The sequence below is a fragment of the Alosa pseudoharengus genome, unplaced genomic scaffold, assembly GCF_046254945.1.
Source record: "Alosa pseudoharengus isolate Yale_2024_CS ecotype anadromous, Long Island Sound unplaced genomic scaffold, YU_APseudo_1.1 YU_APseudo_1.1_scf_1, whole genome shotgun sequence".
Classification (NCBI taxonomy): Eukaryota; Metazoa; Chordata; class Actinopteri; order Clupeiformes; family Clupeidae; genus Alosa; species Alosa pseudoharengus.
The window spans coordinates 44,491,662-44,626,710 of NW_027468564.1; the positions used below are offsets into that span (position 1 = coordinate 44,491,662).

At 42.5% G+C, this 135,049-nt stretch overlaps 4 protein-coding genes across 12 annotated transcripts; 1 reads left to right on the forward strand and 3 right to left on the reverse strand.

The window, feature by feature from the left end:
* Positions 1-50,748: 50,748 nt before the first annotated feature.
* Positions 50,749-56,356, reverse strand: crtac1a (cartilage acidic protein 1a). The gene is made up of 14 exons (XM_076289952.1): positions 56,267-56,356; positions 55,786-55,979; positions 55,364-55,560; positions 54,843-54,979; positions 54,339-54,495; positions 54,012-54,146; positions 53,604-53,740; positions 53,118-53,254; positions 52,712-52,794; positions 52,500-52,600; positions 52,011-52,179; positions 51,579-51,724; positions 51,162-51,204; positions 50,749-51,051 (listed from the first exon to the last, which is right to left on the reverse strand). The coding sequence occupies exons 2-14, from the start codon at positions 55,968-55,970 to the stop codon at positions 51,041-51,043; spliced, it is 1,638 nt and encodes a 545-aa protein (XP_076146067.1). The 5' UTR covers positions 55,971-55,979; positions 56,267-56,356; the 3' UTR covers positions 50,749-51,040.
* A 495-nt stretch (positions 56,357-56,851) lies between these two features.
* Positions 56,852-62,872, forward strand: r3hcc1l (R3H domain and coiled-coil containing 1-like). 3 transcript variants are annotated; one of them, XM_076289954.1, is made up of 7 exons: positions 56,852-56,930; positions 57,476-58,094; positions 58,653-58,837; positions 59,135-59,205; positions 60,467-60,562; positions 61,115-61,255; positions 61,642-62,872. In XM_076289954.1, exons 2-7 carry the CDS (start codon positions 57,492-57,494, stop codon positions 61,692-61,694), a joined length of 1,149 nt encoding a protein of 382 aa, XP_076146069.1. In that variant the 5' UTR covers positions 56,852-56,930; positions 57,476-57,491; the 3' UTR covers positions 61,695-62,872. The 3 variants fall into 3 exon arrangements, with proteins under 3 accessions (XP_076146069.1, XP_076146068.1, XP_076146070.1); XM_076289953.1 differs by having other exon boundaries at positions 56,854-56,930; positions 57,473-58,094; XM_076289955.1 differs by having other exon boundaries at positions 56,876-56,930; positions 57,437-58,094.
* Positions 62,873-63,530: 658 nt separating this feature from the next.
* Positions 63,531-113,892, reverse strand: pnpla6 (patatin-like phospholipase domain containing 6). Of its 7 annotated transcripts, none has more exons than XM_076289944.1 (37): positions 113,850-113,892; positions 108,034-108,122; positions 104,166-104,225; positions 102,780-102,867; positions 102,539-102,621; positions 102,031-102,122; positions 101,673-101,813; positions 101,005-101,164; positions 99,586-99,666; positions 98,971-99,099; positions 98,747-98,827; positions 97,956-98,088; positions 97,320-97,394; positions 96,861-96,961; positions 96,250-96,432; positions 95,388-95,465; positions 94,624-94,829; positions 93,364-93,495; positions 92,015-92,138; positions 91,213-91,326; positions 90,941-91,016; positions 90,544-90,693; positions 89,877-89,940; positions 86,611-86,779; positions 85,974-86,156; positions 82,824-82,942; positions 82,283-82,439; positions 81,803-81,919; positions 81,394-81,463; positions 76,321-76,437; positions 73,841-73,957; positions 71,596-71,744; positions 70,732-70,884; positions 70,285-70,401; positions 67,622-67,709; positions 67,078-67,226; positions 63,531-66,412 (listed from the first exon to the last, which is right to left on the reverse strand). In XM_076289944.1, the coding sequence occupies exons 2-37, from the start codon at positions 108,076-108,078 to the stop codon at positions 66,323-66,325; spliced, it is 4,191 nt and encodes a 1,396-aa protein (XP_076146059.1). In that variant the 5' UTR covers positions 108,079-108,122; positions 113,850-113,892; the 3' UTR covers positions 63,531-66,322. The 7 variants fall into 7 exon arrangements, with proteins under 7 accessions (XP_076146059.1, XP_076146060.1, XP_076146066.1 ...); XM_076289945.1 differs by having other exon boundaries at positions 113,855-113,889; XM_076289951.1 differs by lacking the exon at positions 76,321-76,437 and having other exon boundaries at positions 104,166-104,222.
* A 14,306-nt stretch (positions 113,893-128,198) lies between these two features.
* Positions 128,199-129,604, reverse strand: msx1b (muscle segment homeobox 1b). Its single transcript, XM_076268020.1, has 2 exons — positions 129,164-129,604; positions 128,199-128,677 (listed from the first exon to the last, which is right to left on the reverse strand). The coding sequence occupies exons 1-2, from the start codon at positions 129,576-129,578 to the stop codon at positions 128,265-128,267; spliced, it is 828 nt and encodes a 275-aa protein (XP_076124135.1). The 5' UTR covers positions 129,579-129,604; the 3' UTR covers positions 128,199-128,264.
* Positions 129,605-135,049: the final 5,445 nt, after the last annotated feature.

Here is a 135,049-nt window from a genome sequence, read left to right on the forward strand (position 1 = left end):
GTAGGCCTATTAAGAGGTGCAGATTAATTCAGGTAGGGCTGAGTATAGACATTTTATTAAGGGTATTATGAGATGGTCCGCGAAAATTCTTCATTACAAATAGTGGTCCACACACACAAAAAGTTTGAAAACCCCTGGTGTAGATCATCTACAACCAGCAGGTGTTTGCTGAAATATATTTCACCTGTTTCACACAGGTAATTTGAGGGAATGGGAGAGCATACATGTGCGACTGTATGTGTGGGCCTATAAGAATGGTTAAGAAGTGATATTTATTTCAAATAGCGTGTTGTGGGCCTATGTGATGCCAGTTTTGATAGAACATAATATACAATTTTGGTTTAGCCTAAGCCATTGATCACTCCGCATCTTCAGACAAATAACACAAAAGCAGTAGGGACATCGTGACTCGAACCCATCAATTCCAGTGAATGTCAGTGAACCATGTTCAGTTAAGAGCCTATCTCATCGAGCTACAACGGCTTGTACCCTAAATGTAATCAAACAACGTGGTATTCATCAGTGTTACTTTATTTGCCTTATTCATTGAAACAGTGCGTGACCTCTGTTCAATTTGCATAGCTTAAAGACAACTAATATAGGCTATCGTGTTGGAAGAGCGCATATGGAGAAAAAAAGAACAGATCACTGGACCACAGAATAGGCTACTGTGGGCCTATAAGGTAGGCTAGTAAGCATGGTCTCCATAGTTAAAAGTAGGACTATGGGTTCCCAGGTTAGTTGAACGATGCATCGTAACACGTTAGTAAAAAGCTAACCTCCGTAGTTGTACAGGAAACGCACCCCAGATCTGTATTTAAGTAATATTTCAACCAAAGTATTGGTACTTTTACTTGAGTACAATATTTTCGTACTTTTTCCACCTCTGCCGAAAAGCAACCGTCTATCCTTTCACGCCATGCTGTCGTGCTTCGAAACTGTGAATTGGCTAGTATTTTAGGCCTATTCGGTGTGTTTCACTAAATGCGTAGGCTAATCTATTTATTTACATTTCATCGGTTGGCACTTCATAAAGCGCTTCACTGATTAAATAGCCTAGGCTATAGGCTACTTTCAATAAGCTACACTGTGGCGTTATATTATTGGGGGCCAAGCAGCGAAGCTGCGAAGGCACCCATTGTGTTTGTACGTTTTCTTATTATTACGAATCATCTTTCTTCTGCCATGGAAGTCTATGGCAGCCCATAGAACCGTCTGGTGAAATTTGGCACACCGATTAGGGACAGTCCCATGATTCATTTCACCAAGTTTCATGTTAGCACCTCGAGCGCTCTAGCGCCACCAACAGGCCAAAGTTGGACGTGCGTTCACGCACGTAACTTTTGACCCGTATGCCCGATTGTCAAATGAGGTATCGTTGGAATCCTTGGACCAAGCCGAGTTCAACGCACCCTATGACGTCATTTTCTGCCATGATGGATTTTCCGTCATTTTAGAATTCATCAAAATCACTTAAAACGTATCAGAGGTCACACATTTTGTCCGATCGACACCAAACTTCACAGATATCATATACAGACCGTGCCTCATTAATGCATTGCTTTTTGTCTTGGGAACTAAAATCGTTCGCGCGTAACAGCCAATCGAAATTTGCGGCGAAGCCGCCAAACAGGAAGTGAGCTCATATCTCAGCAACCCATTCATCTATCATAACCAAACTTAGTCCATGGAATCAGGACCCAATCAGGGGGACGCTGAGAATTAAAACGCACTAGTGGTGTCTGGTACTACTGTTGAAGGTCCTTAGGCCGACCCAAGCCAACTTGTGATGTCATCGTAATTGATTCGGCCGCCATATTGGATTTAATCAAAAACACGTACAAGTTTTCCCAGGTCACAAATTTCAGTGGATCCTCACCAAAATTGGCAGAGACCATCTTCAGACCATGCCTTATCAGTGCATTGCTTTCTGGAATAATTGACAGAAGCATTCGGCTGTAACAGCCAATCGAAATTTGCAGCGAAGCCGCCAAACAGGAAGTGAGATCATATCTCAGCAACCCTTGCATGTATCAAAGCCAAACTGGGTGCATGGACTCAGGACCCAATCAGGGGGACACTCAATAAATCTGGTGACCTTTGACCTCTAGGGGGCGCTGTAATTACAGGGTATATACAGAAATTCTTAAGTTGAATTTAATACCTTTTAATACCTTTTTTAATACCTTCACAATATTGTTTAATACCAACACGACTTCGAGCTGCAACTAGCGGCAACCTTTCGAAATTCAGTGTTGGGGGTGACTAATTATAAAGTAACAGATTACTGTCATTTTTGTTACTTAACTTTCTGAGTAAGAAAGTGTAGCAATGCTTACAATTCAAATCAAGTATCTTACTGTATCTTACTTACAGTATCTTACTGTTACAGTTACTGGATACTTTGTTCCTTTTTTGCTTCAATAAAAACACTGGCCTGTACACAATTATTTGTTATTTAATCCTAACCCAAGATAAAAAGTTATTTCATTGTTATGTGTAGGAAGAGCACACACCACTTCTCCAGCACTACACTCTTTCTTTCACTATTATATCATTCTCTCTCAATCAAGACAAAATGACAAATGAAAATCAGAAAAGGTTTACTGGACTTTCTTCTAAAAAGGCCTACGACCATACGCAGTACACACACACACACACACACTTGCTGTCTCATATAATTTGCCAGTCAAGGTATCACATTCAAAAATAGGCTGTCACATTTTACAAAAATACTAATTATTAATTGGGTGCTGCTGGAGAAAGAGGGCCCCATGTGATAAAATACTTTTGGGCCTGCATGCTCCCTGTGACGAAAATTTTGAAAAATAACCCCTTAAATGGTGACTTCTGGGAATTTTGTGGAAACTAATTGACAAATTGACTTAAAATATATTATATTATAATATATTGATAGCATATTACTATACAGCCTATACAAACCTACACAGGTTCTTATATTCAACTAATTTTAAGCAAGTCTATTAGAACTTTGATCTCATCACATACTACATCAAGGGAGTAACCCTATAGCTTCTGAGCAAGCTTTGAATAATGTAAAGGTAACACCTGTTAAACTAACCTTAACATGACATTTACTGAGGGTAGAAAATGTTAAATCTTATAGCCTAAACCTTATCTTATAGCCTAAACAAAGCAACACTGTCAGGCCTATATTTAACCTCTATTCTGTAGTCAAGGCAGGGGTAGCTCATTGCAAATAACCCCTTATAACATGTGCATATGTTTACATGTTATATTCTTGTTTTTTCCCCTTTCATTTAATTATATATTTGTTTGAATGAAAAGGCCTTCTGCCTTTATGGGGACTTTTAATTTGAAAATGGGTTATTGTGATACTGTATGTAGGCTAGGCCTAGTTTAGGCTATGTCTGCTGCTCTTACAGCCTGTGTCATTGAAAACGCGATGGCGCAAATGATTACTTTTTTGGATGACAATGACAGCTGGTAGCGTAGACTTACTAATAGCTTCAATGACGCATATTTATGTGGAGACAGTAGCCCTACGTGGCCGATGAGCCAGGCAGTCGACTCTTCCACCCATTCTTGTTTGCTGGCTAGTAGACTCCAGGGCGGTAGAAAAACGGCTCTGGTAGACTCCATATGTGACCTGACGGCATTCACTCCCATCCAGGGGCATTTTTTGTCTTTTTACAGATGTGGTAATAAGCCTCTTGGCTGTTGCCAACTAGCCTAAGCCAGTCTTTGAATCTCGAGTCCTCTAACCAAATGTCCGAAAAAATAAAATTTCCCATGACATCGTCAATGGTAGCGAACTTTTGGCAACAAGTTTAGGCAGTAAGCCAGCCGTATATCCAGTTTGAGCATAGAGTTTGAGGGGGCGCTAAAAGTTTTTACCGCAAACGCACATATCGCTCAGGTCCTACTCGCATATATAAATAATATAATATAAATAAATTCACACGAATTTTAGGAGATAGGCCTGCACTTAAAGGAACACGCCACCCAAAATCAGTAGTGATATATGTTCTTACCGTAACTTTCACGAGTTGAGTCGTACCTCTCCAGCGTCGGTAGGTGCACTCAAACGCTCTGTCGCGCGGCGCGAATGTGTTAGCATGTTGCTATGCTAGCGGGCTCTGCCGTGGCCGTAGAGAGAGGCACATAGCAGTATTCAAACACCTCCACGTTTTACCTACTTAAATACAGTTGCAGGAGTAGTTGATGAAAAATGTTAGGGCACACAACATGAAACGTGACGATTTTCCAAGCGAATAAACATGAGAACTACAATGTGTGGCGCAATAGAACTTGGGAGTACTTCGACCTAGCGTGGTAATATTATTAACACCTAATTGTAGATCCTATCCACCACAGAGTTTAGAATCCATGCTGGATCGACCCTCAGCCTCTCCCTCCCCTCTGAGCGAGAGAGGCACACACACTAGAGGTGGTGGCTGGTTGTTTTAATGTAGGCTATATGGGTGATGCAGCGCTGCTGACGTGAGGCTAGAAAGCCCTTGCCTGTTCTAGAAAGACTGATCTAATGCAGCAAATATATTAAAAGGCAAAAGTCGTACATTGGCTAGGCCTATCCCCAGAATATCAGCAGCAAACTCAGTCTCTGTCGCGCAAAACAGTCTCCAAATAAAACGCACATCGGCCTGTTGCCTATTCTGCCAGCTTGTGACAATATATCGTCCAAAATGCTTGATTGCATTGCATTCTCCACATTTTTAGCTACATTTTCATGTACCACATCAGCATTTTTGTTCAGTGAATCTTTTGTAAATTGCTTTACAATTACCGTCGGGCCTATAGGCCTATTGCCTGGCTTGCCTCAGCTTCGGTCACGTCCTTTTACAATTTTATCATTGTAATAAAAAACGCAATTTGCCACATAATTTCAGCATGCTCCTGGCCTACTAATTAATGCCTATTGTACTTTATTTTTTGCAAAAAGAAAGAAATCCTTGATAAAATAACAAGTCATTCACATTATAGGCTACTTTACACACTGTTATGTCAGGTTGACTGACAAGCCTGTTCTGAAGACTCCCATTCATTTTGACTGCACGAGCGCGTCTTTTTCAGACAGACATCGCAATTAATTTTATAGCAGGCCATCGGACAAATATGACGCCTCGATATTAAAGAAACTCCGACTCCATTCATTCTGAAAGTCCACCGCACAACAATGCAACGTGCATGTTCACATTTTTAGTAACAACCGCCAAACTTGCTTGCTTGCCTTACACATCTAAGTTTTCCGACTATTTTTCTTACCTTCTTTTTCCACTGTGGATGTTAGTGAGTTTGTAGAAGTTTTAGCTCTTACGTTCTGAACATCTCGCACTGCCATCGCCCGATGTCATTTCTTAGTCATATCACTCTCTGTCTCTCTTTTAAATGCCTATTCCCTGAATGGTAGGCTACAATTATGTGTTTTATATATAGGCTAATATCTAAACAAAATAACCCAGGCAGTCTCATCTAGGATATAACACAGGTTGAAGTTGGTTCTATTTAGGGAGGTGAACATCTGTAGATGACTCAGAAATGACATCGGAAGACAAGGAGTGAATATGGCAAGAGGCAAGCCGAAGTCTGCTGACAAGGGCCCGACGGTAATTGTAAAGCAATTTACAAAAGATTCACTGAACAAAAATGCTGATGTGGTACATGAAAATGTAGCTAAAAATGTGGAGAATGCAATGCAATCAAGCATTTTGGACGATATATTGTCACAAGCTGGCAGAATAGGCAACAGGCCGATGTGCGTTTTATTTGGAGACTGTTTTGCGCGACAGAGACTGAGTTTGCTGCTGATATTCTGGGGATAGGCCTAGCCAATGTACGACTTTTGCCTTTTAATATATTTGCTGCATTAGATCAGTCTTTCTTCATTGAGGACTTGCTTAGCAGCACTGTCCGCTTTCTCATTTCCCCTCAGACCAACATGGCCTGGGACCCAGCAAAAAACTACACTGAAGTTCTGGTTCTTTAGACGTTGTAGTTGATCAAGCTCAGCTTTGGTTGTACTTTTTGCGTGACATTAAAGCCTACTGGAAAGATTTTTAATTGCAATTTAATTGAATGCAATTTACTTTTACGATTAAATAAAATTAATTTATCCCTCTCACCCATAGTTTTCTATTTATTTACAAATGTACATAGGCCTACTGTAATTACATTTATACATAGTTATTCTACTGATCTTCATACTATTCATCCTGCACATAGACTTATTCTTACTACTCTTATGATGTTGTTTCTGCACTACAATGACATTGTTTCCACACTGCACATAGCTGTATGTTATGCACATTTCTGTTATATATTTGTCAAATTGAATATCCATAATTATTCTGTTTTATTATATTCTGTTAATACACTGCCTATATCTATATTATTATTTCTACTATTATACTGTTACTGCTACATCTACATGCATTATTCTACTTATTGTATGAGATAACTGCTAATACACTGCACATATTTATATTTAATTCATATTACTCTAAACCACCTTCTGTAAATCAACTGTATACTACTGTCTACGTTGCACTATATTTCTTGACCTGTCTCTGTATATTTCATCACCTTTCTATACTTTGCATCACATTGCATGCATACTGTAGCTACATGAATCACAGCTAAGATCCTTGGTTGCTATGAAGGCCAGTCGTTCTAAATGGATGGTTGCTATGGCCAAAGGCCACAGTTACCTCTGCCGTTGTCAAGCGGGCATATCCTAACTTTATCTTATTTTAAACATCTCTATTTTACTTAGCCTACTTCCATACAGTGAGTCCCATTAAGAAGTGGCCACTTCATTCGTGCTTACCGTGATTCATACAGCAGCATTATTAAATTAATCTGTCACCATATGCCTATGCCAACGTTTGCAAAGAGGAGAATCTTTTAATTTGATTCACAATGAAACGTTACATTTAATGTACATGTAAACAATGAGTAGGCTAGTTTTGGTTGTTGTTGGTGGTGTTACTGCATCCCTTAGTTATAATGCCTACAATGCAAAATTGTTCCCTCGTGATTGTTAGACGCATTTCAAAACATCGCGACGTGAAATGCCACCACAAAACATTGTTTGTGAATCGGTCTTATTAGTCCTCGCTTAAGCTGTCACAGACTCAGGCGCTACTTAGGGCTAAAATGCTTCCTGAATTACTCTTAGTAAAAAAAAATAGGAGTCCTAAAGTTACGAGTGACGAAGTTACGAGTACAAGCATATCAAGCAACATAAATCTCATAACGTTAACGTTACAGCAACATCTCCTCCCTGACATAGCTAGCTAGCTTCTAGCCACACAAGAAATGAATGATTTTAAATCTCCGCTTAGCATTCTAATAACAGAGGGGGCACATTTATGTTGACCACTACAACATGACTCATTATGTCTGTAACTCTATAAAACACTTACTTTCATAAAGGAAGCACGCCATCCAGCACATACACATGGAAACCGATATTTTAGGTACTTGGCCACGAACTCAAAACGTGTCTCTCTGAAGCTCTGTTCTAGAATCTTTGTTCTGCTCATAATAGCACCTTCCTTACTTGTGAAGCTCACACGTATTCAGTGAAATGTTGCCACCTAGCGTTAGGCTATTTAACAACGTGACATTGCTTGCTTATTCTTTCGTCAACTCCATGCTTTTAGGAAAACAATCTTTTTAACATAGTTCCCTCTTCAATGAGCGATTACCAGCTCGTTTTTGTAACAGAGATAGCTGTTTATTGTCCCTAGGTTTACAGAAACACCTATTCATATTAATACGTAGCCTATGGAGTGCTGCCGACCACTGTTCATTACATGGCCCAGAATGCCTTGCATGTCTTTACAACAAAACAACACAGTAAAACCTAAATGCCCGTAAACATATGCATTTGCATACTTGTAACATTTTTAATAATACTCTCCCATCATGATATGTAACAATAATGAAAAATGTAATTTGAAAACCGTCAATGTGAAAACAACTCTATTATGTAAGCTATATATAGATACTGTTCTCCTTGCTATATCAGTTCGTAAGTCCATACTATCCCATGGCAGAGCAAGGATTTCATGATTGGGCAAGGTTGTCTGGAGACATTGGGGCTGCCCAGAGACATTGTGCATACATGGAAGGCATTGTGATAGAAGGTGAATGGTGAAAAGGTGAATGGTGTGAGTTACCAAATACCTGTGGGTGGTTTGCCAAATGATGGAAACTTTTGGAATATTTCTTTTTTTTTGTTTAGCTTATGCACTCTCACATTGGAGTCCCCAGTTCATATACAAAATTTGGTATCGATATGTGACAGTGTTCCTGAGATATGGACGACTTCCTGTTTTGGAGCTTCGCCGCCGATTTCGTTTGGCTGTGACGGGCAAACGCTTTCGAAAATCAAAAATCCTTCCACTAACATTTGTGAGGCTTGGTCCAAGGATAATGTACGTCAAGTTTCGTGGCGTTCGGACCAAATTTGTGACCTGTGAAAATTTAGTTTCGCTTTCTGTTCAATGCAATATGGAGGACGAACGACACACCCACTTGACGTCATCTTCTCGAGCAAGTTACACCGGTACTGCCCGGACGTTTTAAAGTTGGAACGGTGTCTCTGTCTCAAAGGGCCTAGGCACAGGAGCTGGAAAAAAATTAGAGAGACGGGAAGAATAATAATAACTAGAATTGCGGTTCCGAGGAACTGCAAGAGTGGGTTTGATCAGGGGCATGGAACTCGGCCTTATCCAAGGATTCCAACGGTACCTCATTTATGAAAATCGGACATACGGGTCAAAAGTTACATGCACACACCTTCATATACACAGACAGCCCAGCCCAGCCCATTATAGCTCTGCCAGGTGGCTTAGAACTCTTCCAGGTGCAAGCTTAAGCAATTAGAGCTGTGATGTCACAATCGAAATTTGAATTCTGAACATTCCGCCATTCATTTCAATGGGCCCAAAAAACGCAGAAAAACGGGAATACCGCGAAAACGACAAGGGCCAGCGACACGAAATCAACAAGCAAGTTACACCGGTTCGGGCCTGAATTTTTGGAGTTCGAACCGCGTCGATAGCTCAAACGGTCTAGGAGCAGTAGTTCGGCCAAAAAGTGGGTGAACAGGAATAATAAATAACTAGAATTGCGGTTCCGAGGAACTGCAAGAGTGGGTTTGATCAGGGGCATGGAACTCGGCCTTATCCAAGGATTCCAACGGTACCTCATTTATGAAAATCGGACATACGGGTCAAAAGTTACATGCACACACCTTCATATACACAGACAGCCCAGCCCAGCCCATTATAGCTCTGCCAGGTGGCTTAGAACTCTTCCAGGTGCAAGCTTAAGCAATTAGAGCTGTGATGTCACAATCGAAATTTGAATTCTGAACATTCCGCCATTCATTTCAATGGGCCCAAAAAACGCAGAAAAACGGGAATACCGCGAAAACGACAAGGGCCAGCGACACGAAATCAACAAGCAAGTTACACCGGTTCGGGCCTGAATTTTTGGAGTTCGAACCGCGTCGATAGCTCAAACGGTCTAGGAGCAGTAGTTCGGCCAAAAAGTGGGTGAACAGGAATAATAAATAACTAGAATTGCGGTTCCGAGGAACTGCAAGAGTGGGTTTGATCAGGGGCATGGAACTCGGCCTCATCCAAGGATTCCAACGGTACCTCATTTATGAAAATCGGACATACGGGTCAAAAGTTACATGCACACACCTTCATATACACAGACAGCCCAGCCCAGCCCATTAGAGCTCTGCCAGGTGGCTTAGAACTCTTCCAGGTGCAAGCTTAAGCAATTAGAGCTGTGATGTCACAATCGAATTAGAATCCTTGAACATTCCGCCATTCATTTCAATGGGGCCCAAAAACGCAGAAAAACGGGAATACCGCGAAAACGACAAGGGCCAGCGACACGAAATCAACAAGCAAGTTACACCGGTTCGGGCCTGAATTTTTGGAGTTCGAACCGCGTCGATAGCTCAAACGGTCTAGGAGCAGTAGTTCGGCCAAAAAGTGGGTGAACAGGAATAATAAATAATAAGAATTGCGGTTCCGAGGAACTGCAAGAGTGGGTTTGATCTGGGGCACGGAACTCGGCCTCATCCAAGGATTCCAACGGTACCTCATTTATGAAAATCGGGCACACGGATCAAAAGTTATCTGCATCAACGCAACATCCAATAAGCTAAAACGCATAAATAACGTGGTTGCTATGCTGGTTGCTAGGGCAATCATGCTGGTTGCTCAGGTGGTCGCTAGGTTAGAAGGCCAGTGCCTCCTGAGAGGCCTGAAGGGTCAGTTCTGAGGTTGTTGACTGCTGAAACCGAAAAATGGACTGCATTTTCTTAAAAGACAATGTGACTGAAGTGCGGGCAAACTTTGCACAGAAATGTACGATTTTTCCCACCCTCATCGACCTTGTCATAAAACTTGTTTAAATGATCACACGACGCCTCCTTGCTGCTTTGTCGTCTACATCAGCCTTTCTCAAACTTCTTTGACCTGAGGCCCAGTCAAGGCATACTTTGGGGTCATAGGGCCCACCTACATGAACCCACCCCCTCCTCCCACCCCCCATCAAATTGTAATATCATCACAATTATTATTTTTTTTATACTATATTGCTATACATGCACTTCAAAACAGTCAATGTTTAAAGTGCTAAGATTGTTCACAAAAGTTTGTGAAAGCATGCACATCAGAGTACTGCTTTACTAATGTAAAATATAATTAGGCCTACACTAGTTTCATTGTTTTTGCATTGTTGCATGATTGATATGCTATTTAATTACATTTCATTTGAATGCCTGAATGTAAGAATTCAGGAAACACAATACCAGCTTTTAACATTTATGTTGTTTACAAGTTTATGTAAATCACATAACACATGAACTGTTTACATACTACTGATAGCCCATTACTGTACACAATAGATTAGTATCTTCAAATAGTCAAGGTTGTTGACTGCTGAAACCGAAAAATGGACTGCATTTTCTTAAAAGACAATGTGACTGAAGTGCGGGCAAAGTTTGCACAGAAATGTACGATTTTTCCCACCCTCATCGACCTTGTCATAAAACTTGTTTAAATGATCACACGACGCCTCCTTGCTGCTTTGTCGTCTACATCAGCCTTTCTCAAACTTCTTTGACCTGAGGCCCAGTCAAGGCATACTTTGGGGTCATAGGGCCCACCTACATGAACCCACCCCCTCCTCCCACCCCCCATCAAATTGTAATATCATCACAATTATTATTATTTTTATACTATATTGCTATACATGCACTTCAAAACAGTCAATGTTTAAAGTGCTAAGATTGTTCACAAAAGTTTGTGAAAGCATGCACATCAGAGTACTGCTTTACTAATGTAAAATATAATTAGGCCTACACTAGTTTCATTGTTTTTGCATTGTTGCATGATTGATATGCTATTTAATTACATTTCATTTGAATGCCTGAATGTAAGAATTCAGGAAACACAATACCAGCTTTTAACATTTATGTTGTTTACTAGTTTATGTAAATCACATAACACATGAACTGTTTACATACTACTGATAGCCCATTACTGTACACAATAATACTGTGCCCATTCATTAACATTAAACATCAGGCGTCTTGTTTACACATTTAAACCATATTTGCACTTCGAAATTCGCTTCCAAATTGTAGTAACTACATCTACGAAGTCTAAGGAAGATATCTATGAACATACTACATGGTTAAGATACATTTTGACAGAACTACAGACTTCGTGAAAGTAGCCTAGTAGCCCTACATAAAAGGCTCAATTAACTTCATTGCAAAATCGCGGTTGGTCTGTTTACACACTAAAACCATATTTACACTTCGAAATTCGCTTCCAAATTGTAGTAACTACATCTACGAAGTCTAAGGAAGATAATCATGTAGTCTGTTCATAGATAAGATACATTTTGACAGAACTACAGACTTCGTGAAAGTAGCCTAGTAGCCCTACATAAAAGGCTCCATTAACTTCATTGCAAAATCGCGGTTGGTCTGTTTACACACTAAAACCATATTTACACTTCGAAATTCGCTTCCAAATTGTAGTAACTACATCTACGAAGTCTAAGGAAGATAAAACTGTAGTCTGTTCAACGATAAGATACATTTTGACAGAACTACAGACCTCGTAAAAGTAGTACCTAAAATCAGTGTGATAAATGGCCATCACGTAGCCTAAAGCATATAGCACTAGCATATGACAACAGCAAATAGCTAACGTTTACGTTAGCCTAACTTACTTATCGTTGACGTTGACCCGACACGTTTATAAGTTAGACCATAGACTGATAAGGACGTCCATCAAAATTCCGTGTGTATCCTATGTATCTTTCGTGCTGCTATCCTGTTGCCTTTTCCCTGTTGTTCCGGCAACAAGGTTTTTACGCGATATTTGCCACATCCCAGAGAGTTGTTGTTTGGTGGGTCACATAGATATATACACTAGATGTCGCCTTGACTACTGCTGTTCATTGGAACGAATGCGTCAATCGAGACGCCATCTTGCTTCAGTGATCCACTCCTCTATAATGCATTAGCGTCAATCTGGGCAAAGATCTAGCGAAAATAAAATCACCATAAATCGTCAAAATCTCAAGCAATTATCTAATTTTTTGGGTTGTTCCAACTGACAGGCATGTATTTATGGTTGAGTCTAGAGAAAACTAAGCTTAAGACGATAATAAAGATACATTTCACCCGTCTAGCCCCATAGACTCCCATTCATTCAGCACTAGCTAGCGGCGGCCCCTAGAGGAACAATGAGTAAACTGCAACCAGGTTCGATACAATGAATGTAAACAGGCTCTTCGTAGACAGGCTCTGGTTGAGGCCACATACCCCTCGTCTCGTTTACTCATGTAAGTTGTAATCTCACCAGAAGTTGCTGTAGATCTGTAGAACATTTACCTCTGCTACTGCATAGGCTCGTCGTTACTTTTATAATCATGGGTCAGTGCCATGGGCAAACGAGATGTAGCTGAATGACAAAGCCATGAGAAAGGTGATTTTCTTACGTTTCAACAACAAAGAAGCTGATCTGCCATCATTGTGAGAAGTTCCCAAATTTGTCGCTAATCGCTAAAAAGGTTTTCTATCACTGGGGATGGCCAAACGTCGCTAAATAGGTAACGCTGACAATACAGGAGAACTAGTTTAGCGCTTCAGATCCCTGTACCAAGATGGCGGCGGTGTTGACGTATGCTGAGAAGCAGAAGGCGACATCTAGTGTATATATCTATGGGTGGGTCAGGTGACGAGCCGTCGAATCACAGCACAGCACCCAGAATGCATTGCAACACACCGTCTAGAAGGGACTCAGCGTTAGGTCGGCTTTAAATAGCATACAGAACCTTTAGTAACATAACGTTGTCTGTAAGCTCCACAGATCGTGGCAAGACAATTGAATTGATTGAGGACTTCTTGCTGGGCAACGATGAGTAACTTGATTAGTAATGCTGCGTGGATATGCATGATATCTGTATGAAAGTGTGTTTCTCAATGTAATAATATATACAACTGTACACATGACGAAGTTCAAATGGAGCTAGCTGGGTATTGGACTGGGCTGAATGGATTGGTGAAATACTTTATTTATTTTTTTTATGACCTATATGAACATGGTTTGGCTTTAAAAAAAAGAGGAGACAGCGCTTCGCGCTGTCTCCTCTTTTTTTACATGACCTTTACACTTAGTGCTGGCAAGGCATTGAACTGGGCTGAATGGATTTGGAAAATATATATATATATTTTTTTTAATGACCTGTATCAACATGGTTTGGCTTTAAAAAAAAGATGAGACAGCGCTTCGCACACTTAGTGCTGGCAAGGCATTGAACTGGGCTTCATTCAAGGATTCCAACGGTACCTCATTCATGAAAATCGGACATACTGGTCAAAAGTTACATGCACACACCTTCATATACACAGACAGCCCAGCCCAGCCCATCAGAGCTCTGCCAGGTGGCTTAGAACTCTTCCAGGTGCAAGCTTAAGCAATTAGAGCTGTGATGTCACAATCGAAATTTGAATTCTGAACATTCCGCCATGCATTTCAATGGGCCCAAAAAACGCAGAAAAACGGGAATACCGCGAAAACGACAAGGGCCAGTGACACGAAATCAACAAGCAAGTTACACCGGTTCGGGCCTGAATTTTTGGAGTTCGAACCGCGTTGATAGCTCAAACGGTCTAGGAGCAGTAGTTCGGCCAAAAAGTGGGTGAACAGGAATAATAAATAATAAGAAAACTTAAGAAGAACAATAGTGGGCTTGCTCCGCAAGCCCACAGCATGGCTTTCAGCCATGCTGTGGGCTTGCAGGATCAAACCCACTAATAATAATAAGAAAACTTAAGAAGAACAATAGTGGTCTTGCTGGATCAAACCCACTAATAAGAAAACTTAAGAAGAACAATAAGTGTGCTGCTTTGCAAGCACACTTAATACAACTGAAGAAGAACAATAAGTGTGCTGCTTTGCAAGCACACTTAATAAACAAATACTATAATATACAAACCATAAGAAACGCTTAATTAACTAGTAAGTATACATGCTAAACAGATATGAACAGATATTGCCTCTTGAAAGACCCAAAACTATAATTTTACACAGTGCAGTGCCAGTCAGATACCTTGAATCTGTTGAATGTTAGTTTCACATTTTTTAAGTCTCAATGTGTCCATTAGTTTACACAAAATTCACTAGAAGTCATTATTTAATGGGTTATTTAAAAAAAAAAAAAAATGGGCTAAGCCCCGAATGTTTACAATGTCTGGCTCCGCCCCTGCTCCCGACGCGCAGCACCTGAGTTTGTAGGCCAACTAGTAAACGGTAGGCTATATCACTAACGTGCATCAATCGGGAATTCGCTAAATGAAGGAGGTGGGTGCTTTAGGCTACTTATTGATCCGGATCAAAGAGACAATAGCTTACAAAGTGGTGTTTTTGTAACTTCAGTGTAGATGATTGTGATTCACATTGCAACTTCAGCAATGTAAGGTAGGCCTACCTTCCTTACCTTCGAAAAATAGCTCCGTAGAGCTGAAGCCCAGTCTACAATAGGCCTATGCCTCAGTGAGAATTCTAAACTTTCTCTGTGTTCAGTCTTCGATCCTGATTGGCTGCATTCGTGCTAACTAACAAATCAGACGGTGTAGTGGGCGGGACAATGCTCTACACCACAGAGTAGCAAATGCAGGGAGTGAGAGACGCTTTACAGACAAAGTAGCGCGTTTCATTCTTTATCCATTTCAGTATCGGCTTATTGGTGGAAAAAATGACCGATACCAATTATTGCTAAAAATGCTAAATATCGGCCCTAATAATCGGCCCGGCCGATAATTGGTCGATCCCTATTTTCTAGTGCCAAGATCCCGTCTCTCCACTAGCTGCCAGCTAGTCCCAGCGACAGGTACCTCTGCTGAAGGATTGCGCTCTCCTGAAGGCAAGCTATTCAAGATGTTTATGTGGGGGACGTGTTCTCTTAAAAACATATAACAATAGAAAGTTCAACTATAAACCTTTATTATGGCTTCACTGTTTTCTATTGGGTAACAACAGCAGCCATGTAAAACTACAGTCTACACCTGTATTTTCTAGTGCCAAGATCCCGTCTCTCCACTAGCTGCCAGCTAGTCCCAGCTACCTGCACAGGTAGATTTGGCTACATATCTCTGTTGATGTCAGTAAATGCCTGTGTTAAAGGGATATTCCAGTGCAAATCAATCCAAAGTGCTGTCATTTTAGGTCACCGAGTGCTGTTGATTAAATAAAAAGTTTAGTCCAACATGGACTGAATAGCGAAACGGCAGCCAACACGGGGGCATAAAAACTGAGTTAGTGTTAGCTGCTGGTTTGCAATTTGGTCTATGTTGTACCAAATTGTCTTACTCTTTTACCTCAGACAGCACTTTGAACAACAAAGCTATGGGTTGATTTACCTCAGAACATCTCTTCAAGGATTTTATGTTACACCGATAGTGGCAGGACCTCTATGATTTGATAACATAAAGGAATTTTCACTGTATTTCCAACAGAGGTTGAAAGACTACTGCTTGAACAGCTGGGAGAGCTTCATCTGAAGGTAGATCACTTGACGACCCTCATTCAGTCCCAAAGCGTAAATAGAGGTGAAGACCAACAAAGAAACGACTATGAAGAAAAACTTCCAATTGCCACACTGGAAGACCTGGATAATTTTGATGAGATGCTGCGCCAAGACCCCAGTTTTAAGAAACAAGTGGTATGTCCTTTAATATCAGACTTGGAACACTATGTCCCACTGACTTTGAGTTGTATGCAACGTACGTCAAGCCTTTTCACTTGGATTGGCTGTAGCCTAAAATGGCCTGGTTTTGTCGCCCAACATTTGCATAAAATAGGCCGCAAGTCTATTCCCCCCCCCCCCCGCCCACTTCCCTTCACTTGCACTTGAATAATGTCGCTACGCCTCTGTATTTTGTCGCCCTGTGTGACCGTGGGGTGAGTCATCATTCATCAATAGAATGACAGTCAAGCAAGATTGGCAATATATCTTGAGTCATCTGCTTGGACATCAGCAAAAGCTAACTACTGTAACACCAAATGAATTAATGCCTTGTTGATATAATTAACCTGATTTGCGTCTTACAAGGTTCTGTAGGGGTCCTTGCATTTGAGGGACAAGGATCTGAAAAGTCCTTGAATTTGACATTGAGAAAAGAATGGGAACCCTGCATTGCACAAAGAAGGGACAATGAAATTGTCTGTGCACATCCTTAAAAACAATGGTGGCACACGCACACACACCCATCACACATAAGCACATATTTCATGTAACAAGACGTGGAACATACACGAACACACACATGCACCACTGTGTTCACACTCACAATAAAATACAAAAGCAGCAAGCCCTGTGTGAATAAAGAATAATTTAGATTTGTTATTGTTGTATTTCATTACAGATTGCAAAGCTATCTATAACTGGAGGCAGTTCTGTCAAAAAAACTGTGGCGTGTGTGCAGAAAGGTGTTCACAGCTGAACTGGCCACTCAGTTAAATTGGTGTGGTAGGGGACCTAAGACTGGTATACAAGCTCGACCAATTCGAGAGATTCTACTTGGTATGTGACATGGGTATTTTGTTGAAAGAATTATCTTTTTTGTCATGGTTATGGGATTTGGCAGATGCTTTTGTCCTAAGCGACATACAAATGCAAAACAGTATAACACTTACATTTAACAGGGAACAACTTACAATGTTGGTCAGACTACATTAAGGAGAACAGCAATAATAAACAACAATGTCATAATACTGTGTACTACAAAATTCACCTCCTTAGTAGAGCCTGTAGCCTAAGTTCAGCCAAAGGTTTTGACCTATTCTTGTTGCTTATTGTCTCTTGTAGCCGCAGTGCTTCGAAATAGCATAACCGAGGTGGAAGTGGAGGGAGCTATCAAAAATTGGCTGCGGTTGAGCAAGGACCGGATGGGAGGCCGCCGACGGAATCAGAATCTGTAGGAATCATAAAGGTAAACTGGAGCATGCTAAGTTGATGGCACTTATCTATCATCAGTCCCTTCCTATCTGAAGGCAAATGAAAGCACACAAACTACGGTAATGATGAGGTTTTGTAGGAAAGGTTCAAATCAACTGTATTCAGCATTCGGCAAGCGTATGCACATATAAGGAGCCTCATCTGCCAACAGGTCCATTTATTTATATTGTGTGTATTTTTACTTGTTTTCTTATTGTGTGTATTGCACAGATCTGAAACATTTTAAGAGAATTAAGGCATTAAGATAACACAAGCAAAGTAAGTAAACATTCAGTTTGTTGGTATTTTTAACCAGCTTAAATGTTCATGGCAGTATGGTGACTCTTAACGTGAAACAGCGCACAGCTGATGTCCGGAACTGGGTTTGGCTATAGCTAAAAGGCTAACAGATGACTTGGCAGTTTACACAGGAATCTCAAGATCCGACCTAAATAAAAAAAAAGGTTGTATGAGCCTCCGGGGGTGGAGGTGGGCATAGCTTTGAGGAGTCGTTGAAACATTGGCTCATTGTCGTTTTCGATGATTTGCCGACATCCCGGCGATGTCTTGCCAATGAGCAAACGCTCCCTAGGCGATGTCTTCTAGACTACAACGGCATTCATCGGCCCGACATCGGTTAGATTTATGTGTGCCGTCTGGGTAGTATGTTGTCGTAAAAGTGGCTCTCCTTTTGATTTTACAATGCCAATGTGGCTCTTGTGAAAAAAATAGTGAGGATCACTGCTTTAGATATTAATTTTAAGATACACCTCGACAGTGTAGCCTACCGGCTCCCTGCTATAACTTAACTCGCAGCTAGCAGCTAACTTTCTGTGAGTTCAGCTTTCCTACCAGAGCACCCTCATAAATTATTTTTATTTTAAAAATATGAGCTCAACTACAACAGCAACACGTCTATTAACATTACAAAAGGTAAGATTACTTAGTAATGTAACATTAACTTTGTCTGTGGCAGCTCCACCACTTCCAGTTATAGTTCTATCAGCTAACATTACCATTAAGTTAGCAGGCTACACTATATGACATTAGGTAGCACTAACTAAAAGTTCTGTTAGCTTCAAAGGTGCCGTCTTCTGTAAACGAGGGAATGTTGGAAGCTACAGCCCAACAAAAATAGCTACACGAATGCACAACTATTTTAAGCTAGCCTGGACTTAATTGCCTTCCTACGTACTTCCGCCCGATTTTCATCTCCCTCCACGACTCCGTCTGGGATTCCGGCCATTGGCCTCGTTCGCAGCGGTAGATTCGACTCTGCGCCAATCAGCGAGCAGGAGGCGGGAGTTGTGAGAGACGACGTCGAGATTCTGCACTGTGTTTGAATTGTAGTCCTCGAGGAGTTGGCAATAGACCTCTCCAGAATAAGTCCCGCCTCCGTAACTTCCGTATCCATCCAATTTCCGGGCGTGGATTGTCTATGGGGAATAACATGGCGTTTCGAAATATCATACCGGTAAAACATCTGTAGGTAGCGAAGTTGAAAAAGCTGGTGGGCAGATTGGCCTACACACTTCTGCCATATAGTTTCCACTGGATTTTTTGATTGTCGGTGCCGTTTAAGTAGTATACTATAGACTATACTACTCAAACGGCACCGAAAATCAAAAAATCCAGTGGAAACTAGATGGCAGAAGTGTGTAGGCCAATCTGCCCAGCAGCTTTTTCTACTTTGTCACCTACAGAGTTTGACAGGTACGATCTTTCAAAACGCCATGTTATTTCCCATAGACAATCCACGCCCGGAAGTTGGATGGATACGGAAGTTAGGAGGCGGGATATATTCTGGAGAGGTCTATGGCATAAGTTAATGAAGCAATTCAGTCCGTGGCTACGCTTCCAAATATGCAGGAACTGAACTCCGAACAAAAGGAGTGTTTAACACATTTTATTTCGGGCAAAGATGTCGTGGTCCTACTCCCTATGGGATTTGGGAAACGTTTGATTTGTATCGCGCAGTAGCCTCGATATTAAATTACAGCATGTGCGGCAGACCCGGTATGAATGAAGCGGCGTGTTTTCAATGATGATCACATCTAGCTTTGACAATTGTGATGATATTGTATCGCCGAGGCTATTTGACCCCGTGTTGGGCTTTCCCCTGTGTTCCCGGCGTGTGCGTGTGTGTGTGTGTGCGCGAGTGTTTGTGTCTCCCTCTCCCTCCTGTGTCATGGAATGTGTCAATGACTTCTGATGTGTTTTGATTGGGGGGAGGGAGGGAATAGAATAGGGGGTTCTAAGACGTCTAAGTTTAGTCAGAGTAGAAGTGGATTACGTGCAAGTGAGTTGTGTTGCGTTGTTGGCCGATGAGTGTGAATGACGAGTGATTGAGACCGTGATTTATCAGCGATCAGTTTGTTGTTTTGTAGTGGACACCTCCTGTTGCCCGTGCACTAGCCTGTACATCTATAGGAAATAAACTACCGGAGTTTTGGAACGATATATCAGCCTCCCCGTCTCCTAACTTCTCATCGGCGTTACAATATGTTATCTTCAACCTTACTGTTGAATAGTTATTTGCTATTCTTCCACTAACTCTTACATTTGTATCGCAAAGCTGGCATGGTCATTTACATCCATCTTCGCTTTGGTGGGGAATGATTGTTGTGGGCTATTTCTGAGCGTTGTAGTGTAGCTTACTTCACGATCGAGCTGGCGCATAACATACGTCACGGCCAAACGTTAGCGATTGGGTGAAATCAGATCCAATCGTTTCAAACTTCTACAGAGTTTACGCATCCAGCTTGCAAACGTTCGTCAATAGCCGAGATCCCAGACCCTTGTAGAAGCGAAGCGTACCAAGGGGATGGCAAATGGCCAGGCTAATTTTAAGCCAAAACACTCAAATACTGTAATTCACTTACTTCTGGTCGATGCAATCCTTGGATTCTCTGGCTGACGTGACTACGACAGCTGGCATAAGTCCTCAATTCAAAAGTTTAGCCAGATCTCATAGAATTTTGCGAGATCTGGAGTCTGCGATGAAACAAATAAATATGTCAGTCACCCATCAAGGCGGGACCTAGAACTAGCCGCTGATTGGTTGTTGCCTGAAAAAAAAAATCAAACTTGTTGAGCATGACGGGCTGATCGAAAAAGTAATTGATAGAAGCTAAAAGCTAGTGCTACTGCTAACAGCCATAACCTACAGTAGGCATTTTCATTCAGAAAGATTGTGTGTTCTATGTTGCTAACTCTTGGCTGTGAGTTATCAGGACGTAAAAGCATAGTGCTGTCGAAAATTCTTGTCGACTGCTGAGTTATATCCTCATATTGAGAACTAAAAAGTCTCTGGAAAGTTGTGGACACTGCTTGGGCAATTTAGCACGCTAGCACTGACACTCACATAATAAGAGTTCATGACATGGGCATCTCAAGCTTTATTGTTTATGTATCATATAACAAATGAGGTGAATTCAGCTCAAGTGAAGTTAACTGGGACGTCTGGGGACCCTACTATAAATAGAAGCAATAGCAAAGTCGTTTGCCATAGATAGAAGTTTGCTTTCTATATGTCTAGCTAACGCTTGTGCTAACTGTTAGCGCTAGCTCTAGATGTGCATAGCATGTCCATCAACCCTCAGACAGAGCCTGTCCTGAATGAAATCCTTGTTGTTGTAGGTTTATGAGTTATGATAAAAGTCTGAGCTATGTTCTTAGTCCAGTGTGGTTCACAGGTAGCAAGCCAGTCCAGTCGGACTCGAGAGCTGGATCACTTTGTGTTATTTCAGGCAGCAACCAATCAGCGGCTAGGTCCAGCCTTGATGGGTGACTGACGTATTTATTTATTTCATGGCACATTGCAAGACCGGGCATATGGATTGTAAATGTCAATGTATATATGTTTTTTACATTTAATCTTTTATTTATTTATTTCAGCTTTTAATTATTTATTTCATATTTCATTTCTTAAATAACATTTTAATAGCCTCCCTTAGAACACCAGAAGATTACAATATAATATATTGTATATTATATATTCTTTATATTTTTCTGAATGACTGATATTTATGACAGCACACTATGCAGATTAGCCTATAGCCTAGGCCTACTATTTTTTATTACAACTCTACCTCTTTAATTCAGCTGTCTGGTTGAAGCCTGGAAATGTTGTAAACAAAGTAGCATAGTTGGCTAGCTTAGCCTATCATAGTCTTCTGATTGGACTTTTCAGTTTCAAGGGGGCAGGCGAATTCCCGGAAGTAGAAGAATCGACGTAGGCTGGAGGGACCACCTCTCTGCTAACTCCCATAGAAGCCCATTCATTCTCGGATTTTTTTGAAATACCATAACTTCATATAACATATATCCTGTGCCGATATTGTAGCTTCTGTGTAATCCACATAAACACTACAAAGGCAAAACAGACTCCACTACCTTGTCCGTAACGTTGGTTACCCGTAAGAAGAATGGTTAGCTTGTTCGGTTGGAGGGAAGCTAGCTTTGACGTAATCTCTTCTTCGCACCGTAGGGAGATAACCGTATTGTTTGGATAAGAAGCTCAGTACACCTTACTGTCTGACGGTAACTCATAAGCAAAACCTAGCATACACGACCGTATGTTAAGGTAAAGCATTACACAGAGGCAACCTAATAATAATAAAAAAGTAAACCTAATTTAAAAAAAAACGGCACTAATCATTTCAGAGGTTTTCGATGGATTGACCGTAGATCGGAAAAGTGGAAAGAAGATTAGCTTCAAGGCTATAACTTTTATGTTTTGTTTTAGCATGACTGTTTTGAAGATGATCAAGTATGGTAGCTTCAACATTAACACGACTTGGTGAGGATGATATTAATAATAATACATAAATAAATGTTTAACTTTGATGACTTTGAAGGCGAAGGAAGTGTGAGAAGAATTTCTGTGTATCTATCATATGAGTTACAAGATTCAGTTCGATGGCTAACGTCACGAAGTTAAGTGTGAGTCTGCGCAGTACTGGGGGGACCAACTGAAAAATCGTTCTATTTGACTCAGTGCCCTCCCATTGAAAACGACGGAGTCTGTTCGTCCATTTCTTTTACTGTCTATGTTCAGTGTATGTGTATTTGAATGCAGTAAAGCAATTTGTTACACTCATTATACTTATTGACACTGAGGCCGTCGGCCCGCCGGCCCACAGTTCCAAGGGTGGTTTTTGTGCTCACAGGCGCTAGGTGGAAGCGAGACGGCCACCATTCAACCCGAAAAAAGTCATATAACCATTCCAATGACTCTGAAGCTGTTAAATGAAGGTAAATTAAGCTAAAAAACTTGCATATTAATCTAAAAAAACTGCATTGTGTGCCTTTAAGTATACAAGAGAATAGATGTGTACAGTAAAACATCGTGATGGACGATGATATCGTGGGGGGGGGGGGGGTAGTAAACACTAATTAATTACCATATGTCTGTACAGAAATACATTTATAATTTTCTACATACAAAATAAAAAATATATTATATAGGCTATACCAGTGTTTCCCAAACATTTTTTCTGGGGACCCACTTTTTAAAAATGACAGACCATCGCGACCCATTCACTTTAGAGCAAACAATCATCCACCTTTATTGTTTTAGGCCACAGGTTCTCAAACTTTTCTATGCCACCCCCCCTTAGGCGCCTACTAGGTTTGGCCTACTACCACTACTATTACAGGGATTGGTGATGCACTGACTCTTCAGTTTCCCACAATTCTGCAATCTCAATTACAAACGTAATGTTAAATACTTTCAAAGCTGTAAAAATGTTGTACACACAACCTCAGCTTTTTCTCATCCTGCTTTGAGCACAGTTGTGTTGCATTTTGAGCATCATTAGCGTGGAAAGTTGGAAATGACTACCGAAAAAGATATGCCTGTCACGGTATGTTGTGACAGGCTATGTTGTAAGAATGGAACAAGAGGCTTTTGTACAATAGCCAAAAGATAAAAGGCTTTTTTTGTAGGCTAGTGTCGTGGAAAAAACGGTCCACTTCCGAATCCAATGAACAATTTATCACTTAACTACTTACTAATTAGCACTCTGGAACAAAGCGTCCGAAGGAGACAATGCAGACAGGAGATCTCTGAAGACTGTTGATCTTTATTCACCGTATTGCAATGATAGTCCAGCCTAAATGATGTCCAGACCAGGTGTCAAGCAATAGGGTGATGTGAGATGTCATCAGCTGGCGCCCCCGATGAGATCTGAAATCCAAATGGCTGCGGCCTATCTTTTTATACTCCTTAACCTTGAAGTTGGGCCTTCTCGCCACCCTCGAAAGACACCTGTTGGCCTATCAGCATCCACCAAGGTTACGACTATTGGTGGAACCCATTGTCTCATCATGCATAAATGTTATGCAAAACTGTCTTCTTCTGGGTTTTTCCCAGATTCTGGTTTTTTCCAGTTGTAACAGGCTTCTTATCTTGCCACCTGTTACTTGGCCTTGCTGTTACCACCATTACATCATCCAATTACATCATCTTCTCGCTCTCGGCCATCTAGTTCACTGTGAACTCCTTCACCTCGACCATCTAGCCAGGTGTCACTGTGAACTCCTTCACCTGCTCGACCATCCAGCCAGGTGTCACTGTGAACTCCCTCACCCCACTCCTTGACTGCTGGTCTGGTCTGTTTAAGATGTGTACAGGCCTTGAAGTCTCATAATACTTGCAGTAGGCTAATATCAAAGTTTATAAAAACCATACATGCATCCTTTAAGTCATAGAAATCCACCACACTAGCTTAGTAGAGTTCACAAGGTGGAAAACGAGAGGAAATAATAGCGTTTAAAATGTCCATTTAAATTGTAGCCTAATATAATGTGCTGTAGTGTGTTTTAAATCCGAAATATTAAGGAATGTGAGGAGGTTGCTATTAACTTTAGAGTGCATCTACAATGGAAAATATCTACAGCCTACGACGCAAATTGAATAGCCATGTCAGGTATACAGATGTCTGCTATAGTTGACTAGATTTCCGTTAATCCGTTAATGTTTGTGCAAAAAGACTGAGGCATTTTGCAACTGCAAGGTCCATGGCAGGCGCCCCACAGAAATGTTTCATTTTGTAAGCGAGATGTCCACGCTGTCCCCTCTGTGACGCGTTCGCCCCCCAGTTTCAGAGCTATTCTAAATGCAAAATTGCACATAGGGCCGTGACTGTAGTTAACAAACTAGATCTAGAAAACTGTTAGCTTTCCTGGCTAAATGGTATAAGTTAGGCCTATTACACAACATAAATTGTGCTGGCGACCCAAATAAAATCTCCTGCGACCCACCCATGGGTCGCGATCCAGTCTTTGGGAACCAATGGGCTATACGGCCTGATGAAAGTGGACAGCTAAGAGAGACATATTGACCAGGCTACCGAAGTTGTGTGGAAGATCTGCTCCAAGAAAATCGTCGTGAAAGACTGATAGACAATCAATCTGAACACTTGCGTGTGCACCAACCAGCGGAATATTACACATTGCCAGCCTTTGCTGGGCCTAGCAAAAAAGCTACTTAAGACTACTATCGTGGTCACTCATTTAAAATCTTCAGTAGTACACTATGCAGCATCCCACATTATCAGGCTACCGTCTGCTGACTATGAGGGCGGCAGGAAGTGAAAGTAAAGGGCTGCGATCGCGCAGTCCAGGCTATAGGAGGGCGAAGTATTTTTTTTTTTTACAAATAACGAATTACCACTCCGCTGTTGTCTGGGACTTTTGCTAAAAGCATGAAATACAAGCCTTACAGTGAAAGATGGATAGGCTACCTAATGATCCTATAATTAACGAAAGAAATGGTTTATTTTAACACAGAGGAGAAGGACGCATTTGGCGCTCGCTGTAGACTCACAAAAATATTTGAGCACTAGAATGCCCTAGTCGTAGCCTAACAATAATAATTCAATAGGACTATTTTCTGCTAAAACATTAGGCTACATATTTTACGTCCAATGTAGGCTATAGGCCTGCGAGACATGTAGGCTGCAAAAAGACAATTACACATTCACGTCACAGTCAGGAATTCGGTAGACTAATAAGTCTTTTATTTTACAAGACGGTAGACTAATATTAGGAATCGACCGATATATCGGCCGGCCGATATATCGGGCCGATATTTGCGTTTTTTACGTGTATCTGCATCGGCTGATAAGCCGATGCATTCGCCGATAGTTTTTTCCCCCGCATTATTTACATACAGGCGTCAACAGGCAGCTCTGTGTTGCTGGAGATGCTGCAATTCACGTGCAGACTGCCCCTCCCCCACGAGCAGAGTGCTGAAAACCTGCTCTTCAAGACAACAGTAAACTTTAAACTTTCAAAGCATCTTTTAACTGTTTGACTTAGCTGAAATATTGCCATACACTTGAAGGTGGAAGCAAGTTTGTGGGTCCAAATGGAAAACACGAATGATAGATAGGTAGGCTACTTTTTTAATGCTTAATGATCGTTTATAAAACTGCTTGCCATTGTATTTAGGGAGCTGCAAATAGCTAAGTTGTAGGCTATCCATATTCATGGATAATGCCGACGTTGTTCCGAGATATTTGTGGGAGTTTTATTCAGCGACCCCTGGCTGAGTTTTGGACGCGTGTGGTGTGTGCGTCTCCCTCCCCCTCTCCCTTCGAGCGGGGCGGAGTTGCCATCGCAGTGATATCAGAGCTTTAAGAATGATAGACGTGTAGTTTTTATGAATTAAATATTAATTTGTGTTAACGTTCATGGTAACACATTATAATAACTACACACAATTCATCATTTATTAAGCCTTTGTTACTTATTAGTTAATGGTTTGTTCATCATTACTAATTTCTAATTTATCATCAGTAAAGCATTTGTTCACACAGTTATAAATAGTTTGTTCATAGTAAATAAGCCTATATCTAAAATATGTTTATACATTATTGTTAATACTTAATAAATGATGCAATAATATGTTTTTGATTAAGTAATATATCCATTATTTAACAGTTGTAACATACACATGCACTAATGATTAGTTAGGGTGAGGATACATATTTTATAAGCCACTTCCTAATACTATAATTCATAATTAACTCAGGAGTTACAAGTGGTTAGTTAATTATATTTTGTGAGCTCATCTAAAGTGAGGACTTTTTATGCCTTGCAACACATTTACAAATGAGTTATAAAGTTTACACATGCATTTATCAATTTAGCCGACACTTTCACCCAAAGCGACACATGTCAATGAAATTAAAGGGCAAGGCCACATTGGTGGACACCGGGGTTTGAACCCCCAACTTTATGGATTACTGCATGTTAACCCAGCTCCCTATCCACTACACTACCTCTGCCCAGTGGTATTACAACAGTCAATTCAAAAATATAATATAGATATGCATGTTTTCTATGAACAAACCATTTTAACTGTGTGTAAACATGATTTACAGATGAGAATTAATGTAGGAATAATGCTTTACAAACGAAGAATACAGCATTTAATAATACTTTACAGATGTTTAATAAGTGTGTAGTAGAAGAAAACAGAAACTCTTGCATAGTTGTAGGGCTTTCTGTCTGGGCCAAGGTAGTGTAGTGGATAAGGAGCAGGACTAGCATGCAGTAGCCTGAAAAGTTGGGGGTTCGATTCCTGGCTTTCATTGTTATGTCAATGGCCTTCAATTTAATTGACATGTTTACGTCGCTTGTCTGCTAAATGAATGAATGTGAATGTAATCTTTACAACTCATTTGAAAATGTGTTGCAAGGCATAGAAAGTCCTCACTTTAGATAAGCTCACAAAATATCATTAACTAACCACTTGTAACTCCTGAGTTAATCATGAATTATAGTATTAGGAAGTGGTTTATAAAATATGTATCCTCACCCTAATTAATCATTAGTGCATGTGTATGTAACAACTGTTAAATAATGGAAATATTACTTCATCAACAAAATATTATTGCAAAATGTATTAAGTATTAACAATAATTCATAAACATATTTTAGATATAGGCTTATTCACTATGAACAAACTATTTATAATTGTGTGTACAAATACTTTGTTTATGAGAATCAACATAGGAACAATGCTTTACAAATGATGAACAAAGCATTTTGTAATAGTTTGCAACTGGTTTACAATAAGAAAATGATTTCATTATAAGTGGTTGTTTCATTACTTATTAAGTATAAATCATGTACTTACAAACATATTTTTGGATAGGCTTATTTACTATGAACAAACCATTTATAATTGTGTGAACAAATGCTTTACTGATGATAAATTATGTATGAACAAGAAACTACTAATGATGAACAAACCATTAACTAATAAGTAACAAAGGCTTAATAAATGATGAATTGTGTGTAGTTATTATAAAGTGTTACCACGTTCATCATGTACCAGACATACCGTGTATGCCTTACTTGTTTAGAGCCGTTTGCTAACGTTATCATTATCAATCCAGTTGGTGGTTCGTCAGCTACCAAACAGTTTGTGTGTGCGTCTGGTCTGTCTCACTCAGTGGGACACACGCATCACAGCGATATGAGAGTGCTGCGCTACCTGAAGGAGAGATTTTAAAACTTTGAGAGATACGTTTTTATACCTTTTGACGTTGATGCCGTTTAGAACAGAAACATCTGACACCACGTTATTTCCACGTTATTTTCCTCTGCTGATTTATGTTCTGTGGTTGACAAATCTGGCAGTTTTTTTTTAGAAAAATATAGACATAGAAAAATTGAAACCATGCAGTCTAAAATGACAAATCAAGCACTTTATTTCAATAGCTACTTTTCAGGCTTATTGTTTTCTTAAATTATTTAAATGTGTTGACAAAGGACATTTTGTGATGACTTGAATTATGTCTTATAATATGTCAGCAAGCAATGCATCATCAAGGCTGTGTTCTAAGATGTTGATGAAAGCATTTTGCACAGTTAACCATATCCAGTGCACCCATCCATAAGTTCAATAAATATTCCTTTTTTAAATTGAGACTTATAACATTTGTTATCATCATTTGAAATTATTTGTGATTTGTATGATGTAAATTGAGGGAGCAAAATAAAAGCAGTATCGGCTCCAAATATCGGCTCAAGAAAATCGGCAGCCTGTATCGGTCATCGGCTAAGGCTGATGGAAAAAAATCGGTATCGGCACTAAAAAATCCATATTGGTCGATCCCTAACTAATATGACTAATATGTGATAACTGTTTGGCTGACATCCTTTAAATATCCTCAATTTTAATGAGAGATTTTGAATCTCTATCATGTAGAGTCTGGCAGGTTTTCAGAGAAATTGAATACAACTTGATGTGGTCACGATGGCACAGCTTATAGGAAGCTAGAAATAGTGATCCAATTGTAGATTATGCATTTACGTACCTACACTGCTGACATGATGTCCTGTCCATTTGAAATTCTTTCAGAATTGGGTAATGGGTGTTGTGACTGTAAGGCTACAATAGTAGGTCAGAACATCTTCTGATCGCAATGCATGAATCTTTGGTGTGGCAGTCATACAGCATGTTTGACATAACAACATGAAGGAGGCATGGGACGGCATGAAGATTATCACTGGCCTGAAGAAGAGCAGCAGCTCTGTGGAGGGGGACCTGGACAGGGAGAACTAGTTAAACCACTTCTACAACAGGTTTGACTGCCCTGCTCCAGCTCCAATGGTAGTGGTCTGTCCACCACCCCCGGCTGACTCAGACACTGCTCTTGTTTGTGTGCCTGCCCTACCCCCACCTCCCAGTCTCTCCAGCTCTGCATCCCGGTGACACCCAACAACCTAAGCCACCATCACCTCATGCCCTGCCCCCGCCTGACGCCTCCTTGCCTGTGCCTGTTGAGGTGTCCACAACTCTGGCAGCCTTGACAGGGACATCAAGGAGGTGGTCATCCCCCAGCACCCACCCCCACACCACCTCAATACCAGTGCAACACTCACCTCCACCATCACAGGCTATCATACCCCCACCATCACTGGATATTGCACCCCTCCCCACATGGCGATCACGAACAATGAGGTGACAACGACCTCAGTCAACAGCCATCAGACACACAGATCCCAGATGCACCCTTCCCCCTCCCCTCCCCTTACACCCCCATCATCACAGCAGATGTGAGAGCTAAACTAAAGAAACTTCACACAAATAAGGCAGCGGGGCCTGACAGACTGTGTCCAAGGCTACTCAAGGCCTGTGCTGCTGAACTGGGGGAGCCACTGAAGCACATCTTCAATTTGAGTCTGCACCTTGGACAAGTTCCATACTTTCTGTTTTCGTTGTTTAAACTTGTGATATCCATGATGAGTATTGAGTTAGTGAATTAGCTCAACAGTGTGTGCTGATAACCATATATAGATAGCCGAGTAAAAGAAAATAACAAGTAGCCTAGTTGCATGCCTGCGTCCATAATCTGTGCGCATTAATTTTGATAACGTGTTCACTAAGTTAGGCCTACGTAATAGAAAATTGTAAATAGCCTGATGGCATGCAGCTAATGGGATACTGCATAGTTGGGAAGGTATGGTGGGCCGCTTTGGTGTGAATACACATTAGACACACACAAGGGAAATTTTCTCTCGTTGTTGAGTAGCCTGATGGTACGCACAGTGAGTACGGACGTCCTGTTCACACTGTACACATCTGACTTCTGCTACAACACCGAGTCATGCCACATGCAGAAGTTTTCTGACGATACTGCAATTGTGGGGTGTATCAGGAACGGGCAGGAGGAGGAGTACAGGAGCCTGGTGGAGGACTTTGTGCAATGGTGCAAACTCAATCATCTTCAACTCAACACTTCAAAGACCAAGGAGATGGTGGTGGATTTCCGCAGGTCTAAGCTCACTCTGCTACCAGTCTCCATTGATGGGGTCTCAAGTATCTGGGTCTCCACCTGGACAATAAACTGGACTGGTCAGCCAACACTGACACACTCTACAAGAAAGGGCAGAGCAGGCTGTACTTCCTGAGGAGGCTGCGGCCCTTCAATGTCTGCAGCAAGCTCCTCAGGATATTCTACCAGTTTGTTGTTGCCAGCGTCCTCTTCTATGCAGTGGTATGTTGGGGAGGAAGCACAAAGAAGAAGGATGCTGGGCGACTTGACAGGCTGGTAAGGAAAGTTGGCTCTGTAGTGGGAGCTGAACTGGAGTGCATCACTTCAATATCTGACAAAAGGACCCTTAACAAACTGATTAACATCTTGGACAATGAGTGTCATCCACTCCACAGCACTATTGTTAAGCAGAAAAGCCTGATCAGCTGGAGACTTCGCTCACTGCCTTGCACAACAGACAGACTGAGGAAGTCATTTGTCCCCAGGGCCATTGAACTGTTCAATGCTTCACTTAAGGGAAGAGGAGAAATAGACTTCTCCGCATAGTCTGTCTGCCTCTTCACCCCCTCCATGTTTTGAACTGTCTGTCCACTAGCCACTTTGTACCACTGTCTTCTGCCTCACTGTTATAGCACTGTATAGCATGTATGTATATTAGCACATATGCATAACCCCTCCCTCCATGCCACAGTCGAACTGTGGCCACACTTATACCTTTTCTTAATATAGTTATATATATAGATATATAGACTTTATTCTTGCACTGTTGCACTGTTTGACTTACTCATTTGCACCATCACCATGACACTCACTCACAAAGAGCACCTTACCTTACCTTACTATGCACAGAGAATCACAGGCTCAGTCCCTGCCTCAGTCATTGCAAGCGCCTCTTGATTGATTAATCACCCACTATGTGGATACAGTTTTTTAGAATTGATTTAGATTAAGTGTTATTTAGTATAATTTGTATTTTAGTATATTCTTTATCTTCTACTGTCCTTATTGCTTAGTTGTGTTTTTTTATATTATATACTTTTAATTACTTTTTCTGCTGTTAGTGAATGTGTGTGTGTGTTGTCTGTATGTTACTGAGACCTTGAATTTCCCCTGTGTCACGGTTCCACGGGGAGAGCTTGAACCAAACGCAGGGCAAAGCACAGCCAGGCAAGGTAATCCCAGAATCACAAGAATCTTTATTAAGAACTGAATCAACCGTGTGCAACGCAACACACAATGACTAATAACCGACCAAGACGGAGAGGAGACAGAGGGTTTAAATACACAGGGGTAATAGGGCACAGGTGGACAATGAACAAGGTAAAACAAGACAGGTGGAAACTGGGACACACAGGGAACAGAAACACATGGCAAAAGAAACACATGGAACAGGACACAGGAAGTAAACAAAAGGAGCAGACATGAAGGAAAACACTAAACAGGGAAAACAAAACACGACAGGACCCTTACACCCTGGGGATCAATAAAGTATCTATCTATCTATCCATCTATCTATCTATTCTGAAGCAGTAATGGAGTAACTGTTCTCCCCATTCCCTGTAGATGTGCATCATCATTCTGATTTATTCATGAAAGGCTCAGGGAAGAGTCCTATATCCACATAGTTTCAATAATGACCGTAATAACATACTTGTTCAACTTCCTCTCCAACGGTGTTCCCTGCTCTATCCTGATTCCTGCCACCCCATCTCACCTGCAACATAGGGTTTTACCATTACTTTGTAATGGTTTGTAACGGGCTAAAGTGTAATGTAAAGTATTAATATTATTATTTATAATTTCAGGTACCTCACATTTTGCTGTATGTGCTTTGGCGTGCATTACACTAAGAAATGGTCTCATATGCATCAAAGGCTGAAGAGATGGAAACACAACAACCACTTTGCTTAGGTTTGGCCAGTACCTACAAAACAAGAGCAATATTAGTGGGTAATACACATATTTTGCTGGAACAATCTAAAACGACAATCCTGACTTAAATACTGAGCTACTTGTCATTTAATATGCAGTAGGTTGACAAAGACAAATTACCTGCAGACAACGTCCATGCAAAAGAATGTAACGTTTGCCCTCTCTCTATTTTTGCAAAAACATAGGATATGCAAATATTTCCCCATGATAGTGGTTCAGTCCCCGCAATAATATCCCTCATATAAAGACGGTTCCTCCGTTCTGTGCATTGCAAATGATCACAACACATTACTCTTCATGAAACTATTTCAATGACAATGTTGTTGTTCAAATATCTACATTAATGTCTGAGAAATATTTACATACCCCTTTGCTTTTTGGAAGCGATAATGTTTCCGGTTGCCATCACAGCATACGGCCAACATATCAGGTTGACAGGCTGGACAGCAAAAAGGGTCAACTTCAGACATTGTGTCCTCGGTGTGCTTGCATAAGCAGTATTCAAAGTAACTCCTCTGAAACATGTCTGCACAGACAAAATAAGAAACAAAGAATTACAAGTACAGTCATAATTGTATCACAATGCGATTCAGGCAGACTTACCCTTCCTTTTTGAACAGACTGGTGCTCCAGAAGCTTTAAAAAAGCATGCCTTGAGAAGGAGGAAACGCTTCAAATACGTCAGATGAATATACAGTCAGGCAGTTGGCAGTGCTTGGCCAGTAATTATAGCGTAGGAGGTCCTTTACCCCTGGAGTCCATTCTTTCTTGCAGGTAGAGCAGACCTTTCGGGGCAAACACATCTCATATCGTCCTGTGAAAAAACAGACACATTAGACTAAGGGCGTTTCACAGACAAAATTGTGGTAAAGTTGATTGATAATAGTCAGTATTTGACATGACATTTAACATTTGGTATTTGCTAGTATATTGATGAAGTGAAACAACTTTGCCATGCTTTCAGATTTGGGGTGCAGGTTCTATGTTACTGAAACAAAAAGTGGGACTTCCAGAACATACCATTCATGGTGACCACTGCAATATGCCTCCCAGTGGTGACTTCAGCCTCTTCAGTGCACCCACATATTACCCTTTGGGTAGGTAAAGGCAACTGGCGTACTGCAATACAGATTTTTTTTTTTGTTACACTAGTGATTCGAAACCCCACCCCCAACATCCACAAAGTTGGCCAGATCACTATACCATAATGTCACTATCACTGCTTTCTGACAAAAAAATAAATAAATTGTTTTAGCGAACATCAAACATAATTAAGAGTTTCCTTTGACAACCAACACACAATATTTGTGGAATCTTTACTAGTGTACAGAAATTTTGAATGAACATACCCTGTTCACAAAAGTGAGGCTGGCCATTCCCATCCACCAGCACTGCCTTTGTAGGGGGAATAGGCTCTAGGTAGCCATGGAATATTGCCACCCTGTCATGAAAGACATGCCTCCTGTGAACCTCTCTGTCACACTTGCCACAGAGGTACTCAAAGTCCAGTGGGACGCACTCCAGGCACCGAATAACTGCCTTCTCTGCAAGGCATTTATGGCACGTTTCTGTTGATGTTCTCTGTGCCGAGAGTTTGGCATCTAGGAGTACAGGCCTTGCTAGTTTTGCCCTGACTCCAGCGAGCACCTGGCGTTGTGTCCGAGAGTTTGGCATCTAGGAGTACAGGCCTTGCTAGTTTTGCCCTGACTCCAGCGAGCACCTGGCGTTGTGTCCGAGAGTTTGGCATCTAGGAGTACAGGCCTTGCTAGTTTTGCCCTGACTACAGTGAGCACCTGGCGTTGTGTCCGAGAGTTTGGCATCTAGGAGTACAGGCCTTGCTAGTTTTGCCCTGACTCCAGCGAGCACCTGGCGTGGTGTCCAGGCCGTGTCTCCTGTTGCCACTGGAGCTTCAGAAGCAAGGGTACCCCTTAACTTTTGAAGATGAGTTTCTGAAAAATAATTTAACTCTTTAACCATCCATCAATTGTGGGAAGGCGTAATATAAATTGAGTTTGATCGTGGAACAAACTAGTGTTGAATTCAACATTAACAAGTGACAAGTGAAGACCCCCCACCTCACACACACCCCACAGTCATGGTCAGAGTCAGAAAGATTGCATACTCACCAAGACTTGCAGTCAATTCAGTTCCTTCCAGCTGGACTTGGACTTCCTCACTCACTGGGTTCACGGAAGCTGCAGAGACCAATATTTTGTTAAAGTTCAAGTTTATTATCATTATACTCATAAAGAAGCATTTATCAGCATTGGAACTCCTTGTGCTAGTATCCATTCAACTTCAATAAAAAAAAAATGAAATACTTTAAATAGGATGGAAAGAGAAGGATGAAGTCTAAAATCTAAAATTTGTGTCGTGTATTCTATCAGGCTCTTAAGACATCCAGACATTTTAGTCTGGAAATACACAAAAAAGCAACCATACATCTGTCAACGAGGGATACCACCATATTTTCACCCACTGAAATTTAGTGAATTATCTTATGTAACCATGACAACAGTGCTGTAAACAACAACCTGATGCAGGTCTGGGTGATTTCCAACGTCGGCTTGTGTCCACTTGCTTCTTGGGCTGCTCTCTTTCTCCTCTTTTACTTGGGAGGAACAGAGGGGTTTCCCATTGCAGCCTACATGACAATAACAGCAATATTTTCAGATACAAAGTTTTTGTAAAGTTTTACATTGGATTACTCAAACAACAGCAATATCAAATTTCATACAAATGTAAGTAAGCTGATGAAAATTGGTCTTACCCGGGCCTCAAGGAGTAGCGCATCACATATTTCGCCATGTAATCCCTGATCTTAGCAGGATCAGAAAAAAGCCTCAGGGTTTTTGGCATTTCAGACAGTTGGATAGCCTAGAAATCTAGACACGCCCCTAGCGGCAGCAAATTACATTTGCATTTGCTGCTAGGGCTAGTCTAGCAACTCTCCGTTGGCTTGTGAGCTCCAGAAATCGAAACTAAATTAGGCCAATGAAATTGTGTATAGAGTCGTTAGGTGGGCTTAACATAATGATTGATGGCAGAGTTGCAACGGTTTGGCTTGAATTCCCTGCTACTTGAAAACAAATAAGATGGATGTTGCTGTTGGCGAACAGTGTGACACGAGTTAAGCTTTTATTAAAGGAGAATTCCGGTGTGATATTGACCTAAAGTGTATTGAAACATGATACCGAGCGTGAACGTATGTCTCATAGCCCATCTCGGCTTGTCCCCTGCACTCCAAAATCTGGCGCTAGTTAGTCGATGCTACCAACAGCTTTTTCAATTGTGGTGCTTCAGCATCGGGCTAGCCATGCAAATAAATCACTGTTTTACACCATTTACAAGGCTCAATGTATCTCCACACTTCATTGGTAGACTTCCGAGGGCCCTGACATTTAAAACGAGACATTGAGAACTTTGAAAAAGCACTGGGAGTTTACTTACAAGACGATTTATACAGACAGTATCTTCACGAAGTTTAGCGTTTGCAGCCATCTTGAATTTAGTCACGATAAGTCGAGCGACGAGTAAGAATGAACAGGTATGATAAGGGATCAGATTCCAAAAATAATTCAGTGGAAATGCATGGATTCCAGCAGCAACTGCTGGACCCTAGGGTGAAATTACTCCGAACTCCGAACCATCGCTTTAAGCACCCTGCCAATATACATATCTCGAACCCGGATCACGGCGTACGGTGCAGGTGCCCCAGCCAGTTGCGCCACGGCTGGGCCCTAATCCATTACTTTTAATCATAGCAATATACCATTGTTAGCTGTGATGATTTTATATTGCCATCATGCTATACATGTTAAATGAGTTAGGCTGCTAATTCCATCAGGTCTGGTCATCTTTTGTTGTTCTTTAATTAACCCCCCCCCCCCCCCCTTACATGGGATGGTTCTCAGAGGCCTGCCCCCATACCGATTCTACAAACATTAGTGTTTCTCACACCTCAGTTCCTGACCTCACGTTGTGTGCGTGCCCGAGCAGGAACAATATAGAACACATAATTTGGCACGCGATTGTACATCATATCACTCTGATGAATTTCAGGCAGGATGAAATCTTACAAGGTCAAAGCAATTGAAATGGCCATCTTGTTGAAGAAATATGGCCACGTTGGTGTCATCGGTGAGACAAACACTTTGCTTTTGCACCTATGTGTTAAGGTTAGGAAATTAGTGCTAGTTGTGGTATAGGCATTAGAGATATCCCTGATGCTGAGAATGAAACTTTAAAAACAAACACTTTGCTTTTGCACCTATGTGTTAAGGTTAGAGGAAAATATCTGTTATAGACACACCACAGATCATTTGTAGTTTAACTTTATGAAAGCAAAATGACACTTAAGTTTGTGGGGTTTGTAAAGGATATCCCAGGCTGCGATCACATTGTTGGTGGCGCACACCAGCCTACTGTCCCACCCTACTAAAATGAACACAAACAGCATGTTGAAATAAGGCTTTATATTTCATTCAAGAGCTTGACAACAGTGAAGATTATTAATAATATGCACCCAATTTTGTTTAATTATTAGGCTAAGTAAGGTCTCTATAATTTGTGAATAAATCCAACATCTGTCTTATTTCCTCAAAACACCGTCTGCCACTGACGTCAAGCTCTGCCGCTCTGTCTCTTCAGTAGAGTGTGGTAGCATATCCTGTTGCAGTAATAAGAAGGCTGTTAGAGCACACACACTATTTGTACTTTTCAAATCCGCTATGTAAATTGAGTTGTTTTCTTTCTGTTTAATTATTATATATATATATATATATATATATATATATATATATATATATTTGTATCTCCCCTGGCATACGTGACCTGTTTGTATTGAATGACATGTGACTGTATACTTGATTTGTGATCAATAATTAAAATGTCAAAAAAAGAGTAGAGTGTGATAGCCACCCGGAAGCTTGTAGTTTTAGCGATAGAATTTTAACACTTCCTGGTTCGGAAGAAAAAAATCTCTATGGAAAATGAATGGAGTTTTTGCAAATACGGTTCAAGTAACATTGTTTGTATTATTATTTTGTCTAGTCCAGTTAATGACAAAATTGCATGGCATTTTGTGCATAACTATCAAGATGCATTTAGCAAGCTTTTCCATACTTGCAATCTAGTGGTACACAGAATAACGCAACTTTGTACTACCCCTCACTGTGACTTGCAGTCTCCAGTTCCTGTTGAGCATGGTGTAAGCAACTGTAAGCCTTTGGTAACTGGGCAACCTATAACTTCTACTTCCTATGCTAAGTGTGTGTGTGTGTGTGTGTGTGTGTGAAAAGGAGAAGGTAACCCGTTATATCAACAGATATCAAAATGTCCATATACCATAAATATCTCCTGACACATCTTGCATGTGTGCAATTATAGTTAGTACATAAGGATTTTTACTGGATTCAAACAGCTGAGCTTGGATTGCATTGAGGTGCCGTCTAATCTTTCTTCACTAACTTGAGTAAAAGAGTAATGGTGGCGTTACATCATCATTTCTCGTCAAGTTTGTACACACCGTTCAGTTTTCTCTCTCTGAGCCGGGGTCAATGAAGGTGAGTGAGGCACAACCAATAACAGCTGTTCTACTTTTTCCAGTGTTAAGAAGGGTCAGTTTGTGTGATAGAAATGTATTTTATTCGTTTTAGAAGAGATTGTTATTAGATTGATTACTGTAGATAGTTATTGAGATTGTTGTTGTTGTTAGTTTTTACAGCCTTCTTAGAGCTCAATGTGTTTATGTATGCTTTCTTCGTGTATACACTGGTGCTAGTTGTGGTATAGGCATTAGAGATATCCCTGATGCTGAGAATGAAACTTTAAAAACAAACATGCTTAGAGTTATGTTAGACATTTGTTTCCTTTTGTCAACACCACCATTGTACTCCAGTGTTGCAGCATAATGTATGCCCCTCAGAGAGTCTGAACAACTATAAATTAGTAATCCATTACAATCAATGGACGAATGGACTAAGTAAAAGTTTGTTGTTGATATTAAGATATATTATCATTGCAGCAATGATTCTGAGAACCATACACATATTTCTTTTGATGTGTCTTCTGTGGCAGTCAGGTGAGATGTTGCTAATTTTTTTTTAAAGATCACCACAACACACACTTTTACGTACAAGCCACTTTGTTAATTGTTGTTATTGTTGTTATTTCAAAATTCAAAATTATTCATACCCATGCCTAATTCTGTTTAATGTTTTTTTTAATTTCATGTGACCAAGATTTATTCTGCCTTGAAAGACCATGAGGCAAAACATGATAAATGGAAACAAATCCAATAACATTAAATCCAAATTTGGCATGAAGATGCATAATTATGATCTTAACTGTATATTCATACACTAAATACTCATGCTAAATAATAATATAGAAGCAGATTTATTTATTTATTCATTCATTCATTCAGAATTGTTTGCTTTGAATACTGCCTGCATATATATGTCCTGTATTTCCTAGTTGTATTACAATAAAGAGACTGAAATAAATATATTTAGTTGTTTTCACAATGTTATAACGACTAATATATATATATATATATATATGCTGTCATTCAATTGTAATGAAGAAACTGTGTTTCAGGTGTGCAGAGTGGAGGGGGTGTGCTGTACACCACCACTAGAGTCTGTGGTCTTAAAGGAGCATCAGTGGAACTGCCCTGCACATATCACTATTCTGGTGTTGGTCGCTATGTTGGAGGAGAGTGGTATGAAGAGAGGAGTGGGAGAGTCAGAGGACACAGCAACTCCAGATATCCTGACTGCAGCCTGAACATAGACAACCTCTCATATGATCACTCTGGTGTTTACCACTTCAGTTTTCGCACAAGTCTCAGTAGCTGGATAACAAGAAGATCTGGCATCAGATTATCGGTCACAGGTGACTCTTGCAAAGCATGTTTATTACTCTGTAACTACATTTAATTGCATTTTAGTCCTTTGATCATTTTGTGTCAGAATCAAACATACATTTTTTACTCCCTGAAGATGTACAACTGAAAGTGGATCCTACAACAGCTACGGAGGGAGAGAGAGTGACACTGACCTGCAGCACTGCGTGTACCCTGAGTGAGAATCCCACCTTCATCTGGTTCAGGAACAGACAGCGCATAAACCAACAGTCCAGCAAAGGCAACAAGCTGCATCTAAACCCTGTCAGCAGTGATGCAGGCAGTTACGCCTGTGCTGTACAAGGACATGGGAATCTACTCTCCTCAGCTGCGGACCTCAGTGTCAGATGTAAGCCTCTATGTATTCTCTATTACTGCATGTGTGTTTACCTTGCACCTAGGGGGCAAAATGTACACACACACACACGTTATTCAAACAGAAGATAAGTAAGGTAAAAGTAGAAGTTCTGATTCAGCTTCTTCACTACAGTAGAAGTTTTAAAAAGTACAGAGTCGCACAACATTTGTAGGATATTACTGTATTTATCTATTCTAACATAGATGCTCCGAAGGACATGTCAGTGTCAGTCAGACCCTCGGGGGAAATAGTGGAGGGCGACTCAGTGACTCTGATCTGCAACAGTGATGCCAACCCTCCAGTGCACACCTACACCTGGTACAGGAGGAGTGGAGATAAAACCACACAGGTGGCAAGAGGACTGAAGTACAGCATCACCAACACCAGCACTGCACACAGAGGTCATTAAACTGTGAGGCCCGGAATGATATTGGCGTGAAAAGCACGGATGTGACACTCCTGAACATCAGATGTGAGTAGACTATTTCAGCTGGTTCAGGATAGATGGAAAATCAATAACTAATGCTAATCATCCTTGTCAGTCCAGTATTGATGATTGTCTCTAGCTTTGGTTCACCAAAGATGATTAAGTGTTCATATGTGCCATTCTTGGTCATCTCAGTGACTAACTTCATCTTAAGTGAATAACATCTTTCTCTAACATGTTTACAGTGATACATATAGAAAATAGCATACAACCTTTTACAAGTGATATGAGGTTGTTAATCTTTTCCAGTGGGCAAATGATGAGGCTGTTTCTTTCTTGTGTTGACCTAACCCAGACTCCCCAAAGAGCATATCAGCATCTGCTAGCCTCTCTGGTGATCTGTCTGAGGGCACCACAGTGACTCTGACCTGCAGCAGTGATGCCAACCCACCAGTGCACAACTACACCTGGTATATGAAGAGTGGGGCTGAAGCTCTTATCAGGGGCACAGGGGAGAGCATCAGCTTCAATGTGACCTCTGATACCAGTGGACTTTACTACTGTGAGGCTAAGAATGAAATAGGCTCTCAGAACTCTACTGAAGTTCAAATCCTTTTAGCGGGTGAGTTTTAAGTGTTAACTAATCTCAAAGACTGATCAATGTCAATTTCAAATCTAGAACTAAGATCTAATTTCAAGAAAAAAATCAATTTAAAACTTTAAAACTTCTTAAAAATGTTATATACTGTGAGGAAATGACATTGTCACTTTACCTCTAAACTGATTGTTACCCTATTGTAGATGTGTTCCATTCTTTGGTATTGATATTGTCTCCATCTTCACAGGGAACCAGGATAGCTCCATGGTCTTGGCAGCTGAAGTCATTTTAATTGTGATACTGATTCCCATACTGATATTGCTTGGACTCCTCTGGCTGAGGTAAATGCTGAAATACATTAGAATTCATCTATTGTTGTGATAGCTTCAGAGCATAGTTTTACAATGCAATGCTGCCATGATATCAGTGTAACTTGTGTTTCTTGTATCTAGAATCCGAAAGAAGAGACGCCCATCAGGTTCTGGGACAAGGACCCAACAGGAGGACACAGAGGTGGGCAGGTCATACAGGGTAGTACTCCAGATAGAGAAACAGTGTGCCATGCACATCCCAGAAGCCATTTGGATGGGTGAAGGATCTAAACTTAGCATATTAGTATACAAGAGATAAGAGTTGATCCGACTTGGTCCAACTAGGGGGTATTCCAAGTACGTGGTTTGGTGACAAACCTGGGTAAGTTAACTCAGAGTAAGTGGTAAACCTCCTACAAGAAGAGCCCTATTACCCAGTGACGTTACCCAACATTGCTTAGAGCGCCTTTAAGGTTTTCTTTTTTTTTAAAAGTTTTTACAATTATTATTTTTTAAAATTATTGTATATCATGTGCAGTGAGTGTAAGGTTCGTCTGGGAATCGAACCCGGGTCTGCCGCATAGCAGGCGGGAGCCCTACCTCGGTGCCACAAGGTGGTGTGTTGAGACTCAGAATGCAGAGACACACGTTAACTCAGTTCAAGGTTTTTACTTGAAAAGCAGGGCAAAGGTATCCAAACAGGGAACAGGCAAAATCCAAGGTCACAATCCAGGCAAGGTCCAATCCAAAACAGTCAGAAAACAGTGAACAATCCAAAAGTAGCAGGCAAACTCGTAATCCAGAAAACAGGCAGGTAAGGTCAGTTACAAGCAAACAATCACAGGGAAACACTCTGAGGAAAAACTCACGGAACGGCTAGTCTACAGGACTGCACCAGTGTCAACTCAAGACTGAGCAAAGAACTCAAAACAACAGGGGGTTTAAATAGGCAACTTAACAAGGCTCAGGTGAAACTAACAAATCAATAATGAGAACATGTGATCTGAACATGTGACAGGCATCAAACAAAAACACTGAGGACCTCACATGGCCAAAAAAGGAACAACAGTCACATAATTCATGACAGGACCCCCCTCCCTACGAACGTCTCCTGACGTTCCTTCTGGGGCGATCAGGATGGTTCCGATGGAAGTCTTTGATGAGGTCTGGGTCCAAAATATCTCGAGCAGGGACCCAGGATCGTTCTTCTGGGCCATACCCCTCCCAGTCCACCAGATATTGAAGACCCCGTTGAACTCGACGGGAATCCAGAGGTTGGAACAAAAAGTTGTCCCGAAGGACCATTACCAGGACCCGGCTCCATCCTCTGGGCTCGTCGCACCACCGTCTCAATTCCCCATTGCACAGGAGCCACAATCTTGGAATCCGGAAGGATTGTCGCCGGGGTGTCGTCATGGTCAGTGTTCTGAAAGAGTCTGGACAGAGCATCTGGCTTCTGGTTCTTAGAACCAGGACGATAAGAGAGCACAAAATCAAAACGATTGAAGAAAAGGGCCCACCTTGCCTGCCGAGGATTGAGACGCCTGGCCTTTTGCACATATTCCAAATTCTTATGGTCCGTCCAAACCAGGAAAGGATGCTGCGCCCCCTCAAGCCAATGCCGCCACTCTCCTAAGGCCATCTTGATTGCCAGAAGCTCTCTATCACCCACATCATAATTCCTTTCAGCAGGAGAGAGACGAGAGGAGAGGAAGGCGCAAGGGTGGAGTTTGCCATCTGCAAGACGCTGGGAGAGGACCGCACCCACTGCCACATCCGAAGCATCTACTTCAACAACAAAAGGAAGACAAGGGTCAGGCAAGGTAAGTATTGGAGCTGAAGTAAACCTCACCTTCAGAGCTTGAAAGGCCTGCTCAGCCTCTGGAGACCAGACAAAAGGACCCGATCGCTTCTTGGTTAGGTTGGTCAGTGGTGCAACCACTGAACTGAATCCTCTAATGAATTTCCTGTAGAAATTAGCAAACCCAAGAAAGCGCTGGACCTCCTTGACCGAGGTGGGTGGAGACCATTCACGTACTGCTAGAGTCTTCTTGGGGTCCATACAAAGATTTCCCTTGGACAGGATGAACCCCAAAAAGGACACCTCGGAAACATGAAATTCACACTTCTCCGGCTTCACAAAAAGGTGGTTGTCCAGAAGACGCTGAAGAACGAGTCTGACATGATGTACATGCTCATGTAGGGACTTGGAGAATATGAGGATGTCATCCAAATAAACGAAGACGGATCTGTTCAACATATCCCTCAGGACGTCGTTGATGAGTGCCTGGAAGACAGCTGGAGCATTGGTTAACCCAAAGGGCATGACCAAGTACTCATAATGTCCTGTTGGCGTGTTAAAAGCTGTCTTCCACTCATCCCCGTCTCGGATCCGAACCAAATGATAGGCATTGCGAAGGTCAAGCTTGGTGAAAACTGTTGCCCCCTGAAGCAACTCAAAGGCTGAAGACATTAGTGGTAAAGGATAACGATTCTTCACAGTCACCTTGTTTAGCCCACGGTAATCGATGCAGGGTCGGAGACCGCCATCCTTTTTACCAACAAAAAAGAATCCAGCCCCCGCGGAAGAAGATGATGGACGAATGATTCCAGCTTCTATGGAGGTTGTGATATATTCCTCCATGGCTTTGGTCTCAGCGGATGTGAGGGAGAAGATTCTACCACGTGGAGGAAAGGCCCCTGGAAGGAGATCAATCGCACAATCGTAAGGTCTGTGAGGTGGCAGTGATGTGGCCCTCTTCTTATTGAAAACCTCACGCAGGTCATGGTACTCGGAAGGGACTCGGGACAACTCGAGAGGACCAAGAGACTTAGGAGCACAGGGGGAGACTCTGGAGAGAAGACAGGTAGCTTGGCAATTAGGGCCCCACTCAACCACAGTCCCTGAAGACCAGTTGATATGGGGACTATGGTGAGACAACCAGGGAAAACCAAGCACAACAGGGAACTCAGGAGACTGGATGAGATTGAACTGGACCCTCTCATGATGTCTTTCGCCCACTGACAAGAGAAGAGGAGTAGTAATAAGATCAACGGTACCTTTTCCCAAGGGTCTTCCATCAAGGGCAGTCACAGTGAGATGGTGGTCCAGGTTGGTTACAGGGAGACGAAGGTCACTAGCTAGGGAGGAATCCATGAAGTTTCCAGCAGCGCCGGAGTCCACGAGAGCCTGCAGGGTGTGGTGATGTTGATGTCCCCAGCAAATCTTGACAGGAATCCGCAGGCACGTGGTAGAAGTTGTGGGAGTAAGAGTTGCTCCCGTCACAGTACTCCCCCTCCTGGACGGGACTGCACTTTTCCCGAAAGCTCAGGACAAGATGAGCGAAAGTGATCCGGCTTCCCACAGTAGAGACAGCATCTCTCCCTCATCCTGCGGTTTCGTTCGGCTTGGGAAAGTCGGGTGCCTCCTAGCTGCATTGGTTCCTCTGGACAAGGGGACACGTTCTGGAACTCTTGGAACCCCTGCAGTGGACTCGAGGCTGGGGCACTGGCTCTGTGGGTGGATTGAAGCTCTGGTTGTCGTTCACGTCTCCTCTCTCGCATTCGGTTGTCAAGCCGAATAGTCTGGTCGATCAGGGACTCGAGATCTGTGGCCGGATCCTTTGTAGCCAGTTCATCCTTAATGCCATTAGACAGGCCGTGATGGAAAGCGGCGATGAGTGCTTCCATATTCCACCTGCTCTCTGCCGCCAAAGTGCGGAAGTGCACAGCATACTCAGCCACACTAGAGTTGCCCTGACGCAGCTGGAACAACCGGTTGGCAGCCTCTCTCCCTCCAACTGGATGGTCGAATACTCGTCGCATCTCAGCAGTAAAGTCCTGGTAGTTGTTACAGGAAGGACCTTGCTGCTCCCAAATGGCAGTAGCCCAAGCTCGGGCCTTCCCTGTCAGAAGGGTGATGATGTAAGCAATCCTGGCACGATCAGTAGGGAAGGTGGAGGACTGGAGCTCGAAGGTAAGCGAGCACTGGGTCAGGAACCCCCTGCAGTCTCTTGGGTCACCGTCAAATCTCTCGGGAGTAGGCAGACGAGGCTCGCAGGCAGGCTGGACTGGAACCGGTGGAGCTGGAGGGACTGGAGGTGGAGGAGAACGATTGACTAATGTGGTCAATGTCCCTTGGATCTGGTGGAGAAGTTGTTCATGGCGGCTAACGGAACTGTCATGAGCCCGTAGTCGCTCCTCGTGACGAAGCACCGTAGCATCATGACTGACCACCGCTGCATACATCTGCTCCATGGTCGAAGGACGGGGAGGCGGTGTCTGCGGCTTCGGCTGTGCCTGCTGGGTCTCTGCTGAGTCTACGTCCATGGCTCAGTCTTGCTGTAAGGTTCGTCTGGGAATCGAACCCGGGTCTGCCGCATAGCAGGCGGGAGCCCTACCTCGGTGCCACAAGGTGGTGTGTTGAGACTCAGAATGCAGAGACACACGTTAACTCAGTTCAAGGTTTTTACTTGAAAAGCAGGGCAAAGGTATCCAAACAGGGAACAGGCAAAATCCAAGGTCACAATCCAGGCAAGGTCCAATCCAAAACAGTCAGAAAACAGTGAACAATCCAAAAGTAGCAGGCAAACTCGTAATCCAGAAAACAGGCAGGTAAGGTCAGTTACAAGCAAACAATCACAGGGAAACACTCTGAGGAAAAACTCACGGAACGGCTAGTCTACAGGACTGCACCAGTGTCAACTCAAGACTGAGCAAAGAACTCAAAACAACAGGGGGTTTAAATAGGCAACTTAACAAGGCTCAGGTGAAACTAACAAATCAATAATGAGAACATGTGATCTGAACATGTGACAGGCATCAAACAAAAACACTGAGGACCTCACATGGCCAAAAAAGGAACAACAGTCACATAATTCATGACAGTGAGGTTTTGAGCCCCGACGGCTCAGACTGGTAGGCCTATCTAATCCTAGTCTGAGGAAAAGCCATAGGGGCTCAAAACATCACTGCAAATAAATAAATAATAATAATAAAATGGGAGCTCTTTGGTGTGTGGATCATCTCTTATCTCTTGTACACAGGGTATATTCAGCATAATATTTTGGTTTTTAGATTATTTTGAAAATGTATTTATTTATTTTACACCTAACCCAATCCAAACTGATGTTTGTCCTCAAAGCTTTATCTCTTAGTTCCCTCTGCTCTCTCTCTCTCTCTCTCTTTTTCTCTCTCCTCACCAGAGCGATGCCAATGCTGTGAACGCCACCATCTCAGCAGTGGCCATGACTGCTGGCCCATCACAGGCAGCTTGTGCAGCATATGAAGATGTTCACTACGCCAGCATTCAATTCAGTGGATCCAAAGGGTGTGAAGGACCTGTGTACGGCAACATCCGACAGCCCAAACCCCCTAAACAGCGCGAGGATGTGGAGTATTCCACAGTGAAGTTATCTCAGCCCAGTGCTGCCACCCAGTGGGTATTTTTGTGTATTACAAACCTAGGAATATTCAGCTCTAGCTTGGCAACGCATGTGTGTGCATTCCAGTGCCAAATGTGAAAAAAAAATCCATTGGGTCATTAAATCTTAAATCTGGATTATTTAATCTTAAATAAAGCAATCTCAGCTCAAATTGTATTGGGGATTGGATCAGGTAGCAAACTACTCATGGTAGCACATTCCTCTTATTCCTCTATTTAGTATTGCTTCCTGTTACGGCCAGCTCGTGAACAGACCGCAACATAAAGGGAGACAACAACAGTTTCAAATTTAACCATTTATTAATGATAGCAACATTAACAAACTAAAGTGTCTAGGGAGATGAATGTTGAAGAGTGCGTGTATGCGTGAATGTAAATGGCAGTAGGCTATCAGCATGTAAGATGAGTAAGTGAAAGGCAAAGGGGGAAAAGAGAAATAAAGAGGAGAGAAAGATTAACGTGCCAGTGTAAAGGACTATCAAAGTGCCTGCAAGAAAGGAGGAAAACGTGCCTACCGAGAGAGACAGAGAACCCCTTTTATAGCCCCACCCAATACAGGTGCATCTAATAATGTAATTAGCCTAACCAGGCCAAGGCCTGCCCGTGCACTGACAGACCAGGACCTGAAGGGGGAACAGGGGGTCATAACATTCCTGATAGGAAACTTTCTGTTCACATAAATTGTGATGAAACGAAAGATTAAAATTCCACCATTGCTTCATATCCATCTTACTGATTCTTGGAAGCAAACAAATGATGTTGTTTTCACTGAATGTTCCCACAATATTGTCTGGCTACATCAGTAGTTTCTCTGAAATTATTTGATGTGCAATTAGCAGAGAACAATCTTAATTTTTAACTAAAAATGTAACTTCTCATATTTTGTTTCCTATAGATCTGAGGACAAATCTGCAATCTACAGTACAGTAAACAAAAGCAGCAGGACCTAAGCCACGTTCTACGACCTGAGTCAGAGCCAACCAGTGGGACTGTGACTGATAGTGATACAGCTTTCTACCCAGTCATCTTTGTCATATATTAACTTGACATTGTTGTCCTGTGTCACGTCTGTTTCAAGCAGGGGTGAAAGTAGTTTTTATTTCTTGGTGGTACTATGGAGTTATAATGCGCGCGCATAGCGTGCGCCGAAAATTTCACTTAGCCTAATTATTTATTATTTATTTATTTGTTTATTTACTGTATTATAGTCTACTTATCAAGCATTCACTAGGACTTCTTATCACTCTAGTATCACTCTTTAACCCACCTGTATCTGTTTTTGATTATGAATAAATTGCAAACACTTAATTTCAACATTTATTTATTTATTTAGCCTAGTTACTCTGCTCGCTCCCACTTCCAATCGTTTTTTTGTATATAGGCTACTGTATATCATGAAACACGTTTCTTTGAGTCATGCCTTTTTATTTGGGAGACTGCAACATACTTCTGTCCGCTAAAACACTTTCATTATTGCTGCGCAAGATCTGGTTAAGCAGTACACGCGCTGTCTGACTCTTGTCTCTCCAGCGAAACACTGCACACATACAACCAGAATAGGCTATTGAAACATCAACATATTTTTCTTTAGCCTGTATGTTTTTTTTTATTTGGGAGACTTTCCAAGAAACGTCCGTCTGCTAAAACACTTTGGATACCAGTGCACGTTGGCGCAATTACTGTAGGCTACTGTAGGCTACTGTACGCGCGCTATAGCTTGCTCGTTGTCTGTCCAGCTGCACGGGAGGTTTAGACACAATTCAGATACAGTTCAGAACGATGTATATGAAATATATTTTGGGGGAAACGTGTTGCTTCTGGTAATTTGACGTTAGCAGTTGTGTCGTCATGCTGAAAGTGCAATATTTTTCAGAGACAGTATAGTTTTCTTTCCGGTACGGCGTACCCTCTCCAAATATTTTAGTGGTACTCCGTACCGGCCAGTACCGGCTTACTTTCACCCCTGGTTTCAAGTCAAAAATGTCTATGTCCTTTATCTGACTGGTGGAGTCATAGGGAATAAGTGTAATGGAATTGTACTGAGATAAAGCATGCAGCCTATTTCAGCACAAACGTCATTAGTTTTTAGGTTATAACATAAAGTTATTTATCAAATTGAATATATACGATGGAGTATGCGTTTCGTGATGATAGCACAAAATGAAGTCAACACATTAAGGGATACATCTGACTTCTTTATTATCCAACAGTTTGAGAAATTGTATTATTACAAAATAATGATGAATAATATACACAAGAGTGTTAGATTGTATCAATGATCTGTTTGTATAAATAAATAGTGCTAGAATTCTGAAAGTATAGTAGGTTGATGTTTTATTTAGTGCACTGTGCTTTAGTCTCTGTTTTGTGTAACATTACAGCCATCAAATGAGATCCATGCGGCATAGTTCATTTAACTTTATTCAAAGATGCAGTTGGCAAGTCTGACAGATTGAGGGGACTTAGCCAAAATTTTGAATGTTTACAACTCTCCCCCACTACCACCGAGCACCCTCTCATCGAGTTTGTGCTCGTCAGTGAGCATCAGACTGTGATTGACAGTCAGATCTCACACAGGCCTGCTCTGATTGGACCAGAAGAACTGGGAGCTGTGGATTTTTGCAAAACAGATAACAGGCTCTAGGTGGAGGTAGAAGTGCAGTTTTTTTTCTAAAACCGGCTGATTTATGTTGTTCTGTCGGAGCATAGTGTCGGTTTCAGTGAATAAGTTTAAAAAAAATCTTGCCAACTGCAGCTTTAATCCAAACTGGCACTTGATCAGTTGATCAATAGGTCTGCTGACTGACTGACTCATATAAGCACACTCACACAAAGACAATCATACACACACACACACAGGGAATCAGGTACACCTTTTCTTCTACATTATATAGAGAAAATATACAGTGTAAAGCCACATGACCTGAGTCTATACAGTATACACACAGCTCCAAGTAAGACTGAAGACTCACCTTGTCTAACCAAGGGGCAGCATTCTATCAGCAAAGTCATGCAATCAGGAACATTAAACAAGCCCTTAGCCAGAAACAGATCCTCCTGAAAATGAGAGGAGGAAGATCATATATATATAATGTGTGTGTGTGTGTTGTATATACTGTATGGGCATGCAAATGGGCAAAGCCAACTTACTGGTAGCCTGATGTTATCCAGTGGCCCATTCATGTCAAGAGCCCTTAATTTGTGTACAGACTCCTTGGACAACATGGTGTCAAAGTGAAATTAGTGACCCTGTGGGCAAAAGAAGCCCCAACATCAGGGACCCAGGGGGCAAAAGAAGCCCCAACAGGGAGAGCTGAAGCTGAGGGGGAGAACTGCTCCTGTGTCCTCCAGGCACAGCTACAAGGCAGGAGGGACAGGAGAGGAAGAGGCAGACAGGGATAAACTTCAAGAGTCAAGGAATGGCAATGATGAAGGGTATTATGGGATAGAGGAGTGGACGGGGCCGAGACAGGAACATGTGAGCGTTGCATGGGAACAGGCCAGCTGGAGTGGGTATCAGGGAGGAGGGTGGTCAAACAGGCATTTCTGAACAGAACACTGAACAAAATTGTGTATACTGTATGTACTGTATGCCAGCATTCTCACATGCACATTTTGGTAGGGCTGCACAATCAATCGATTTTTTAATCAAAATCTCAATTTGAACTAATACACATAGATAATTGCAGCTAGCAACTCTGTCCCAACGATAGTGGTCACATCTATGATTTTTATATTCATGTCATTCTCCATGTGTGGCAGACAGTGAAGCTCACCAAACAGGAGTGCCTTGCTTCTTATGCACCTGACATACTCCCCAAACAGAAGTGGCTCAATTTAAAGCAACAATTATAGTGAACTAAAGCTTGGACTTTCCTGCCATGAATGACAATTAGATATTTTCTCCAAATCGTGCAGCCCTAATAATTATGTGGAATGCAGTTCCATGCCAAGCGAGTCTCATCTTCATCCTGATCTACCGGTACATCTAGTCTTAAGGTCTTGAGGGCAGATCACGAGTCAGATGTGGATGGTAAGAGCAGGCAGTGACCAGTGATGTCCAGGCACAATCCCAGCACCACTCACTCACCCACACAAGCTCTGCCACCGTTAGCAGATCTGTACCCCTCTGCACACTTCCTCTTGGGCCTGCACACGTAAGCTCCATAGGTATCAGTGCAGAGAGGGAGCGACTCTGGACACACCGGGGGCTTCATCTTACACTCATTAAAGTCTGAGAGAGGTCAGAGGGCAAAGGTCAAAGGGTAAAAGGGATGTTTTAAAAGACATGCCAGAACATGGGATGTTAAAACACATAGGAAACAGCTGTTTTGGGAGAAAGACTGAAAACATCACCTCAGGGGTTTGGTTTGTTTTGAAACAAAAAAAATATGTTTATTGACAGAATGTCCAGCACACATACCGTACAACTCAAACAGAAAACAGACTTGTGCCTCAAACAGCTCTTAAACTAGGGTGTGGAGAGCTAAGTTTGTTAATACAAAAGAATGACAGAAAAAACTAGTGCAAAATAGACGTTTTTAAAAATAACTCTGTTCAGATCAAACTTATTTTCTCCCATTAAGCACCTCCATTTGAAACAGAAATTAGGAAGAAAATAAATGAAACAGAAAGATAGAAATGTGAAAAATATTTCCACATGGACACATTCTACTGATTTAAAAAGCTAAGGCCCGTCCTCTTCCTTTGGTGCCTAGTTCGTACCTGTATAGGTGAGAATAAAACAAAACAACAATTAGTAAAATCCAGTTGACAAGCATCACCTTATATATTGCTTTAGTATTCTGTGAGGGAAAGCTGGAAATAGACCACACCTGTGCAACGGCCATTTTGATTTAAAGTGAACCCACTTCCACACTAAAAGAGAAAATAGAGTGACCGATTAGACAGGTTTACATTCAAAATGAACACAAAAAAAATCACTGGCAAATGAACTGGGACAATATAGCCTAGACATAGTAGGCTGATACAGCATAATACCAGTTCTGTCTCCTTCAAGATTTCATAAAAGTGCTCAAGTGTTTTAAAAAGAGCTCTTGTAGGAGTGATTCATTATGCAGTTAAATGGGAACCAACCAGTTTGCCCACACACTGTACACGGTCACACCAATTTAGCAGTGAGAAGTGCCCACCTGCAGGTGACATCACTGTGTGTGTGTGTGTGTGTGTGTGTGTGTGTGTGTGTGTGTGAGGGAGGGAGGGAGAGAGAGAGAGAGAGAGAGAGAACCTACCTGGGCATCTGAGGTCAGCACAGCCTGTTCCCCCTCTCTGGGATAGGGGATTTCCAGGGCGGAGTTCATCTCCCCTTCCTGTAGGGGTCTGGCCATGGACTGGCCATCTGGCCAATAGACTTCTACGCTGACAACCACATCGTTGCCTGTGGACCAATCAGAGGAAAGTTGAGAGGGGACGCCACTGAAAAAAATCTCCAGCTGCATGGGACTTGTCACTACCAGTAAATTTCCTGAACTAAGGAATATGTTGTTGGGTATTGTCAACAGTCAACTCGTGAGTCTACAAATGGGAAACAAACCAGTGGGTTGGACCAAGCTATCAACACTTTCCGTGTGAAGATGAAAAATTTGATTTGCAGTTGAGCTCAAATATCAAATACCTTTAACCAGAACTGCAGACTGCGGAGTGGTCAGTGCGTGATTGCTTACCCAGGCCAAAGTGAGCCACTGGTTCCATCTCACACAGGTAGCCGGAGCCACCGTCGATGATGCGCATGTGGGATCCACTCTGGCGGGTGTAGACCACCACCTTGGCCCCGCGGGCGAAGGCGCCGTGCTGCGTGCGAGGGATGACTCGCAGCCAGTTGTTGGAGGAGCCCTTGGAAGATGGAGACACACATAGGGTCATTTCACAAGCATAACTGGGCTCCAAGACATAAATATTACTGTGTTGATAAAAAAAAAAGGTTTTAATACAGTTTTAAAAGGTTTGTCTCCTTAAGGATAAAAAATGAATTGGTCAAGCAGACAAAATACACAAAATCTGACAAAATCTGCTGTCAGAATAAAATTATATTGATAATGATACTGATAATGGTATTATTGATGAATAATAACTTATAGTCGTATTATTAATACCTTATTATTATTATTATTATTATTATTATTATTATTATTATTATTATCAACTTGACAGACCTGGCTAACTTTGAAGACAGATATGGGCTGTGTTGCACTCTCTCCATGAGCTACCAGCAGGTCAAGCATCCCATCACCATCAAAGTCAGTTACCGTGGCACCTGCCAATCAAATAATTGTTATTATGAACCCGCAAGTAAGATGCAACTCCATGGGTACTATTATGCATAACGGATGGAATATTGTATGTAAACCCTGAGGGTTGTGCTCACCTGTGCCACGGCCCTGAGGTTCAGCAGCATCACCTACATTCAGTTCCTCAATCTTGGGGTCAGAGTTTGCTCTCCTGCTTACTCTGTAAAGCAAAGGATTGGAATATTTGAGAGCAGCTCTCAGTTTCATCAGCATGCAAACAGTTACATTGCAATTGCATTACATGCTTTGTTGGTTCCCTGAGAATGGGAAAAACACATAATAAAAAAAAACCCAACAACAATAAAAACATTAAAACACTGCAAGTCTGGGTTTTATGATGACTTGTTTTCTTGCGTTTACTATTTATTTGCAGGTCTTACCTGACCTAACACGTTCAGAGCTCAATGACTAGAAACAATAGAAGCACTGACGCTGTGCTGGTTACTTTTAGGGTCAACTTTGACGACCAACGATCAGACAGACCTGAATATTCTGTTGGGGGAGTGGCCTCTGTAGGCGATGTTGTTGAAAAAGACTTCCAGCTCCTTGTCATTGTCAAAATCAGCAGTGATGACGGTGCGAATTGGAGAGGGTGTGGCAAAAGCCTTTGTGGCAATATTCTACAGAAAACACAAGAGAAACAGAAATGTTTAGGTCATAGTCATGTAGCACATAAAACTAGCAGGTGCATCAGTTTCTTGAGATTGTTCAGTTTCTCCCTTATAAAGGTCCGCTAGCAAGCTAGAAAGCATGTTATAGTATAATCTACAGTCTCTTCATTCGTCATATCCAAAAATGACACAAATCTTGCACTTCCAATCATCATCATCCAATCCTCCGGTGATTGACCAGAAACAAGTGGTCAACATAGTCACACAATTATAACAGATTTTTTTTTGCTGGCTTTAAGAACGACATACTTATCCTAGTCTATTAATCAAGTCATTCTTGAGAGGATTCCGATCTTACTTTAAACTTCTGGTTGCTTCCCTGCAAATAGAGCCGATGAGGACCATTCCAGTTGCCATAGACAATGTCTGTCTTGCCGTCTCCATTGAAGTCAGCCAAGGCCACCCCTCTTCCATGCTGGTGGCTGTCCTCTACACCTGCGGGAGCACACCAACAGGACAGTGTGAGAGATCAAATTAACCATAGAACTTTGGGAACCTGCAAACATTTTCACTGTAAAAGTGACAATGTTGAGAAAACACTAATTATCAAAGGCATTTGATTTTTGAGTTTTCTCAGCTTTTTAGTACCGTTGTTTTCTTCACTACGGCTTTCAAGTTTGCCAACTTGAGTTGGTAATGGTGAACTAAAAAGTTCACCTAATTTATAAATAAGAAAGCACCTGACAGGTGTGCGTTTAGCACTTACCAGCTTGTTTGGCCATGTCAGTAAACGTTCCATCCCCATTGTTCCGGAACAAGAAGTTGGGGCCATGCTCATTGTCACAGAAAACATCAGATCTGGTCTCACTTAGGATTGGCCCAACCACAACACCACGCCCACCTTGAAATTAACATAGACATATTTTGATTTCAATAATGCAATGATTCAGTAAGGCTAACTTTGAAGAATCACTCGTTTCTCTACCAGTTTAGATCAACTATTGTTTGCATACTTCTAAAAAACTAAATAAAACAAACATGGACAACAGAGATCGTATCATAATGGTGAAGGAGTGTTAGCGAACTCTCTCACCCGTGTATTTGTTGACCCCGGCCTGAGCTGCCACGTCCACCAGGGCAATGATGCCTTTGCTGAGGTCACTGGAAGATTCATCCATCTCAATCAGTGCATGTGGGCCAACGTTACCACTGGCATAGTTAGCCACATACACAGAGTAGCGTCCTGTACCCTAAATTCATGAGCATGAAAGAAAGGCCAAAAGCCAAAAAATTGGTCAAAGGGCTTACAGTGTTAGTATAGTTCCACGTAGAGGATTGACCCAAATGGCCATTTCTTTCTTTAAAAAAAAACAAAAACAATAGCATGTAACTGAACAAATATGACAGATAAAATAAGTAACCAACTATCTGTTGGTTACTTATCTGTTGGTTACCAACTATCTGTTGGTTACTGTTACTGCTTTGCATACTGACTGATTGTGTGCAAAGAAATAAATGAAAAGAAGGTACATTAAGCTGAAGACATTGTTGGATGAACTATGTCATTGATATTTGGCTAATGGTTTGGTTTGTCTACCCTTCTGTCCACACAGGCCACAGATCTGCCCGCCATCTTGTTGGCCACACCCCGGCGCTGGTTGAGGTCGTCACTCAGAAGGTCCTCGAAGCGGCCGTTACGGAACTTGAACAGCTTGTCAGAGTAGGTCGCCCGACCTTTGTGAGGAACATTCAATAAGTTTTGATACATTCCGTGTCACAACAAAAAAAAAAGATGTGACAACAACTAACAGTCTGATTGGCATGCAATTAGGCAACAATATAGAAAAAGTTCATACTCAAAAGTGGAACTACAAGACATGTTCAAACCTCTTCATTTTCAAAGTCATACTCAGCAATATTTCAACACTTTCATGCACAGATATGATACAATATAATACTCATTTAGTAACCCTAGATTAACCCTTTAGTTTGAAAATTGCCTTCAATTTCATGACATTGAAATTCACTTTGTTCAGCTGCCTCAGTATAGCATAACATACAGCATATCTCAGTGAGAGTGTGATGATGGGTGTCTCTCCTCTGGGACAGTCGGTGTACCTGAGTAAGCGTTGTTGGTGTTGAGGAAGTAAATCTCCTCTCGTCCATCCCCGTCCACGTCGCATGCCGTCACACCTATGGCGTTACCCCGAGGGTCCCTCAGGGCATAGTAGGGAGAGCTGCTGTCGTCAACGGCGATGTTCACGAGTTTTCTCTGGATGCGGTCATACTTCAGTACGAGGTTGGGGCCATTGTATCTGTGCATGAGCAATAAAGGGAAATATACACAAGGGAAATGTTGGCATAGCTACTATTTGCTGTAGTGTACTTAGACAAAGATAGATTTTTTTTTTTTTATCTAATTCTAGATTCTAATTCTATTTGATAGAATTGTTCATACTTGTCCTCTCAGAAAGGTTAATTCTATTCACCTGATTTAAAAAGAAAGAAAGAAAGAAAGAAAGAAACATGAATAAACTTACCCTGCAACCACAACCTCCAGGTCTCCATCACCATCCACATCGGTTACTGCCATCCCATAATTTAACTGGGTTGGGTTATGAAAGGCATCGGGAGGCAATACTGTATCGGTGACTACAGAGAACATGGACTGTGTCTGGGATAGCCCATAGGTCAGACAGAAAACAAGGCACCAGAGAGTCTTCATCCTAGCAATCTGTTAAAAAATAAATAAATAAATAAATGCTTTAAAATTGTTTAACTTGCTGTATTTGTTTAGGTTATAATTCACAACAAATAAACAACATTTATGTCCACACTTAAAACTTTCTGTATACTTGTCTATGCATTAAATGTGCATTTGAACTTTTCCTTTACTGGCAATAGAAAGGGTAGATTTCCAAGACCCTATAGCTAACTGAGCATTTGTGCACATTAATTGAAACTGACATATGTGCGACGTCTGCATTACTTGTCATTTAAATATCGGAACTTAATACTCACCTCGAAGGGCTACAGATTATCCTTTCTGAGTGAGAACCTGCCTTTTATAGCATTTTATAGTCTTACACAACGAGAAATATAAAGGTTTACGCAAGTGGTTGTGTAAGGAAATGGCCAATCACAGAGAACACCATAGAATATTTTACAATTTAAACCAATCAACATTTAAGGAGTGTAGAAAGGGGTGTGAACAATGCGGCAACACAAACATTTGTTTTGCATTGCAGCGCCACATGTGATAAAGGAAACACCCTTTTACGTTTAGAATAAAGCATTTATTTTAATTATCTTTGATAATAACTAAATCGGGAAAATATGCGTGCCTTGGCTAATTCACAGCACATCAACGACAGAACTAGAGAAATAGCCTCTATTGAGTTTACAGCCCATAATCCAACGTCCATTAAAATGCATTTTCGTACAATTTAAATTAAAGCAACCGAGGCAGAAAACGGTGACAACTGGCACGAAACCAAGTTGTTATAGCAAAAAATAATGTGGTTGTATCAGACAGGGTTGACGTCTTTTATTTTCTATCATGTTGAAGGGGATCTTGGTTGTAGCACTGGGATTCCCAGAACGCAACGCGATTTCATGACGTATTACGATTCCAAACCAAACATCCGGCTGAGTGTGTCGACCTCTCAAACAAGTCCTTCTGAGGGTAAATAAACGTTTATTTGTATGTTCACTGTAGCGTAGACTACCAATACTCAAAGTTACAAATACATTCATTGCTTGGTTATTCAGTCGTGCGCTAGATAATGCGCGATTGGTTACAGTATCAATACAGTGATGCTATGCTGGGTATGACTAGCAAAGCTAGTCGGCTATTTTGGGATTTAATTTAACGTTAGCTAGCTAGCCAGTCAACTTATGTTAACTCTTTGATTCCGACTGGCCCTTTGATTTGTGTCTATGTACCTCCGCTTTGTTTCTACTTACCTGCCATGGGAAGTTGTGAGGATACATTTCTGTTGTCTTAATCGCAGCAAAAGGGTTAGCTGTGAGCTGGGGTTCTGCCTTCCTCAACACCAGTTAGCAAAGCAGATGGCTAGATTGGCTAACGTTAATGCAGAGTAATAACCAGGTACCCTCAAGGCCTGTGGATATCAGTCTGAAATTGAACCAAATCAGTTATCACGTGAATATATTTTTTTATTTACACAGCTGCACTTCAACCAACTTTCTCTCAATCCTACTCAGCAGGGTAACTTTCCAGATTATGGCTGATCACCAGCAAGAACCGCAAGGAGACTCTAAACCTTCAGGAGCACCACGCACTAAAAAGCCAGACCAGGCTATTTATGTCCCCAAAAGGCAGCAAAGAGAGGGCGATGGGCAAACAGTGGATACCCAGGCACCCGACAACCACCCGAAGAACAAGGCTGGGGACAAGAAGGGCAAACCCAGGCCACGGTACACTGACAAGGCCTGGAAGAACAACAACAAGAACAAGAAAGACAAAGGTGGCGGCAAACCAAAGATAGACGAGTCCTCCGTAAGTGGTGGAGATTCAGCTGCAAGTGTCCAGAATGGAGGTTGCAAGGATGGCGAGAAAGAACGTGTGGACGTGGAAAAAGAGGGTGGAGAAGAAGTACAACAGCAGCAGACGACAGAGGGGCAAAGCAACTCAGAAATAGCTACTAGTGGGGTATCCGTAGAGAGCACTGATGGTGGTGGTGGGTTGTCGGACAGTTTGACGACCTCTGACCCCAAGGCCTCAGGAGAGGACCAGGAGGAGGAGAACGAGGAAGAAGAGCAGGAGAGCTGGGACACTCTGTTCGATGATGAAGGGGAATGTCTGGATCCTCATTTGCTAAGAGAGGTACGGGGATGCCCCTCAGCAATGCTTTTGAAGATTAAAGGTGCTCTAAGCGATGCCACACGTTTTTTACGCTATAACATTTTATGTCACTTACTGCAAACATCACCTAACCAACCGCTAGCTGTCTGTGTCCTCAATACAAAAAGCGATCTCTGTGGACAAAAACGGCAACAAAAACAACCTGGGCAAACCTAGGCCATAAAAACACAACAAACTGTTCCAGCAAATCACAGACGAGATGTGCATTTAGGAGAGTTTCAATTGCACGGGAGCAGCATGGGAGGGAGTAGCAAGCTAGCTCTCTGTTTTGTTTGAAAGTCAACAGAAGTGACGTTACCCAGCATCGCTTAGAGCACCTTTAAGAGTCTGGTCAAACACTGCTCATTTGGGCTGCATGTTTATAGAAGTAAAGTATTCAGTTGTGAGTTGGTGCATAGCACACCACTCAACTGGAATAGTTGGAGAAGGCCATTATGGTAAAATTAGATATAGATCATGTCAACCCTAACATTGACTTAAAAAAAAAAAAATGTCTTGTTCTGTCTCTCTCCATTGTAGATTGCGGAGAAGTCGGGACGTAAGAAAGAGTCAATTCAAGAGCCACGATTCAACTACTACAACTGGTCACCAGAGAGTGAAGAGATCGAGCTCAGGGAGGATGAGCTGTCTCACATAGTAGAGATATACGACTTCCCGACCGAATTCAAAACCGAGGATCTGATCCTGGCATTCCACTCCTTCCAGTAAGCCCCATTAGCTTAGCATCCCCTGTAATAAATTAGCGCAGGGCAACTGATCCATCCTTTTGAACCTAGCATTTAGAACCTAGCCATTTAGCATTTTAGAGATAACTCTAAATGCTAAATGACAAGTTTTGTTTGTTTTATCAGCAGAAAGGGGAGACCCCTTGCTTCTGCCAACATACCCACACTGCAGAGAATGCTGTGTGTTTTCCAGAATAGACATGCTATAGGTTACATAGGTCTGTTCTCAGCATTACAGCAGCGTCTCTGAATGGGTTGTGCATGTTTTGTCTCCAGACAGAAGGGCTTTGACGTCCAGTGGGTGGACGACACGCACGCCCTGGGCCTCTTCTCAAGCCCCATTGCAGGTAAGAGCAGAGGAGGCAGAAGCCTTTAGCCAATACAGTGTTTCCCACAGAATTCAATTCCATTTGTGGTGGTTGGTTTGCAGAATTACCTTGAATACAACAGTTTTTAACAAATTAGCACAGCGTGGTTATGATGCTAACCAGATTTAAGCACAATTTAGTACAACCTGGAAAATCATTGTGTGGTGGTCAATGTTGATATTGTGGTGGGCCGCCACAAATGAGTCAATGTTTGGGAAACACTGCAATACTACCATACTGGACCACTAAGTCCACTTTGAAGCATTTTGTTTATAAACAATGGGCCATTTCTAAAGTACATTGTCTAAAATGAGACCGCTAAATTGAAATTGTAATTGAGATTTGTATATAGGACTGTGCTCTGAATTGCACAGACCCACTCAAAAAGATTAGCTATATAAAGCTCTTGGTTACACGCAAACTGCCCACACAACCCTCTTTGGTTATTCTCTGGTTTTCAGCCAGTGTGAGGATGATTGTTCAGTCAAATTGTATGATAATATGTGTAATTTGGGTTCAGTTAGTGTTTTATATAGCAAGTCCTCTTCGGAAGTTTGAGTGGCACTTATGGTCGGGGCCCGCTTTTAAACATTTTAATTGCTTTTTGGAGTCTTGCTTGTCTTGTTTGGTCTCTCTCCGGCAGCAATTTCAAACATTGGCCCCTTTCCATACTGCTTGTTTATTTCATTGTTTAGAACGTTGGCAGGCATGCTGGGTGCCAGCAGTATGCGATGCTTTTTTTTTTTTTTTCTCGACAATGACTTACATCTCATGTTTTCATCAGTCAATCCGTTGTATTGACTGTTTACATGAATCATTTTCCAAAAACAGATGGCAGATCTTACTCGGCATCATGAAACCCTGCTTTTCCCTGGGTTAGTTGCAGGGTCATATCAGAGTTGATGGCCAACATTAAGCTGGAAAATAAATCTAAACACCTTCACAGTAAAACAAATGGCTGCCTCTTCAGTGAAATTGACCTGAGCTTACATGATTGCAAGCAAAGAGTTTCGGTGTAATAACTTTGTAATTTATTCAAAATCTGTACATTACTGGCCTTGTAATACCTAATATATAGGTGTTTCCAGAGTGTTATATATATAAAAAACAGTGTTCTGAGTTATTTAATCACCCATTCTGTGTATAGAGACACCTATTGCCGAGGCAACACCAAACCTCCACAATAGCGATTGCAGAATTTCAGTCTCTACCTGTCACTCTTCCTTTACTCTCTCCTTAGCGCGGGACGCCCTTACGACACGGAACCCTCTGCTGAAGGTGAGGCCCCTCTCCAAGGCCTCGGCGGCCACCAAAGCCAAAGCCCGCAACTGCTCAGGTATGGCTAACTCAGACGAGACACTGCTTAGTGCAAAAGTGACCCTCCAAACAGTACTGATTTGCGTTCTCATCGGTGTGTTTCGTAAATACTCATCCCCTGACCTTGATGTGGTTTCTGCTTTACTAGTTTACTCTGCTTTAGTAGTTTACTAGTAGGAAATTACTTTGCAGGGCTGTACAATGCTACATACAAATCAGTCTATGGATGATTTACCAACTTAGCAAAGTGTTTTCAGAGTGTAGCCTACAGATGAGGTGTTTGCAACTACATACGCACTGGTGCTAGAGATGTTGTGGATTGTGCTACAAAACTGTCAGCCTCTGTACCAAAAAAGTTAATGTACAGTCTTGCTTTGTAGTTTTCTCTCTCTACTAATTATACCTCCAACACTACATCCCTATTGACCATGTGAAGAGTTTAGTTTGGTTCCAATCTAGGGAATTCTAAACCCATTTCTTTCTTCACGAAGAATATCTTTTAGCTTTCTTTCTTGCTAGCTTCATGTGTCTGTATTTCTTCTTTCTCACCTGCTGCATTTCCTCTCTACAGACTACCTCCTCCCGGCTAAGGAGCGTCCGCAGACGAGTGCGGCATTGGCGCGGCGGCTGGTGATCGGGGCACTGGGCGTGCGAAGCCCCCAGAGCCGAGAGGATCGTGAGGCCGAGAAGAGGAAGCTGAAGGACGCCAAAGGTGAGGACGGCATGCGGGCAGGGTCAAACTCTAACTTTGAACATGCGTCAATATGCTTGTTCGACTTGGAACACCGCGCAAATCTCGCTTAACATGAGCATGTTGGCATTGTGCAAAAGTCTAGAATGCCATGCACCCCAGATCAGCCAGATCTCTGCAGCGCTACATGAAGTCGAACAAGCCTATTATAACAAACAAAAAACTCCCAAATAACACCTTTTTGTTTTCACTGGACCAAATAAAAGTGAAAAGGCAAACTCCCAATGTAGGAACCTACGTTCCTACCTTACTTTTCACTCACTGTTCTGCTTGTCCTGGCCTTCAGTGGTATTTGCTTGCGTGCTTTCAGCCATTCAGTGCTGTTCCTTTCTTCCTTTCCCCTCCAGATCAAAAGCGTCTTGCGGCCCAGCAGAGGGAGGATGCCTGGGAAGGGAAGTGAGCTAGCGTTGCGTAGCGTGACGTGACATGGTCTGAGTGCCCCCGTCTCTGCCGTGCACCCTTCCTCAGTCAGAAGCCCCACAGAAATAAAAACAAATCCCAGGGAAACCACACACATCCACACCCCAGTGCCCCCAAGCGGTGCCAGGTTCTGACGAGACAGAGAGCTTGTGAGAATAGTCACCGGCTACATCCCCCTCTCCAGCTCTCCACAAACCAAAGGGATGTGATGCCATCTGCTCCTGTGACATAATACATGCTTTCTGAACCAGTGGTCCAGTTGTGTTTCACAGGGGACCCCCCCCCCCCCCTCCCCACACACACACACCTTCTTGACATATTGTGTTTATTTTAAATGACTGTTTCTAATTCTAACTTCACTCGGTTTGCAGGGTCGGGGATTAAGTCTAGATGGCTGCGGATGCTTTTGTAGAGATGGAGGAACAGTTTCTTAGAAACGTTTTTTGTGATAATTCCATGTAACCTCTAATTCGCATTGGCAGTGTATGTATAGTGTTAATCTGCTGTGTGGCGCTAATGCTGCCTGGTCAGAAGTGTTTTTTTTTTTTTGTCTTTGTATGCATAGATTTTACATTTGTCATGTTGACAAGGGCTACAATTCAGGTTCTTCATTTGGGCAGTTTTGCCCATCATGAATGTCTGTGAGTAACTAATATTTTTAGTGACACTTTGTCAGAAGTAAATATTTGTTGCCTCGACATCCTTGATTGTGTTAAATGTAGCCAAATAAGTATGAGTACAATTTAATCCATTTTTAAAAAATCATGTAAGTTCTCATCTGTCCAGCTCAGCATTAGTACCAAACAGCAGACATGAAATAATACGGTGGAGCTGAGGGGGAAAGAGATGAACAGGTATCAAAAAGTACTGTAAGCACCAGGGGCAGCTACAACTCTTTAGTGTTCTTTTTGTTTTTATTTGGTAGTACCTCTGTAATTTGTTGTATAATTTTAATTATTTAACTATTTCTATTGTTGTAGGATGTATGCTTGTTTTTGACTCTCCCCCCCCCCCCCCAACCTTTTTTACAGGAACCAAAAATATGGTTATGAAATTACACACCAAAAATACTTTTTTTTTTTATTCTAACAGAATTTTTTGTGCTTGCCTAAAGTGAACTGAATAAAATACAAACCAAAAAATTATGTTTTTATCTTTGTTATCCTCGATTAACAGATTAAATCTCAAAGCAACTGTTCACTGCAATTTCATTTGATTGTTGCAGTAAGTCAAATAAAATGGATGAAAATACAGTGGTCACACATGGAAGGGATAAAAAATTATAATAAAAAAACTACCAGAGGTAGGTTTCTGTGAAGTTGTAAAATTCAACATTTACAACATCAATTCACACGATTGATATCTCAAGCATTTTAATGTTTTCCGTATGTTATCTGCATTAGAACCCCCCCATCACCTGCTACACGTGGCCTTCTTCAATAACATCAATTTCTTAAAGTCTTTGGGTTTATTTTATTTATTTAATTTCATTTTAATTCATTTCATTTTTCATCTAAATACTTTCAATTCAGTTCAACATGAAATGGCAGCTCTGACTGAAAAAACAAAACAAAACAAAAATTAACAATCATCAAAATAAAATTAAAAACAAACAAAAAATTCTAACTAAAAACAATAATGCTAAATCTGTACAACCCCCCTATATTCATGTCCACATAACACTTGCCATATGTAGATTATTTTCCAGTGTTAGAAAAGGAATAATACAAAAGCCAGTGGTAAAAACAAATAAATAAAAACAAAACTAATTGGCATCCCACTCCCATCGCATACAGTATTTACATTCCAAAGTGGCTTTTCTTTTTTGTTTTTTTCTCCAGATCAGAATACCATGATCCGTGTTAAGCATCACAGTTCACATAATAGACTTTGTAAATAGCGATTTAAATATATTCACACAATGTCTACTCAACACCACCATCAAGAAGACCTACTCCGTCCTCGCAACATAAATTAGTTGTTAAGTTGATTTGAAGTGGATTAACCAATAAAGTCCTATAGAAATATACGGAATCTGGGACCACAGAGTTCAAGTCCCGAGTCCGGTCACGGTCCAGTCCACCGTGAACATGTGCAATTCCAATAAAAAGGCGTTCTCCCTCCGAGGAGGGATTAAAAGCAGGGTTGCCTTCAAGGCTGATTACAAAACTATGACACAAAAAACACAACGTTGGCAGATCAGGATGTACATGACATGCATGCACATGTGCGTACACGTACACACACACACACACACAATCCTGCAAGCATCCGATGCAAACAAAGATAAATGATAAAACACAAAAAATAAAAGCACTGGAAATGTCTTTTTCTAAAGGGTCCACAGTTAGGCAACTTCACATCTTTCCAGATGTCCAACACACATGACAACCAAAAGGTAAGAGTGTGTGCACACATACACGTCGACCCATTTCTCTCCCTCTATCACACACACACACACACCTTGTTCCTGTCCAGTCTTCACATTCTACATCAGTAGCAGTCTCCCTACATCCCCTTCAAATCTAATAGTTTTTTTTCTCCCCCTACCTCCTAAACATGTTACCTTGTTCTCTACCTTCTCCCCTACCTCCTAAACATGTTACCTTGCTTCCTACCTCCTAAACATGTTGCCTTGCTCCCTACCTTCTAAACATGTTACCTTGCTCCCTACCTTTTCCCCTACCTCCTAAACATGTTCCCTTGTTCTTTACTCTCTCTTTTACATGTTTACCTCCTATTCCATCTTTTTGCATTCCCCCTACATTTCCATTGTACTCCACACTACTAAACATATCCCATCAAACAGTATTTCTCAAGCCCTACGTCTGTGCAGCCATATAGACCCTTTCAAGAGAGTTCCATTATCAGCATCATAGTTGGTCCCACAAGACTTCCTTTTTAACATTCCATATGTTATCTTAAAGGTGCGATTTGTAGGATTGTTAACGAACGTTCTGTAGGGCAAAATCAAAACACTGGTGAACGTTCTCAAGACTACCAGACGCGAGCCTCTTCTGGGTTGCCAGATGTAATGAAGACTTAGCTAACGTTAGTTGACCTGCAGCTGCTTTAACGTTTCGCCAACCATGACCCAGCTACACATTACGGAAACAGTGAAAACAAAAAATACCTCTCTAACCAACGTAACATATTTAGCTGAAGTTAGCGATGCAGATGAAGTTTAGCATATGGCTACCTGTTGTGGAGAAATATGGCCAGCTCTGCGTCAGACTTGATATTCTTAGTTTGACGAAGACGTCACCATCTCAGGAAGCTCCTCCGATGTCCACTTAATTTGTTTCTTGTTTTAATTTTGGAAATTTGCCTGCCTCTTGTAGGCGTTCATGACCACAACTGACAGCTGTTGACAGTTGGCCTTTGCTAATTTGGCAACCCAAATAGGAGGACACGCTAGCCCATTATTAATACGCTATTCTAGAATTAATCGTTCAAAACATAAACGAAAATTCCAAGAGATTCCGCCCCGTAACTGATTTTTTTTCATGGGTTTTACGGGTTAGAGTAATGTTGTCAAATAAGCCATTACTTCAATTCATCGTGTTTCCTCACTCTCTGACAACATATGGTGATCATTTTTGGAATGGTTACAGTTTATTTTCCATTATTTCCTACATACTGGACCTTTAATGCAGGTAGTAGATTGGGGCCCAAATAGAACATTCAAGCATTGTTTTTGTTTTTATTGTTGAAAGGGTCTATAAAAGTTGTTCCCTACTTTCAATGCTACATTTCCTCATGGGCTGTGATCCACTTGTGCACTCATATCAGGTATTGTTAGTACAGAAGTATGCAAATTGGAACATAGCCACCATCCATCTACCAATTCTGCTGATCTGCACATGGACAATCTGAATCTCTCCCTACATTGCGTTCTTCTTCGTCCCACATCTTCCCTTTGGCAAGGTGTCACTCTAGTACTACTACATACATCAACGGCAGTTGTACGCCATGTGACCACAACATCAAATACATTCAGTCCCTTTTGCACTGACCAGTTAAAACATATAATTAAATGTTTGCATTATATTTTAGACTGTATCTTATATTATTCAGGTCACAGTGTGGCAAATAAATTAAGACATGCAGATGTCACTACTTTCTCTTAGTCTTTCGCTCCCCCTCACACACACACACACACACACACACACACACACACAGGTCCCCCCACCTACACAAGTTCACTCCCCAACTGATCCTGGGAAGTTTTAGAAGAAACATTAGGAAAGGGGTGTTGGAGGAGAAAGGTTAAATAAATTAGTGTTTATTTATTGGACCACAGTATCATCAGACATCTATCGGGGGGGGGGGGGGCAGAGGGAGGGGGCACGGGCGCATACACACACACACACACACACACACACACACAGCCTTTCAAGATACCCCTCAGTTCAATGAGTCCGCTCTTGGTTCACCCCCTGGGCTAATATCTTTGGTTCTCCACTGCTCCTGTGTCTCCAAGCGAAGCTGCTCTTCCAAGTTTGGGAGGAAAAGGGAGGGAGGGTTGAGCCCGAGCCCCACCCCCACAGGCAAGGCTTTGACCCTTGACCCCTGATCTTTTCAGTACCTAAGGAAGGTCAGGAGACGTCAACAGTCCGAGAACTCGGAGCAGGTGTTGGAATCGCCAGGCGTTTTCCTGCGCTGACGGACAGACTTCTCCTCGTCCTGGGACACATCCTGTGCAGGATAAAACATGGAGAAGGATAAGACCACTGGTCAGCATTAATATGGCTATAGGAAGGTGTTTAAATACTGTATGTTGTGAACTTTGTTTGTGTAATTGTGTGTTTTGTGTAATTTCCTATGCACTTTATGCACCTGCTGGCTAAACATAACTTCTACATGTCTGAACGTCCCTTTTGAATTATGACATACTCACACAACTTTACAGGTGCATCTCAAAAAAATAAGAAAATCATGGAAAAGTTAAATTTTTCCTGTAATTTATTTTAAAAAGTGAAACCTTCATATAATCTAGATTCATTACATAAAGTGTAATGCATAAAGTGAAATATATTTCTTTTAATCTTGATTATTGTAATCTTGATATTAGAATAAATAATTTATAATATAGAAATGTCGACCTGAGAACAGCTCCAATCAGCTAATTACGTCAAAACAGGCAATGGTTTCCTGAGCCTTTAAACTCTCAGTCTGGGCAGGGCAATGAACTATCCATTAAATTCAAATTTGTTGAGATAAACTGATGCAACTGTAGACAATTAGGCAAGATTCTTATGAAGGATCAAGACCTTGGAGAAACTTGCTCCAAGAATGGGATGTGAGGGTGGGTGAGAGAGAGAGTGTGTATGTGTGCGTGTGTGTGTGGTGCATAGTCCTACCGCCTGGAACACTCCGTTGGGCCCCCCCCACTCGCCAGGAGAGTGGTCATCCGGGTCGTCGCCATCGTCCTCCTCTTCCTCGCCCTCCTCCTCCCGCACAGTGTCCATTCCGTCCTCCTCGTACTCCGTCAGGCAGTCAGACTCCTCCGCTGCAAGGCAAACCAGAGCATTTGGTTTTTCATTTACAATTTACACAGCACCCTAGCCTGGGTTTTCCCATGATGCCTTACGCGCGCGATTTTATTCACGCTGCTAGGCAGCCTGGATTCTAAGGACTTCGTTTTCACCTCAATGAAGGAACCAATCACAGAACGGAGCGAGGGCAGCAATACGATGACGACACACCGAAGCCGTTATGAGCTACGTACAGACGCATTTGATAGACATTTGTAGCGCCCAATAAGCGGCTCCGGGCATTCGTAAACCACGTTTCAAATACGAGAAAATGAATCTCTAGTTCCCATTTTCTAAATGTTATTTTTTTTTAATTATTTCTATGCAAATGCTAACACCTATTTTGAGGCTAAATATGTTATAGACTGACCATCAGCAGCTACAAAGCCCTGGACCGGTTCAATCCGGGACACAATCTCGGCCAGGTCTGTGAAGTCGGCTCCTGTGCATGTACAGGTCTGCAAAACAACAACAGAAAAATAATGACCATCAGTAGCCATTACACATCTGGCCATCAACAGTGCTGGGGCAGGGTATATGCAGGAATCATAGAGTTGAATTTACTACTTTTTACTACCTTTTTTACTACCTCCACAATATTTTTTACTACCAACACGACATCAAGCAGCAGCCCTTTTTTTTTGGGGGGGGGGGGGGGGGGGGGGTACCACTTACTACTTGCTATAAGGTATAAATCATACATATTAGGTACACTAATAATTTCTAATTGTGATCATTAAGTATGGTCATTGTCAATGACAATGTTTTTTTGTAGTGTCGAGGAGTTCAGTTTCAGTTGTCCTTACCTTAACCCTAGCCCTTGAGTTATCCTAACCAGCCCTTAGCCCTAATAAGGTGAATGATTTGGCACAAATGACGCTAAAACACCAAACATGTGTGGTGAAAAATGAAGAACAAACACCACCGAAACAACTCTAGTCTAAGGATAGGCCCAAAAATCTATTTATATGGATATATAAAGCCATTATTATTGGTATGGTATTGTTGTTGCACATTTGACACAAAGCAGTCCGTGAAAACATGCACATCAGTGGACTGCTTTAATGCAAAATTGAAAACTATGATTTCATTGCATTACTCAGCATGGATGCACGATGCTTGCATGATAAATACTTCCCAAAACAACAGTTAGGTAGGTAGGTAAGGATGCCATTTAGTGTAAATCAAGTTTAATCACAATTTGATAAAATATAGATTCTTTAAGCCAATGATTTGATTATTTTCAATACTTCAAAATGTGTAGCAATGCGATTCGATGCGTTACTGGTCAGTTGTCGATAGGAAATGATAGATTTTGGTTAGTTTTCATGGATTCAAATGCCAATATTATAGGCTAAATTATAGGCCAAATACTGAACATTGACTGTGGAATCAAGTAGGTTACAGAGTTTCTTTCCCCCCCTAAAACCTCCTGTCACTAGCTAGATGCTTTCAAATTTAACATGGTTTTAAACTCATATGTTGCAGTTTTCTGTCACTGCAATAAAACTAGCCTATTTGGAATATTTTGTATAATTTGCTGTTCCTTTTATGAGAACAATTTAACTGATCAAGTTTTCATAGGCTATTGAATGATTTAAATGTGAATGCCATAAACTTAATTCGCCATTAACTAGATTCGCGTGGTTCTTCACGCAGTTGTCATCTAAATGCAGTGTTTTGTAGGCTATTCAAAGAATTTCACGTTCATCACTCAGTTGTGGTGTAGGTCTGTCTTGAGTGACCGCTGTCCCTTTAAATGTCTGGGACTTTAAATAACGGGACTTTTAAACTGCATGCTGTTTTTGTTGATGGACAGTTCCGTCTTTGATTCAGTTTTCTACCGTTTTAATAAATGACACGCGCACTTGCGTGGTTAAAAGTAAGGAATTGTTTTCACTCGTTTTCTTGCAATTCCGTAACATTAGATACTAGGTCTAGGTTACGTTAAAAAAATGTTGTCGGTTACTATGTCAGTGACTAGCTCGAACTTTGTTACTGATGGGATAGGTGGAATTTTATTGCACGGTTCTGGATGATCACAGTCAGATGGCAGCGCTACCGTCAGCTGAACGAAAGCTTACACTAGTCAAGTCCACAGTTGTTAAAACTTCCAGCTGAAGTAGCCTAGTGTAAACTGAGAGAGTTGCCTCCTAACGGAGTGAGTGTAGCCTATATATTTTTTAGCTGCTATCCGAGTGATAGGCTAGCCTAGGCCTACATCTACCGCTCCTTTGCTACATGAACAAATATTATTAGATGAGTGACAGAAGCACCGGACACCAGACCAGCAGGCCCATATGATAAACGCAGCTCTGGTAGCCTGCGGTAGGGCCTAGATGACGTGAAAAACGCGAGAGTCGCCGAAAAGCATCCCTGCATCCCTGGCCCCTAAAAAACTCTTCGGATCTGCACGATTCATATAAGTCGCCCAAAGCAACGTGAAGGAGACACCGAAAAGCGTGTTGTTTGTATCCCTGTAATATCAACTGAAGCAAAAAGGCGAAAATGTTGTTTGTTGGCTGTCAACCACGGAACTCTACACAGTTTACTTCTACGTCATTGCTATCGACTCCGACTCACTCAGGTCCTGTTAGCACGTATATATTTTTTAATTAGGCAAGATGAAGTTAAAACATGTAGACACAAATATTAAGCAAAAAATGTAAACTCATATATTGAAGTGGTGATGAAAAATTTACTACCAAGTCAAATTGCATTTATTACCTTTTACTACCTTTCAAGGGCCTTAATTTTGGTAGATTCTATTTACTACCTTTTACTACCTTTTACTACCGCGCGGACACCCTGTGGGGTGATGAGGGTGGATTTGGGTGGATTTCTATTGATGTACGAGTGCATAAAAAGGGTTGATTTCTATTGATGAATGAGGAGTGTATAAAGGGCTGATTTCCATTTCTATTGATGAATGAAGAGTGCATTAAAGAGTTGATTTCTATTTCTATTGATGAAAGAGTGCATAAGATAGTTGATTTCTATTGACGGGCAAAAAGAGTGAAGGGAAATCCTCACGTCGGTCTTCTTGCTGTCGTTGTAGTCGGCCGACCGGTGGTCTTTTAGCATGTTCTCGATGAGGTCACCACGAGCCCAGCCCGTGAAGAGCAGCTTACCATGCTGAAACCCCACGTCCTGCACAAAGGCCACCGCATTGGTCAAGCAGTGGAGTCAAACAGATGGACAGCAGTCGCAAAGCCTAATGGATCCCATTTTTCTAGTCATTAGCCTATTCTAGTCTGACTATTGTGGAAACTATAGATGGTGGACCAATTTAACCATCAGCATGTGCACACGTTTTACACAACGTGCATAAAAAATTAAATATTGTTTCCATTAACTGGTAGAAACACGAATGGGATCTTACTGACTGTGTACACACTGCTTTTTATAAAATCACATCAACAACTATTGAAAAGAAATTAAAAGTAAAGCAAATAATATAAGGAATGTGGTGACACTCACATAGATCTCGTCAAACTTGCCAAAGTCCATGGTCTTGAAGCGGTCGATGGGCGGCCGGATGTACTCACAGTACGCACTCTTCTTCACCAGCTCGAGCTGCCGCACGCACGAGACGTACGCCAGCCTCGACTGGATCTCCGCCATGTCGGGAACCTGGGCAAACCCAGAGGTCAGGGGTCACGAATGTTGGGTTTAATTCCAACAAACTGAGGATCAATGTTTTGACACCTTTGATAGAGTTGCACCCAAATGCCTTTCTTTCATCATGAGCCATGATGGCCCATATTTGTTTTTCTTTAGTTACTTATTACATTTGTGTGCTCTATTTGTTCAGTTTTGATATATTCCGCAATCTTCACCAACGCTAGCGCTCCAAACTCATGGGTACGGGACACTGACACTATAGCTCATCAAGTAGGGGTTTCACAACTACTGATTTCTACCAGTTGACAAGTTTTTCATAATAGTTGTCAACTAGTCATTATACACCAGCAGTCCTGGCGCTAACATTACTGCTAGTGCAAACTGTTGGCATGCCAGGGCTTCATCTGTAGATGGTTATCCATAGCAGATATGTTCTAACTGTACTTTAGTACAGCTGTATACAACTTTAAATGCCACTGTTGAACAGGCCTCATTTTTCAGTGAAGTACTTCAATACATTGGAATGTGTGGCCCGCTTGCTTAGTATAGCCTTTATCCAGTTATTCCAAAACTAGTTGACTGCTTCCTACAGCATCAACCAGTGATTTTAATAGTCGGCTAACCCCTAGTCAAACCCCTAGTACCAAGACCAGAACTCCAACAAGGGGCACTGACTAAAAAAAACATTTCAAACTGAGATCCATTTTATCACTGGGTCACCTTGACTTTTTCTGCCCAGGGATTGATTCGTTTCCAAAGCAACCAGAAGCCCGAGAGGCTATCACCATAGTTGCAGAGGTCCGTCTCATCTTGGCTGCCCACGTCGATGGCAATGACGGTCTTGGCGCCAAGCGTCCTGGCGATGTCGGCTATAGGACGTGAGACGTTGCGAACGGACAAACGGACGAAACACAAGGCACATCCGCGGTCATCGTGAACGTGTTTGTGGGAGAAACCAGACTAGTGTTATCGTTGAGCAACACACATCAATAAAAAAGCACTGGTATGCACATGACACTGCTTTGCCACATTTTATGCCCGATTGCATAGCCTTAATTGTCATTGTACAGTTGCCTGTAGCAACCCCAATTTCATTGCACAGGCAACTATACATCTTTTTATCTTAATAAATGCACCTACTTTCTCTGGCCAATGTGACCAGTAACCAATAACTTCTCCAACACAATGTCAATGAAGCCCTTAGAAAGCCTTACGGTAATTAATTAATCAAATTAGGTAATGTGGCAATGCAGTGAAACAGTGTGTCAGCTGGGTAACACTAATCACTTGAGGTTCACAGGAGATATCTGATGTGATGCCAGCCCATAGAAGCTGCCAAAGGTCAGGTGGGAATGGTGACAGGGTCACAGCAATCGAAGCATAAAACGGCTGCAATAGCTCAGATCTATGGAGCCCGTTGTTTGGTACTGCACTTAATACTTTACATTTTTACAGTTCTGAAAGACTTCGGCATGTCTAGAAGGGGCCAGACACATGCAGATATCTCAAGGAAAGTGCAACCATGCCGCACAAAAAAGTATCTTGTTGGGATTATACAAAGAGGCAAAAATGGAATTTGGAAGCATTTTTTTCCTTTCAACACTCATTTGTGAGACATGGTTTGAATTTCCTCCCTTAATTAAAAGAATCAATATTTATCGTAACATTTACCTCATATGCATGCAGTAAGTAACACAACTGAAGGAAAGTGAGCTTGTTCTGTATGCTATAATAAGACAATAAAGGTATTGCTGAGGTAATGTGGTGCAATCTCCTAACACAGCAGTGGGAGTTAAGGTGCTCAAGTGCGGCAAGTAAACAAACCCTCCTTTGCAGGAAGTACTTCTGGAGTAAATGTAATACCTTCATTTATTCAATTATTATGGCATGCAGAAAAATCTCCAGATGTTTCAGCCTTCTCTCCAGTTGCAATAGAACAACTAAGGAAATGTGAGTAATTCCATCTTACAATAAATAGCAAAGCCCCTTTTGTTATAATTAGCAAGCTGTTAAAATTATTATTTTCTTTTTTAGTTATATGTAACATTACATTACATTTCAACTCTTCAGTCTGGTGTGTGGTGCAGATTATGGGAAACAAGGCAGTTCATGAACAGAAATGTAACCAGTGTCAATGTCCACTGGGTCCAGATCACAGAGGGGTAAAGTTTTAAGAACCCCCCCCCCCCCCCCCAACCACACACCAGACCAGATTGCAATTTAAGCCTGAATTCCACACGGTCGTAGGGCCACTGGGCAGAATAGCACTGTCCCTCACGCTTGCTTAATACATCAGCAAATTGGGCAGCTAGTCTAGTCTCTGTGCACGGCCTTTTCCATCTGAGGAGAAGTGGTCATCGAAACATCAACCCAGAACTCAGACCATCTCACGGGTTCGCTTGCACTTATGACGGAGAACTCGCAAAGTGCCACCTGAACCGTTTATTTAGACTACACATACACATTTTAAAAAGGTTTCAGATATGGGTTCAAATGGGGGAAGGATTGCAAAATAAAGGGGTGTCATGTCGTTTCAAGAAAGGAAAATAGAACAGACACCATCTCGTTTTACTTGAGACGCGAACCGGATCCTTCACTGCTTTAAGAGCTCATTCATTATGGTAAATTTCATGGTTTGATCAGAGGAAAAATACCTCTGTCACACAAGTTAGCTCAGGTGGAAAAGGCAGGTACCCTCAGGTACCTTCAGCTACCCTCTTTCTATACGGACGTACATAACGGGTGTACTTACTACTTACCTGGCCCAGAATCTCAAATACCCCTTGCCCCCTCCTCATACTGTTGTGAACTACCTCCTTAATCTAACATTCTCTCCCCCTACGCGCTACCCCTTGGTACCCCTAGTCTCCTCCTTCTCAGGGGCAGGCTTGATGGCCGGTGGTGGAGGTGGGTGGCGGGGGGGGAGTGGGTGATTGGTTGGTCACAGCAGCCGACCCGTACTTGCCTGGGAGGTTGTTGATGTAGCCACCGTCCATGAGCAAGTTGCCGTCTTTAGGGTCGCAGAGGGGCGGCAGGTACCCTGAGAGGGTCATGCTCGCCCGCACATAGCGCCACAGAGAGCCTGGCACACCAAAGGCAGGAGGGGAGCAGGAGGAGGAGGAGGAGGAGGAGGATAACATCTCAATATCGTCTCAGATACGCATCGGGATGAACCGCAAAACCGACTCGAGTGATTAGTAACTGCGCTGCAATAGCACACTCAGGTCGACCATAGCAGGAGTCGAGGGCGAAAACAGTTGGGGCGGGCGGCACAGCTCACACTTTTAACGGTCGACCCAAGGATGGAGCAAAGCCTTTGGTCCAGCCTACCTCATGACCGCTCCATACCCATAACCAAAGCCCCCGCAGCTTGTACTGCTGTGTATGATACATACAAGGTGTAGGGGGAGTGGAGTAGGTTTGGAATTGGGGCCCATGAGGTAGACTGATCTCCAAACAGTCTTCTAAAAAACCTCTGGCCTCTGGCATGGTGGGACAAAAATAACCCTGTTCAATAGCATCAATCTATGAGCTTTCTTGTTTTTTTGTTTTGTTTTTTTGTCAAATCAGGAATCACATGGCTTCAAAAATTCACAACAAATCTAGACTCATCACTGTTGATGTCCTTCCTTGCACAGTGGCAGCCAGAGGATCTGCGCAGACAGGCTTTGGAGATCCGTCAGTGAACACATTTTTATGGGGGGGGGGCAGCCAGCCAATCCTGACCTGCTCTACCATGCATAGCCAGCAGGGGGCAGCAGCAGGCGCAGGGGGGAGGACAAGGCTGGCTGCAACAGCATGGGTTGGAAGGAGAAGGAGCACCATGTATCAAACAAGAGAGACAGAGAGAGCGAGGCGGTGTGTCTGACAAATGTATTGCGTGAGGTTTTTTGGAGGGGGGGGAAAGACAGTAACATGGGGTAATACAAGATCACCAGTTAGGCAGAGGCGAAGGTGAACAAATCACACACTGAACCGAGTCAGACTCGTCAGTCAGCCATTTTGATTTCTGAAGGGGGGGTCTCTTAAAGCATTTCATCACCAATACATATGGTTCATACAGGATCCAGAACACTGGCCCATGCTGATTGTGCCCGGTAGATTCCTGAGGGGTAATTGGGTCAACAGTCCATAGCTTAGATAGAGATGTTGATAACGCTCGTATCAACATGCGCACACATACACACAAGAGAGGCAAAGCCAGTGTGCATTCAGCAAAGCTCCAGCCGCATTGAAAGTGCTTGCTTGTGCGACAGAGGAGAGTGGAGGGAACAAACAAACAAACAAACAAACAAACAAGCGAACCAAACAAAAAACAAAAAAAACAAATGGAAAAAAACAGCAGCCCGACAGCCACATGAAGTAAAGATGGCAATAGTAAAAAAACAAACAACCAAACAGCTAAACAAATACAAAATGCTCAGAGGTATCAACATAAAGACTTAAACTACAAAAAAAGGGACACTGTAGACCCTTTCGTCAACTGTTTCCCTTCCTGAGTGTTTTCATTATCTAATGTTGCTAAAAAATTAGCAAACAATTCAGAACAGCATTGACCAGGCCCACCACTAAATTATTTCTGATCCCTGTTCCATCCTAACCAGAAATCAAGGCCATGCAGAGATATTAAGTCAACCAAAACTTGATGGGTATGCCGAACCTTTCTAACACTCCAACTCCCACTTCCAACACTATTGGAAGAAGTGTGGATGACGCTCATATCTCAAATGCAGCCAGCTTTCACGATCAGGAATGGCAATAAAGATGGAGGCACAAGCATATGGATGCATATATACTGTGCTGGGGGAAGCACAAGTATGGGAGGAGGAGGAAGAGGAAGCTCTTTTCCCCAGAACCGGAGGTAGAGAGCTCATGCATGTTCGACCCAGGGATAAGGACCTGCTGCCTAACACCACTGCCATTCTGGATGGAGAAGTTACACCAGGACCGCGAAAATTGGAGCAATGTTAATTTGTAAAATTCAACTGGGAGTTGTTCTTCTGAGTTTTATTTATTTTTATTTTTTTTTGTTAGTTGTTTTAGTTTAAGGCCAATATTTTTTTTACCAACGGGAGTCTTAGATGGACAAACAGATGTGGAAGGTTTAGGGCGAGAACCCAGACCTTCTTTTCCATTCTGTCCATCTTTGTGTACTGTTTGGACTGTCTGCCTTGGTGATTCCTTCCAAGCCATGGGGTTCCCAATGTGCAAGCAATCAGGAATAAGGGAAGGTTGATTAGGGAGGTGTGTTGGAAAGGAGGGAGAGGGTAGCCGTTGACTGTTGTCAAAGGGAACTACTTCATGTGTTTTTTTTTCTTGTTTTTTTTTTTGCCGTTCTTTGTTTGAGGGAGTTGGGAGTTGGAAAAAGTAGTGTTGTTGGTGGTGGTTGTGGTTGTGTTGAAGGGAGGGAGGGTTTGGTCGTTATGGGGTGGGCAGAGCTCTGACCTGGGACATTGTTTACATAGCAACCATCCACAAGCAGGTGACCATCCTTGGGGTCGCAGAGAGGAGGTAAATAGGGGGTGTAGGACGCACTGGCTCTAACATAGCGCCACACTGAGCCTGTCAAATGAAGATGGAGAGTAAATCAAAATGGACCACAGCAGCCCCCCCCCCCAACACAGAGGGGGACAGAGAGATATAGTGACAGGGATGAGAGAGAGAGATATATAGTGACAGGGATGAGAGAGAGAGAGAGAGAGAGAGAGAGAGAGAGAGAGAGAGAGGGGTGGGGTGGGGGGTGAGAGAGAGAGAGAGGATGGGAGGGAGGGACAGCAAGAGAGAGAGAGAGATAGATGACGTGAAAGTGAAAGAGAGAGAGTACGAGATTGCCAGAAAGAAACAGAGTGAAACAGTCAAAAGATCAAAGAATAAGGAGGAGATGAGGACGAAAATAAAATAGAGAGAAAAAAGGAAAGGGAGTGATGGGAGAAGGAAAAAGAACAGAGTCAAACAGACAGAGATGACGTGAGGAAGTGAGAGAAAGTGAAGGTGAAGGAGGTGAAGTGAGATGAGAGGAGGACAGGCCACTGAGAAGAGAGAGCGAGTGAGGAGGTGAAAATACCAGAGACAGGACACAGGTGAAGTGAAAGGACAACAGGGTCAACACTGGAGAGGGCTCACAAGGGAGAAACCCCTGCTTGTACTTCAGCTAAAGAGATCAAATAACCAGGGCTAGGTCGACTGAACGTAGTGATTTACAGATGTTTACGTTAAGCTATAGGCCCCTGAGATAGGCGTATACACCTCTCTAGATACATCTGAACTGTCTGTAGTACGTTAAACTGGCTTTGTAATCCAAACATACACTAATCTCAAACATATATCTGTGTGGGTTTAGTCAATGCTTATTCCTGTTTCTTAGTGAGGATTAGCGTTAGCATAATGCACATGTTAGCAAGAAATGACAGAGTGGTTTAAGCAACTAAGATAAAAGAGAAAAACAACAAAAAAAGCTTATGAAGTATTTGCAGAAAGCACACATGCACACACACACAGATAGACAATGAAAGTGAGAGAGAGAGAGAGAGAGAGAGAGAGTGAGAGTGAGAATGAGAGAGAGAGAGAGAGAGAGAGAGAGAGAGAGAGAGAGAGAGAGAGAGATAGAGAGACCAAGCTGTTGGTCAAGCCAAGTTGGAAAATACACAACACAGCAGAAGGAGGCTCTGTGATCTCAGGTGCTTCACCCTTCTCAGCTGGCACTGCATAACAGGCTGCATCAGGTCCTTGCATCACCAGTAAGACTCCTTGCAATGTGTGCTTTGACAGATTGTAAGCTAAGAGAGTAGAGCTAGCTAAAGAAAATGGCGCGAAAAAAGAATAAAAAGAAGACAGCGTGGACATTTTTTTTTAAAGCGGGGGGGGGGGCAGAAAGTAGCAGAGAGAATGTTCTGGATCCTGGTGAGGTCGCTCAACAGTCACCGAGGGGAGACAGGAATCGGGGGGCAAGACACCTCTACATCAGGAAGTGCTAGCAGGTAGGCTAAGCAGGAAGCATCTTTTGTTTTAGAGCAACAGCAGAAGCAATGCAGCTACATTATATGATTACAGTTATGCTTTTTTTTTTTAGATTGTAAAGGAAACTGCTTATTCTTTCCCACCATCACAGAATGAAAAGGGGGGGGGTGCAAAATGAATGAGTGAAGGGGGAAACGCACAGTGCCACACTGGGAGTGGAAGCTTTTTAGGCGATCGAAGACATTCACGCTAAATGGGAATGGATGTTGTTTAATGAAGACAAAAGAGGACTGTGGTGGAGATGGGGGGGGGGGGGTGTGAATGGTGGAGAGTTTGAGTGTGATGTTTGTGTGGAGGTCTAAATGAATGCAAAACCATGGCTGAGGAGAGGAGAGAGAGAGAGAGAGATGAAGGAAACGAGGGATAGAGAAATACAGGAAGAAAAGAAAATAGAGGTGTAGAGAGAGAGAGAGAGGGGGACAAGCTTGGCCCTCAAAGTTAGTCAGGGCATGCCAGGTGCACGGTCACAAGCACAGGCCTGGAACCCCCAGCCCAAGGCACCCCAAAGCCAGCAGTTTTTCACCAAACGGTGGATGAGAAAATTCTTACTAGATCTATAGATCTTACTAATTCCAATGAAACGGACAGAAAATACATTTGCCAGAAATTATCGTGAGCTGTTCAGCCTTCACAACAGACTATTATATTTTTGGAAGATAATTTTGAAGCAAAAATGATCAAACTCTTAAAGCAATGAATTGATCCTTTGGATGTGCCAATGATGTGCTGGATTTGGGGTGGCAGCTCCCAAGGTGTGCAAACCCTCAGAGCTGAGCAAGGCAGCAGGATCAACCTCACACACAAAATTACTGCTGGGTTAAGAAGGGGCAAAGTGCTTTTCAAACAAACCAACAAGCAAACATTCAAGGCGGTCAAATCAATCAAACAATCAATCAGTTTGTCAGTCAATGCACGTTACATGAGTGGTGACATTCAAACATGGATGAAGTGACAATCATACAGTATTGCATACTAGAAATGCTATCCAAGATCATCCCCAAGCTACGTCGTGCCAACCCCCCCCCCAAGATACACACACACACACACACACAATTCTATATATTTGACACACAGTAAGAGAGGTGCATGCAGCATTGGACTAGCTCTACTCTTAATGAGATGACAGGACCATGAAGATCCCAACTGAAACTTGCTACATTGTGCAAGTAGGTGTTCACAATACATCTAATACTACAGACTATAAATCTGTTTTAATGGATCATAAAATCTAGAGAGCTTTCTGCTTCATTCCATCAAAATCACAAGTAGCATTTAACTGCTTTTCAGTAGCATTTAATTGCCATTCATTAATGGTTGTACTGGTTACTTGCATTAGTTCTCTGTCACCACAAGCAATGGTAAGTTAATCTAGAGTGCAGTTAAATCTAAATCTACAAGATCAGTATGTCACAAGACTGACACAAAACAAGCCTTCATTGGAGTTGGCCTCATTGGTTTAACCTACATGTTAAGTTTCAGTTTTACACCCGAAGCATTCTACACTCACACGCATAAGCCGCCTTCATATACTGTACATATACTGCTCAAAAAAAATAAGGGAACACTTACAGTTTTCCACAATTGTTAAAACACATTTTTTGAAACCTTCCACCCTTATCTCCATTCTCAAACTACATTCACAGAATGTCGGACAGTTCTTGCTAAATAAAACACTCGCCTCAAAAGTTTTACTTTTGCTCAGAGCCAAACAGTGCCAGAGTACCGATCCAGTGTATGATTGAAGTGTTCCCTTAATTTTTTTGAGCAGTATATATCCTGTATTGTTTACACAACCTTTTACACAAGCCCTGTCCTCTCCTGAACTGCCAATATCCTATAAATGGTACTTTCCTGTCAACTCTCTAGAGTCCAGTGTGGCACCTGAAGACACCAACAAGGGAGGGTCTGGATGCTATTCATATTTCCAGCTCTTATCAACCAGCACCTGGGTCTTTCCATAAACATTTCAAAAGGTATAGGCCTAGTAGGTAGACCCCTCTTTATTGTCTAAAAATTAGGGCTGTCAAAATAACTGATTAATTTCGATTAATTAATTTGAGAAAAAATAACTGATTAAAAAAATTAACGCAGATTAATCGATTCCGTATGACCTTTGACCCCGTTGTAGTCAGTAACCATTAGACTGTAAAAAGAAGGAGAGAGTAGAAAATGTGCTGCCTAGATCATTGATTGGAACATTTACTTTAAAAAATGGCCTGATGGTGTTGATTAAAATAAAGTCCTCTGCAATGTCTGCAGCAAGGAATTTGCATATCACTGGAGTTCATCAACTCTAAAGTCGCACATCAATGCAAAGAAATAGTGTTGACTTTGAGGGGAGCGTTCATTTATTTTCATTGTGTCCCCTAGGTTATATCTGTGGCCTGAAATATTTTGTATATGAAAAAAAACTTCTTCTCGAAGCACTTTTGAATTTATTTCCTCATCATATTAGGTCATATCATAGATTATTATGGCCATTATTAAAATAATAATAAAAAGTTTTTTAACTTTAATGTCACAAATGCTGATTATTCAATGATTCATTTGAATTTAAATATTTAAAATACTTTCACAGCAAACATTATATATGTGATTAATTTAGATTAATTAATCACAGAGTATGTAATTAATTAGATTAATTTTTTTAATCGATTGACAGCCCTACTAAAAATGCTTGACTCAATGACCCAACTCTGAAGACAAGAAAAAAGGACAGAATTGATCACTATTCCTGTAAGCGCCACATATCTTATCCGTTTCTGGTCGTTAATAGGATTTCTTTACATTTAATCAGGACCAGGAAAAAACTTAAAGCAACACCAAAGAGTTTTTTGTACCTTAAAATAATGTTTTCGTTTCAGTGGTTCATCAACTTGTAACAGGGTGAACGGCACTTCTGCATTCGCTTCACAGCCCTCTATCGGCTATAACCGCACTATGTAAGTTTGCCAGATCGGGTAGCGGATCTGTAGTTCGATGGAATGAGACATAAGAAACTACAAATTTGACTTGCATCTGATGTCGCAATACATCATACTTTCATAAATCGTGCAACATATTCTACCTTGTCTGTGGACATCGTTATTTGCAAAGCCGGAGCTGGACAAACAAATAGCGTGCGTGCGACAGAGGGAAAGTTATTTGGTGTTGCTTTAAAAACAAACTCACAGGAATGTTGAGGAACATTTATCTGTTCAGAGCTGCGTCATTATTGCAAGTCTTAGGCAAACATTTACACACTGTTCCTTCATAAGGCACAGTTTAAACTGCATATCAGAGCAGGAAGTGTCCCTAATCGTCATCATTCCTAATCAGCATCAGTTGATAAGAGCAGGAAAGCAGCAACACTGACTTCTAATACTAGACAGCTAAATAAACAACAGCAGCGCTAAACCGAATGCTAACACCACTAAGTAAAGAACCAAAGAAATAAACAAGTCTGGTAAATAATGGGGATAGAGGGGGACTGAGGAGATGCTGGGTGCAGTCACCACTCACCGTCCTGGTGGACCCGCATGGCCGAGGCGGTGATGTCCGTGGTCACGTTGAAGTAGGGCAGCCACAGGTCCTAGAGACGAGGGATACAAGAACAGACACAGGCAGGAATCTTGTAAGAAGCCTGAGTTAGCCACCAAAGGCACTGGACCAAAACAAAATGGTCTGCAGGCCTTTTGGGCAATGAGTTTCAAATTACAATCCTTGCTGGATTAAAATTGATAACAAGAATGCTGAATAATAACTCCCCAACTAATGGCATCCAGTAGAAATCGTTCAGCAAAGACCTAATACATGTGCAATGATGCTTAATAAAGACCTTGTTGAGCACTAATACATGCATGTATTAATAACGCATTAATGGTTAGTTAGCATGCTCCCTACACTATAGTGCTACCAGTGTGCGGCTCACCTCAATCTGCTTGTCCTCAAACACCTTGGAGATGCTGGTGTTGAAGGCGGAGCCCGAGAACATGGAGGTGATGGGGTAGGTCAGATCCAGTACGGTTTTGAACACCGAGTTCATCGCCTACAGGAAAACAGAACAAGCCAGTAGAAAGTGAGCCTTTTTTTTTTTTTTTTTTTTTTTTTAAAGAGGTATCTTTACTTGTCTATGTACATAAATCAGTAAGGGCCATGGTTAGTTTCAATATATTACCAAATACACAACATTATAATGCTGATCACATGTTAGAAGATGGCTTAATTTGATAAGGAGTGCTTGGATTCTTTACGAATACACTTCATCATAATGCTCACATGTTCAACTCAACAATGGCTAAAATAGCCTGACTGGCTTTTCTGCTAAGTGATGGAAGGATTAAGCATTAAGCAGTGCTAGTAAAAGGCGCACAAGCCCTGGCTATTATGGGATGCTGATGCTGCTACTAACCTTGGACCATTCCCGCGCTCGTTGTTTGACGCGCACGGCACTGCGCTCCTCGGCGTACAAGGCACCGATGAACGAGCCGATGGAAGTGCCGCCCACGATGTCGATAGGGATCCCCGCCTCCTCCATAGCCTTGATCACGCCCACGTGTGAGCACCCTCTGTGGGATTGACAGGATTCAAGGACTCGAAAAGTTTTATTGTCGATCACATGAGAGAAAATTGTCTTGGGTTAGAGGTTTATAGAGGCTTTGATTAGAGAGGAATGTAAAAGCAAAAATGTAAAAGAAGTCTATTAGTCCATGTTGGATATGTATTGCAACATTACGACAATATTGCAACAATATTATTATTATTATGCAGTGTTTTTTGTATGTTTCCCCCTTTAGTATTCAGGGAGATAATTGTATTATAAACATGGAAGTGCCACCAAAACAAGACATAACAAAAGCAAAAAAGCTAAATACACCTTGACTTTAAATTGTAAGTTATACTATGACTTGGGATGGGCGCTAAATCATTGCTGATAGGCTCTGCTTATTCACCTGGCTCCTCCTCCTCCCAGCACCAGGGCAATGCTGTTCCCCGTCAGGACTCGCGCCAGACGAGAGAAGTCACTGTGGCGGTCCGCTGTCTTCTCAAACACCTTCTCATACACCTCTCTCTGCAGAAACACACACACACACACACACACACACACACACACACACACACACACACACACACACACACACACACACACACACACACACACACACACACACACACACACACACACACACACACACACACACACACACCTTAGTTTCCTAGTTTCATATTTTCATGGGGGGAGGAAGGTGTCTAAGAGAGGTCTCCCTCAGGTTTTTAAAAAGTTAAAAATTCTGTAATGCTATATACAATAACGCGGTAATTTCCCAACTCTTAGCTGCGGTTTATACATTGATTTTGCAAAAATTCTTCAGTTATGAGGTTAATACACGGGGGTAGTTAATATGGTATTAATATGGATTTGTTCTTTTAAATGGCATAAAACACTGTCCTGCGGTATATACTAGGGGTGTAACGGTTCATGTATTCGTATTGAACCGAAACGGTACGGACGTCACGGTTCGGTGCATGAATTTACACGGAGAATACACGGTATAAAAATACATATAACTCGTGTGCGGATTAATTAATGTCATGCGCAATTACTGTTAAGTAGCGAGAGTTACGGGAGTTCTTTAGCGACACCTAACGCTAATCTGTAGGTCGTCAGTCAAGTCCGTCAGTCATTAGCAGCACTAAGGTTAGACCCACAAGAGTTAGAGGATCCGCTGGTCTCTTTAAGATCGCAAGTTTGAGAACTTCAGTTACAGTAACGTTAGTACAGGCGAAAGAGTGGTGGATAAGATGAAACTGTGTGTCGGCGTTGTTCAGCAGTTGTTGGGTATGTGAGTGGATAAAATGCTACACATATTCGAAGCCATCACCCAGATGATGTAGGCTACCAATCAGTGAAACGAGGGGAAAAAAAACTTCCCCTGCGCTTCAGCAGCCTTTGGATACACATACAAATAGGGCCAAAACCTATGGCTTAAATTAAATGATTTCGTAATGACAGAAAGCTATGTAAATCGCGTGGTAATTACCTTTATGTTGGGGTAACTTGTAACTTCACACATGAGGAGCTGGTAGTGTTAAGTGCATAGACAGTAAAATAAAGTGACAACGCTAACCAGGCTAATAAACAAACCATGCTACGGTGAGTTAACGTCAAAGGGCAAAGTCACCACGTGACTTCTAGTTGTAGTCTGTTTATGAAATGAAAGGAGCAATTTCGTTTTTTAAAAAAAGGCAAAATAGTGTGATATTTTCACAGTTAGTAGGCTAGATTATTACTTTACACACAATGAAAAATATTGAGGCAAATTGTAGACCCTTTTACACCTAAACACAGATGTTGAAGGTCTTGCTTAAGTGGATTTTTAAAAATCATTTTTCTATGTAATTTGCACTTTCAGAAATAAGAGATACTGTAGGCCTATTTTCAGTTTTATAGCTGATTGTCTTATTTTGTTTACAAGTTACAGATGGAGTCTGGGTACTTATTGTACTGTTTAGCCTACATCTTACACACTTCAGGCTGTTGCAGATAGCTCAGGGAAGAGACTGTATGACACTAGATGGTACAGCCTGAGACATGCACAATAAAAAAAAATGCTTTCTGCATTTTTGTTTTGCTTTTCCCTCCATTGTACCGAACTCGTACCGAACCGTGATGTCCGAACCGAGGTATGAACCGAACCGTGACTTCTGTGTACCGTTACACCCCTAGTATATACACAATGCGGCTAATACACAGGAAATTACTATAGTACTGAGGACTACATTGACCATCTCCATTTACCGTACATTTAAAAGACTAGTCTGTGATTTCTCTGAGATGGGGATTACTCCACTTTGCTTTGGTCATTTGCACACTGTTTACTGACCTTTAACTCACCTACCAATAAAGAATCATGTTTTTTTTTTTTGCTGTAAGGACCAAACAGCATTAATTTACCAGAAGAACAAAGACAAACTTTAAGACCTGTAGGTCCAAACTAGGGATGCACGATTATTGAAATCGCAATCGTAATTACAATATGAACCAACGCAATTACCCAATCGCAAAAGCTACAAATACTAGTGCACAGTTCATTTTGTCACATTTCTGACTTTTATATTCATTTCATCCTCATTAACTATGCCACTTCTGGTTGGTGGGTGTGCGTAGTGAGTGAGGGGCACAGAAATTCTGATTGGTGAGCTCCACAGTCCGTCCCTGCTTCTTGTGCACTGGGTGAGGTCACCAATCAGGGGGGCCCAAATGAAATAGACATTTGAAATATTAAACTGAGTCAATTCATTGACATTCAAAAATCCTATCGCAAATCACAATATCAATCCCAATATCTGTCATAAAAAAAATCACAATTAGATATTTTCCCCAAATCGTGCAGCCCTAGTCCAAAGTACTGTTACCAAGATATCCAGTCTCACATTCCCACAGCTCACCTGATCTGAATCATCTGTATCTCCAGAGCATGTCCCTGTCTGGCCACTGCTTTAAGTGACCCTCCTCCTGTCCCTGAGTCTCAGTGCTGCCTGCATCGTGACCAGGTACTATTATTTTACCACAACAACAATGGCCAACCTTGATAATCATTATTTTACCACAACAACAATGGCCGACCTTGATGATCATTTTCATTTGGCACATTCAATAGTCTGCTGGCATTACTAGACTAATGTACTTTAATGTCATCGTGCTGCTTAAAGTATGTAGTGTACAGTAACTGTTACCTGATATGTTAGCTACTGTCCTCTATACTACACTAATATGACCAATTTAGGCACCTAGTTACTGTCTGCAATATAGCTACTGTCTGACAACAATAACAACACGTGTGTGTCCACATAGACAGATAGACAGATAGACAGATAGACAGATAGACAGATAGACAGATAGACAGATAGACAGATAGACAGATAGACAGATAGATAGATAGATAGATAGATAGATAGATATACAGATAGACAGATAGATACTTTATTGATCCCCAGGGGAAATTCAAGAAACCTGTCAAGAGAAAAGCCTTTTTATGATAAGTCAACCCTTAGAATGAAATGTTTATGTGTTAGGTCACAGCAGAGGCGGGCGGCAGTACCAGTCTGGAGGGGCTCCGTCGGGAGAAGACCCTGCGGGGGCAGCGCAGGTGCAGGTGACCCGAGCACCAGCTGCGCATGTTGAGCCACTCCACGGTCCTGGAGGGTCCGGGCCCGTCCTCGCGGTGCAGCAGAACCAGCTGTTTCAGGGCCCGGACCGCCGTGTTCTCCAGCATCTGCTCCAGCTGCAGGGGACGGGAAGGAAGGAGAGACAACCGGAATCAGAACCAGGACAGATGTGTGTCGCCACGACTACTACGACTGGATCGGAGAGAGGAACATACAGGGCCGAGGGGGAAAGAACCAGAACAGATGTGTGTCGCCACGACTACTACGACTGGATCGGAGAGAGGAACATACAGGGCCGAGGGGGAAAGAACCAGGACAGATGTGTGTCGCCACGACTACTACGACTGGATCGGAGAGAGGAACATACAGGGCCGAGGGAGAAAGAACCAGAACAGATGTGTGTCGCCACGACTACTACGACTGGATCGGAGAGAGGAACATACAGGGCCGAGGGGGAAAGAACCAGGACAGATGTGTGTCGCCACGACTACTACGACTGGATCGGAGAGAGGAACATTCAGGGCCGAGGGGGAAAGAACCAGAACAGATGTGTGTGGTGTGTCCACTGACCTGTCCGAGGGCCGGCTCCTGGTCGCCCAGGCCCACGATGAGGATGCAGTCGGCCTGGCGGATGCAGCGCTGAGTCCAGGGCGTCATGGTGCTGTCTGTCTGGTAGAGCACGATACGGTTGATGTCCTCCTGCTGAGCCAGCCAGCCGGACAACCGATACTCATGGATACTAACCAAAACAACAAACGCAACAACAACAACAACAACAACAACAACAACAACAACTGCTTGAGACACAGAGATGACACAAACTTGAGAAAGACCATTTTCATTTATTGTTCATGTATGTGACCATCAAAACACAGTATATTTCAGTAGAGGTATATGCATTGAATTAGAAATATGTCTGTTGATATGGGCTCTGCGGTAATCAAAGCTATGACATTGCTATGAGTATTGCTGTACAACACTAGCCTAGAAGCCAGCCCGAGTTTTAACTCCACCCACAAAATTTGAGGTCGGGAAATTCAGTCTGGACTTGTTCCATTGAGAAGCAACTATGCCCGAAGCAGAGCAGGTCGCACCAATCAGACTGTATGGGCGGGCTTTATTTGATGATGGAGAGATAAGCAACTGTGCCTAGTCCAGCACGTCACCCGAGCGCACTTCGGTTGATTTTGTTTACATAAAAAAGTTGCTAGAGAAGCTATAGCCTACATTTAGATTTTTGTCTGTTGTAGGCTAAAAGATAGCCTATTGACAGTACAATAACTTTAAAAAAATGATTGAAAGCAAAACGAAACTAAAACAGCGAGAAGAAGATGTTTTGGTTCAGGATTCACACGGTAGGCTATTACGTCGCTCTGATTGGTTAGGTCTATCCAAGTGAGTGCAGAGGCATTTTTCCCTGTGTTGGTTGAAACACACCCCATAATCACTTCCCAATGAAGCTGTATCAGACTCAAATTCTGAATAGAATTGAGTATGACCACGTCAGGCTAGTGCAACACAGTTAAGGATTCACAACCAAATACATTTGAGAAAAGTTCTCCTTAAATAGTGCAACACTGTAAGTCATACAGATTAACTACCTCATGGTACAAAATCACATGTCTGTGTTGCCTTAAAGGAACACGCCACCCAATGTCAGTAGTAATATATGTTCTTACCTTAACTTTCACGAGTTGAGTCATACCTCTCCCGTGTCCGTACGTGCACTCAAACGCTCTGGTGCGCGGCTGGACTGTGTTAGCATGTTGCTATGCTAGCGGGCTTTGACGGCAACTAAGCGTAGAAGTAATCAAAAACATCCACGTTTTACCGACTTAAATACAGTTGCACGAGTAGTTGATAGAAATGCTACGGCCACGCAACGTGAAACGTGGCGATTTTCCAAGCGAATAAACCGGAGAACTACAATGTGTGGCGCAATAGCACTTGGGAGTACTTCGACCTAGCGTAGTAGTATTGTTAACACCTAATTGTAGATCCTATCCACCACAGAGTTTAGAATCCATGCTGGATCGACCCTCAGCCTCTCCCTCCCCTCTGAGCGAGAGAGAGGCACACACACTAGAGATGCGCTGATGGGCTATTATTTCAAACATAACTGCATAGCAAAACTTATCATCCATCAGCCATCCATCAACACAAAAGTTTTTTGACCAATTTTCGAAACGGCACCCGCCGACCATCCGCTGGTTGTTTTAATGTAGGCTATATGGGTGATACAGCGCTGCTGACGTGAGGCTAGAAAGCCCTTGCCTGTTCTAGGAAGACTGATCCAATGCAGCAAATATATTAAAAGGCTAAAGTCGTACATTGGCTATGTTGTAGCCTATCCCCAGAATATCAGCAGCAAACTCAGTCTCTGTCTCGCAAAACAGTCTCCAAATAAAACGCACATCGGCCTGTTGCCTATACTGCCAGCTTGTGAAAATATATCGTCCAAAATGCTTGATTGCATTGCATTCTCCACATTTTTAGCTACATTTTCATGTACCACATCAGCATTTTTGTTCAGTGAATCTTTTGTAAATTGCTTTAAAATGAATTGCGCTGTCTGTCTGAAAAAGACGCGCTCGTGCAGTCAAAATGAATGGGAGTCTTCAGAACAGGCTTTCAGTCACCCTGACATAACAGTGTGTAAAGTAGCCTATAATGTGAATGACTTGTTATTTTATCAAGGATTTATTTCTTTTTGCAAAAAATAAAGTACAATAGGCATTAATTAGTAGGCCAGGAGCATGTTGAAATTATGTGGCAAATTGCGTTTTTTATTACAATGATAAAATTGTAAAAGGACGTGACCGAAGCTGAGGCAAGCCAGGCAATAGGCCTATGGGCCCGACGGTAATTGTAAAGCAATTTACAAAAGATTCACTGAACAAAAATGCTGATGTGGTACATGAAAATGTAGCTAAAAATGTGGAGAATGCAATGCAATCAAGCATTTTGGACGATATATTTTCACAAGCTGGCAGAAAAGGCAACAGGGCGATGTGCGTTTTATTTGGAGACTGTTTCGCGAGACAGAGACTGAGTTTGCTGCTGATATTCTGGGGATAGGCTACAACATAGCCAATGTACGACTTTAGCCTTTTAATATATTTGCTGCATTGGATCAGTCTTCCTAGAACAGGCAAGGGCTTTCTAGCCTCACGTCAGCAGCGCTGTATCACCCATATAGCCTACATTAAAACAACCAGCGGATGGTCGGCGGGTGCCGTTTCGAAAATTGGTCAAAAAACTTTGGTGTTGATGGATGGCTGATGGATGATAAGTTTTGCTATGCAGTTATGTTTGAAATAATAGCCCATCAGCGCATCTCTAGTGTGTGTGCCTCTCTCTCGCTCAGAGGGGAGGGAGAGGCTGAGGGTCGATCCATCATGGATTCTAAACTCTGTGGTGGATAGGATCTACAATTAGGTGTTAACAATACTACTACGCTAGGTCGAAGTACTCCCAAGTGCTATTGCGCCACACATTGTAGTTCTCCGGTTTATTCGATTGGAAAATCGCCACGTTTCACGTTGCGTGGCCGTAGCATTTCTATCAACTACTCGTGCAACTGTATTTAAGTCGGTAAAACGTGGATGTTTTTGATTACTCCTACGCTTAGTTGCCGTCAAAGCCCGCTAGCATAGCAACATGCTAACACAGTCCAGCCGCGCACCAGAGCGTTTGAGTGCACGTACGGACACGGGAGAGGTATGACTCAACTCGTGAAAGTTAAGGTAAGAACATATATTACTACTGACATTGGGTGGCGTGTTCCTTTAAGAGAAATTAAATTGTCCCTAAAAAAAAACAAGAGATTGTTTTACCTGTCGAGGGCTGACGCCCCCAGTCTCTCTCTGATGATCTCACTCGTCAGGAGCAGGGTGGGTCCTGAAATGGAGGTGAGAGATTTAGAAACCTGAATGCTAAAATGAAACGGTTAACATTTTGGATCCACATATAACGTTGATTTGACTTCATGCAGCGCTGTGCAGAGCAGATCCGGCTGAAAGTGATGAATGGAAGTGATGCTGGAATTTTGCCGCTTACTAACAACTGGGGGGCATGATAAAGATGCGGTTTTTTTTACTCGATGACCTGGAGAAACAAGAGATCCGTGTGAAAATGGCCGAATTTCTCTTTAAATCCCAGCATGCATCATTTACAGCCAGGTCTGCGCATCACTGCATTAAGTCGAATGAGCTTCCGATGATCGTTTTGGGCTTTTTCTAGGCATTATCGATAGGACAGCGGGCTCAGGAAGGGTCTCAGGCCAGACTCGGACATCGGCTCCTGTGAGGGCTGGACCCGTGTGTGGTATAGGAAGCCCCTAATGCTACCACTGCTATCTGCATCTGAACAAGAGTTTCTTCTGGTAACTTTGCTAATGGCCACAAATGAGTTATGAGTTTGCTAATGGCCACTTCTGGTAGCTCATGGCTGCTAATGGCCACAAACTAGAGACCACGAAAGATAGACAGGAGTGGGCGTTACCGATGGCACTGAGGGCGTGGCTTAGTTCCATGTTGAAGGCATTGACTGGCACGTCGTCGCACACGGGCAGCACGGCCACAGTGGAGAGGTTACTGGCAGGGTTGGTGACGTCAGGACTGGAGCCCAGAGAAGGCAAGCCCAACGTAGAACCTAGAGAGAGAGAGAGAGAGAGAGAGAGAGAGAGAGAGAGAGAGAGAGAGAGAGAGAGAGAGAGGGAGAGAGAGACAAAAGAAAGAGAGAGAGAAAGAGAGAGAGAGAAAGAGAGAAATGGAGAGATAGAATGTGAGTGAGTGAGAGAGAGATATATAGGTTAAGAGATCACAAGGCAGAATTCTACAAAGATGTACTTGAACATCTAACACGGTGCAACCAACACCAGGCCCTCTGACAGACTTACTTGAGAAAGGCCCACGGGCCTGCTGAAGGTTCCCCAGAATCTTCTGGCCTAGCAGGTGAATCAGCCGAGTCACTACCTGCGCAGCGTGGAGGACAAAACGCCACACACACACTTTAATCAAAACCAAAGCCAGACACTAAGGCGTGAAGTGAGATCACAGTAGCAAGGTTGGTGGTAAACAAATGACTTGCCTAAAACAGGCATTAAAGGCAGCGCACGCAAATTCTTATAGCTCTTTTTTAGCTCAACAGCCAAATAAATGACCCCTGTACCTGTGGGTAGCGTCTCTTGATGTTGTTGAGCGTCCCCTCGGGCAGCTTGACCAGCTCTGTGTCACGCACAGCGTGGACCGTGGTGGCGCGCGGCTGCCTGGTCAGAGCCTCCACCTGAGGCAGACATGGATGGGTTAGCATAGCTCCCGGTTAGCTATAGGTTAGCTGTAGGCTAGCTGGTGTAATCCACTTCCTGTGAATCGTGCTAAGCTAGGCTAACAGGGTCACTCACTGGGCTATTGTACGCATGGAAAAGAGACAAAGGGGTGTGTATCCTCTTATCCAACTCTGTGTTAGATGGCAAATAAGCTATTTTCCCAAAACATCGGCGCGTTCCTTCAACTTTCAATTCCACAACATTCAATTCATTCATTCAATTCCAACATCTAGCTTATATCCCATCAGAAAGGGCAAAACAAGACAAAGTGAACTTAGTTTCCAAAATCAATTTAATCTGATAACATTTCCATTTCCCTAATACAAAGCTGATCATTGGTTGGGAAGGTCTTACTGTAGTAGTGGTCTCTAAATGGTCTCAAATGAAGGAATTAGGCACAATCCTCTAAAACAACAATGGCTTGTAAAAAGTAGCCCTGTTTGGAGACTATGAGCCACTTGCCCTTTGTAAAACCACATTATCCCTTGTTATCTCAGTCATTGTAAACAAAGACAGATAAGCAGAGATACAGACCGAGACACGGCCAGAGGACATCTTGTGAAACCACTCTCTGGAGGCCTGCGCTATCTGCCTGGGTCATCAGCCCATAAGAAGCGCAGCGGAGAGGATCGCTGCGTCACTCACCACACCGATGAGGTCACCGCGACCGTACTCCCCGACCAGCTCCTTCTTGCCGTTGGCCTTGCGGATGACGGAACGCAGGCGGCCGTTCAGGACGATGTAGGTGCAGTCCGACTGATCGTCTTGCCTGAGAACAAAAAAGCGTGAAGCACCTAGTTTAAAATAGATCTTTCTTTTTTTTTAAATATATTTTTTGGCCTTTTTATGCCTTTAATTTGATAGGACAGTGGAGAATGACAGGAAGCGAGTGGGAGAAAGAGTCGGGGTGGGATCCGGAAAAGACCATGGGGCCAGAATCGAACCCGGGTCGCCGGCGTACGGTGCAGGTGCCCCAGCCAGTTGCGCTATGGCTGGGGCCAAAATTGATCTTTCTAATAGAAGGGTTCACTCGCACACTGCTTTACTGTGCATCAACTTCAACAATGATGTTCATGGCATTTAATGCGGGAACGTCAACAAAAATGCTTTTGTTGCAATTTTAGATCAGTGACTTTTTTTGTACACCATACAAGTTTGTGTTGAATCCTTTAAAAACCCCAGGGTTCATTTAATGTCCCATTGATTAAACTTGTTTTGTGTTTGCAGTATAACGCCAATGCGACAGAGGGCAAATACGAATCCGTTTTCAAACCGAAGATTCTGACTGGATAATGACTGTGACCTTGCATGACCTCTGTGGAAGAGCAAGGTCCTGAACATAATAATGGGGGGCTTGCCTAAGCAGACAAGAACAATCGAGTCATTTGTGAATACCAGCTGACAGCTGAGGCCAACACTAGTGGACTGTCAGCAAGGCAGTCAGCCATCTTAAAGCAAATGATCTAATCAAGCCACAGCAACACAGTCTAGTGTAAATGGTAAGAAAACCTTGAAACATCTGAAAGATTACAACAGAATGTACACTAGATATGTTTTTGACGTCATTATGGTGATTTCATTCTGTGTCATCAGTATGTCAAGCTGGTCTACCAAGATACCTGTAGTAAGGCCCTAATAGCTGTATTGATTGCACCGAAGTTAATCTATCACAGGTTTAGAATGAGAGAAAACTGTACATAGCATTAGTGGTCAATGATCACCCATGAGAGCCACACTAATCAGCACAAATTGCCCTGAATTCCATAATGAGTTGCATATTACACAGTCATTTGGAATCCGATTAGGCATTTTACGATGCTTTATTTTATTTTATTTTACTTTATTAAATGTCACAGATCTATTACTGTCCAATGTCCATTCTAGAGTGTAGCTACTGCAGCATCTGCAAGATATAACAGCACAGTTCAGAATCCCACAACTCCCATCAGAGGATGGCCACACCTTCAGGCGCGTCGAGAGGTCTTGGGGATTACCTGTATAGAGCACGTCCGGCCTCCACGGCCATCCAGTCGATGGCGAAGTCCATCTGGCGCACAAAGGCCGACATGCGGATGGCCACTGTGTGGGCGGCGCTCAGCACCACGCTGGGCTGCTCCCTCATGATCCTGCAGGGGGCGCCAAAGAGCGAATCAGCACACAACTCATGAAGAGGGTTTACACAGATGTCAAAAACTCTAGACAGCCTCTCTCATGGATGTACAGTGTCCTTACAAAAATAGAAAAATATATAACAAAACTAAAATAAAAATATCTCTCTCAGTACTATGAAATTTCCTCTAACACTGTGACTCAGTTACAAGACTGAATGGACATAGTCTAACAAAGTTCCTAGTCAAGACTCCTGCTAATAATAATAAAAAAAAGAATACTCTCTTTAGTCAAAAAAACTCTTATGTGCCTTGAACAGGGAATGCAAGCACATGCCATACACACGGCAGCCCGAGGAAGATTTATGTTTCAAATGCGGCTTTGCTGTCAGGTCTATAGTGAATGCAAACACTGGCTCCATAGTGTGTTCAATACAGTTTTGAGCAGATATGACTGACTAGGCATGTTAGTATTAGCCCAGCCTACTGCTGAAACTCATGAGACACACCCTCTGACTCCAATGTCCTTAGTGAGGGGTTTTTGTTGCTGTTATCTTCAGCCCTCCCCATACACCCGTCCTGGATTGTGTATTGAAACTATGACACATCGTTTATTTTTACTGAGCATTACAGCCTGAGCTCCCCTGCATCTGTGAGCCTGTTTACACCTCACTCCCCCGGGGGCTATGGCTTTATTACTCTGAGATATTTTCATGCCCAGGCAAGACTGTGTATGATTCACATCCAACGTCAACTCACTGACATCAAAAGCAAAATATCACTGCAGCTCCTGATTTCAGGCAGGAGGTTATCAGATAGTATGGCTGCACAATTCGTGGAAAATATCTAATTGTGATTTTTTTCTATCAGATATTGGGATTGTGATCAGTGTAGCTACGGATTTCAGGCAGGAAAGGGGAGGTTATCAAACACGGAAGTAATTTTTTTCCCCCCAAATTGTTCTGGAACGTCAGGCCTTAGACCAATAAACAGAATAGAAGATGAATTCCTTGACTCTCGAAAAAGGGTGTTGACCGGTGTACGAGCATTACGCCTGCATTCTGCGCAACAGTGTTCTAGAGTGAACAAACTCCGGAATCCTATTTAGGAGGCAGCTCGATTCTGGCAAGGAGGCGGAAAACTCACTCGTAGAAGTCAGACTTGGAGATCTTGAGGAAGGTGCAGTCGCGCACGGCCTTGATGGTGAATATGAGCGGCTCGCCGGTCAGCACGGCCAGCTGGCCGACCATCTCGCCGGGCTGCGTCACAAACAGACACACCGCCTCCTGCTTGTCAATCATCCGCTGGTACGCGTGCAGGCAGCCTGACAGAACAAAGTGCAGACTCCCGTCCTGTGTGGAGGGAGAGAGAGAGAGAGGAGGGAGAGAGATAGAGGAAGAGGAAAAGAACAAGAGAGAGAGAGAGGGAGAGGAAAAGAACAAGAGAGAGAGAGAGGGAGAGGAAAAGAACAAGAGAGAGAGAGAGGGAGAGGAAAAGAACGAGAGAAAGAGAAAGTGAGAGAGAGAGAGAGAGAGAGGAAGGAGAGAGAGGGAGAGGAAAACAATGAGAGAGAGAGAGAGAGAGAGAGAGAGAGAGAGAGAGAGAGAGAGAGAGAGAGAGAGAGAGAATAGAGACGAGAATAGGTGAAAGGGAAGGCATGATAGAGGGCAGTTGTGAGGAGAGGGAGTAAAATAAAGGGTGAGAGAGTTTGTAAATAAACCACAGATGAAACAGAGATACAGTGCAAAGAGCATAGAGGGAGAGAGAGAGAGTGTGAGAGAGATAGAGAAAGAGAAATGGTTTAACAGAAGAGATCAGTGTCGACCTCTATAATACATAACATACATAGTAGAGGTTTAACTGAAACATTGGGTCATCAAATCAGTGGGGACGGCTCTGGAAGAGGATACCTGATCTCCCTGTCTGGCCAGCACTGCCCCCGCTTTGGCATGATGCAGAGTCACTCGGCCATTCAACAACGCAGGGTCCTGAGAGAGAGAGAGAGAGAGAGAGAGAGAGAGAGAGAGAGAGAGAGAGAGAGAGAGAGAGAGAGAGAGAGAGAAGGAAGATGGTCAACGGTGCAGAGGGACAGAGATAGACAGGGTGGGGAAAGAAAAAAAAAGTAAGAGAATGTGAGTGAGGAAAGGGACCTATTACGAAACAGAAATTGCAACTCATCAGCAACCACACGCAACTGCAAACCGATCTTGTGAAAAGACGAACCCTTAACCCGGTTGGCTCTCTAGATAAAAGCTGCATATTGACACACAGTGACTGCACAATCAGTGTCAAACATTAACAATTATTTTACTGCTCTTCAGAATGAAGCCGAAAGTTCCATTAACATGAAGGTCATAATCATGATGATCGTATAATTTTGCAAGTAGTCCTTTCACTTATCGCAATGGAACGTCATTGAAAGTGAAAGTCAGCAAGTAATACGTTGCTATGCAACATCTGAAACTCTGAAGTTATATTTTTTTTCTCAAAACGGTAACAAAAGAATTTAAAAAGATTCCTCTGTATGAGGTTTCTTTTCTCGTTTTGGCAAATAGCCGTATACTAAGCGGGATAATGTATTGTCTGCTTCGTGTCGGGGTCCTGTGTCGGGACTTCTTTACTGATAATGACTAGTGGACAATACATTATCCTTAACCCAAAAATTTGGCAATATGTAACAATCAGACTATGGATGCACTATGGAATGCTGTTTTCATTGTAACACCTTCATAGTGAATGGGTCTGTTTGTGAGCCGTGCCTAGCAGTCGTACCTCGATCTTCATGAGTTTGAGGATCTCCTTCTGCGCCTCCTCAAACAGGGCGGCGTTGGGTCGGCCCGGCAGCGGCCCGTAGACGCTCTCCAGACTGCCCTCCTCCTCGGGGTAGAGGTAGACTCCGGACGGCACCTCGTCCACGGTCACCGACTTCCTCTCCTTCTGTTCCTGGGACACAGACTGCAGAGCAAACACACACACGCACACATTAATTACTGCACTAGTATGCAATGCAGTGAAGAAGTTTTTTTTTTTTTTAAAGTATATTTTTAGGGCTTTTTGCCTTTATTATGATAGGACAGTGAAGACAGACAGGAAGTGAATGGGAGAGAGAGATGGGGTGGGATCGGGAAATGACCGCAGGTCGTATTCGAACCTGGGTCCCCGTGGGCACTCGGACCCGTATATGGTACGGGCGCTGTAGCCTGCTGCGCCACAACGCCCCCCAGAAGTTTCTAATTATATAAGAGTATAATTCATTATTATAAATTATAATAGTACATAATTATAAATAGTAATGACAGCGATAATAATCATATACATCATGAACTACGCAATAGGAGTCAGCATAAGAGTGGGGGACATTCTGAAGCAGAAGTGGAACTGACTCGTGTGAAGGTTGGTGGAGTGTTGCCATCCTCTGCAGACACAGAGATGCGACCACGCTCGTAGGCCATGTCAAAGTCTGACCGCAGGCCCTTCTGAATGCCTGCATATAATAGAGAGAGAGAGTAAGTGAGTGAAAGAGAGAGGGAGAGAGAAGCAGAGAGAGAGAAAGAGATTGAGGTATGACAATCAGTACACACCCTAAACGTCCCCAACCCCTACATTTATTACTTCTACATACTGTGCAACCAGCAGTTGAGATTATAGGGTTCTCAACACACACACACACACACACACACACACACACACACACACACACACACACACACACACACACACACACACACACACACACACACACACACACACACACACACACACACACACACACACACACACACACACACACACACACACACACACACACACACACACACACACACACACACACACACACTTACCAGCGATATCTACAGGCATGGAAATTGCACGACTGAGTGTTGGCACTGTAGATCCCTCTTTCCCCTGCTCACCTCCTGGGAACAGAGCACACAAACACACACATACATGACTATGCATAAACACGCAAAACACATACACAAGTCTTATACAAAGTCACATGACTCAGGAACTAGGAATGCTCTGGGGACCTACTCTAAGCAGTACCACATGCATTTCCCATGAAATGACAAGCTATAATTCTGGAACACATATGCTGTAAGTGTATCTGACAAGGCAGTTATGAGCATCCCATGGTCATAACATTTCACATCAGATATCCAAGCATTTTTAGCTCAGTTCAGAAGTTCAGTCAAGTCAAGTCCTATTTCAATTTCCATTCAAGTTGTGGAGGTCAGTTCACCACAGCAATAGTATGGAAGTGGAAGACCGCCCCAAGACCCCCAACACACACACACACACACACACACACACACACACACACACACACACACACACACACACACACACACACACACACACACACACACACACACACACACACACACACACACACACACACAGACAGACAGACAGAGAGAGAAAAACTCCATCTGGTCCATCAGCACTAGACTGCGCTGGTGTTGCAGGGTCCTCACCTGTGGCCTCCCTGACGGCGGCCTCGCGGTGCTCCTCGGTGACGGTGAGGCTGCCGAAGCGTTTGCCGTGCCGCACGGGGCTGGTGCGCGTGGGGTGCGGGGAGAGAGGCAGCAGACGCGAGGGCTGCATTTCCTGTGGGGAGAGAGAGAGAGAGAGAGAGAGAGAGAGAGAGAAAGAGAGAGAGAGACAGACAAAGATTCAACTGTTACTGACTTGTATTTACTGATATGTGTGTGTTTCTAGTTTTAAGTTTGCTCCTCAAGAGATAATACTGCAATAGCACATTCATGCAAATATGCTGCTACTTTACATTGGCTGGGAGGGAGAGAGATAAAGAGATAAAGAGAGTATTGACAGTATATGAGTGTCATATTTGTCATGCCAATAAAGCACCATTTGGAATTGAAACATTGAGATACAGAGGGCCGTGGAGGGACGCAAGCTGACCGAGGCCCATTCCAGCCGCCTGAGCTCACCAGCAGATCGGACACTGACTGGGTGGAGCTCGGATACATGACGTAGGCCTAGTGCTGTGTCAATACATGCTTTCATTATTCATTATTACAACTAGTGTGTGTGTGTGTGTGTGTGTGAAAAAGATCTTTTTGTGTGTGTGTGTAAGTGTAAGATCTTTTTTGCGAGCGTGCATGCGCGCGAGGTGAATCACAAATCAAGTGATTCAGTGTCCCATTGGTCCTTTTTGTGGGACTATGTTTATGTGATATTTTGTGTGTGTGTGTGTGTGTGTGTGTGTGTGTGTGTGTGTGTGTGTGTGTGTGTGTAGACTTACATGGCTAAAGAGTTCATTAGTTAGACCCAAGTAGTTGTGCAGGGCCATCACCGTCACTCTCTGGAGGCGAACCATGATGATCTGCACAGGAGAGAGATGAAGCGGTCAACATACAGACAGACACACTAATGAGGACATGCCTGCGCGCGCACACACACACACACACACACACACACACACACACACACACACACACACACAGACACCTAAATACAGATACCTACCTGCACGACGCGCACCAGGCTCTCGGGGTACTTCTCAAAGATGGAGAGGAAGGCTTCAACAGGCAGCCGCAACACAGTGGACACTTCAGCCGCCCGCGCCGACACCGTACGGTACGGCTTCTGATGGCCCTGAGGTGGACACACAAAACAACACAATTACACACGTGCGCGTACACACACCACACACACAACAATCAATACTAAAAGAATAACAAACACTTGCACACACACACACACACGTGCGCTTTGTATTTTACTCCAAATGTGCATGTGGCATTTCTTATCACGCTGTGCTGATGGCTGTTTTGCAATCTGTTTGTAGTATGCGCACACACACACACTCACACACACACACTCACACACACACACTCACAAACACACACACACACTTGCATAATTGCAATAAGCCCTGAGACTGGATGAGTCATCGCTCGTAAAAGCCTTTATGGGAGCTGGAGGAACGAAGTGAATGAGTGAGTCAGAGCCCCGGAGAGGTCATGTGGAACAGGAAGTAGTGACTGATGAATGGCCGGCAGGAAATGACACGCTCGTCTGCTACACATTCGGGGTCTCTAACACACACACAGACACACACAGACACTATTAGTGACTTACGGTGATGACGTCCAGGATGCTGAGCAGGCTGTGCACGCTGTCTCCAGGGTACACCTCTTTTACCACACCGTCCTTCCCATCCTGTGGAGGCAGTCAACAAGTTTATCAAACACACACAAACAAACAAACATATTGCTAAAATAAACACAAATGAGATGGGGGGGCAATTTTTTTCTGTGATCCTACGGTTGCCGAGTGACATTAGAATGAGTTGACGGTCATATTCAAATTTGCAGTAATCTTTTAATGTTTTCCAGAGCTGTATATCTGTAACACGCAAACACTCATCCACACCTTAGTGCTGGCACTCCACGTCCACCTGTCCAATCAGTGCCGACATGGCGCTCTACTCTCTCAGAGGGAGAGTCGCGGTACTCCACCTCCGTTCTAAACCCACATCTCCTTTGCACCATTTCTGCCGTATTTGTTTTCATGTCGGCAGCAAAGAGGCTTACCTCTCGCCAAACATTAATAGCTCATAATCAGGCACAACGGTTGTAATCTGGCATTAATGAAAAGGTAGCCGCTAATCCACAAGGTGAACAGCCTCGCGGTTACATAGCGCTGTTGAGTTCACGGACTCACTAGGTCTTACACGAGTCAAACACGGTGTGCCATTTGTTGACACGGAATGAATAATTTACAACTCATGTATAACGACTCACTCAACTCACTCATCTGGTCCTTATTGTCAGATTTATATACCTAGGCAAAATTTTAATCTTTCCCTGTCATTTTATAACTAATTTTATCTTTCCCTGTTATTTTATTCTGTTACCAAGAATTGAACGTTTTATTACTTCAACATTACGCATGTGTAATTTGTGCTTCACACAGTATCTGGGCCGTTGTTTTCCGAAAAGTGCTGAGTACAAGAAGTGGCCCCCTTCCATAAAAAAGGTGCTGATTCAGCACAATGCAAATTACACTCGCTTACACAAATTAGCCTAAATTACCTTAAGTTGTCCTACAAAAGAAGGCAGTTTAAGCTCATATTAACCACAGCCATTTTCAGTTTTAAGATGTAAAGTTATCAAGATGTGGCGCTCAGCATTCCTAATTATTTCCACCATCCATGACTAAGAGTTCGGTCAGATTACTAAAGCAGGAATTCAGTTTTTTTTTTTTAAACCTAGGGTTTATTTTTAGATGATAACGAGTCTAAATTTCTCCTTTAATACTTTTAAATCGCAATTAAAAACTGCTGTCTGCATATGTGATACCAGTACTGGCAAATTTGCACACACAGACACACACACACACACACACACACACACACACACACACACACACACAGACACACACAGACACACACAGACACACACAGACACACACAGACACACACAGACACACAGACACACACAGACACACACAGACACACACAGACACACACAGACTCTCCCCACAGGTGCTCCCCACCTGTCCGGTAAGGCAGAGTTCCAGCTTGCCGTCCTGCACCACGTAGATGCTGCTGTCGGGCTGTCCGGGCCTGAAGACGTACTCGCCCTGCTGGAACTGCAGGAACACCATGTGCTTGCACAGCTCCAGAAACAACGGCTTCTCGAAGTGGCCCAGCACCCTGCACAGGGATAATACGCAATCAATCAATCAATCTTTATTTTTAAAGTGGCTTTTATGCAAAATATTTGCAATTATGCAATATTACCACGCTAGGTAGAAGTACTCCCAAGTGCTATTGCGCCACACATTGTAGTTCTCCTGTTTATTCGCTTGGAAAATCGTCACGTTTCATGTTGTGTGGCCGTAGACATTTCTATCAACTACTCGTGCAACTGTATTTAAGTCGGGAAAACGTGGATGTTTTTGATTACTTCTACGGCTGGCTACTTCAAAGCCCGCTAGCATAGCAACATGCTAACACATTCGCGCCACGCACCAGAGCGTTTGAGTGCACGTACCGACACGGGAGAGGTATGACAACTTGTGAAAGTTAAGGTAAGAACATATATTACTACTGACATTGGGTGGCGTGTTCCTTTAAGGGACTTATGTTTCATGTGTCTGGGATCTTGAACTGTACAGGGGCAAATTAAGGAGAGGTTCCATTTGGACACATACACACTTACCGGACATTTTTGAGCATGTAGAGCACCTCTGAGGGGAGGTGCGAGTTGGCCACGTCAAACTCTGTGAGGTCGGCCTCCAGCACTGATGGAGGAGGCTCCTTCATCTGAAGAATGGGCACTTCCTTTTTAAAACGCAGGATCCTAGGAGAGTGAGAGTGAGAGTGAGAGTGAGAGTGAGAGTGAGAGTGAGAGAGAGAGAGAGACAGACACAGAGAGAGATGAGAGAGAGAGAGAAGACAACATTTTTGGTATTTTTATTGAGCAGGTGTGGTGTGGAGTGGAGAGCCTCGGGCTCTTTCCAGCAGCTCTAAAAAAAACATGTGCTGGTGGTTTGGGGCATGCTGGGGAGGACTCGTACTTTTTGGCAATGTTGAGCATCTTCTGTTTCTTTTTGAGGCGGGGGCGTGAGGACGATGCTGTCCCCACCAGAGATGAGGTAGACTGGGACACCTGAGGGAGAGAGGGAGGGAGAGAGAGAGGGGGAGAGAGAGAGAGAGAGAGGGGGAGAGAGAGAGAGAGGGGGAAGAGAGAGAGAGAAGCTTAACACACCTTTATTAGAACAATATTGGATATTTAAATACTACAGAATAAAACTATTGTCAAGTGCACCTCCATATTTTAAAAACAACCTGCCCATCCTCCCCACCCTCACAGAGCAAGCCCCCCCCCCCCCCCCCCCCAGCCCCCCCCCCCCCCCCGACACACACACACACACACCCTTAAGAGAGGGAGAAATAGATAGATAGAGAGAGAAAGGCATAGTTCAGTTGGGTATAATTCTGTCAGTTTGTCTGTCTCAGAGACAAACACAAATGATTTCCAGGCTGAAACTACAGGAAATCCATATTCCGGTTTATGGCACTTACTTTCCGCATGATCTTGCGTCCATAGAACATGACTTTGTCCCTTTTCCGGAAACGGTATTTGGGGGCTTCCTGGGATTCTAAGTCTAAAAGAGAGTCAAATGTTTTTGGCACATAATGTTACTGTTGAAGAACACATAGGCAGGCCTACAACTGGCACCAGTAAGTGTGTTTAAATTCGGTCTAATGAACAAATTGATGGAAAGCATGAAAAAAACATTTAAACAAGTTCTCGAGGACTCACTTCGAAGCTTTATCCTGCGCATCACGAAGAAGATCAGGATGGCAATGAGAATGATGGCGATGCCAGCGCCAATCACAATGCCTAACATCTGTATGGGTACAAAGCACAGGGAAGACACAGGAAGCAGGTTACATTAGGTTACCTCAAACTGTAGAGATGGCACAGGGGAGTGAGATGTAATTCAACAGAATCACGTGTGAATCAATTGTGAGACAATTCAACAGAATCACATGTGAATCAATTGTGAGAAAATTCAACAGAATCACGTGTGAATCAATTGTGAGACAATTCAACAGAATCACGTCAACATAACTAACTTAAGGGTTTAGTCAGCGATCGTAGACCATTTCAAGCCTGTAATATATATATTTTTTTTTTTGTCACATTCAGCAACATCTCCTCACGACCACTAGCTGCCTGTTCCGTGAGTACACAAAAAAACTCCATTGTAGGCAGCCTAGGTACTGAAAACTGGAAACAAACTGGGGCCTGTCCCCCCAAACAAAAACAAAACCCTGCGTGGAACTTCTCTGGGAATACTGAAGGGAGGGGTGAGCTACTGTACCTCCCTGGTCTGGCTTGTTTGGTTGTTGGATAAAATATAACATCCATTGTTTTGGACAGAAACATCTGCTAATAAATTTCAATATAAACACAAACATAAACAAACAAAACGTCCTGCGTAATCGCTGACTGCGCCTTTAAAAGGTGCTACGTTGAGGTCAGTAGGCTTCCAGTTGTCTTCAACACAGCCACACTGCACTTTTCCATTGACTGGCATTGTATTTATTACAACTTGTACCAGCTCAACAATAAGTTGGTACGCTTTGGCATCACAAACAGACCAGTCAAAACAAACAGACCTACACACTTGCAACCAAACACTGCAACCACCAGAGTTGTACAGCTCCAGCTACAAGTCCAGCTTCAGACAGTAAAAGGTCTACCATGTATTAGTTCTACCTGTGCAGGTGATTTCACTAATTAGCTGATTTACCTGGCTGAGGAGCTGTGCTAATCAGAATATGCTGAGTTAGTGAATGGTTGGAGCAAATATATGGTAGAAGTTTTACTTTCTGAAGCCGGACTTTTATTTTATTTATTTGTTTATTTATTAGGACAATGCTCATTAATTAACAGACAAGCGGTAAATAAGCCGGAGTTATTTTGTGAGTGCTAATTTACACCTCTTGGAACCACTGCAAATTGTAGGCCTTCCCTAACAAGAAATGTTGTGCGCTTTCCTGGGCTGCAGTGGCCACACTAAAACTCAAGAACTGCTTGTTTGCTTTGTTGTTGTTTGTGTTAATGCCCTCGAGGCGCGTGGGAACCGTGACACACATGGTTTCATTCTCACAGGAAGGCATAAAAACATGCCGGACTGACCATGCTGGTCTGTAGTTGGTCCTCCACAAAGGTCTTGATGTTGCTAAAGTTGCCGTCCTGCTGAGAGAGAGAGAGAGAGAGAGAGAGAGAGAGAGAGAGAGAGAGAGAGAGAGAGAGAGAGAGAGAGAGAGAGAGAGAGAGAGAGAGAGAGAGAGAGAGAGAGAGAGAGAGAGAGAGAGAGAGATAGAGAGATCCATTTATTTCATACTTTGGGAAGCAATTCCTTCTTTTTTATATTTTTGTTTTTCTCTAATCATTATTTAACATATGATTATACATATTATTATTATTATTATTATTATTATTTATAATCATATGTTATTACTATTATAACATTGCCTTAATTGATAATTGAGAGCGAAAGAGCCAGAGTGCGCAAGAGAGAGAGGGAGGGAGGGAGGGAGAGAGAGAGAGGGAGGGAGAGGGAGGGAGAGCATCAGGAGAATAAGCAGGATTATTATGAGCCAGAGAAAATTATTGTTGAGTCAGAGGACTATGGAGACAGGGGGAGAAAGGAATGCACTGGAGGGAGGAGAGAGAGAAAGAGAGAGAGAGAGAAAGAGAGAAAGAGAGAGAGAGTGTGAGAGAGGGAGAGAGAGAGAGAGAGAGAGAGACTGGCGAAGCAGAGATAGAGAAGGAGAGATTGTGTGAGAATGAGAGAACAAGAGAACTAGCGCCAGAGAGGCAGTGACCGAGCCGAGGAGAAAAGAGCAAGAAGACGGGTGCAACGGGAAACCATGACAACCCCATCTGTTCTGAGTCACACATGCATCTGAAAAGACGTGATATCGAGCAGATGAGAAATGCAGTATTCTCGCCTGTCCAACATCTCTCCCTTTATCTTCTCACTCATACCCCCCCCCCCCCCCAAAAAAAAGCACCAATTACATAATCTGTGCTCGACTCATTCCTTGTTCACTTTTCCCCTCTTCTCTTCAAACGCTCCTACATTATCTGTCTGTCATGGCTTTCCTGCAATCGAAAACTCCTCTTACTCAACAGACTTTCTAGAGTAGCATGACAAAACGTTGTTACCTCACCAAAAGAATTTCAGCGACATTGCACTAGGTGCACATCTTGTTTCGATTAGTTTGTTAATCGGTCACTCCTCAATATTTTGTATATAGGGTAGCAACGCCTGCTTTCTATTATGAGTGGGCAAGTTAAATTTCCGATTTCTCAATCTTGTTTGTTTACCAGCAACAGCCTAATATTGAAAGTCGGAGTGCAAGGTAGGAAAAGGAACTGAAACTCACACACAAACACTCTAAAAGGAGCTATTACATCACACATGACACACACACACACACTCTCTCTCTTAAGGGAGCTATAACATATCATATCACACACACACACACACACACACACAGACACACACACACACACACACACACACTCTGTCTCTAAAGGGAGCTATAACATATCACACACACACACACACACACACACACACACACACACACACTCTCTCTCTAAAGGGAGCTATAACATCACACAGGCCACAAACAGACAGGGCCTCCTGGTGCCACTGGGACTGTAGGGGTCGGGTGCACCACAGCTCACGAGAGGAACACGAGAGCTCACGAGAGGAACAGAGGAGCAGAGAGAAAGCAGAAGAAATCTGCCTGGCCTGGTCTGCCTGGGTATGCCCGTGCTGGTCAGCTGAAACGTGACACAATCTGGCTCACGTCAGCTGACCACAGCACAGCACAGCAGTGCACTGTAGGCAGGACAAAAGCCCTCTCTAGTCTGGCTATGAATGTGAGCTGAAGACAGACGGCCAGGAAGACGGGAAAGCAGATAAAGAGATGGAGGAAAGTGGACTGAGCGAAGGAGGGAGAGTAAAATGGAGTGAGGGAGAGAAGAAGACAGGGAAAGTGAGTGAGTGAGTGAGAGAGAGAGAGGGTGAGAGATTAATGAGAGAGAGAGGGAGCAAGACAAAGAGATGAAGAGAGGGAGAGACAGCGAGAGGCAGAGAGAGAGAGAGAGAGAGAGAGAGAGAGAGAGAGAGAGAGAGAAAGAGATGAAGAGAGGGAGAGACAGCGAGAGGCAGAGAGAGAGAGAGAGAGAGAGAGAGAGAGAAAGAGAAAGAGAGATTGTACAAGAAGAAAAGCCTTGGGAGATTAACCTCCACCCTTAGCAAAGACAAAGGCGAGCGGCAAGCAAGTCTTAACATCCATATGAGATAAGCATGTTTATGAGGATGCAATGGAGGGTGGAGGAAAGGGCAGAAGGTGACAGTGAAACTGATCCTGGATCAGATACAGTGTTTACCATAAGGCGTGACAACATGCTCCGCCCAGTAAATCCCACATTAGATGCCATATCAGAACTACTCAGCACTTCAAAATCACTCAGTAGTCATCCACAGCTAGGTGAAAAAGCATTCTAATCACAATGGCAAAAGAAGGCGCCAGTAGCCAAGATAGTGACTGCCATCAATGACAAGCAGAAACGGCAAGGACAGGGCTAGCAGCTACGGTAACAGCTAGGCTAACTGTAGAAAGAGGACGGTTTGAAGAGAGACTAGCGAGGGACTGCAGTAGAGAGAATGGGACAGAGGCCAGCGGGGAGGAGGAGATGGATGGATGGATGGATGGATGGATGGATGGATGGATGGATGGAGGCCAGTTGTGTTAGGAGGGGAGAGTGAAATACAGGCAGGCTAGCAGTGGTGGATTTGGGTGGGGGTGAGACGGGGTGGGCTTGGATGAGGTTTTGGATGAGGGCATTTTAGCAGAGACTGATGTGGAGGGAGGGGGTGTAGAAGGACATGGAGAGGGAAGATGGTGGGAAGATAAAACAAACAAACAAACAAACAAACACGTAATATTACATTTTTAGCTTTTTTTTTTTAATTACGAAACTAGACACTCTAACACACCTTATATGTGAATTTGGGAACTCTGTGATGAATGGAAATGAAATATATGACGATCGAAAACTCATGAAAACGCACAATCTGGACATTTTATCTGGACATTTTATCATAACTCGGTTGCCGCTTTGTGTCGAATCAGTGACGCATGCACGTCAGGTCAAAACCAGGCCATATTCCTGGGTCTATCACTAGGTGGCAGTCTCGCCAGGTCTCGCTGATCACTTCCCGGAAAGTTTACACAAACAAAAGACGTTATATCTCCATTTCTAGAAAAAAACAGCGATTTTGATGAAAACTAGCCACTGTTTAGCTTGGGATTTCTCAGGAACAGAGGCGTGTAGAAATACACGGTTTGCCCCCACCGAGAGCTTGAAGACTCACCTTTTAATCGAGCCATTGTATGTGTTCATAGCTATAACACAGAATATGCTGTGGCTGTACAAAAATCATCAACAATGGTCTAGATTGCTGGCACTCTAGGACAAAGCTCCCGAAAACAGCTTGGCATTCAATGAGTTAAACTGTGACCTGCAGGGCCATTAAAGAATCATCCCGTAGGGGTCCAGTTATGGTCTGATTCAGTTGTCCTGTGGGCTATGTGCGGTGCAAGGTCTTGTTTATGTTCTGTAGCATTGCATCTCTAAGATAAGAGCGTGATAGGATTCCATTCCACATAACAAGGCTATAGGCCTATAGGAATGTATGCTGTAGCCGCCACTAATCTCAACCAAGGTTGCATCCTAGACAAAGCAACAGCTAACCTTATCATGTTTGTTATGCATCACATCGGAATTCTCCTTTTGAACCATAATGCAATCTTACGGCTGGGCAAAGTCAAGCATTAAATCTAGCTACTTAATCTCAATTGACATTTAGGCATAATTTGAAGACATTAGGAAAGTTAAAAGGTAAGGAAGAAGGTAAGTAGTAAATAGGTAAGTGGGGGTCGGTGGTGGGGGGGGGTTGGGGGCATGGCCGAATTCTCACCTCTGGTGGTTCAGGGGACTCTTGTCCCGAAGTGCTCTGTCCCATTCTAACCACGCCACCGCGTCACAGGGCTGGTCCATCAAACAAGGCTGCAACACAACAAGGCAGGAGGGCAGTCATGCACGTGCAGCTGCCATGCTGGACACACACACACACACACACACACACACTTACACACGCACGCACGCAATCAGTCGGACACACACCTATAAACAAACACACAACCCGTCACATAGCAGAATTCAGAGACTGCTTAACCAGTGAACCAAAACATTGACAGGCATTCCCTCTCACATACAGAGAATGTTTTCATCACGGGCAAACCATTAGAGGCGTAAGACGTAGTCGAAGACGAAGTGCAGAATTAGGCGACACAAACAACAACCACAAATCACTTAGGCAGAAACACGCACAAAGCTCCTGCCTGTCTGTCCTGTCTTCCTGTTTTGAAACTTTAGTGTCAGTGTTTCGTACAAACTTCACTCACACACACACACACCTACCTACACACACACACCTACACACACACACACCTACACACACACACCTACACACGCACACACCTACACGCACACACCTACACGCACACACACCTACACACACACACCTACACACACACACACCTACAGACTAGGGGTGTCACGATTCTCTAAATCCTCGATTCGATGTAATTTTCGATTTTAAAGTCACGATTCGATTAGATTTTCGATCTTTTTAAAATATTAATATTAATGCATTCCTTATATGTTATTTACTCTTTTTGGCCTTTTCCTTTTCTGTTTCGGGGGGCTTTTATTTTGAAACCGCTTTGAAACCGTTCCAACCGCGAGGTTGTAATGTAAACAGAACTAACATTAGGCTAAAACAGACGTGAACATATGAAATGAAACAACACAGAATGTTAATTTGATTGTTTCAGCACACTCCAAGGAGACCCAAGGTTAGTGTTCATGGAATATGTACTTATCAATGTGCATTTTAAGCCTTAAAGTAACTTTGGACTGTAATTAGATCATCTTTTCACTTGCTAAGTTGAGTAGGCTAAGTTAATTTTAATTGACGTGAATGAACAAATACTTCCACACCGGTGATTTCAAAGTAGCAAGTTGATGTGTAGGCCTATATTTTAACTGGCTGTAGCCTAAAATTAGAGGAGTGACGCTGCAGTTCAGCAGGTGCATGTGTTTGTGCTTCTTGGCATACATGCTGGACGTGACATTGGGGGTGTGGCTGCATCGTCGATTCTACTTTTAAGTTCGAAGTTCGAGATTGAGATGTCATTTCGATCGATTTCGAAATAAAATCGAAATCGTGACACCCTTACTACAGACACACACCTACACGCACACGCATACACACACACACCTACACACACACGCCTGGGAAACTACCCTTTGACCCGGCTACAGAGTCCACCAGTGCTGTCTACACTCTGTACGCTCCTTCTCTGACGGCAACTCTCAAGCCTGCATGGAGCCACCAGCCAATGGGGACTCTCGAACCAGAACATGAAGGTAGCCTCCACCCTCCTATAGCTGACCTCGGCCTAAATTAAAATCAGCCTATGAATTTGTGCAGTACTCAGTTTAATAATATGCAAATCCCTGCCACCAGACAGCCTGACAACAGTAAACCAAGCACGCCAGAGAGATGTTATCTGACAACAACATCCAGTGGACGTCCAATGTGCATCCAACAGGCCATTATACCAAGTCCTCAAACTGAATAGCAGGTCATAAAACGGACCATCTAGGAACCTGAAGGTAAAAGCCAAATAACCATTAGGGAACTTTGTGTAACAATGAATAACTTCCCTTGCTTTATTTATTCAGGTGGGACATTAAAAAAAACACCCCATGAGAGGCTTATCATAAGTAAATAAAGTAAGAGTTTATATAGCCTAGCACATTTTTCATGCACAGAGTGGAACACTACTACTATATAGAACCCACTTATTGACTTATTTTATTTGGCTGACGCGTTTATCCAAAGTGAGGTATATGTCAATTATTACAAGGGCCAGTCTCCCCAGAGCAACTAGCAGCTGGGAATTGAACCCACAACTTTTCTGGCAATGCTAGTCCAGCTCCTTAACCACTATGCTACCACCACCATGCTAACACAAAGCGCAACACAAAGCGCTTTACACAAAGAACATGCCAAAGACAAGCCTAACTCTAAATCCATAAATTAAAATAATTGGTTGGTTATAAAAAAAACAGCCAAAATGTCCATGGACAATGATGCTACATGAACCACAACAAAATAATGTGAAATTCCTTTAGAAAATAATCTGTGGACTCTAGTCATGCGGGTCTAGTGATAAAGTCTCAACACACAGCTTTGCTGGTGAAAGCCCATCCCCCCCATGACAGGATGTGTCAGTCATCTTCAAAACACTTGCAGATAGGCCTAACACTCACTCACAACACAACTCACTACATCACCTGCACACACAGGCCCATCCTCAACAGGCCCATCCTCAACACACACACACACACACACACACACACACACACACACACACACACACACACACACACACACACACACACACACACACACACACACACACACACACACACACACACACACACACACACACACACACACACACACACACACACACACACACACACACACACACACACACACACACACACACACACACAATGTTGACAGAAGGCGATAAATGCTAAATCTCTGTTAAGTTCCCTCATGAGTTCAATTATGTCAAGTGTTCATAGTTTTATTGTGGATGAGAGCAAAACGTGAGGCATCCAAGTTCACCCATCCTCACTAATCAGTTTTTAGAAGCATTATTCTCACTTCAGTTCACCCATCCTCACTAATCAGTTTTTAGAAGCGTTATTCTCACTTCAGTTCACCAGTTAACAGGCTAAGCATGCTAAACTGTGGCATCATACACCATACACACACACAAATACAAAACCAGGCACCATCAACACACAGACTCACCATGAGCTCACATTTTCTCACAGACACACACACACACACACACACACTAGCCCCAACAGATCCATCTTTACACCCACGCACACATATATTATCCCCCCATGCACTGTACAAACACACAGCCTACAATCCAAACCCAGATGGCCTTGCAGCAACCCCCCAGCCCTCCTCTCAGCATCTGGCTGCTGGACATGATCCTCTTTGCTCTCCTCACCCCCTCCTCATATTGCCCATTTGCTCTCCTGCTGTGTGATGATGCCTGACCGACATATCTCCCACTAACTCTCTCTCTCTCTCTCTCTCTCTCTATCTCTCCATCCATCCATCCATCCATCCCAGCCTGAGTGTCTTAGCCTTTCTTTCATCTTTAGGAAGCATAATGTGTGGCAAGAGATCAGGGCATAACTTAACCAAAAGAAAGCTTGGTAACTTCAAAACATGGGTAAGCCCACAGCCAACACAGTGTTTCCCATACATTGACTTAGTGTATTTGTGGCGGCCCACCACAATATCAACATTGACCGGCACCACAAAATAATTTTCCAGGTTGTACTAAATTGTGCTTAAATCTGGTTAGCATCTCACAACCACGCTGTGCTAATTTGTTAAAAACTGTTGTATTCAAGTTAATTCTGCAAACCAACCACCACAAATGGAATTAAATGCTGTGGGAAACAGTGCAACAACCCCCCCCCCCCTCCACACCCCATACCGCCCAATATCCAAACGCAGTCGCCCACAGTTCTGAAAAGCCACCATATTGACGCTCATCGCAGCCCTTTCACCCTCCTCTATGGTGCCATGAGAGGCCCTAATGCAGGAGTCCGACACACACACTGCAGTCGGGCTGAAATACAGCCAGCGTGTGGCTGGCCGCTAATGTGGAGTCAGGTTACAGAGCTGCGCCTCTTTGGGGGCGGCTCATCCACCCACCGCTGCCTGGGCTGCTGACTGATGATGAGCTGCTGCCATCTGAACTGTACAGCACAGGACAGCACAGCACAGCACAGCACAGCACTCTGTAAGCAGTAGGCACAACAACAGGAGAACAAGCCCCCTCCCCTCCCCTCCCCTCCCTGCACACACACACACACACACACACACACACACACACCGCTATTCAGTCTACCAGCATCCACAACAAAGAGGAGAAGCAAAAACAGGGAGTCAAATGTGTGGGATAACACACACACACACACACACACACACACACACACACACACACACACACACACACACACACACACACACACACAGACACAGACACATACACAGACAAAGAGTTTTTGTGGCAGGATACACATAGAAGTGAACAAACACAAACAACAGTCAGGCTATCAGTAATTTTGATAAGATTTCAGCATGATCGCTAACATTCTTGTAGATCAGTTCAGCCAGACCTTTTAGGCCTACCATTTCCACTAAGTACTATGGGAGTTGGGGGCTAATGAGATTGTTTGTAACAAGAACTTCCCCAAGGAATCTGATGAAACATCTGTGTTTAGTCTCTGACTGTGCAAATGTGCTGAATTGATTTCTCCCTTCTGTGCTCATAATGTAGCCCTACTGTCACACCAAGCACCTCCCTGTGAATTGTCCCGCATTGTTCTCCCAAAACAATACAATCAGTGTCTCCCTGCATTATGACAGAGATATGCACAAGCTACAACCCCTTACTCCTCTGTCTCACACACACACACACACACACACACACACACACGGTTTGTAACTTTGTACTAGGAATGGCCATGCTGTGTATGTTGAAATATGACTTTTAATCCCCACCACCAAGCTCTGACAAAAAGTTAATAGCCCCAAGTCAAATGTCACAATTGTGCCCCAGCTTGAGAATATCTAGCTTCAGGTTTAGGGTTTGTCTGGTCAGCCGAAAGTGAAGTCTTCCATAACTAGAACTTTTCCAAAATCACTTCATTTATTTTGCCTCGTACAGCATAAATCATATTTTGATGTCTCCATCTGACTAGTTAGATAATAAAATCTTAGAACGGAGCAGAGGAATGAACACACCTCCACAACGGAAAAGTCTAAACGTGAACAGTCCTAAATATTATCTCATTTTGACGGGTATGGGTATGGTTCTGACATGCCTGAACTAATCCATCCATCGATACTTCCCTGCACCAAAACGCTATGTAACGACAGGTATCGTAACGTTAATAACTTTCAATGGTAACTACCACTGTTAGGCTACATTTATGTTAGCTATCCATAAGCTGTAATATGTCTCTTATTCAAATTTGTATTAACGTTACGGTTGAGAGCAAAACGCCGTGTGTCCCTCCTTATATCCGTCCCCGTTATCACAAATATGTTTCAAAACAACATTAACTTCTCTTCGGTTTACCAGCTAACAGGCTAATATGCATGCTAAACTGTCTAGGTTAGCTTGATCCACGCAACAAAAACATGAACACAGAGCAAAGGACAATTATGCTGAACGGGTAACGTTACACCTGCGTCGCCAACTCCGTTATTCTGCATCAGACACAGCCGACTTCCCTCAAATAGTAGATACCGTTAACTTCAAATCGATGCTATTGTATTTCGACCCCATGCAGGGACTAACGTTAAGTTAACGTTAATGTGGCAAGATACACACATCTTGCATTGCATCTCTCGCTAACGTTAACGTACCCTCTATATCGCTAGCTAGGTTAGGTTAGCATGCTAGCAAATTTACACTCATTCATAGAAATCAGACTACGGGATGGACGAACGGCGGTGACAACTACCCAAACTCGTGTCCTGTCCAAGAGAATACAGTATTTATTTGAAGGACACATGTCATATTAAATGTGATTGAGGATTTCGCCGCTTACCTCACCTGACCTCCGATGTTCTCAAACTCTTCTGTCAAACAACATATACCGGATATATGCCTTAGAAAAGCTCCACCCACTATGTGCTAAGATCTCACGATAACCAATTGAATTTAAGACAATGGCTACATGTAACCAATCCTCTCTCTCAGACTAAAATCATTTGCTGAACGCCCATACAGTAAGATAGCCTAACTTTTTTTTTTCTAATCGATAAGCGTTTTTGGTAATCTTTGGTAATAATAACCAGTGGGACGACATCGATGTCACATTGTAGATGATGCACTCACAGACCATTGTGAGAAGAAAAAAAAGACTTGTCTCTGACTTTGCGGAGGACATGGATGAGGTGAACAAGTTGTAAACCTAGCCTACTACTACTACCCCTGGTACCCCCCCCCCCCCCTCCTCTGTTAGAAAATGCAATCTCCATACGCTGATTAATGATGCCGTCTTCCAAAACAATAGGCCTTAGGCTACCTATTAACCAGACTTACGCTATTTGTCAGATTGCGAACATTTATCTAAGAATAAAAACGTTAGGCCTACTTAACAGTTTAAGCCTATAACAGGTATTGTCAATGTCTTTGATGCTGATTGAATTTCCTGAAATCAAAATAGCCTATAGTTTCCCCTCGAATATTACAAAGTTGTAAGTAGGCCTATAGATTAAATCACAGACATGTTATCTTAGATGCTCGCATGGCCTTATCAAAGTAATGCCTTTTCCATGGACAGTAAAAGGCCTTTTCATGCCTCAGCAGCCGTCTACAGATATGTTGAGCGACAAGACATTCTAAACAAAATGTGTTGGCGCCATCTACTGATCTAATGTTTGACTAACTTGTGTGAAAGGACGGTGATTCTAATTTTCACAACCTCACAGTAGGCCTATCAGCACGATATGCTGCTGCATTGGTTACATTTCACCCAATTGACTTAATTCAAAGTTTCATAAAATGTTACTGTTATTTATTTTTTTAACCAAACTTAAATAAGGATTTTACTGTATGAAGTTGCCTACATTTTGTTATGTAGGCAATCAGTATGGTAAGAGTCAAAGCCCTTGTCAAACCCTGTAATGATAAAGTAACCTTACATAAGTTTCTATATTAACATAAAGTCCATAACGGAGTCCCACAGACTTGTAGACAGTAGACTAGATCAGTTGGCCTATGTAGTCTGAGCGAATTAGGGTTGAAGGTGGCAGTAAATAGAGCGAAAACAAATTTGGTATCAAGGTGCCTACAATGCCAATCCTTAAGGGCTTTCTTTTGTACCACAATACAATGGATATTGGGCCAAAATGATATGTTGGAACATTGTGATATTAGGCAATATCTCCCAAGCTGGTTAGAGGAACTTTATCAAACTTGGTATATTTACTCATTATAAGCAAAGTCCTTTTAGGCAAGTCCCTCCACTCGGCGGCCATATAGCAACGCTTTTTGGGCACTCATCGGGCATCCTATTCAGCAGAAATGCGCGTGCGCAAGGCTTCACGACACCAGCCGTGGCCTACTGGTTAGCGCTTCGGACTTGTAACCGGAGGGTTGCCGGTTCAAACCCCGACCAGTAGGCACGGCTGAAGTGCCCTTGAGCAAGGCACCTAACCCCTCACTGCTCCCCGAACGCCACTGTTGTTGCAGGCAGCTCACTGTGCCGGGATTAGTGTGTGCTTCACTTCACTGTGTGCTGAGTGTGTTTCACTAATTCACGGATTGGGATAAATGCAGAGACCAAATTTCCCTCACAGGATCAAAAGAGTATATATACTATACAATCTTGCTCCAGCGGCGAGTTCACAACATATGATTGGGAAGATGTCTTCACAACACAACATATGATTGGCTCAATGTATTCACATCACACCACATGATTGGCTCAATGTATTTACATGTCAACGTTTTGCCGAGGAAGGGGTGGGATATGTGTAGACAACGGCCATATTGGCGTTACAAATTAACCCCATGCATTTCTATGGAGTATTTTTTGAGTGCTGTGTCTCCTCATTAGAAAGTCTCTGTTATAAGGGATTGATTAACTGATTAGGTGTTCAAGGTCTTGAGGTCAAAGGTCAAGGTCACATGAGGTCATACTCAAAATATAGTGTTGGTGTGATATCTCCCAACCAGATTGAAGGATCTTCATGAAACCAATACAGTTAATAAAGCCTACATGCACTGATTAGGGACTGTACGATATTTACCGGGGGGGGGGAGGGCCGGTCGTCAGGGGGGAAGGGCCTAAGAGAATTTTTTAAGCCTCAGGGGAAGGCCCAGGAGAAATTGTTTGGCCTGGGGGGAGGGCCGAGGAAAACTATTTTTACCTGATCCATGATATTTTTTTCCCCTGATCAATGATCCGTTTTCGATATTTTAAAAGGTTTGTAGGCCAAAACATGATTCACGTCTCTTTGACAGAGTGGGCGAGTCCAAAAAGTCGCAACCCTACCTGAATCTCCCACAACTCCCCTCGTTGCAGGTCACCCGCGGTTATGAGTCATAAACCAAATATTTTAATGATATTCGGGTCATTTGCGGGCGGGTCAGTTAAAATTAATTAAATATATATTTTCTACAAGTAGGCCTACTTAAAATATCACGAGAAGGCTAGCATCAATGCAGTAAAGCATCAATACAGTAAGTCAACAGTAAAGAAGCTGAAGACGCGAGTTAAAACTAGATGTACCGCAGAGCGGTACAAAATATGACCACCGCCCAGTCCAGCACATTTTTTCCACAAAAATAAATCACGCTGAAAGGCCTATATGATTCTAACTGTCTCACTAAATTGCATTAGCCACACTCAATTCTCACTGGTATCTGCTAGACAACAAGTACCAAAACATAATTAGTTCATAGATTCCACATGTAAAATTAATTTTATACAACCCCACCCCCATCTTGCCTGTTCATAATTCTGAGAAATTCTTGTGTGCGTGTACACGTTTATGTTTATGTGTGTGGGTGTGTGTGTGTGTGTGTGTGTGCGTGCTTGTGTGTTTGCCTGCGTATGTGTGTTTGTGCATGTGCATGCATGCATACATATGTCTACTGTGTGAGTATGTGTCATACGTATGATTACTGTGAATGTATGTGTGTGCGTGTGTATCTGTTTATGCACCTGTGTGCACATGAAATGGGTTAACATGACCCCTGGAGGCAAACATACGGAAAAAATCGGTCATCCTAGGCCCTACGGTTCTCAAGATATTCACAGAAAACTGTGTCTGCCCTACCCTCCTTTCGGGGGGTCCAGTCCAGCGGGGGGGCTACAGATCAAAACGAAAAATGATGGTTCCATGCTATCCATGTGGAGTTACATGCCCACCAAGTTTCGTGTACCCCGGTCTTTCAGTGTCCTGGGAATCCTTGTTGGTGTACGGTCACTAAATGTACACATAAATTATTTTATTGTAAGGCCCCCCATGAACGAAAGTTCACAAAACTTGGCATGCATTCGGAGGGTGTCATAATGATCCTACACTTTCAATTTTGTGCAGTTTTGACCATGTCAGCCAGAGATATTGTGATGAAAACACCTAATTTTTTGCTTTTTAATTTCTAACTAGGTGGCGCTATACATGAAATAAGTGGTAATGGGATGGGTTGGCATGGCCCCTTGAGATCAACATACAAAAAAAAGGTGGACCTCCTAGGCCCTACGGTTCTTGAGATATTCACAGAAAACTGTCTCCGGCCACCTACAGGCCAGTTGGTGTATAGTAACATAAATTAATTTATTGTGTGGCCCCCCATTAACGGAATTCCACGAAACTTGGCGTGCATTCAGAGGGTGTCAAAATGATCCTACACTTCCAATTTTGTGCAGTTTTGACTATGTTAGGTCACAGATACCTGCGATTACAATACCTCATTTTTACTTTTTTGTGTTTAACTAGGTGGCGCTATACATGAAATGAGTGGTTATGGAATGGGTTGACATGGCCCCTTGAGATCAACATACAAAAAAAAAATGGTCCTCCTAAACCTTACGGTTCTCGAGATATTCACAGAAAACTGTGTCTGCCCTACCCTCCTTTCGGGGGGTGCAGTCCAGCGGGGGGGCTACAGATCAAAACGAAAAACAATGGTTCCATGCTATCCATATGGGGTTACATGCCCACCAAGTTTCGTCTACCCTGGTCTTTCAGTGTCCCGGGAATCATTGACGGAAATTTGGACATGCGAAAAAGAAGAAAAAAAAAAGAAATCTGACTAAACCTATTTGACCGCCGCTTCGCTGCGCGTCCCGGGACACTGAAAGACCGGGGTACACGAAACTTGTTGGGCATGTAACCCATTTCATGTGCACACATGTGCACAGATACACACACACACACATACATTCACAGTAATCATACGTATGACACAAACTCACACAGTAGACATATGTACGCTTGCATGCACAGGCACATACGCAGGCACAAACACAAGCACACACGCACACACACACACACACACACACACACACTCACACACACACACACACACACATAACATAAACATAACACAAACAATCAAGAATTTCTCAGTATTATAAACAGGCTAGATGGAGGTGGGGTTGTATAAAATGAATTTTACATGTAAAATCTATGAACTAATCATGTTTTGGTACTTGTTGTCTAGCAGATACCAGTGAGAATTGAGTGTGGATAATGCAATTTAGTGAGACAGTTAGAATCATATAGGCCTTTCAGCATGATTTGTTTTTGTGGAAAAAATGTGCTGGACTGGGCGGCGGTCATATTTTGTACCGCTCTGCGGTACATCTAGTTACGTTAACGTTTTGACCAGCAATGTATCTCTCTTGCCTACCTTGCCTCCCCATTTCTATTTTTGAAAGAAGTATGTCCATGGTGAAATCTTATCCTAGTGTTCTAATCCTTGGTGGTTGCGTGCGTGCTTGCGTTGTTATTCTCATTCTCTCTCCTGCGCAAACATTATGTCCTGCATGCCTGCGTGTAGTTCTAGGCTACTGCATAAAGTTTCGCAAATAAATTAGTTTGTTTTACAGAAATGGACTACTGCATGCAGGCTATAACCGGGTCGGATCGCAGGTCGGGTATAATTATGACCGCCGCGCAGCGAAGCGGCGGTCATATAGGTTTAGTCAGATTTTTTTTTTTTTTTTTTTTTTTTTTTTTTTTTTTTTCGCATGTCCAAATTTCTGTCAATGATTCCCGGGACACTGAAAGACCGGGGTAGACGAAACTTGGTGGGCATGTAACCCCATATGGATAGCATGGAACCATCGTTTTTCGTTTTGATCTGTAGCCCCCCCGCTGGACTGCACCCCCCGAAAGGAGGGTAGGGCAGACACAGTTTTCTGTGAATATCTCGAGAACCGTAAGGTTTAGGAGGACCATTTTTTTTTTGTATGTTGATCTCAAGGGGCCATGTCAACCCATTCCATAACCACTCATTTCATGTATAGCGCCACCTAGTTAAACACAAAAAAGTAAAAATGAGGTGTTGTAATTGAAGGTATCTGTGACCTAACAAAGTCAAAACTGTACAAAATTGGAAGTGTAGGATCATTATGACACCCTCTGAATGCACGCCAAGTTTCGTGGAATTCCGTTCATGGGGGGCCACACAATAAATTAATTTATGTTACTATACACCAACTGGCCTGTAGGTGGCCGGAGACAGTTTTCTGTGAATATCTCGAGAACCGTAGGGCCTAGGAGGTCCACCTTTTTTTTGTATGTTGATCTCAAGGGGCCATGTCAACCCATCCCATTACCACTTATTTCATGTATAGCGCCACCTAGTTAAAAATTAAAAAGCAAAAAATTAGGTGTTTTCATCACAATATCTCTGGCTGACATGGTCAAAACTGCACGAAATTGAAAGTGTAGGATCATTATGACACCCTCCGAATGCATGCCAAGTTTTGTGTACTTTCGTTCATGGGGGGCCTTACAATAAAACAATTTATGTGTACATTTAGTGACGTACACCAACAAGGATTCCCGGGACACTGAAAGACCGGGGTACACAAAACTTGGTGGGCATGTACCCCCACATGGATAGCATGGAACTGTCATTTTTCGTTTTGATCTGTAGCCCCCCCGCTGGACTGGACCCCCCGAAAGGAGGGTAGGCCAGACACAGTTCTCTGTGAATATCTTGAGAACTGTAGGGCCTAGGATGACCATTTTTTCCGTATATTTGCCTCCAGGGGTCATGTTAACCCAGTTCATGTGCACACATGTGCACAAACAGATACACACACACACACACATTCACAGTAATCATACGTATGACCAGGGCCGGCCCGAGGCATAAGCGAACTAAGCGGCTGCTTGGGGCCTCCTGGCCACCAGGGGGCCCCCAATCGAGTTTCTTTTTTTTTTTTTTACATAATAAATAACGTAAACAAGTGACATCAATGAATGAATAAATGAAACAATTATCATTCAAATCAAGAAAATTATGAGTTCATGATCAATATGCCTGCCTACTGCTACTGTGTCTGCCAGCCTTTGAGTCACGCGCATAAAGTGCTAGACACCTCAGGTGCATATACAATTCGTGCAGACACTGCATCAAGTTCAACAATCGGAAGAGACGGTAATGTTAAGACAAGTCACAAAAAAGGACGTATCTCTCTGGTGCCGAAAACAGAACGAAGAAAATGACAGAGGAGGAGAAAAACGAGCAAGATACAGGTATGTTTTGCATGATTATTTACAGTATGTTTTGTGCTTGAGGTAGCTAGCTAGCTGTCATGATCGATCTAATATAAGCCATCACCAGAGCTAAATCTCCGCCATCAACAGAGAAATGTCTCCCATTAATATATATTTATCTAGATGTATTTCAGATGTCAAGGATATTGGGATTGTTTTGGATGTTCAATCAAGCATGTACCCTTGCTCTAGGTGGGCTTATTATGTCGTAAATTAAAGTTAGCTAGCTGACTGAAGTGGACATTAGCACTACAGTAGCTACATGAAAACGTAGCTGAAGGCAAATTTACCACAGAGGGATTGTTTCTGATTTCGTACCTGAAAGTGTTGATAGTTTATTACTGCTCTATAATATGTGACATAGTGGTAAGTCTGATAGCAACAACAGACTAAGCCCAGGCTCCCAGTCCCAACCCAACCCACTGACTAACGCGACTCTGGGCATCGGTAACGTTCCAGCTTCATAGGCAAAGATGGAGCAGCAGTGCGCTCTGCTCTAAGATCTTTGGAGAGAGATGGTAGTGTTTGAGAAAATATACCATGTTGGGTGGGGAGACTTCTGTGATGAAAATAAACTTACATTTGATTAAGATAGTGGCAAGTGATGTAGCGGTGCTACCCTAATATTTAGGCTGCAGTAGATCACCATGTTAAGCGTTCACCATACTGCAATTAAGTATACTCTTTTGATTATGCCTCATTTGCCAATAGAATATGAATTGTTACATGTGGAATTGCTTGTTATTTGAGTGAAGTAATGATAGCAAAATAAACTCATTCTGCTCGATCAACTATGCACTTATGCAATATTTTTTTTTTTCAGAGACACTGTTGAAGTCCTTTGGAGCACATCTCTACCTCTACCTAACTCTACCTACCAGAAGGTGAGGTTTTCTTGATGGCAAATGGTTACATAGCCTGTTAATATGACACGACACATTTAACATTGTTTTTTTTTTTTATTTATTTATGTATTTATTTAATCATTGCAGGTTCGTCCACTGCAGAGTTGCAGATGCCTAAAAACCAGGAACGAAGTAGGAATAATTATCTATTTTTTGGGACATTTTATTTTTGATTATTAATGTTTGTCTATTTTGTTTTTATTTTGTAGTTGAAAATTGCTCATTTAATGCACATTTGCGGATTTGTTCAGCAAATCTGTTGAAAAACAAGTCATTAAACTGATGTACTTGTTTACAACAAATACAAATGCTGTTGTATTTTGTTATTTGTCAATTCAACTTCAGTAAACCACCCTTAGTGCTTCACTTTGAATATGAATGTTTCAAATAAATCTGTGATTTTAGTACCCTCTAAGATTAAAAGGTGACAGGGTTGGTGTAAATAACAACTATATTAATACATTGGTTTACCAAGCACATGGGGCCAGAAGTCTAGATTGGAGCCCCAAAACATTTTTGGCATGTGAGCAAGGATGGATTACTGAATGAGCCTACCGAGCCCAAGAGGTCAAGGGACCCTGAACCCCAAGTAGTTGTGTGAATTCACTACCAATAAGTCAAAAAGCAAAAGGCTATGAATCTGAACAAATTTAGGTACTGCCCTTCTCCAGCTGACCATCCCAAAAATGCACCAGAATACAGGAAATCACATCTAACCCCCCCCCCCCCCCCCCCCCCCACACACACACACACACACACACCCACCCGTTTGTACCCACATTTGCACAAACAGGGTAGGGGGAGAGGGTCCTTATGCATCTGTGTCCAGGGGGACAGTAGTTCATAATCAGTCGCTGTATTAATACATAACCTCACTGTATTTATTTATAATATGACATTATAGTGTGAAGTTGTCAATTATCGCCAAGCACAGGTGACTGCGTTGTGGGAGGGGGCCCCCAAATCAAATTCTGCTTAGGGCCCCCAAAAGGCTTGGGCCGGCACTGCGTATGACACATACTCACACAGTAGACATATGTACGCTTCCATGCACAGGCACATACGCAGGCACGCACACACACACACACACACACACACACACACACACACACACACACACACACACACACACTCACACACACACACACACACCCACACACATAACATAAACATAACACAAACAATCAAGAATTTCTCATAATTATGAACAGGCAAGATGGAGGTGGGGATTGTATAAAATGAATTTTACATGTGAAATCTATGAACTAATCATGTTTTGGTACTTGTTGTCTAGCAGATACCACTGAGAATTGAGTGTGGATAATGCAATTTAGTGAGACAGTTAGAATCATATAGGCCTTTCAGCGTGATTTCTTTTTGTGGAAAAAATGTGCTGGACTGGGCGGCGGTCATATTTTGTACCGCTCTGCGGTACATCTAGTTTTGTCCTAATTAATATTCGCGGTCCGAGTTGCGGTCGGGTTGATTAAAATATTGGGCGACCGCGGGCCGCTTGTGACCAAACCCGCGCAACACTGGTTTGTAGCCCCGTGTGTGTGTATGTGTGCTTATGACATTTGCTGGCCGTTTTAACCTTGTAAACGTCATTTTTCGATCAGTTTTATTTGATTCACGTAGGGGGGAGGGCCTAGGAGAATTGTTTTGAGCCGGGGGGAGGCCCCTGGAAAAAAAAATTTGACCAGGGGGGAGGGCCAGGCAGGGCATTTTTAACCCGATCGTCTGGCGAATCGGGTTAAAAATGCCCCCGCTAAATATCGTACAGTCCCTTAGGTACTAAAGGTCAAATTCTATCAAAGTTATATGAGGCTATAGCAGAGTCAAACAAATAACAATTGACAAATTGCGTAGTTCATGCCATTAGTGATTACACAATGTTTGTATTATAAAGTTTTCTAAAGACAAGAAAATTATTAAAGCAAACTTTATTTTTTGCATAACAAAGATTATTATCAATCTCAATAGGTTTAGTCTTTTACTCCAAGGCCCTATTTTAAACCATGGAAAATGAAATTGTATTTGCCCATGAGCCAGAGGCCCATTTTGGGCCGACTAGTGCTAACTGAGGGCACCAAACTTTATTGTTATTTTCTGATAGCTATGTGTCTATAAAACATAAGTGTATCATGGACATCTGGGACTCACAACTGAAGCTTAGTACAGCACTCAATATACAGGAAGCCATACTCCCGATTTACCTATACCCAATGGGCAGCAAAGTCATGAGGAGGGTGGGAAATGTCTAAACCCCTGTTAGTTTACATCTTGAGGGTATATGCTTTCAGAAAATATATGGTTTAGGTGGTTGAATCAGTTTTCCTTAAATGGCACAGCCCAAAAGATATTAGCCATACACCTGATTTACCTGTATCCAATTTATTATGCATGGGCAGCAAAGTCATGAGGAGGGTGGAAAATGTCAAAACCCATGTTAGTTCATACTGTATCTTGAGGGTGTATGCTTTCAGACAATATATGGTTTAGGTGGTTGAATTAGTTTTCCCTTATTAGCCATGCATTTGATTTACTAATACCCAATTCATTCATTCATTCATTCATTCATTCATTCAACCTCTATTTATTCTCGGAGGGTCATTGAGGGAAGCCCTCATTTTCAATGAAGCCGAGATTACAGAAACAATGAAGTAACAAGATGTAAAAAGAGAGAGAAAGTATAGGTATAGGTCTAGGCCTATAAATAAAATAAAACAAAGTAAAATCAATAAATAATAAGATAACATACATTACATTATAGAGGAGGAAGGGGAAAATACATAAAATCTTAATAATAAAATAATAATAATAATAATAATAATAAAGACATTTACTTAAAGCAGGTACAAATTGACATAGGAAGGTTTGTGATTACAGATCTGAATTGATTATAGGAAAGTATAGAGATAATGTTTATATTACACTGAAGATTATTCCAGGAAGTAGGGGCACTATAACAAAAGGCCGACTTTCCCAACTCATAGTGTTATGTGTAACACACCCAATGTGTTATGCATGGACAGCAAAGTAAAGAGGAGGATGGGACATGTCAGAACCCATGTTAGATCTCTTCTTGATGTTATATGCTTTCAGACAATATATGGTTTGAGTGGTTGAACCAGTTTTCTCTTAATGGCACAGATCCAAAGGTATCAGCCATATACCCGATTTACTCATACCCTATGTATTATGAAAGGGCAGCATACTAATGAGGAGGGTGGGGCATGTCTCATGCCATGGTAGATCACATCCTGAGGGTATAAGGTTTCAGAAAATATATGGCTTATATGGTTGAATCAGTTTTCCCTTCATTGTACAGGCCAAAATAAATTAGGTGTACAGTTGTTTCACTTAAATCCATAAAATCCCATTAATTTGAATTGTGAACTTTAGAGGCTGTAGAAATCTTCAGCTGTGAGTTTGTAAAGTTCATCACACATTGTTGTCGTGTCGGTGCATAGACAAAAACAATAAAACAGGTTTGGTTTGGTGCCCTCTCGTGGCACCAACTTCTCTGCTGGCTCATTGACTTTGCTTTTGACCTAAAAATGAGAACTACTGTGTAAAGGGCCGTTCACATCAGAAACGATAACGATAACTATATAACGATAAAAGCATTTACACTGACCCACGATAAGCAAAGTTTCTTCTTGTGTTAATTAATGTGATTGGCTGTTAGCTTTTTATCATTCTCAAAATTGCTCTGAAAGTGATCCCCAACTATATCGTTCTTCATGTCGTTTTAGTTTCGTCAAGCAGTTTTGTTTTGTTGACTAGCATTGCCAGAAACAGGGGCAGTCGTGGCCCACTGGTTAGGGCTTCAGGCTTGTAACTGGAGGGTTCGATCCCCGACCAGTAGGAACGGCTGAAGTGCCCTTGAGCAAGGCACCTAACCCCTCGCTGCTCCCCGAGCTTCGCTGTAGGAAGGCAACTCACTGCTCCGGGTTAGTGTGTGTTCACTGTGTGCTCTGTGTGTTCACTAATTCACGGACGGGATGAATGCAAAGACGACATTCCTTGTATGCAAGTATACTTGGCCGAGAAACCTGATTTACATTTACAACACATCATTGAAGGAGCTCAGTGAACCCCCAGAAACTCCACACTGGGTTTTGTTAAGTTTTGGGGGACAGGCTTACTCCTCTGTTTCCACTTCACAGAGCCAGGGTTATGTACGAACAACATTGCTTTTTTATTGTTGTTTTTTGTTTTGTTTTTTTTCAGTGAACTCAGATAATCGACAGATAGCAGATTGTGAGGAGATATTCGCTGAATTTAAAAAAGTTAAAATGAGCTTAGAATTGATTACAGTACCTTTGAATTATCGTCACTACATTGAGCAGAAACCATCGTCATCGGTCCAAACGTGGATGATCACCTACCACTGATCCAGCATAGTCATATTGCAGGTAAGGTATCATCTTCATCATCATCATCATCAATAACCGTTGTTTATTCAGGGGAAATTGACTAAGCATTAAGCTATTTTACAGCAATGCCCTGAGTTTACAAACAAAGAATCAAACAAACACAAGTATGTGCACTGAAAACCTAGCACAGACAGACGAACAAACAAACGAACAAATAGGACTATCTTATGCACAAGCTTATCAACATGTTGTAATACTCATTTCTCCCTGTGTTTGGTGCTTATTTTAATTATGTGTTTATTGTCAGTTTGGCTTAACAATACTATCTGTTGTACTGTCAGAGTATTTCTCTGTTAATTGTAACTGAAATTAGACCAGACAAGGCAAACAAAACCAGATTTCAGGTTATCTCTTATCTATTGTCAGGCTACCTAAAAACCTTCTGATGTGCTTAAAAACATTCTTAACATGTCTGCATATCTGACAATGTCGTGTGACAGAAAACAGCAGAGAACTTAAAGAAAAATAAAAAGAATACAACAAAGAAGCCGATAGTTCTCATGCTCAAGTATAACTCGACTAGGCCTATGACACAGTCTCTCTTTCTATTTATGTAATAGTTTTGAGGACAGAAGAGGAGCATAACAAAGACAGCACAAATTTATCAGAGCAAAGGTAAGTAAATCCTAATGTTTTATTCCTTAAGGTTGTATGAGTAGGAAAAGACATAGGAGTGTTAGTTGTTTTAGGCCTAAAGATATCCAAAATACCAAATATGCTTTTGAACTAAATTTACAGTAAGTTGAACTCTTCTTGCAATTAACTTTTGTGATGATGCACTGCCACCCATAGTTTGGGAGTAATATTGCAGCATTTATTCATTTTACATATTTTTATTTGAGGCTACTAATTCGGAGTTTATTCCTCGTCAGCCATTTTAGAACCTTACCTTTTACGATGTTCTAAACAATCAGTCATCAATTCATAGGTGCGACAACGAGGGATGTGGACTAGGCCTATTCCTGCGACAACAGGCCTCCTTAGGAAGTAGGCTACAATTAATTTATCCTGTTCTTTCATGTAGCCTAGTTTGTTTTAACGTTCCAATATTTGGAAATATCCCATCACTTTATACGCCTAAAACCTACATGCAGATGCAGCTACACAAGTCCCTGATGCGTTTTTTAGCTTCACGGTCCCCTAGGGCCTGAATAGCCAACCTGTCTATCTGATTTAAGAGTAGGCCTAGCCTATGCCCTGTTTTTTTTATTCAAAGACAATGGGGCGTTCATTTGCCCTTTAATGTTCGTTTTAAATAGTCCTCAATCCACAGTGAACAACGGCTAACGTTTAAAAGTAAAACATACAACATCAAGGCGGATTGTTGTCTCAATTATAGGTTAGTGCTTTTCTTCCTCGGGGATATTTTTGACAGGTCGGCGCGGACGTCTTCTTACCTGATGAGTTAAGAAAAAAATTGTTTTACCTGGTGAGTCTTAAAATCAAGAACATTAACCAATAGGCTTATAAACTAAATGTGTTATTGAATATTCTGCTGAAAGATGTGGAATTTTGGACTGGTTTAATTTCGAGACAATAATGGTCTGCAGTGTGTCAAAGGCATCGTTGTTTGTGTTCATTGTTTATGCTTTAGCCGACGTCTGTTTCTTGTAAATTAAATATTTGAATGTCAGCCACAAAACACTTGTGTTTTAACAGTAGCCTACCCAATTAACTAATCGGCCTGTGTCCAGAGAGAGACCCAATAACAAACAAAATTCATCAATGAGGGTAAAAATTCTCCACAATAATCTTTATTATTGACTAATAAATATTTGGTCTTTCAAGGCACTTACAAACTAAGGCCATTAAGTACTTAAGTTGTGTGGCGCACAACTTTTGCATGGTAGTATACTCTCTCTGTATCAGACTCACAAACACGCGCGCTCGCATACACACACACACACACACACACACACGTAAAAATGCACCGATAACTGCACTGTTAAACATGAAAACGAACTGGCGTTGAAAAATATGGGTGTTCACATGTATCTTTAGTGCCTCTATTGCATGTCTAGGGATGTTGAAAGACAGTCTCATCGCCATGGTGTTACGGGCAATATGTTTGCAATCGACCAACAAATTATTTACAATATGCAGTTAACATAACTTTTCTGAAAAGAAAATGACAAACCCAATAAAGGACAAAGACATTAACTGTCTATTTGAGAGGTTGGTCTGATCTATCTGAACAATCTTTTAAAAAAAAGATTAACTAGACTTCTTTAAATTTGTCACACATAAAATAAAACTACTTTTACATGGTTGTAAAATATCCGCAATTTTAACATATCTCGTAATTGGTATAAGGGCACGTTGTGTATTTTATATATAAAAAGAGTCTCTGTCAGCAGTAAAAATCTACTTATGACAAATAATACATTCCATAGCCGACTGGTCCACCAAAAAGTCCAGGCATCGGAAGACTGGGCCTCGGGATGTTTGCAGTCCCGTACAGCGATGGGGAGCCTACGTGCGCACCCAGCGGGAATGGAAGCGCAAAGGCAGGTAGAAGCGGTTTGGACGCCAGCTTGAATTTCTCAAGCTCGGCCTCTTGGAGTCTCTTGGCCTTGGCCCTCCTGTTCTGGAACCAGATTTTCACTTGGGTCTCCGTCAGGTTGAGAGAATTCGAGAACTCGGCCCTCTCCGCGATGGAGAGGTACTGCTTCTGGCGGAACTTCCTCTCCAGCGACAGGAGCTGCGAGGTGGTGAACGGTGTCCGAGGTTTGCGGTTGTTCTTGTGTTTGCGTAAGGGACAAGGGGGAGGGCTTGGATTACCTGTTGGAGAAGATCAAATCACATGTTAAAACATCAATATCTACAATAACATGAGCAACGCACCACAGCGAGTTAGCCTATCTTCATTATATGGCTTTTAACAATATTATGGCAAGTATTTTTCTGTACGCTTATGAGCCCACTTCATGTGACTTGTATTCAGGTAACAATTTTTAATTTTAGAAAAGGATATAGGCCATAACATAATCTTTATTCTACAACTTTTTTTATTGCAAATGAAATTAATAACGGATTAAATGGCCACCCATTTTAACTGCAAATACAAATATGTTAGACCAACATAGACCTTATTTTCATTTCACTATTAGGCAGCGTAATGAGTGAGCTGTCATGTAATGGTCTTAGATTTATGCAGAATTGCTCCACACAATAACCATTTGCTCACAAAGTTGTGATTACGCACACGCATAAAGCATAGACAATCCACAAGCTTAAAGGTCTACAGGCACCTAATGTAAAACTTACGTGGGGGAGATGAAAAAGATGATGTCCTGAACCAAGTGCTCTGTTCTTTATCACTAAAGTCTTCATTATCGTCATTCAAACTATCGGACGCGTTAGGAAAGCTTTCTGAAGGCACTTTGCTTTTCTCGGCATAGAATGTCCTCGGGGATGAAAACTGTCCCATTTGTTCCGTGACAGGTTTGGGTAGTACTAGTCCAGGTCCGGCGGCGGTATACACAGTCCGGCAAGTGGTTTTCTTCGAGATCAACGATTCAACGCTGAAGGGTAAACTGTTCGTTTTAGTTTTGTGTCCCTTGTCAACGGTCGGTTCGCTTGGCCTGACCTCTTCTTTTTCGGAGTCCGCTTTCTCCTGCACTTTAACCTCGTGGGAAGGGGAGCCTTGTGAAGAATTCATCCTACAAGTGTATGGGGCCATACACTAGCGTACGGCTGTTCAATAGACTTCAGTCAGTGTGTCCCTTCTCTTTGAAGTACTGTCAGTCCAATGACTGTTGTGGGTGAGGTCGGGTATAAAATGGTCGAGAATCCCCCCCCTTCTACGTTGTCCAATCAGCTTGTCAACTGGGCCAAGCGTCTTCCAATCATCTTGTCAAGTTGGCTTCGCTACGTTTCTAGGTTGCATTTTGATTGGACTAAATGCTCCATGAAAGACATCAAGAGGATATGGAGAAAACCGAGTAGTTAACTTTAGACGTCTTGCTGAGATGATGTATTGATAGCCCAAAGGCTTTTGACTCCTTGGAACACTAAGTAGACCAATTTTAGCGTAATTAACCAGTAGGGAAGCGTCAAAAGTATCCTCACCCAATAGTTGAGCAGTCATTGAAAAGCACAATGAAATAATCACACGCTGACACTTATATATGCTCAGACAGTGATTGGGAAAATAAAGATGACCAAATGAACTCAATCGGCAAACCTTCAAGTAAATAAAACAACAACCAATGCGTAGATGAAAATAGTACCTTGATGATACTCCTCTGCTAGACTAAACAAACAAATAATCACTGCAAACAAACAGGCCTAAATACGAGAAAATAAGTAGCCTAAACTACCCAACGAAAAAGCAAACCTCAACGTCTGCTCGTAAAGCATTTCAAAACAAGTTGAACCAAACAACGGAATCTGGCTATTTGCAGGAATAAATATTTGTAAACTTTACGCATATGCAAGCCTATATATTTAGAAATTGATTAGTTATGATTGTTGGTCACACAACATTTCCGCAATTTAAAGCTGGTCACGGTCTTTTAAGGTTACAATAGGCTTGGTAGAGAAGCAACAGGCGCTTTTTTTCTCTTTAAGTCTCAGCGTTTAATAACCCAGACAAGTTGTGTTTTGGAAGGCGCCAGGCTCGGCGAGATCAAAAGGGAAGCTACCTCGGGGAGAAAAGGCAACAGTTAACTCCACTTAACCAATTGTCCTCCAAATATTTCATAGTCCACTGCATAGCTGGAAGGCCAACTGCTGACATCAAAAGACGTTAACTATTTCTTTTCTGGAGTATTGCCTGAAAAAGATTTCTGAAGCTTATTTCATTTCTGCTGACAATATTGCCCTGTATCTAACATAAGATAAAAAATGGATCTCCACATTGCCGATGATGTTATAATCAAAGCATGTCTAGTGTTTTCCGAAGTTGTAACAGTGAAAAAGTGGACTAGGCCACTGTTTTGCAATAAAGTAGCCAGCATCTCACATAAATATTTGCAATGGTTTATGGATTTGCATGCAGAACGAAAAAATAACATAAATTGTTATGCAACTCCTGTATACAAACTTTATGAAAACTAATACAGCTATTATTATCCTATCAGACCATGTTTGATTTTTAGAGACTGCATGTCACTACACATCAAAGCCATTCTACACCGAAACGGCAGTGTCTGGAATGATGAAGTCCTTCAACTTGTCAGATTTTGCAGCCTCCATATGTTTCCAATGACCATTCATTACCTTTTATTACTCTGATGGCGCTTTAAATGTCATCGGGTTGTCACGCAGCAGTTATCGAGGACTCATAACTACCGTAATTAGTCTTAAATGTCTTAAAATGTATTTCAAACAATTGCAATATTTATATTAGTTGTGTGGAATTGCCTGGGTCACATAGCAATATGAAAACGCACCAGTCAGTCGATGATATCGTGTTTTTATTCGGATAATCTGAATAGACACAGAAATAAATTAATGAATGTATGGTGCCACACTGTGTCGCCTGACCCCAACAGTGCAACAGGTTATTTGAGCATCTTATAATGCTCTTCTTTGCCAAAAACGTTCGCTTCCCCGGGAGGGTGTTGGCACAACTTGTCAGTCAAGTGGTGTATCAGCTACAACGTAGCCCACGCAGCGCTTAATTCAGTAGCCTACCCCGTCAGTTGCCCCTCTCTTCAACACACCAGCCTAGAAGCACCGAGTTAGTGTTTCCAGTCGTCAGTCTCCTAACACTCTTGGAGAACGACATCCAACAAATCGTCAATAATTTAAGTGTTTTTTCACCAAACAGATCCATTACGCAATTAAGACTTGGTAATGCGCGCAAAATGTAAGATGTCTCGGTCGCGTTTGCGTTAATGTGATTATTGTCCCCTGTTGAGGTACTTCAGTATAACGAGAAAAAGGTTCTACTAAAAAACACCTAGGCCCACTCACGTTTAATTGAATTGAGATGGTTAATAATTAATTGAATCTGGACAGAGAATTAATGACTGACACCAACGACAATAAGGCTGCACCAGCATTGTCTTGTCGGCAAGGGACCGTCTTTTTCAGCGCTTGAAAGGGTTTACATGCTGCTAATATGACCCACATTACCCACATTAATGAAACAAAAATGTATAATAAAAAAAGTATTTTGTACTCACTCACACAGTTAATTTATCTGGGGGGGAAAAAACAAGAAATTGTATTAAATAGAAGAGAAACCTTTTTTCTCCCTCTCGATTCATTGCTATTGTGTATGGACAGATGGTAAATAGTCAAAACTCATATGGCGATTTTTTAATAAAGAAAGTTCTAAATATCTAAATGTATTTCATTTTATTTTATTCAGTTTAATAGAAATATAAACAGCCTACAGTAAAAATAAATGTCAGTGGAAGAAAAGCACATTTCAACATGTAAGACTTTACTTGCCCAGACACATAACTTCTCTACTGTTTGGATGTCACCTTTCTTCTAGAGCCACTCATTTCTATCATCTAATCTCACTCCATCTGTATATTCTATCCAGAAAAATATGCTCAAACTCTGGCTTTAATTATAGATTTCAAGAAAAGAAAGATGTATTTTTTTGTCATTATCATTAAAGGTTGTCACAATCCATGTTGGATAACTAATATTACTGATAGACGTGTAACTGTTTGTTGATCATGAAACTCTTCCATCACCCACCTGTTGAGAGAGTCAGCTCAGCACCGTAATGAGCTCTATGACTATACATAAACATCTAATTTCTCTCACAACAGGTAAGCGCAGCTGGTTTATCTTAGGCACGGCATGGCACGCCCATAGTCATTACCCACACAATCTGATCTCATCCAGCTCTGCTTCTCATGCAAAACAAACCAACGACAAAACAAACAAAACCAAAAAAAAAAACTTGAGGCGCACAAATCACACGAACATTCACCCGGATGAGAATCGAGCTGTGGCGCAGAACCCACTAGGCCCAAGTCAAAAAATAAATCTGCCTTCTCGAGGTCAACTTTTCCACGGCGGCCTGCTCAGTTTCTCGCCGGCGTATTTGGTTACAGGCCTTCCTTTCGTCGTATTTTTTCTCTCTCTTCCTCCTCCTCCTCCTCCTCCTCCCCCCCCCCCCACCCACATCTCCTTAAAAGACATTTCTGTAACAGCGTGAAAGCCAGGGCACTGTGTCAGAAGTCGTTACATAGTTTGAAAGCAGATCAGTGCCTCAAGGTCAGCCCGTGGATGGGGACGGCAGCGCACATTCGACGGCAGCGCAGCGCTCGGTTTCACGCGGGGCTCCCTTCCAGCTTTCTCAAAGCATGGATGAAACCACTCAGTCAGTTCGTAAAATAAAGGGCTGAGGCACACACACACACACACACACACACACACTTTGTATGTGGGTGAGTGTGTGCATATGTAGATACAGTATATATAGGCTGTGTGTGTGTGTGTGTGTGTGTGTGTGTGTGCGTGTGTGTGTGTGTGTCTGTGTGTGTGTGTGTGTGTGTGTAATAATTCAGACTTAACACAAGTGCTGAAAGGGGACAGTCTGGCAGTGGGGATCTGCACTGTCAGTCAGACATATAAATGCTTGTTAATAGCAAGTGAAGTTTATGGAGAGACTTATAAAACTGAGACGTCACTCACAACACACCCGGAGGATTCAATGACAAATTCATATTTAGGACTACTAAATTATCAAGTGCTGAACTACCTTTGAGTGAATGTACTGTAAATCTGACCAAAAACGCACAGAAAGACACGATACCAATTATGTTGTCATTTAATATTATGAATATAGCATTGGACGTTAATCATGCCATATTGTCTAGACTGCTTACAGGGTGATTGTGAGTTGTGTTAAACAAACCTAAGCAAGCGTATACTCTCTGAGCCAACAATCAGGATAACCTGAAATTTAAGACCAGCTCTACATCAAGCTGAGTCTCACCACAAGGCCCATAGGGTATGATGACTTTGGAAGCATAAACGTATAAAAGTATTGCTGAAAGCCTAAGTGTGTGTGTGTGTGTGTGTGTGTGTGTGTGCGTGTGTGTGTGTGTGTGTGTGTGTGTGTGTGTGTATGTGTGACTAGTCTGTGTTTTTGTTCTCGAGAGCAATCGGCAGTCATCCAGCTCTCCGTAGAGGATGTGTGGACTTCTCAGAAGGAGTGGAGTGGACTGGGTGGGGGATGTGTGGAGGTGTGTGTGCGTGTGTGTGTGTGTGTGTGTGTGTGTGTGTGTGTGTATGTGTGTGTGTGTGTGTGTGTGTGGGGCTCTGACACCCTCCGAACAGCTCCGAACTGACACAGGATCAGTTTGAGCGTGACTGGGTGAACAGCTCCGAACTGACACAGGATCAGTTTGAGCGTGACTGGGTGAACGGCTCCGAACTGACACAGGATCAGTTTGAGCGTGACTGGGTGGGGGATGTGTGGAGAAGGGCGTGTGTGTGTGTGTGTGTGTGTGACACAGGATCAGTTTGAGCGTGAGCGAGGTGTAACGGGAGCCCCGGTGCCCGTGGAGGCGTTTTGACACACACACAAAAGCTACAGGTACAGCGAGGAGATATCTGGTGAGAGAGAGAGAGAGAGAGAGAGAGAGGGAGAAGGGTAGAAAGAGAGAGAGAGAGAGAAAGGGAGAGAGAGGGGGGGAGAGAAAGGGAGAGGGAGAGAGAGAGAGAGAGAGAGAGAGAGAGATGGTGCCGGAGACGGATTGCTGACACAACAAATGCACGGGTAACAGCCAAACCTAACGCATGACTCTGCATCAAAACACACGACACACACAGAGCTCTGTGTTGCCCCCCCCCACACACACACACACACACACACTCAGCTCTGTTGAATAGCCTCGCAAAAGTAATACAAATAATAATAAAAAAAATCTGCTAGAATGATTAAACGTATTAAAATAAAATTCTTCGGGGACAAGACTTTGTATTGTGCATGGTCCAGTGTCCTGCATGGGTAATTTGGATCCCAAATGAGAAGCAATCAGCATCTCAGAATGGTTATCTGGCCCGCGACTCCAAACAGATTACGGTTTTTATACCACTGTGGCTACTTCTCCCCAAGTGGAGGATAAAACTTGGTACAGTAATGGCTGTGTATCGCTTAACGGGTAATTTGTTATTCCATCATAAACGAACTGAGTGCGCAATCGAAAAGCCGCGCGCTATTTTCTCGAAGGG

Bases quoted from the DNA above. Each gene is read 5' to 3' on its own strand.
- crtac1a (XM_076289952.1), bottom strand. From the start codon at position 55,970: ATGAAGACTCTCTGGTGCCTTGTTTTCTGTCTGACCTATGGGCTATCC. The intron at 54,496-54,842 runs GTAGACAAACCA...TCATGAATTTAG, and splicing joins TGGCCTGTGTGGACAGAAGG to GGTACAGGACGCTACTCTGT. The intron at 54,147-54,338 runs GTGAGAGAGTTC...GTTAATTTCAAG, and splicing joins CGGGGTCAACAAATACACGG to GTGGGCGTGGTGTTGTGGTT.
- r3hcc1l (XM_076289954.1), top strand. From the start codon at position 57,492: ATGGCTGATCACCAGCAAGAACCGCAAGGAGACTCTAAACCTTCAGGA. The intron at 59,206-60,466 runs GTAAGAGCAGAG...CTCTCTCCTTAG, and splicing joins CTTCTCAAGCCCCATTGCAG to CGCGGGACGCCCTTACGACA. The intron at 60,563-61,114 runs GTATGGCTAACT...TCCTCTCTACAG, and splicing joins CAAAGCCCGCAACTGCTCAG to ACTACCTCCTCCCGGCTAAG.
- pnpla6 (XM_076289944.1), bottom strand. From the start codon at position 108,078: ATGGGACAGAGCACTTCGGGACAAGAGTCCCCTGAACCACCAGAG. The intron at 102,868-104,165 runs GTCAGTCCGGCA...GTACCCATACAG, and splicing joins ACCAACTACAGACCAGCATG to ATGTTAGGCATTGTGATTGG. The intron at 92,139-93,363 runs GTAATCCCCAAG...TTTTGTTCTCAG, and splicing joins GCCGGACGTGCTCTATACAG to GCAAGACGATCAGTCGGACT.
- msx1b (XM_076268020.1), bottom strand. From the start codon at position 129,578: ATGGCCCCATACACTTGTAGGATGAATTCTTCACAAGGCTCCCCTTCC. The intron at 128,678-129,163 runs GTAAGTTTTACA...CTTCTCCAACAG, and splicing joins ATCTTTTTCATCTCCCCCAC to GTAATCCAAGCCCTCCCCCT.